Source organism: Chiloscyllium plagiosum, unplaced genomic scaffold (assembly GCF_037043375.1).
Source record: "Chiloscyllium plagiosum isolate Xiang-an unplaced genomic scaffold, Cpla_swu_hap1 HiC_scaffold_2, whole genome shotgun sequence".
NCBI classification, from domain to species: Eukaryota; Metazoa; Chordata; class Chondrichthyes; order Orectolobiformes; family Hemiscylliidae; genus Chiloscyllium; species Chiloscyllium plagiosum.
Window position 1 is genome coordinate 73,407,911 of NW_028270140.1, and position 144,179 is coordinate 73,552,089.

Consider the following 144,179-nt stretch of genomic DNA (forward strand, 5'->3'; position numbering starts at 1 on the left):
TCCCCGATCCCAGGGAAAAGACTTTGCCTATTTACCCTATCCATGCCCCTCATAATTTTGTAAACCTCTATAAGGTCACCCCTCATCCTCCGATGCTCCAGGGAAAACAGCCCCAGCCTGTTCAGCCTCTCCCTATAGCTCAAACGTACGAATAAATATTAAAAGCATGAAGTCATATACTAAAATCCACATGAACTCATACATAGATATAATTATTGATGATATTGGTTAATTTAAACAAGTTATTTCTGCTCAAATATGCCAATAATTACATTGTATCCTGAAATTTCATTCCAGAACCCAGACTATAGCTTGTAAAGCTGACTAGATTCCTTTAATGAATCTCTTAGGTGATGTTTTGTGCTGACAATAAATTTGACTGGATAGATTTACCTGGATGGGTAAAGGTTATAAAATCAATAACAGCCTAATCTGATGCCTTAATAATCTTTAAGAAACTTCGCTCAAGCAATGATATCGATGCTCGTCTGGATCTGACATCCCCATCTCTTCCCTCTGACTCCAACCCTACTAATCCCACTTCTTGCCAAATTGACACTATAATCTCTGACCTTCTGCTTGTCAACAATTAATGGTCTGTGCTCAACAAATGACTATTTTATTCCCTTATCAAGTTTGGACTTCTATCTTTATTCCATGCCCATTAGCCCTCACCCAACTCAAAAGGCCCTTTCACCTGTCTACAATACTTACACTCCTCCTAGATTCCTTGATCTATCAGTTTAATATTGGCTATCTGAATTTCTCTACTCCCCTGACACACTCGAACCTGCGACCTTGTCATCCTTCGTTCTTAATTTATCAACAAACCTGCTGATAAAGGTGGAACTCTTGTCATCTAGCATACTGATCTATGGAGCTATGAGGGAGGAGCTGGCCAAAGTTCAATGGTGCAATACCTTAGCAGGGATGACAGTGGAGGAACAATGGCAGATATTTCTGTGTATTATGCAGAAGATGCAGGATCATTTCATTCCAAAAAGGAAGAAAGATCCTAGGAGGAGGCATGGGTGGCCATGGCTGACGAGGGAAGTTAAGAAACATATAAAGTTACAAGATAAAAAGTATAACATAGCAAAGATAAGTGGGAAAACGGAGGACTGGGAAGCTTTTAAAGAACAACAGAGGATTACTAAGAAGGAAATACGCAGAGAAAAAATGAGGTACAAAGATAAACTGGCCAAAAATATAAAGGAGGATAGTAAAAGCTTTTTTAGGTATGTGAAAGGCAAAAAAATGATTAAGACTAAAATTGGGCCCTTGAAGACAGAAACAGGGAAATATATTATGGGGAACAAAGAAATGGCAGAAGAATTGAATTGGTACTTCAGATCTGTGTTCACTGGGGAAGACACAAGCAATTTCCCTGAGGTAACAGTGGCTGAAGGACCTGAACTGAAGGGAATTTATATTTGCCAGGAATTGGTGTTGGAGTGACGTTAGGTCTGAAGGTTGATAAAGTCCCCGGGCCTGATGGTCTACATCCCAGGGTACTGAAGGAGGTGGCTTGAGAAATCGTGGATGCGTTGGTGATTATTTTCCAGAGTTCAATAGATTCGGGATCAGTTCCTGCGGATTGGAGGGTGGCTAATGTTGTACCACTTTTTAAGAAAGGTGGGAGAGAGAAAGCAGGAAATTATAGACCAGTTAGTCTGACCTCAGTGGTGGGAAAGATGCTGGAGTCTATTATAAAAGATGAAATTACGACACATCTGGATGGTAGTAACAGGATAGGTCAGAGTCAGCATGGATTTATGAAGGGGAAATCATGCTTGACTAATCTTCTGGAATTTTTTGAGGATGTAGTGTACCTGGACTTTCAGAAAGCTTTTGATAAAGTCCCACATAGGAGGTTAGTGAGCAAAATTAGGGCGCATGGTATTGGGGGCAAAGTACTAACTTGGATTGAAAGTTGGTTGGCTGACAGGAAACAAAGAGTAGTGATAAACAGCTCCATTTCGGAATGGCAGGCAGTGACCAGTGGGGTACCGCAGGGATCAGTGCTGGGACCACAGCTTTTTAAAATATATATTAATGATATAGAAGATGGCATTAGTAATAACATTAGCAAATTTGCTGATGATACTAAGCTGGGTGGCAGGGTGAAATGTGAGGAGGATGTTAGGAGATTACAGGGTGACTTGGACAGGTTAGCTGAGTGGTCAGATGCATGGCAGATGCAGTTTAATGTGGATAAATGTATGGTTATCCACTTTGGTGACAAGAACAGGAAAGTAGATTACTACCTAAATGGAATCAATTTAGGTAAAGGGGCAGTACAAAGAGATCTGGGTGTTCTTGTACACCAGTCAATGAAGGTAAGCATGCAGGTACAGCAGGTAGTGAAGAAGGCTAATAGCATGCTGGCCTTCATAACAAGAGGGATTGAGTATAGAAGCAAAGAGGTTCTGCTGCAGCTGTACAGGGCCCTGGTGAGACCACACCTGGAGTACTGTGTGCAGTTCTGATCTCCAAATTTGAGGAAAGACATTCTGGCTATTGAAGGAGTGCAGCGTAGGTTCACGAGGTCAATTCCTGGAATGGCGGGACTACCTTACGCTGAAAGACTGGAGGGACTGCACTTGTATACCCTTGAGTTTAGAAGACTGAGAGGGGATCTGATTGAGACATATAAGATTATTAAAGGATTGGACATTCTGGAGGCAGGAAACATGTTTCCGCTGATGGGTGAGTGCCGAACCAGAGTACACAGCTTAAAAATACGGGGTAGACCATTTAGGACAGAGATGAGGAGAAACTTCTTCACCCAGAGAGTGGTGGCTTTGTGGAATGCTCTGCCCCAGAGGGCAGTGGAGGCCCAGTCTCTGGATTCATTTAAGAAAGAGTTGGATAGAGCTCTCAAGGATAGTGGAATCAAGGGTTATGGAGATAAGGCAGGAACAGGATACTGATTAAGGATGATCAGCCATGATCATATTGAATTGTGGTGCAGACTCGAAGGGCAGAATGGCCTACTCCTGCACCTATTGTCTATTGTCCACTTTGCAGAGGCTGAATGCCAATCCTCAGGCACTTTTTCCTATCTCACTCTGGATGTGACATCATCACCGAATAACAAACCATGGTGGCACAGTGGTTAGCACTGCTGCCTCACAGCGCCAGAGACCCGGGTTCAATTCCAGCCTCGGGCGACTGTCTGTGTGGAGTTTGCACATACTCCCCGTGTCTGCGTGGGTTTGCTCAGGTTTCCTCCCACAATCCAAAAATGTGCAGGTTAGGTGAATTGGCCATGCTAAATTGCCCGTAGTGTTAAGTGAAGGGGTAAATGTAGGGGAATGGGTCTGGGTGGGTTGTGCTTCGGTGGGTCGGTGTGGACTTGTTGGGCCGAAGGGCCTGTTTCCACACTGTAAGTAATCTAATCCAATCTAATATCGTTTCTACAATTTCCATGGCTGTTCTGTTTGTTGAACTTATTTCTTCCTATGCTGACAGTACTTTTTCTCAGCTTGTCCAGTGTCTTGTAAACATGATCGTTGAAGGGGTTCAGTTAGCTTAGTTGGCTGAATGACAGATACGCAATACTCAGTAATACCAACAGTGTGGATTTAATTTCTGTACTGGCTGGGGTCACCATATCAGGCCTACCTTGTCAACATTACTCCTTGCATGACGTGTGGTAACCCTCAGTTTAAATTCACCACCAGTTGTTTCTCTCTAATGACAGAGCAGGACTTTGGTGACTTTACCTTCTTACTTTGTCATTTCAATTATTTCCAAATTCTAACCCTAATTGCCTCATTATGGATGTCCAAATCTTTAACTCCATCAGGTCACATGTTATTTCAGTACACTGTTTTGCTCCATTGCTTACATTCCGTCTTAGGTCTATTGCAGTGATCTAATGCAGCCTGACACAAGCTGGAGGAAAAGCTGCTTATTTTCTGATGAAGTACTTTATAGCTTTCATAGAATTATAGAATCATACAGTACAGAAGAGATCCTCCAGTCCATCAATTTTGCATTGCCAAAAACATACTAACTGCACTAATCCCACTTTGCTGCTCGAGGTCCATAGCCTTGAATATTGTGGGTATGGGTACCTGCATGGTCCGAATTATGGTTGTCCTTTGGAGGATACATGGAACAGTCCTACTTCTGCAGCTACACTGGCACCATCCCTCACATTTTCCTCTGCTATATTGATGACTGTGTCAGCTTCCACGAGGAGCTCAAACAGTTCATTTATTTTACCCACAACTTCCACCCTGACCTTTAAATTCACTTGGACCATCCCTGACACCTCCATCCCTTTCCTGGACCTCTTCTTCTCCATCTCTGGCAACCGACTCTGCACCATTTCAAACCCACTGACTCCTACAGCTACCTTGACTACACCTCCTCCCGACCCCACCTTCCTGCAAAAAGGCAATCCCATACTCCCAATTCCTCCAACTTTGCTGTTTCTGTTCCCAGGATGAGCGATTCCACTCCAATATTTCCCAGATATCCTCTACTTCAAGGACCATAATTTCCCCTCCCGTGCGATCAACAATGCCCTCAACCATATCTCTTCCATTTCCTATAAGTCTGCCTTCAAACCCACTCCTCACCACAACAAGAATAGAATCCTCCTGGTCCTCACATTCCACCCCACTAATCTCCAAATCCAACGCATCATCTCCAGTTCTGTCACCTGCAGTCTGGCTCCACCACCAAAATGATATTTCCCTTCCCATCCCTATCCAATTTCTGCAGGGACCGTTCCCTCCGCAACTCCCTCGTCAGGTCCACACTCCCCACTAACCTTTCATCTATACCTGAAACCTTTCTCTATAGCCGCAGGAGGTGCAAAACTTGCCCTTACACCTCTTACCTCCATCCAAGGCCCTTTCAATGCTGGCAGAGATTCACCTGCATTTCCTCTAACCTGACTTATTGCATCCATTGCTCCCGATGTGGTCTCTTGTACATCGGAGAGACCGAGCGCAAACTCAGAGACTGGTTCAAAATAAACTGGAGGAGGCCTAGAATGGAGGAAGAACACCTCAGGAGCTTACAGCCATATGGTCTTAATGTAGAATTCACTAGCTTTCAAATCTTCCTATCCCACATCTCATCCCAGGTACAGTCCTCTCTCTCTGCCTTGTCCCCTTCACCTGACCTAATTGTTCATCTTCTTTCCCACCTATCTGCTCCATCCTCCCTCCTCCATTTATTTCTCAGCCCCCTTCCCCCTTCCCAGTCCTGATGAAAGGTTCCGACTTGAAATGTCCTCTCCTCTACTCTTCTGATGCTGCTTGACCTGCTGTGCTTTCTCCAGCTCCACACTTTATCGACTATGATACTTCAAGTGCTCATCCAACTAATTTTCAAAGTTTGTGAGGTTTCCTGCTCAACTACCCTCCCAGGCAGTGCACATGGACCCCCACTACCCTCTGAGGTGTAAAGGATTTTCCTCAAATTTCCTCTAAACCTCTTGCCTTTCATCTTAATATTTTGCACCCTTGCAATTGACTCTTTAACTAAGAGGAATAGTTGCTTTCTATTCACCCTGTCCATTAGTCTCATGATCTTATACACCCCTGTCAAGTACCTCCCCTCAACCTTCTGTGCTCCAAAGAGAACAACCCGACCTAATTCAGCTTCTCTTCATAGCTGACATGCTCCAATCCAGCCAGGCAACATCCTAATGAATCTCCTTTGCACACCCTCCAGTCCAATCATCTTTCCTATGCGGTGACTAGAACTGCACACAGTGCTCCAGCAGTGTCCTAACCAAAGTTCTGCACAGTTTCAACATAACATCCCTGCTCTTTATAAACTATTTCTCAACATGATAAAGGCAAGTGACCCTTTGCCTTCTTAACTACCCTACTGATCTATCCTACCACCTTCAGGGATCTGTGGAAAGGCATCCCAAGATCCCTGTGTTCCTCTGAGCTTCCTAGTGTCTTGCCATTCATTTAGTACTTCTATGTCTTGTTACTTCTTGCAGAGTGCATCACTTCCATTTTTCAGGGTTAAGTTCCATCTGCCATTGACCTGCCCATCTGACATCTGTTTATATCTTCCTATAACCTAATACCTTCCTCCTCACCATCAACCATCCAGTCAATCTTTGTGTCAATCTTTCTGCACTCAGCATTGAGTTCTATAAATTCAGTCAGTGAATTCTTCCCTATTTTGATAGATTTTTTTTTCTCCCAGTGTCACTATCTTGTTTTCATTTTTTTTCATTCAGTCAGGACTGATCTTTACTCTGTTATTAGTACCTTCTCTGGGTCAATTCTTTCTTCCTTTACTATTATCCAGTCCCATTTCCTTTGATATTTAATCTCCGTTGCTCCCTTACCTTTGCTTGTTAAATAGTGTAAAACCCAACATATTTACATCTCTCAAACAAAACACTGCAGATGTTGGAAATCTGAACTGAAACAAAAACTGCTGAAGAAACTTTTCACATCTGGCTGCATCAGTGGAGTTCACATTTTGAGTCGAGTATGACTCTTCAGACCTATCATGTTTCTTCAGCAAGTTTTGTTTTTAATCCATGTTTCCATTTGTCGTTAGTTCTGAAGAACAGTATTATTGGGTTTGAAATGTTAACTTTGTTTCTCTGTTTACAGATGCCTTCAGACTTGCTGAGTTTCTCCAGCACTTTCTCTTTTTACACAAACATAGCAACATGCACTCAGGGAAATGCCATTAATGCATTCACAAAGAAACACCAAGTACTGAACAAGTGAATATGTTGCTTGTGTATCAGGTCCCTCAGGTTCCAAAAGTAGGGATTAGAAATACATACGTTTGCATAATAATCTACTATCTGAAAACAAACAAGGCAATCATTATAAACAATGCAAAGTACCCTGTAAAGCTTATTGTGTAAATATAGGCACTCCTTCATCAAAATTATCCATTATGTCAAATGAGGGAAATCAAGAATAATCTACAAGTGAGTGCCTAATTAATTTCTGAGGTTTTTAAGCAGCTTCTCTTTTGAATATTTAACTTGACCGCCCTCATATAGAAACCTTTCTTTGTCTGGATTCAACAGGTTGAAGGATCCCACCCATCCTTTGGTATATCTTAACTTAGAAATTGAAAATACACATCTCAACTGCTGCCAAACATTGTTTAAACCAAATTATTATCAGTAAAAAAAAGAGAAAAGAAAGCCCCATCCGGACTTCCTCTGTTTCTTTTACAAAACGACAAATACATACCCAAACAACACTACTATTTATCATACTAAATTGTTCAGATTAGGTTAATTTGTCCACACAGTCTCTTGCCTTCTCCGAAGTGTCAAAGAGATATCTGGATCCATGTAAACTGATCTGAAGCACTGCCGGATACCTCAGAGAGTACTGGATCCCAAGCTCCCTCAGACCTCTCTTGACACCGTCATAAGATTTTCTTTTCTGGATCACCACTGCTGAGACGTCCTGGAAGAACACGATCATGGAGCCCTCATAGATTAGGGCCTTTGGATCCTTCCCCTGGATTCTGGAAGCTTTCATGATTCTCTCCTTATCTCTATAGTGATGGAACCGCACCATGAGATGACAAGGATGTTAACCCAAGCCCGATCTCCACGCCGTGACCTGGTGATCCCTCTCGATCTTCAAGCCTCTCATGCCAGCCTCCAGATAAGGAATTTCGGTAGCCAGTCCTCAATAAATTCCGTAGGCTGCTCACCTTCCTTACCCTCAGGTTGACCGATGATCTGAATATTTTTTACTCCTGCCCCTGTTCTCAAGATCATCCACTTGGTCACACAAATTACGGACATGCATCTCCAGGGCTTGGATCCTGTCCTTGGATGGACTGGGATCAGCTTCCACCACTGTGACTGTGTGCTCAACTACATCCAAACTCTTTCCCAGGTCTCCCAGCTGCTGTTCATGCTTCTGCAGCATGATAGAGATTGGAGCCAGCTTCTCTTCTATTTGTTTCCCCTACATCTCGCGAGATTTCGCGAGCTTGTTCACCAGGGCCTGGATGGTAATCAAGTCCAAGGATCCTGCAAGCTGAGCTGCAGGCCCGGCCTCAGATGCTCCTCCTTTTTTCGGCATTTCTGGATGGCAGGAAACGCAGGTAAGTTAACTTTTCAAAGTTTCTTGGAACTCCATGATCTTCCTAGAGTCCCAGGATATCACGATGATCCAGGTTGGGCGGGTTGAAGGTTCGTCTCGCTTATGCTGTGGTGCGATGCAATCCTCCTAGATCGACACCATCTTGGATCTCCCCCATCAACAGACTTTTAATTAGTAAGGAAATCAAAAGTTATGAGGGTAAGGCAAGAATGTTGAGGATTAGCAGATCAGTCATGATTTCATTGAATGGCAGAGCAAATTCGATGGGCCAAATGACCTGCTTTTGCTGCTACATCGTATGGCCTTATGATCTGAAACTGTATATGCTCCATGAATTGGTCTCCACCATATTAGAGCTAAATGCGTTTACCCAGTTTATATGTAAATTGATGATTATAGAATTCCCCTTTCTACATGCATCTTTAAATTCTTGAGTTATTCCGTGCCCTACATGACTACAGCTTGGTGGCCTGTAAACAACGTCTTGCTGTTTCTGAGTTTCACCTAAGCTGATTCTGTTCAGTGGGTTCTGCTATAATGCAATAGTTCTGTTCTCGTGCAATTCTGTGTTATAAGAAAATCACATAATAGCAGCACCATTTAAAGTAATGGGTCCAGAATCGCATTATAACCAATACATCTTTTAGATGTTCACGTTTTAGAAACTGTGGGTCCAACTTGTCAATCGCGTTATAGTGAATTTGCGTTAACGAAACACACATTAGAGCAGAACGGCCTGTACCTTGATCTTCTGATCCAAGATCTATTCTGACTAATGTATTGACCTCAACCTTTATTAGATTAGATTACATTACAGTGTGGAAACAGGCCCTTCGGCCCAACAAGTCCACACCGACCCGCCGAAGCGCAACCCACCCATACCCCCTACATTTACCCTTACCTAACACTACGGGCAATTTAGTATGGCCAATTCACCTGACCTGCACATCTTTGGACTGTGGGAGGAAACCGGAGCACCCGGAGGAAACCCATGCAGGCACGGGGAGAATGTGCAAACTCCACAAAGACAGTTGCCCGAGGGTGGAATCGAACCTGGGTTCCTGGTGCTGTGAGGCAGCAGTGCTAACCACTGAGCCATCGTGCCACTCTGTTCGTCTGAAGGCCACTGGCCCTGACACCATTCCTACAGTAACACTGAACACATGCTCCAGAACGTGTCATGTGCCTAGCCAAACTGTTCCAGCGCAGCAAGAATACTGAATTCTATCTGACAATGGGGATAATTATCCAGTATGCCCTGTACACTTAAATTGAAACAAATCTAACAATTTTTACCCCGTCATTGTACTCTCGGTCATCAGTAAGGTGATAGAGAGTGTTACCAACAGTGCTATCAGGCAGTAATTGCTTAGCTATAACCTGCTCACAGATGTTCAGTTTAAGTTCTGCCAAGACCACTCATCTCCTGATTTCATTACAGCCTTAATTCAAACATGGTTGAAGGAGTTGAATTTCACAGGGAAGGTTAAAATGACTGCATTCAACCAAATGTGACATCAAGGAACCTGAGCAAAACTGGACTCAATAGGTATCAAGGAAAACTCTTCTGGAAGAAGTCACAATTGGCACGAAGAAAGATGGTTGTGATGGTCAGAAGTCAGTTATCTCAGCTCCGAGACATCTTTGCACGAGGTCCTCAGGGTAGAAACTCTCTTTGCCCACCCATCAATGACCTTCCCCCCCCCCCCATCGTAAAGTTAGAAATGGGAATGTTTACTGATGACTGCACAATGTTTAGCATTATTTGTGACTCCATAAATACTGAAGCAGTCGATGTGCAAATGCAGCAAGGCCTGGACAATATCCAGGTTTGGGCTGCAAAGTGGTAAATAACATCTGCACCATACAAGTACCAGGCAATGTCTATTTGTAACAAGGCCATTTGTAGAATCTAACTATCATCCTTGATGTTCTGTTGCATTACCATCACAGAATCCCCCAACATCAACATCATGTCATTGGTCAGAAACTGATCTGAGCTATCCATAGATATTATGTGGTTATAAAGCAGGTCAGGGGCTAGGAATGATACAATGAGTAACTTACCTCCTGATGTCTCAAACCCATCCATCATCTAGAAGACACAAATGTGGCCTGTGATGGAACACACCTGTTTGACTGGATGTGTGCAGCTCTGACAAACTTAAGAAGTTTGACATCATGTAGGACAAAGCAACCCATTTAATTGGCACCACATCCAAGGTGACAGCAGTGGAGCAGCAGCGTTTGGACCCGAATCCTGAGTTCGTGATTCATCCGCTTCTGTCTGCCTTTCTATGTTTTCCCCTTTTTTCCTCTTTCTTTTACTTTTACTGTTTCTTTTTTCCCTTTTTTGGCAGGAGAGGTTTCTTTCCGGAGTGTTGGCAGCAGAACTCTCTTTGCTGAAATGGTGGTGCCAGGAGGTGGCAGTCGCAGCAACTTAAGCCAGAAGAGGCACCTGCTGTTTTGGTGGTGTGGGCTCAGTGTCAAGTTTGAGCCCACTTTGGGACCCGGCTGCTTCAGTGGTGGCTGCGTAGCTGCATTTTGCCTAGCACAGACTCATGGTGACATCATTGGTGGAGGCAAGATGGTGCTGAAGAATGGCAACACGATTCCAGCGCCAGTGGTGCTGCCCCAGGCCACGGCTTGGCCCTGATACATGATGGTGAAGCTGGTGGCATTCTGGCTGTGGTGGCGTGAAGGGTCTCAGAGCACCTGTCTGTTTGCAGACTGAGGGATAGACTTTGTGGCTTTGCTTTTCTGGTTGCCAGGACTCGTGGTGGAGTGATCGAGACGTTTCATTTTATTTCTACTCCTGCTTATAATTCTTTGTTTTATGTACTAAATGGTGCTGGACAATGACGACTTTGTACACTTTTCACTGTACTCCTGTACTCAACTGCACATGACAATAATATCTAAATCTAAAATTAAATCTAAACATTCATTCCTTCCAATACTAATGCTCAGTAGTAGCCAGGGTATACTATCTATAACATGCACTGCAGAAATTCCCCATTATTGGTGGGAATCACTCACTAATGAGCATGGTTGAAATTCTGTGTCACTGGTCATGAGTTCTATAGGTCCTTGTGTGGCTAATGTGCCTGATCCTAGAGCGCATTTCCAACTAGAGATTTGGTAGTTAGTTCCAAGAAGTGGAAATGGTCCTTGTCATTAAGATTGTTGGCATTCTTTTCTCTGGTTCCTTTTCTATACTTCTTGCTGACTGGTATCCTCAAAAAATTGTATCCTTCATACAGGAGTTTTCTTCAAGTTAGTTTCTTCCGAACAAGGGTCTCCCATACATTAACAAAAGTGTTGTATTTTTTGAGGGAAGTCTTCAAGGAGTCTTTGAAACACTTTTTGTTTTATCCTCCTCTCATTCAAGTGCCTTCCTTAAGCTGGGTGAGGAAGATTTACTTTGGTAGTCGGAACTTAGGCATCCTAAGCAAGTGGCTGGCCCAATGGATTTGGCTTTGGATGATTCTGGTCTTGATGCTGGAGCTATTAGCTGCTTTAAGATATGCTTGTCCTGTCAACTGATGCAGATAATCTGTCTCAAACATCATTTATGGTATTTCTGCAGAGTCTTGAGATTGCATCTATGCATAGTCTAAGTTTTGGAGCCATTTGAAGATACAGAAGGATGACTAAGATGAGTAGTGGGCAGTTCTGGGACTTCAAAGAGGCATATAAGCATATAGTGCCATGCACACCAAAGACTACCAGGATGGGGCTTTCTTTTCTCTTTTTTTTTTACTATTGATAATAATTTGGTTTAAATAATGTTTGGCAGCAGTTGAGATGTGCGTTTTCAATTTCTAAGTTAAGATATACCAAAGGATGGGTGGCGTATTCACCCCTTTGTTTCTTTATTCATATTGCTATTCTATGGTGTGTTTACTTTCTTTTCTACTTGTGTTCAGGGTGCGGCTCTAGCTAGGAGAAGGGAAAATGGATAGCTGCCTATTTTTGGGCAGTTTGGGATGGGTAGTTGCCCCCTCTGGGCAGGGGGTGGGTTCCCCTATTCAGCACCATTAGCGCTTTATATATTGTTTTTTTTGGTTTTTGTTGTTTTTAATAGTTTTGTAGGTTTGTTAAATGTAGTGGTTTAGTTTATGTAGTTTTTATGTTCGATAGATCTGGTGACACTAAGGTTCAGCGATTGGTGGTTCGAGTTCCTCCTCTCTGGAATTTAAATGTTACTGCAGAAAGGTATGGCTAATGACTTGATTAAATGGTGTACCTGGAATATCGAGGGAAGTCACTCACCAATTAAGAGGAAGAAGGTACTTCTGAGTCTTAGAAAGAAGGTGGATATTGCTTTGTTACAGGAGACACACTTGGATGATAGGGAGCATTTGAGATTATGACAGAATGGCTTTAATTGAGTTTATTTTTCATCATTTAATACCAGAAGTAGGGGAGTGGTTATATCGATTAGGAAGAATCTCCCATTTAAGTTACTTGAGTGTGTTAAAGACACACACAGGAGGTTTGTAATTCTTAAAGCTTTGATAAATGGGGAAGAATATGTTTTAAATGTTTATTGCCCTCCAGCTTATCCCTTTCTGGTAGATGCATTTTCTAAAGTGATCAGTCTCGAGTCCTGGCACATCATTATAGGGAGAGATTTTAACTGACTCATGGATCCCACAGTAGACAGGTTGCCCAAAGGTCCCTTGATACCCTCTGTACAAACTAAACAATTAGTGGATCTTTGTGTGGAGTTAGGATTGGTGGCCGTCTGGAGGCGTCTCCACCCGACAGGGATTTTACATTTTTCTCCAATGCATACAGATGCCACACCAGGATTGATTTTTTTCTCTCTCTCTGACCCCTGTGGCAACCCCGGACTTGGTGGCATCTTGTATGATTGGTAATATTACCATCTCTGATCATGCCCCAGTGTACCTTATGGTTAAGATTAAGGACATTACAGTGAGTTCGAGGCACTGGCAAATAGATCCCTTTATCCTCAAGGATAATAAGTTTGTGGAGTATTTTTCTAGGGGATTTCGGGCATTCCTACACATTAACTCAGGCTTGCCTAGTAGTCCATCCGCTCTTTGGGAAACTGCCAAAGCCTATGCCAGGAGTTAGTTATTTCCTACTCCGCCAATAGGAGGTGGCAGAACTGTGAGCAGCAACGTCTCCTTGAAGCATGGTTGAAGGCAACCGAGAAGGCCTACTTTGACAGACCCTCACTGGCTAAACTACAGAGGATGCGGTCTGCATTGAATTCCTGCTCATGCAGACGGCAAAGAAGGATCTTGCTTTTGCAAAGCAAAGGTTATACGAGCATGGTGACAAGCCAGGCAAATACTTAGCATATCTTGTTAGGAAAAGGAGTGCCCCACAAGCCATTACGGCGATTAGGGAAGGATCTGGGAACCCAACATGCGACTCTAAAAAGATTAATGCGGCACTTCAGAGATTTTACTCTAAGTTATACCAATCTGAGGGTTGTGAGGAGGGCTGGCCAAAATGGAATTTTTTTAAGGATCTGTAGCTCCTGGGCGTGACCCCCGAACAAGCAGCTTCAGAGTGGAAAGGTGCCCGGTCCTGATGGACTTCCCAGCAAATTCAATAAGGAATTTATAAACATTGTCAGGCCCGATGCTCAATATATTTAATGATTCATACAGTCATGCTTGTCTCCCACCATCTCTGAGAGAGGCCAATATTTCACTCTTTCTTAGAAAAGGGAGGTCCCGGAGGGCTGTGTTGTATAGACCCATTTCACTCTTAAATGTGGACTTTAAAATCCTCTCTAAGACTCTCGCGTTATGGGTGGAGACTGTGTTACCTTCTATTGTTACAGAGGATCAGACGGGCTTCATGAAGGGCCGTAGACCCTCCTATAATGTTAGGAGGCTACTTAATGTAATTCAAGCCTATCAACAACAGTCATTACAGAAACTGGTGATTTCTCTAGATGCAGAGAAGGCATTGGACCAAGTTGAATGGTTGTATCTATTTAATACTCTGTAGCGTTTGACTTGGGCGAGGCCTTTATAAGATGGGTAAAGATTCTCTACAGTGGCCCTCTCGCAGCAGTCATCACCAATGGGGTGCGATCAAGCAATTTTAACATTTTTAGGGGCAGTTCCAGAAGTGGGGTCAAAATTGCATAAGATTTCGTTATATGCGGACGATGTCCTAATTTTTTGTCAAATCCAGCAATTTCAGTGCCTCTCCTGATACAATGCATCTGCACATTTGTGTCCTTTTCAGGGTACAATAGTAATTTTGCGAAATCGGAAGTTATGTCTATGGGAAGTCTTAGGAAGGAGCTAGGTCTTGAGGGCGAATATCGATTCCCATTTAAATGATCACAGGGGGGTTTATTTGGGCATATTCATTACTCCAGGTCTGGATCGGCTGTTCAAAGCCAATTTTGCTCAATTATTTGACAAAATCAAACAAGACCTTCAAAGATAGGAGGCACTTCCAGTCTCGTGGTTGGGTCGGATAGCGCTTATTAAGATGAATATTCTCCCCTATTTGCTATACGGATGCTCCCCAACTTTCAATAAACAAACATTCAGGAGACTGGAGCTGGTTCAGCTCCTTTATTTGGCATCATAAGCGATCCCTCATTAAATTAGCTAAAGTGCAACTGCCTCACAGATTGAGGGGAGTGGACCTTCCGGACATTAAAAATTACCAATTAAGCTCGCTTTTATCCTAAGTGAATGATTGGGCTTGTGGGGGATTCTCTTTCAATATAGTTAGATATCAAAGTCTCCCAGGCAAGTTGCCCCCTTACTAGCTCGCTGTTTTTAGACAAAATGAGGACAGTTAGGGAATATTGACATAACCTAATCATTATTAATACTGTCAAAGCATGGAGGGCAATTCGGCAGAGGGAAGGCAATATTGGCAAAACATCTTATTTTACACCTTTAGTGGGTATGCCGGGATTTCAACCGGGGATGATAGACTCAGGATTTCAATCCTATAGATAAAAATAGCTGGAAAAGCTCAGCAGATCTGGTAGCATCTATGAAGAGAAACCATAGTTAATGTTTCAGGTTGAGTGACCCATCCTCTGCCAGACCTGCTCAGTCTATAATATTCTTCAGAACAAATAGCATGCCCTCACTTCCCTTGTTGATTGGATATCTCAATTTTCCCAACCACTTTGCTAATGATCCTGCTACCAGAATGAGGGACAAAATAAACATTAGACCAGCCGCTCAATGAGAAGAACTTAAAGAGAGTTTATCTGCTTACATTAATTTTTATAATAGGATACTCAAAAAAGTTGACGCTCTGCAAGCTTGAGTGTATGATTTAGGATTTTATTAATCAGCATAAGAAAAAATGTAACAAATTCAGTAAATTTTACAAGTCTTTCATAATGCAACATTTACACTTTCCAAAATAGAAGAGCAGTTGCATCACTTAAAAATTTCAAATGAATCATTATACAATGTATCAATTGAATGAATATTTCAGAATATTTGATTCTGTTTTAGATTTCATAAAATATTCATCAGCAGTCTTTTGTGCATTTTCATTCCCTCCTACCGTGAACAAAGAAGCATCATTATCAACAGCAACAAGACAATTAACTTGTTTTTTAAAAAAAATCTTTGTTAAAAGATGCCTTTGTTATTCTTTCACTTTAATGACTTGTCTGCTGCTCTGTTAGATGCGTCTGAAGCAATGGGCTGTTCAGCCACCGAAAGGCTTAGCAATTTCTCTGGAACCTGAACCACCACATATTCTTGGGGTTGACCATTCCTCCTGGATGAATATTGCTTGCTAGTTCGATGTTCATTAGAACCAACTGCTTCTTCAGATTTCGGAAGTTTGTTCTCTGAGTTCTGGTGGCTACATTTTGAGTTTTTGGACTTGGATTCAAATGATTGATTTTCAAGTTGAACAGCAATATTTGTGGAAGCATTAAGAATTTGTGTAGTATCAGACTGATTGTGAGAGGCTTGATCTCCAGCAAACAACTGTTAACATATCAGAACAGAAAATGAAAAAAACTACAAGAGAGTGCCCAATTCATATCCTGTTTTGATGACTGTCAAAGTTTAAATAATTGTTAATTTGTTGATCTTAAGACTACAAATGTTTAACCTCACTCCAACTCCCAAAATTTCCTTAACTTTACTTTATCTACAACAGCTATCATTACTCCTGCCAGCTTTGCTGTGGATATGTGCTTAGAAGGAATAAATGATCAACAATAACTCTACAGTCTGAACCTAATTCATTTGTCGGTGCTGTGTGAAATCACTGAGAACAGCTGTAGTAATGGCTGCAATGCCATAAGAAATGCAAGTTCTTATTACTATATTTTAAGATATTTATTTGATTTCATTTATTGCCACAATTAGGACAATACAGATGATACAGACAATCAAAATTCTGCACATTTTGTGAAAAACGTTGTATTGTCTCGACTATTATGCGTCAGCAGTTTGGAATTCATAACTCTCCCAATTAACTACAAACTTCAATGTGTTTTTTTTTAAATTGGAACTGAAACAAATACTGAATGTGGAAGATCACTGTTAGGGATCTTCGCCTTTGAGCTAGTAACACAGCAGAACATATTATGACAATCATTTCAACCGCATGTTGCCATAAGAAAATGTTCAGACAAACCAAAATTAAGTAACTGACATACTGGGGATTTGTCCATCAAAATACATTAGTGAAGGATACCTCAATTGATCAATTTGTTAGTTTGAAAGAGTTGAAAACTTGTACATTAGAGTTCAGCTATGAAATCATTGGATACAAAGTTAATTCAAAATCTAAGTGAAGCTAATATTGTTTTGCAACAGAAACAGAAAATACTGGTGTTTCATACCAGATAAGTACCTTCCTGAACAGTGACAAAGACAAGCTAACATTAACAAATACACTCCATATATGATTTGGTCAGCACTGAAGAGCCCTACAAACTTCTAAAGTCCGAAGATCCCTGCTCTCTACTTAATTATTAATTCATTAGGGTGAACTGTAGCTGTATTCAGTGCCTCTAGTTAAGTGAAAGGAAAAAAATATCATTGACCATGATCTGATGACCGAAAAATTTGTGCTTTTGGCAGTCAAGCTCAGGTGTAAGGTCTTTTCAGTAAACTGGCCCACCAATATTCACTGTCACATCTTATACAGAAGTAACAGCCATGTGTTAGATACGTAATGGTAGCAGAGGAGAAAGTCAGGACTGCAGATGCTGGAGATCAAAGTCAAGTGTGTGGTGCTGGAAAAGCATAACATGTCAGGCAGCATCTGAGGGGCAGGAGAATCGACCTTTTGGATAAAATCCCTTCATCAGGGATGAAGGATTTATGCCCAAAACATCAATTCTCCTCCTCCTCGGATGCTGCCTGACCTGCTGTGCTTTTCCAGCACCACACTCTCAATAATGGTAGCAGACCTTGTAAAGCAACCGCTTTAGCATTCAGTCAATGTCATGAGAAACAAAGAGGAAGAAAATATTGGTAGCAAAAATCAACAAAACCAAACTATTGGTAAATTTAATTAACCGTTATTTCAATTTACAGCTGCTTGCACATCTTGTAGCATTTCCAGAAATTAGCACAAAAGGAAGCCAGTCCATCCATTCTGCCAGACTAAATCGTTGAAGCTACTCCTCAAAATATCAGAGTACAGAAGAGGTCCTTCAGCCCATCATGTCTGTGCCATCCATTACACTAAATTTACAATAGTCCCACTTTCCAGCACTAGCTCATAGCCTTGAATGATATGACATTTCAAGTGCTCATTCAAGGATTTTCCTTTCAGCCCACTCTGCTGAAAAAAAAAGCTTATCCAGCTTCTTTTCATAGCTAATGTGCTCCATTCCTGGCAAGATCCTGGAGAATCATTGAGTACTCATTTGTCTTGTTTCTTCTTCCACGTGAATCATCTCACTCATTTCAGGGTTAAATTCCATCTGCTCATCTGATTATATCCTCCAAGAATTCAAGACCTTTTACCTCACTCTCACCCACCGAACCAATCTTTGCATTATCCCCCAACTATTTATCATATCCCCCATAGTCTCATTTATGTTATGTATTTATATCATGAACAATAAGGGACCCACCACTGATCACAATGGCTGCCACTGAACCCTGGCCTCCAATCATAAAAATAACCTCTACCACGACCCTCTCTCTCCTGCTACTAAGATAATATGGATCCCATATGCTTTTACCTTCTTTATCAGTCTCCCATGTGGGACTTTGTCAAAGACTTTGCTGAAATCTACATAAACTAAATCAACTCCACTACCCTCATCTACACACTTGGTCACCTCTTTGAAAAATTCAACCAGATTTGTGAGGCATAACCTGCCTTTGACAAAACCAAATTGGTTATCCCTGATCAAGCTCTCCTCTAAATGGAGATTATTCCTTTCCTTCAGAATTCTCAGTGTTGTCAATAGTTTTAAATCTTCAGTAGAATCTTAAGGGTCAAGAAACATGGATGATGGTAAAATTTGTGGCAGAGTTGGACAGGAAGTCCAACAAGACTGTTCTCAACATCAGGACTAGCTTGCTGCATTTTCATTCCTTTCCTGAGCGATGGGGCATGTTCCTCATTAGGCTGTAATAATTTCCCAACAGCTTATAGCCTGCTCAATGCCTTTTAATGCCACAATTGCCTCATTAATACTGAGCTTCCCATCTTACCAGACTCAACAAACAAGCTAGATGTTGAATTTTTGACATGGAAGTCAGAATGGGTACTTGGTGGCTTCAGTTTGCTGCTGGCTGTGACCAGCATTCACATTGTTCAGCACCAAACAACATTTCACAGCATGACACATGGCAAACAGGCCCTTCACCCACAGATACTGGCATCTGACACTTGTCAAAGCCTCACACCCATCTTGGCACTTCTATGATACATTTGTGCAAGACGCTTAGGAAGTACACTCTTGAAATTAAAAGCTGCAGTAAAGACAAGCACCCATAGCATAGACTGGACCAGGCTGTATCTCAGAGTGCTCACTTAGCACTCGCTCAGTTAGTGCCTACCGATTTGCTTCCAGCATCCAGGCCTTGCTTTGCTTTGTTGACTAGTGCAGTCACACAACCAGGCAGCTTGCCTTGCTGGTCAGCTGCCATCAATCAAGCCAGTGTACACCTTGCTGTATGTTACTGAACTACATCAATCTCACACCTGCACTACGTGCCAGAAGCTCAGGCAGCAAACACACTGCATATACCGTAAACAAATAGCCATGTTTCAATGTCTTATGGGAGTATTCCTGACCAAAATCTATGGAGTCACTGCCAGTGAGGTATTCCTGGCACAATAAGTCAAGGGCAATCTCCAGTACAAGTTAGGGGTTTGGCCGTAGGTGGCTGTTCTCAGTCAAGTGGCTCATACCTCTGGAGTTTGGGGAATGGGTCAAGTCAGTCCTGGGGCTCTATAGTGGCCAATTCAACAGTGAGCTAACATAGTTGGAGAGATGCACAGAGATTAGTCAGGGATCTGGGCATTTATCATCCAGGGCTGTGTAGTCAAGTTGCCCAAGGGTGTAGCTCATGTATGATCAGGTCTGTCCACAGAAACTAAAGGGAAAGAGGATTGGCGTGTTCAAGAGGTTCTGTTGCCATTGGATTGGGGACTGCAAGCTGGGGGAGTTCCCTGTGGAGGGAGGGTGACAACTGCAAAGACTCAATAGTATCCGTAAAATGAGGAAAACATGGTTTAGCACGATGGAAATGCGGTCATGTGGGAGGCAGGTTTGTCCACGGTGAGAAGCACACGTGTGTGTGTGTGAGTGCGTGAGAGTGTGTGTGCTTGTGAGTGAGTGAGTGAGTGAGTGAGTGAGTGAGTGTGTGTGCTTGTGAGTGAGTGAGTGAGTGAGTGAGTGAGTGAGTGAGCGAGTGAGCGAGTGAGCGAGAGAGCGAGAGAGCGAGAGAGCGAGAGAGCGAGAGAGCGAGAGAGCGAGAGAGCGAGAGAGCGAGAGAGCGAGAGAGCGAGAGAGCGAGAGAGCGAGAGAGCGAGAGAGCGAGAGAGCGAGAGAGCGAGTCTTGCATCACTGCTGGCCGTTTCTCTACAATGTCAATAGTGCACTGATCTGAGTTGAAACTTTGGTTCAGGTTTTAGAGTTTTGCAGCGTGACCTCCTCTGTCTGTCATCCAGAAAGAGGATGCCACTCTTTTGCACTGTCCCTCAACCAGGACCTCCAGCTCCCTGTCAAAGAATCACAGTTTCATCTTCCACTTCTCAGGCATGTTCAGATTCTGTCATTTACCAAGCAGGGCAACTTCTGAACTCCAGTGCACACTGGGTGCACATGAGTTTTTTAAAAGATGGTTTGGGCACCCGGTAGGTTTGTCTTTTGGCAGATAACTGGTCAGTGACAAGTTGTCCCAGGAATGGAGCACGCTAAGATGAGGAAAGAGTTGGGCGGGAAAGATACCAAATGCTGAGGTAGGTGGTTGACAAGATGGATTTGATAAGATACGATGAGAAATCTCACCAGGCTTTGTATTTGGAATTCCTCAAAAACAAAAAACTGACACAGCTTGCACAGTCAAAAAAGGTAAGACTCAGATCCTAGTCTTCGGTTACTAACCCTTCTACAAATGGAAATTGCATCCAATACTAACATTATCAAGCTTTTCATAATTTTGTAAAACTCTTGATTTACTCTGCTCGAAGAAAAACATTAAGCTATTTATTTGCATATTAATTAGCGAGGAATCATAGACAGGGACAACATGAAGTCATGTAAACCTGTTTTAAAAATGAGCATTTCACTCCTCTATTAAGAAAAAAAAAGTACTTTTAAAACTCCTCAGAGTTACAGCACCCGCTGTTCTTTTGGTTTTTATTGGTTACATTTTCATTTTTGGGGATTTCTTTTCCATTCTCACTAAATCCTTTACTAGGTGTTGCAGTTACACACTAACAATTCTTCGGTGTTTGTGATGCATTTTGTTTTCTTCTGATAAATATGTAGCACAAATGCTAACAATTGTATGCGTATATATACATTATTAAATTTTGTAACTCGAAAATAAGATTTTCATCATTATTGGTGAACAAAACTCCCATAATTTGGGGCAACACTGTGGCTCAGTGGTTAGCACTGCTGACTCGGATTCGGTTCCAGCCTCAGATGACGGTGTGTGTAGTTTGCACATTCTCCCAGTGTCAAAAGTGTATTAATCAAAGCAAGTTGAGCTGTGTTGCTTAGCAATTACGGATGAATTTACATCAATAAGTACAGCTTTTCAATGAAATGATGTGACAACATTAGCAATCAATTGCCTAAAGATTAGTTAAGTACCAACCAATGTTAAATGAATGTGCCTAAATGAATGAGGGAGGGGCCCTCTTGTGGCACTGTGGTAACTGTCCCTACCCAAAACTGCGAGTCCCACATTAAATTCCGACCTGCTCCAGAGAAGTGTAATAATATCTATGAATAGATTTATTGAAAAAAAAAGGATAAATAAAAAAAACTTTAAAAAATAATAAATTAGGGTACAATAACAAACAATACAATGTTTAAAAGACATTTGGATAAGTACATGACTAGGAAAGATTTAGATGGATATGGGCCAACAGCAGGCAGCATCCGAGGAGCTTCGAAATCGATGTTTCGGGCAAAAGCCCTTCATCAGGAAGAAGGGCTTTTGCCCGAAACGTCGATTTCGAAGCTCCTCGGATGCTGCCTGAATTGCTGTGCTCTTCCAGCACCACTAATCCAGAATCTGGTTTCCAGCATCTGCAGTCATTGTTTTTACCTCATGGGCCAACAGCAGGCAGATAGGACTAGTTTAGTTAGGGATCATGGTCGGTGTGGACTAGTTGAACCGAAGGGTTTGTTTCCATGCTGTATGATTCTATGGCACTAATTCGTTATTGGAACAATGTATTTTATAAAAAATAATCTGTTTCATTTATAACTGACAGCTATCAATCAAGTTTATATTACTGCAAATGTTCTTTTAATCTGTTAGTTGACAATTATTTTGACTGAAAGATATCCTTCAACAAATACTACCAGAACAGATAAACTATGTATTTATTTAAATGCCTTTTATAAGCTCTTAATGTGTACAAATTGATCACTGTTTACCTATGGAATGTAATTAATTTGTTTGAAGCATATTAAGCACAAAAGATTCTATGTACTTCTCAGTGTTTCCTTTAAAAATTATAAACTTTATTCACCTGTATAACATGTGGTGTTTCCTGAAGTATTTTCTCTTTGGTTGATTCATCTTGTCCTTTCTGACCATTTCCAACTGTGGATGATAACTGAGGTTGTCCAACAGGACCAAAGTCTGATTGGTCTATTCCAGCCATGCTGGCCAATTTCCCAAGACTGCAAAATATTTATATATACAGTGGTGGGATAAAGTGCAAGACAACTTATTAAAACATTTTCTCTTGTAGCTAAAGGGACTTCAGGGCAGAACACAAATCACTGACAGAACACCAATCATGTTTTTCTTGTATCTATGAGAGACATTTAACTTAATAAAGTTCTTGCAAAGTGTGTGCAGGCTTAGGAAAGAAAATGACAGTGTACAAAGGAGAAATGTTAAAGAAAGGCTCACTGCTTAAGGAAGAAGTTGCACAAATTATTGAAGGTAGCAGGACAGACAGAGAGAGCAGTAAATAAAGCATGGTTTTCCCGGCTTTACTAACAGAGGCATACAGTACCAGAAGAAAGAGGTGATATGAAATGAGACACTTGTTAAACCTCAGCTGAAGTATAGCATACAGTTGTGAGTGCGAAATTGTAGGAAAATTGTTAATGCATTAGAGAGAGTGCAAAAGTGATTTACAAGAATGCCTCCAGGAAATTAGGAACTTCAGTTATGAGGATATATTTAAGAAGTTTGGACTGTTCTACTTGAAGAGAACACGACTGAGTGGAGATTTGATTTTACATCGTAAGTGAGCAAGATAAAGAAAAGCTGTTCCCAGTCATAAAAGGAACAAGAATGCAAACATGGATTTAAAGTAAAATGCCAAAGTAAAAAAAATTCACTCAGCAAGTAGTTAGGGTATGGAATTCACACCCGGGAATGGAGGTGGAGGCAGGTTCAGTTGAGGCAGATGGATGAAAGAATGAATTGGATAAAGGAATTATGGAAAATAGAAAATTTTCATCAGTCCTATGTTCAGGCAACAAAAACACAGCATTATATTGGTTTCCTTTCTTTTTTCATAAAAACTCTTACTTTATTCCAGATTTATTGCAATCAATGAGGGTTTAAGTGTTGTTTGCTAATAAAACGGAAGATTGAAAATGGCCATTAATTTGAACCTTTAGGTCAAAAAGAACAAAGCTTCAAAATTTATTTTTGTCATTCTCAGAAGAATTATTTGCACCTGTAATTGTAATGCCTGAAATGTGAAAGAGAAACAAAAGTACCTATGTATCATATATATTAGTGAAATTCTTAAGACTTGTTATCACTAATGGGAAGAATAAGTTGTTTTATATTTTGTAAATTACAAAGTATTTTCTGCTACTAAGGGGGAGAGGAGTTATTGTATGACTGTTCAGTAAAGCTTCTAGTTATTTCGACCTATTACAGTCTGTAAGAAATTAGTATGATGTTCTGTTTAAGAATGATCAACTATAAGCGCATTTTCAAAAGTCAGAATTGCCTTATGCTCGTGAGAAAGCAAGGTCATGGGTTTAAATTTTTGTTGTTGTTATTATGGTTAAGGCTAACACAAAAGTTGTGGTCAAGAAACACACTTTCATGGTATAACAAATGTTCATGAAGATATTGAAGCGAATTGGTTTGTTTTGAAATTAGCTTAGTATCTTAGTACTTTAAGGCTTACTTTTTAAACAGTACATAACAGATGTTTACTCCAAGTAGCACTTTCAAATTAGGTTTTATAAACAGTCTTGTGGTTATTTTGTCCGTTGATATACAATCAATTGAATGTATTACATTGTTTCTTATGTGTGTTTTTGTTACTTCACTTTTTATATACTTGTTATCCCATTGTGGTGGGCTTTTATTTAATATGTACAAACTGCATATTTTTTATGTAGGTGCAACTTTACTCTGCTAAACCTGTTTCAAGCACCAGAGTTATGGTGAAGTCAGTTATCACCAAAAAAGTCTTTCAGTCAAAAGATACTGATAGGTTTTAGAATTTTCCCGAGAACTAAGATGTATCAATTAGGCATTTGTGATGATATTAAATCACTAGAATGTGACTTTACATACACCACATAGACACAAATTGTTCTAATTGTGTCACATTAAACATCTATGGAGTTAGTAAGGTAATAAGTACAAGCTGTCATAAAAAGGATTTGACTGACATTTGAAATAATAATATCAGAAAAAAGCAGGGCGTGATATGAGTAAGATAACCATCACTTTTAAAGAAACCCATTAGGAGTTGGGCACACATTACCTAGCCAATCTGAGACTGATCATGTGATGTTCATGCCAGCCAATTAGATTGCAAACTACATCTGATCACACATGGGGGAAGTAGTTAGCAAGAATTAATAAGCAATGACACTGGTACAGTGCACAGAACAAAAGACCGAAGATAGAAGGAACACTTCATTCAACAGAAAGGAACAGGCGAGGTGTGGCCAATCAACCAGAAACCATGAGGTGGGATTCCATTGTGAATTGACAAATCCATTGCTTTTATTAAGTATCATTTCTTTTGCACTTATTTGATAACGTTAAATTATGTGAAACTTATTCAAACATACTCATACCAAGAGTAGACCTGCATTTAGTCAAATTTAAACAATCTTGAGATTCTTTCTCAAAATTGGTCTTTTATTGTAATTGACTTATGTCTCACAATTAAAGTTGAGTTGAATGTTCCAAATCTCACATTATTAAAGTTTATTAAAATGTTAAACAAGTACATAGAGGGTCAGAATATAAAAAATGCAGTCGTTCATACTCAACCCTACTTTTGAGAACACTCACTTTCTTTTATAAAGCGGAAGGTCAGTCAGGGGTTATGAATATTCAGCCTTCTGTGCCAATTAATGTATCACAATGTTATTGTAGGCATTTGTGAAATGCATTTCCATGGCAAACAAGATTATTGGTCATATAGCAACATTTTAAATTTCAGCCAACTTTATAAAGCAGAAAGGAAATACAGAAAGAGACATGTACAACAACTTACCCAGCATCTTTTAAGAGATCTAAAAAAGCATGAAATTTCTTGAAAGAGGCTTCAATGCTTTCTAGTACTCCTTCATCCTCAAGGATCGTACTTGTGGTAGATTGCGCTTGCAGAGCATCAGACAGAGAAAGATTGATTTTTCGAAGCTGGGCATTTTCAACTTCAAGCTGTCAAAGGTAAGCAGATCACAAGAACTATTTTGTATTAATTGCTTAGTATATTCTATTTCTGATTCACAATATTAACAAAACATTTACTTGTTTCACTCTTGAAGTTTAAGCGAAGTCAACAGTATAAACTTACTTCATATGGACATTGATGTTGTTGTATGATCCAGGTAATGAGGTTAGCATTGAAGCAAACTCTAAGCTAAATCCTTAAGAAAAGGGGTGAATTGGTAAAGCAGCAGTTCCAATGTTCCCAATATATTTTTCAAGTTCTAAAATTCACAGGCCAATGAACATCTTTTTTTCTTGCAGATGTTAAAAAAGTAATTTAAACCAATGTTGAAAGATTGAACACATGGGGCTAAATCTTGGCGGGGCAATAAACCTTAGCTGAAAATGTGTTGCTGGAAAAGCGCAGCAGATCAGGCAGCATCAAGGGAACAGGAGAATCGACGTTTCGGGCATAAGCCCTTCTTCAGGAATGAGGAAAGTTTGTCCAGCAGGCGAAGATAAAAGGTAGGGAGGAGGGACTTGGGGGAGGGGCGTCGGAAATGTGATAGGTGGAAAGAGGTCAAGGTGAGGGTGATAGGTCAGACTGGGGTGGGGGCGGAGAGGTCGGGAAGAAGATTGCAGGTTAGGAAGGCGGTGCTGAGTTCGATGGATTTGACTGAGACAAGGTGGGGGGAGGGGAAATGAGGAAACTGGTGAAATCCGAGTTCATCCCTTGTGGTTGGAGGGTTCCTAGGCGCAAGATGAGGCGCTCTTCCTCCAACCGTCGTGTTGTTGTGGTCTAGCGATGGAGGAGTCCAAAGACCTGCATATCCTTGGTGGAGTGGGAGGGGGAGTTGAAGTGTTGAGCCACAGGGTGGTTGGGTTGGTTGGTCCGGGTGTCCCAGAGGTGTTCTCTGAAACGCTCCGCAAGTAGGTGGCCTGTCTCTCCAATATAGAGGAGGCCACATCGGGTGCAGAGGATGCAATAGATGATGTGTGTGCAGGTGAAACTGTGGCGGATATGGAAGTTTCCTTTGGGGCCTTGGAGGGAGGTGAGGGGGGAGGTGTGGGCGCAAGTCTTGTACCTCCTGCGGTTGCAGGGGAAGGTGCCGGGAGTGGAGGTTGGGTTGGTGGGGGATGTGGATCTGACGAGGGAGTCACGGAGGGAGTGGTCTTTACGGAATGCTGATAGGGGAGGGGAGGGAAATATATCCTTGGTGGTGGGGTCCGTTTGGAGGTGGCGGAAATGACGGCGGATGATGCGCTGTACATGGAGATTGGTGGGGTGGTAGGTGAGGTGGGGTTCTGTCCTGGTGGCGGTTGGAGGGGCGGGGCTCAAGGGCAACAACACGACGGTTGGAGGAAGAGCGCCTCATCTTCCGCCTAGGAACCCTCCAACCACAAGGGATGAACTCGGATTTCACCAGTTTCCTCATTTCCCCTCCTCCCACCTTGTCTCTGTCAAATCCATCGAACTCAGCACCGCCTTCCTAACCTGCAATCTTCTTCCTGACCTCTCCGCCCCCACCCCAGTCTGACCTATCACCCTCACCTTGACCTCTTTCCACCTATCACATTTCCGACACCCCTCCCCCAAGTCCCTCCTCCCTACCTTTTATCTTAGCCTGCTGGACAAACTTTCCTCATTCCTGAAGAAGGGCTTATGCCCGAAACGTCGATTCTCCTGTTCCCTGGATGCTACCTGACCTGCTGCGCTTTTCCAGCAACACATTTTCAGCTCTGATCTCCAGCATCTGCAGACCTCACTTTCTCCTCAATAAACCTTAGCAGTGACCTTACAAAAATCATTACATTGTGAAGGGGTGGACAGGGGCAGATGTAGAGAGAACATTTTCACTTGTGGGAGAATCTAAAACTAGGATCCATAGCACAAGATACCTATTAATAAATCCACTGGAGAATTCTGGAAAAATTGCTTCACAGAGTGTGGTCAGACTATGACATCGCCACCACAACAAGTGAGACAATAGCTTATTCCTTTCAAAGTGAGTCCAAATGAGGGTAAATCTAGGGTTCGGGCACATACAGTTCCAGACGATGTCAGTGACATAGACTTCCTATCTCAGTGTAGTAGCATATTATACACCAATTGTAAAAAGGTGTCACAATCATTATTATTCTCTCTATGACTTTAGCCAATAAAACATACAAACCTTGTAGAATAAACAAAAAAAATCAGACTAGCTAAGTACATCCAGTCATGAAGCAAGGTGAAATAACACCGCAAAGGCCAGTATCCCATCACCAAGTCACACTTTATTTACAGGTGCATAGTACAAAACACTGACTCAGCTTGCTTAGAGCCGGCTCCTAGAGCAAACAGAACCCTCAACACTCCTGTTTATATCAGAACTCCCTGACTGTACCAGGTTAACAGCCCCACCTAGGGCTGACTAGTAGATGACATTGGTACAGGTACAGGTAAATTTCTGACGAATGTGGAAGGATCCCTTGGGGCCTTGGACAGAAGTGAGGGTTTAGCACTTCCTGCAGTGGCAGGGAAAGGCACCAGGAGTGGGGTGTGGGCCTCATGATGGAGTCACGGAGGGAATGGTCGTTTTGGAATGCGGATAGGGGTGGGGAGGGAAATATATCTCTGGTGGTGGAGTCCGTTTGGAGGTGGCAAAATGGCAGAGGATGATGCGGTGTATGCAGAGATTGGTGGGGTGGAAGGTGAGGACCGGGGTTCTGCCCTTGTTGTGTTGGGAGGGGTGGGGTTCAAGGGCAGTGGTGAGTGGAAGTGGAGGAGATACCCTGGAGGGCAATGTTAACCACTTAGGAAGAGATGTTGTGATCGTGGAAGGTGGCGGCTATCTAGGACTTTCTGAGCTTGAACTGGTCATCCTGGGAACAGATGCGGCAGAGGTGGAAGAATTGGGAATAAGGGATAGTGTTTTTACAAGAGGTAGGGTGGGAGGAGGTGTAGTCCAGGTATCTGTGGGAGTCTGTGGTTTTGTAGTATATGTCTGTGGTTAGTCAGTCGCCAGAGGTCCACGAAGGGGAGGGAGATTTCCGAGATGGTCCAGGGGAATTTGAGATTGGGGTGGAAGGTGTTGGTAAAGTTGATGAACTGTTCAACCTCCTCATAGGAGCATAAGGCGGCGCCAATACAGTCAACGATGTAGCAGAGGAACAGGTGGGGGGTTTGTTCCCAGGATGACCAATTCCACCTCAAAGTCCCAGATGGCCTCCTTCTTCCACGATTGCAACATCCCTTCCATGTAGTTGACGATGCCCTCTAGCACATCTCCTCCACTTCACGGAACACTGCCCTCGAACCCAACCCCTCCAACACAAGGACAGAACGTTTCCCCCCGCCCCATCCCCATCCCACCAACCTCCACATACTTCCGCCACCTCCAAGCGGACCCCATTACCAGAGACATATTTCCCTCCCCACCTCTATCAGTGTTCTGAAGAGGCCATTCCCTCCGCGACTCCTTTGTCAGGTCCACACCACCCACCAGCCCACACTCCACTCCTGGTACCATTCACTGCCACCACAGGTAGTGCAAAACCTGTGCCCACACCAGTCGTCTCACTGCCATCCAAGGCCCCAAGGGATCCATTCACATCCATCAGAAATGTGCCTGTACCTCTACCAATGTCAGCTACTGCAACTGTTGCACCCGCTGTGCTCTCCTCTACATCGGGGACCCACAAGCCTCGTTCTTAATGAAGGGCTTATGCCCAAAACATCGATTCTCCTGCTCCTCAAATGCTGCCTAACCTGCTGTGCTTTTCCAGCACTACACTCGACTCTGAGCTCCAGCATCTGCAGTCCTCACTTTCTCCATTATAACCATGAGTTTGGTAATACAATTTTTTACATGTTGTGATTTGTTCACATATATAAACTTTGCAAATAATATTTAAAATGAAGACATAAAAGTACAATCAAATAAATGTGAAGAGCTCTTTTCCTCAAGCAGCTGAGGAAGTATAATTGATTTTAGCATCCAACTGATAAATTTCAGTCTTCTAGTCTGATTGTCATTGTCAGTATGGAGTAACAGTGATATAATCCTGGACATATGGACAGAAAAAAAACTATTGCTGAGAATTGTAAAGTAAGTTTCATTAGTTTACAAATAAAATTAAGTGATAATATTACACTTTTTAGATTCAAATACAAAGAAATGAAATTAAAAATCTGAACTATAGACTGAATACTAATAAGACACATGCAACTGTGGACTGAATATTATGAAGACACTCCTACAATTGTCACTTGATTCTGCTTAGATGAGTTGAACAGGGTTCATCACACAGTTCTAGCTCTTTGAAATGTGAGGCAATATGAAGGCATCATGCTACAAATGGAGAAGTTGCGGCCAATTTTGGTAAACTTCACCTGCTCACAATGTTCATTCATTATTTATATATAGTTTTGGTAGTCATGACTAAGTAAATTAAGGTCATGGATTTGAAATTCATTTGCTGTCTCATCTGGATCGAGCCCTGCTGACTATATTTCTCATCTTAAGGTTCTCTGGCAGTGGTAGTCTCCCTACCTCCGAATCAGAAGGCCCGAGTTTAAGTTCCACCTGTTGCAGAGGTGTGTAATATTGCACATCTGTAGCAAGTTGATTAAAAATATCTATACACAGTTTTGTAAGGCCAATTAATGATTTAGTAATTAAGGCAAAAAGCAATTTCCACTTTCTCATTCAACAAGATGAACATAAATTAATTGCAAGGCATACACAGGATGACAGAATAATACAGAAAAAAAGCACCTTGGTTCATCATTACCTCCATCAAACGAGCATCAGCTTTTGTCCGTGCTCTAATTTCTTCTTCCAGTCTTAGTCGACATTCTTTTAGTTCCACCTGTAAAAGTGTTAGACAACAGAAATGGATTCTTGCCAAGCTAAAGAGCTCGTTTTTGATCAAGTTTATAAAGTTCAAGGAATGTATGATTACAGAGATTAAAGTCCATTAGTTAATGATTTTGTTTCGAAGACATCAATGGAAGGTGAGAATTCAAATAGTAAAATGGAATGCTTGGGTTGCCTTACAGTTCGATACCGAAGACATAATATGGGCCTACACCTTCAAAGCATAAGTGTACTAAGAAGGGTAGACAACTCATTTGAACTCAAGAGACACCCACTGTATCTCAGTCACTTTAGTTGTACGATCCTACATTTGCTTAATTTATATAGTCCTTAATTTACACACAAGGTTAAACTTATTTGACTTTAATATCCTAATTTGATGTACTTAGTACAACTAAAAGATTTAAAATAAACACACAAAGCATCCGAGTTATTGAGTGGGCTTACTCTTCACAACAATTATAGTAGCAAATTTCTGTGTTAATGTTTAAGAGCTGCAAAATTGGTCTCTTAATCTATAAATATGCTGGGTTCCAAATTTTAGTTTGTTATTGAAAGGCATTATCAAAGCTCTACATTATATAAATGACAGTTTGGCAAATACTTTTCTTGTATTCAATTTAAAAATAAGTAATTTTAATATCTAAAAAGGTGTATGCTTAAATACATTAATTCTTACATTCTCATTTTCACATGCAGTATTACCTTTAATTGTTTATACTGCTTGGTTTTGAATGTCTCGTATGAATTTTCCATATCATTCATCTGCATTTCTGCCTTAGAAGTACAGATCACCGCTTCAGTTTCTGAAGATGATCCACTCTCCAACGTGATCTTTACTGGATTACTTGCCTGCAATCAAAACTAAACATTCATTTTATTGGAAGTAATTATTTCTATAATACATCACTAAAATACAGGTGATAATGGTGGAGGACCTAAATTCTGATTTTTATTTAGAACAATTTTTTTTCAGACTGGGTTGATTTAAACTCAGGTAACAAAAGTAGAATGGTGACTGTTCATTTACCATATCACCCATCTCATTATGAAATATTAATTGATGTAGAAAAACTACATATCTGTACAAACATTTTAAACTTTCAAATATTTTGCTTCAGCACTTCATTTCAGCCTAATAAGTGGGAAAGGTGAGGAAACAAATTCTGCTTTAAGAAATGTCAAATTACGATACAGTGTAATACAACAGTTATAAACACAACCATCCCTCTAACCTTCAATCAAATCCATTCCAAATCAACAAAGATTCTCTTTGCTGGCTTTTAATAGCCAAGGTTGCAATTAAGTAATGTTCAAGACAAAGTGAAATGTACTGTGATTATACCTGACTCAAGTTATGTCATGCTGTTTTTTCCTAGTACAAAGGCAAATATTTTAGTGAACGCAAGATCAAAGAAGATTAGCAACAACTGGAAACGCTGGCAAGATAACGGATCATATTTACCCTGTCATAATCAAACCAATAATTAAAATAATGACTAGATATGTAAAAGTGGAACAATTAAAACTGACCTTCCTTTTGAATAGAGGTTAAAGTGACGAAAGAAAATGTATGTGATTCACCCAACACGAATAATACAGAAGAAAATCAAACCAAATAGAAGAAAAAGAAACTGGAAAGATAGCATATTAATTAGGAATAAGTGTAAATTGCAGTCTCGCCAGCAAAGTCTGTTAGTATACCAGTTCTCTGTTACTTTCATCGGAGGCTGGACAAGCAAAGCAGATATTAAGTGCTATTGAGAAAATGGTCCCTTTGGATTGTTGAATGGGCGAGGGAGATGCATTTGGTGATCAGGCAGAGATTGAGATGGTAAAAAACTGGGTGATAGGTGAGACAAGGAGGAATGTCCTTTTGCCTCTGGAAAGGACATTTAAAATTTGTGTGGAAGATGATGAACTGAGCGGAGAAAGTAGGAAGGAGGATGGAAAGAATTATAAATCTTTCTGTGTAGAACATATGCATCACCTGCAAGGTGTACTGCAGCAACTCACTGCAGTTTTTCAACAGCACCTTCAAAACCCCCCAACCTTCTACTATCTTTAAAGACCGCAATGGATACATGGGAACACCAGCAGCTGCAAGTTCCCCTACAAGGCACACAGCATCCTGACTTGAAACTTTATCACTGCTCCTTAATTATCACTGAGTCAATATCTTAGAATTCTCTTCTTAATAACAGTACCTATTCTTCATGAGCTGCAGCAGTCCAAGAAGGCTACTACTATCTTAAGGGCCATTAGGCATGCACAAACATTTTTGGCTTACAGTCAAGTAACATCCTTATCCCATGAAAAACAAACCAAAAATGCAGTTGTGACAGCTAGACAATTGACATTATATAAATATGAATAATCAATTTCCGGGGATAGACAGCTAAAGAAGGAAAGAAAATACAACATGAAAAAAAGGGTGAGGGTTGAAATCTCAAGCAATGTTAATTACAAAAGCAGAAAACAGGGTTGACAATCACCAATATAACAACAAAATGATTCTGGAAAGCATGCAAGTAAGTCTGCAACAAATCATGCTGACTCATCATACAAAAAAAAAGACACAACCGAGACCCACTCATGTTCCCAAAGCAATATCTTTTATCTGGGTGAAACAATAGGATTTTAAAGACAAGATTTTCATTGTGTAGAAGATCATGGTGCTGGATAGGGACTTGTTAGATTGGTGTACAAGGAAGAAGTAAAGAGCCACAGTTTTATTTGTTCTTTTGTTTTCTGTGGCACTTTATCAAATGCTTTCTGGAATTCGAACTGAAGTACTTCCCTTTATCTATATCAAGTGTTCCTTTCTCAAGGAACTCCAATAGATTGGTTGAAGATGATTTCCCTTTCACAAAACCACAGTGGCTCTGCCTGACTATCTTCTACAACATGTTTAATCCCTTCAAATAGCATTCCAATGATGCCTGGCTAACTACCCTATAATTTCCTGCTTTCTGTAACTTTCTGAATAAATGAGTTATATTTGTTATTATACAATCTAATTGGACTTTCCCCTAATCAAGGGAGTTTCAGAAAATTAAAAACAATGTGTCAACTATCTCACTAACCACTTGCTTTGAGACTCTAGGATGAAGCCCACCAGGACTTGTCAGCCTGCAGCTTCAACAACTTATTTGATATCACATCACTGGTGATTCTAATTAGAAACTTGTTGAAGTCAAACATTACCTGGATATAGGTTTGCTTGCTGAGCTGGAAGGTTCATTTTCAGACGTTGTGTCATCATACTAGGTTACATCTTCAATGAGCTTCTGAATGAAACACTGGTGGTGTAGCCTGCTTTCTATTTATACGTTTGAGTCTCCTGTGGTGACATCATTTTCTGTTCTTTTTCTTAGGGGTGGTAAATGGGATCCAAGTCAATGTGTTTGTTGATAAGAGTTCCAGTTGGAATGCCATGCTTCTAGGAATTCCCGTACACGTGTCTGTTTGTCTTGTCCTCGGATGGATGTGTTGTCCCAGTCAAAGTGGTGTCCTTCCTCATCTGTATGTAAGGATATTTGTGGAGTTTCCTCCTCCAGTGAATTGTTCAATTGTCCACTACAATTCACAACTGGATGTGGCAGGACTGCAGAGTTTAAATCTGATCCATTGGTTGTGGGATCGCTTAGCTCTGCCTATCATTTGTTGCTTATGCTGTTTGGTATGCAAGTAGTCCTGTTTGGTAGTTTCACTAGATTGACACCTCATTTATAAGCATGTCTGGTGCTGCTCTGGCATCCCCTCCTGCACTCTCTATTGAACCAAGGATGATTCCCTAACTTCCTGGTTAAGGAAGCATGGCATTCCAATCGGAACTCTATCAACAAGCACATTGACTCGGATCCTATTTACCACCCCCTGAAAAAAAACAGGCAATGACATCACCATAGGAAATGAGGTCACCACAGGAAATGACATCACTGCCCCTAGGAAACTCAAGCAGATAAATAGAAAGCGGGCTACACCACCACTGCTTCATTCAGAACCCCACTTAAGATGTTACCTAGTATGGTGACGAAACATCTGAAAACGAATCTTCCGGCTCAGCAAGCAAACCTACATCCAGAACCTCAACCTGAGCTACAAATCTTCTCTACAGAATGCTATGCATTGCAATTGGAAAGTACTTAAAATATTGATCATTTGTAAATGCAAAATAACAATTACACAAATATATATGCTTCAGTGGTATCATACATAGGAGTTGCAGCATTGTTCAGTTTTGTTCAGTTTCATCTGGATTTGAAATTGTAATTTGGAACACAACAGCAGCTTTAAAACAGTTAAAAAACAAGAACTGCTATGATTTACCATCATGCCTTTACCTGTACATCCCTATTTTGGTGTGACGAGTCTAGGTGAAAATTCCTGTTAATAATAAGATCAATACCATCAATTACTAATCCTGTAACCAAATTTACTTAACACACCAATTTCAAATTAACTAATCAATAGCAAATCATCTACATCTCTTCTGAAACCAGTTCTTTCAGCCATGGAGACTAGCAAGTTAGCATGTCCTACTTAATCAACCAGTATTTTTTTAAATGGAAAAAGCCTAGAAATCAAATATTAATAGCCAATGAACTGTTACCAACTACTCCTATCTGATATCCAGAGGTGTGTATATTTGCAGTAATTATTTGACAATGATCCTTTTGCAAAATGCTGTGGTTAACATTAAAACATGAAGTGTTGATCCTAATGAGATCAGCTAACTAAATGCAGGCCAGGTGGTGATCGTGAATCCTTAAAGTTTGTACATCTTAGTAGGACTGTATATATTTCCTTCATCTGCAAAATAACTTAATATCTGTAAATATATATTGTGACATAATTCAAAACATAACTGCTTAATACTAGACAAACTTCAATGGTAAGCTTTGATAATGTGATAATGTGTCTGACATAGTAATATGAATCACAGCTATTTCTCAGTATGTGAACAAGTACTACAGCAGTAGTAATGAATCCACTTGTAAAATTCCATTACAATACACAGATGGAAAGACCAGTTGATGGAACAATTCCCATTCCTCGTTAGCTGGTATTTGAGGTGGTGTACATTTCCACACGAAAACTTTGTTACTCAAGTAAAAGCAGGATGTTTGGTATAATCTCTCTAATACTGAATCTATTTGTTACATTTCTACTGAAGAAAGATGGACTAAAGGCATCAGCCTTGTTTTCTTCGCCTTGATACTTCTTATTTACATTTTCAAAAACTGTCTCCCTGATTCAAAGTAAAAAGAACCATCTCACCCTTTTGAGATAAAATACTCAGAACCCCTAGTGGTCTGATTCTCCTCATCAACATTCAAAAAGAGTTTTCATGACTGTTCTGAGCAATCACTCCCTTATTACATTAGAAGGAACATATTCTCTTTGCACTACTGTTATTGTTTCAGCATCTACCTCCTTTCCTTCTTAGACATTCCTCCTACCATAATCAATTTTCCATTTAACTTTTAGCAATTGGATTTGGTATGTCCAGTCTTATTTACAAAGGAAGCGTGTTATTTTCTTTATGTTATTCTTTAGTTCCAGGTTTTCTCCTTTATGACTCCAGTGTCCTCCTTAATGGAAACTCACCACCACCTTCTCAAGGGCAACAAATGCTGGTACAGTCAGCAATATCCAAATTCCATGAATGGTTATGCAAATTCAACTTTCTGCAGAATTCCACTCTAGCCCCTTATGCATTATCCACTCACTAAGCAGCTGTGCCTTCAGTCATCCAGGTCCCACACTCTCCAACCTTCTCCCTAAACCTCTGTCCCTCCACATCTTTTGTAGACACTACTTAAAACTCAACTCTAGGATAATGATTTATGTACCCTCAATTTTTTTTTTGGACTTTAACTATTTTAGTTTTAGTTTATTTTAATGCTAAGAGGCGTTGGGAAGATTTTTCTACATTAAAAAGTACAATATTAATGCAATTTATTGTTGCATGTGTTGCAAATTGGGTAACCCAAGTCTCCTTGGTGTTAATACTGGTTATCCAAAAAGACAAGAGCTCTGATGTCTTAGCAAAAAACTCAAATTGAGTATAAGAGATTTTTTTTTAAGATCCAGATCATTGGGGTGACTATTGAAAGGAACAGAAATAAAAGATGAGAAAAATCTAATTTCCATTGATCTAACTTGAGGACTAGGCAAAAGTGAGGACTGCAGATTAGAGTAGTGCTGGAAATGCACAGCAGGTCAGGCAGCATCCGAGGAGCAAGAAAATTGACGTTTCGGGCAGGAGCCCTTCATCGTTCCTGATGAAGGGCTCCTGCCCGAAACGTCAAGTTTTCTGCTCCTCAGATGCTACCTGACCTGCTATGCATTTCAAGCACCACTCAAATCTTGACTCTAACTTGAGGACTGTCCATTGTCCACACAACTAAGCACTAACCAAACCCACAAACATATGGAACATCATCTAATCTGATAAAGCTCAAGGAATTTTGTTTTGAGGATCTAATACAAACGAGAAAAAGACCATAAAAATGAAGGTACATTGAAAAAGTTACCTGAATCGGTTAGCACGTGCAGCAGTACGCCACGGTACATACCCCTCTGAACCTGGTGGCAGTGGTTCTGGGTTAAAATCTGAAGAACTAGGAGCTCTTTTCTTGCCATTCTCTGTAAACGTCTTTGTACCTAAAGTGACAGATAACATTTACAATTTGTCGAGCAACTGAATTTTACTGGCATGCCTAACAAAGCAATGTCACTATGTAAACAAATCACATTAATGAATTAGTACTCCTTTACTCCCAATGGGAGCTAAATTCAAAGGGCAGATAGATTGGAGATTGGACTAAAATATTGTGCTCTGATTTTGGGACCACATGATTTATAGATTTGGTCCTACATTCTAATTCTCTACCAATAGAGGAAAGGAAGTGTTACTAGTTTTGAAGATGATTTAATTGTGAATTTTTATGTAGAGAAACTTTAAGCCCATTCGGTTGTTAATGTGTTTCAAATTTGCACCTTTCTCCATGTATCATATAATTTTGACATATTATCATCATAAAGCTGGTTTCTTTTTTTCTAAGAGCTGTTTCTTTTCTCAAGGATACTGTGTTCTTGGTTTCTTTCAGAGGGGTAATAAACCGCTCTCTGTGTCAATTAGTCTGGTTTGGTACAGAGATTAAAGGGTATTGAGAGGCCTTTTTGTTTAGATGTAAACAGATGAGACTTCAGGCCCAAGTGGTCATGTTTTAGAAGTGACCTGCATAATGAAAGGGGAGTGGTCAGCTCTGTGGCTGAGCAGTTTAGTTCAGTCCAGAACTAGTTGGGAGTTGAACAGTGAGCTGTGTGTAAACAAACTCTCTCTCTTCATGCCCTTCAAACTTCAAGCATCTGTTCCATTCATTTATACTGGTTTCTAAGGAGGTTTGTTTATTGGGACTGTGGTGTGTGTTCGGAACAGCATAATTAAGTCTAGTTTGGTTAAAAGGAGTTCTGTAGAGGTTCTTTATTTTTTTTTAGATTCCCTACAGTATGAAACAGGCCCTTCGGCCCAACAAGTCCACATCACCCTCCGAAGAGTAACCCACCAGACCCATTCCTTTACTCTATACTTACCCCTGACTATTTCATTTAACAGTATGGGCAATTTAGCACAGCCAATTCACCTGGCCTGCACAGCTTTGGAGTGTAGGAGGAAACCGAAGCACCCGAAGGAAACTCACGCAGGGGGGGAAAATGTGCAAACTCCACACAGACAAGGAGGGGAATCGAACCCAGGTTTTTGGCGCTGAGAGGCAGCAGAGCTAACCACTGAGCCACCGTGCCACTGTTCTTTGTGTTTCATCGTGTAATTTTGTGAATACATTTTTTTTGTCTGTTTTACCTGGTAGTCAACCTTGCTAACTTACTCTGGGTAATTTTCGTTGTACACTCACCGAAACAAATTGTAAAGTTATGGTCTGTTTTGAATGGTCTGGCCTTGTCCATAACATTATTTTCTCCTATATTTATTAAATATTTTCCTCTATTTGTCGTCAACTATAAATTTAAACCAAAAGATATATAAGATTTAAATTCATAGAAAATTATTCATAGAAAGTGGTTTCGTGATTTAGCTATTACCAGATGTAAGATAGCCTGCTCCCTGGTTGGCTCCACAGCATATTGCTCTTGGAAGCTATCCCTAATGCACTTTATGATTCCATTGTTGAAGCAACCCTTTCTAATTTGAGTAACTCAACTAAATGAAGATTAAAGTCACACATAATTATTGTTCGGTTCTTTTTACACGCTCACATTATTTGTTGATTTGTAGCCTTTCCTACAGAGTGGCTACAGTTTAGTACTGTACACTATTCCTGCCAAGGTCTTTTCGCCCTTGCTGATTTTTATCTTCGGCCAAGTGGACTCTACATCATCCAAGCCAAGATCATCTCTTGCAACTGTCCTCATTTGATTATTTATTAATAATGCCACCCAACCACTTTCCTATCTTTTCAAAAAGTCAACTATCCTTGAATGTTACATTTCCAGTTTTGTAATCATGTTTCCATAATGGCCATGAGATATTCATTTACGTCGACTTGTGCTACCTTACTTCAAATGCTTCACGCATTAAGATACAAAACCTTTAAATTTGTTCCCTTATTGAAATTCTCTATACTTTTATGGTTTCTTGGTACAATATCATATTCACAAATTCTGTCCCTACCTTTTATGGTAACAATCAGCCCCAACACAAACCTGCAATCATACCTTCTCCTTTAGCTTTGATTTTTTAATTTTTCCATGCACTGAACCCATCTCCCAAATTATTTAGTTTAAAGTCCTATTTATATTGTAAATCTATTACTCTTCAAATGAAGGCTACATTTGGATTTGGAATGAAATAAACTGGCAACAGTCATCTCATACTTATATCAAATAAAAATAAGATGAGAAAGCAAATTCAGAGAGACAAAGATAATTCATGCATAAAATGATGAAAAGATCATCTAGGTTCTTTGCAGACCTACCTGTCTATCTACAGAATAAATTCTCACTAATGATTCTATGGGCATTTAAATTCTGAGCTTTTGGGCAATTCCTCTCAAGCACGTAGATACATATTTGGAGTTCTTGCTTAACAAACAATCAGGCAGGAAAGAAACAAACAAAATTCAGCTTCAGAACAACAGAAGCAGCAGCAAACAAGAAAACCTCTGATCTTATAACTGTCAAGGGAACCACCTTGCTATTGAGTATTCACAATAGGTTTAACTTGGATACTGCCAGGACATTTTTGTTCAATGAAGGAGGAAATTTTGCTAAATATGATTGTTTGACAGGTAACTGTAAGAAATATTGCATTCAACTGCTAGACTGCAATCACTAATATTTAATGGAAAAGAATACCACAAATGCCAGAACTATCACCACATACTATTTCCTTACCACAATACTTCCATATAACTGCAGCATTAAAAGAAACAGAAATAATTTCAATAACATTAAGCTCTGAAAACTTACATCTACTCATATGCTGATTAATTCTGGATGCATAAAAGCTAGTAAAGACGTCCAAACATACATAAGAGTGAAACCAAATTTAGCATGCACATTGATAAAAGAGAGGGCTTTCCAGAGACCAACAATTTTAGTTATATATTTAACATATTTTTATGTGACAGAATTTCAGAAATTTTTGTGCACAGTCCAGGAAAATGCAGCCAACAACAGAGTCATAGTCATAGAGGTATACAGCATGGAAACAGACCCTTCGGTGAAGACAAAAGGAACTTGTTTCCTTAAAATGAAGAGAAGTTTACAAACAGGTCTGGCAGCTTCCGTGGAGAGAAAGCAAAGTCAAGGTTGCAAGTCCAGGGACCCTTCCCCAAAATAATTTCCTGAGTTTTCTCAGCAATTTCTGATTTTGTCTTTGTTTCTGATTTCCAGCATCCTCAGTTATTTGTTTTTCAGTGTTTAACTCACTACCATCTGTCTTTCTCATATGCCCACCTTGAAGATGTTCTGCACTTCTCTCCAAAACGATTTCAGTTCTAATCTATTTTCTTGTTCACTTGTCATTATTTTCATTGTTGCTCTTGATATTTGACAAGGTATTTACCAAAACTCGCTTCCACAGCTACATCACATTTCTCAGTCTCACATCCCATATGGATTCCAAGTTAAATTTCATTCTTCATGTTTTGAATCCACCCAGGGTTGCAGGTATCTCCATAATGTACAATGCTTCTCAGTCAGCTGCTGTTGCTGTATTCTGAATCCATACTCCGTGCCTTATATCGCGACATGCACATTCTTGACCCCTCGATCTGAAGAAGGATCACTTCCCTCAAAACATTAAGTCTACTTTCTCTCCACAAATGCTGTTAGACCTGCTGAGTTTTTCCAGCAATTTATGTTGAACAATGTATTTGTGTACTATTGCACCTTCAGCACTTTAAAACTTGCATTATATTGCATCTTTAAAACATCAAGACATTGCATGACAAAAATAATGTTTTTTATAAATTGGATTGATGTGACTAAAACCTTGGCTGAAGAGATGGGCTTTCAGAAGTCAAGACTAAGAGGTAAGGCACTTAAACTAGGTCAAATGAAGAATCTGAACCAGTCATTCACAAGAATAATCTTTTCCTTGTCAAAAAGACTGGTGTAGCGATGATCTCTGAAGTATTTGCTCTACATGAATGCCACAGATATGGAGATGTTGGAAGGTTCTGCCACAAAAAGTTGAAAGGTGACACGCTAAATGCCAGCTTCAGGAAATAAAAGGCATCAGAAGTGGCACTTGTTTTGAATATATTGCAGTGCTGGGTGCAGTGATGTGCAAAACATCTGTAAGATACCGATGAATGTTGTTAGAGAGACACTCATCCATCACACTCCTCACTTGAACCATGCAGGTAGTGGACAGGCTTTAGGGGAATCAGGAGGTGAGACACTCACTGTAGGATTCCTGGCCTCTCACCTGCTCTTCTAACAACCATATTTACTTGGATAATACATTTCAGTTTCTGGTCAACTTAACTCCCAAGATGTTGATATTGGGGGATTCAGTGATGGTAATGTCACTGCATGCCAAGGGGTGATCATTTGATTGTCTCTTATTGGAGATGGTAATTGCCTGAAATTTGTGTGGCATAATGTTACTTGCCACTTTTCAGCCCAAGCCTGGATATTGTCCAGGTGATGCTGCATTTGGACATGGATAGCTTTGGTATCTGAGAAATTGTGAACAGTGCTGAAAGTTACACATTCATCAGCAACATACCAGTTTCGGATCTTATGATGAAGGGAATGTCATTGTTGAAGCTGTTAATAATGGTTGCGCCCCAGATACTACTCTGGGGAACTCCTGCAGAGATGTCTGGAACTGGGATGACGGTCCTCCAACAATCGCAATCATCTTGCTATGCACCAGGTAAGATACCAATCAGCGGAAAATTTTACCAGTTTTGCTTGGGCTCCTTGATGTGACAACCAGTCAAATGCATCTTCGATTTCAAGGGCAGTTATTCTCACTTCACTTCTGGAATTCAACTCTTTTGTCCATGTTTGAACCAAGGCTATAATGAGGTCAGGAGATGAGTGCCCCGGGCGGAACCCACGCCGAGTATCAGTGAGCAGGTTATTGTTAAGTAAGTGCTGCTTGATAGCACTGTTAATGATACTTTCCATCACTTTACTGATCATCTGTAGTGATCATGGTGGCCATTATGGGGGACTTTAACTTCGCCAACATTGACTGGAAATGCTATAACTATAGTACATCGGATGGATCAGTTTTTGTCCAATGTGTGCAAGACGGCTTCCTGACACAATATGTCAAAGAGCCGACAAGAGGGGAGGCCACACTGGATCTGGTATTTGGTAATGAATCAGGCCAGGTATTTGATTTAGTGGTAGGTGAGCACTTTGGAAAGAGTAACCATAATTCGACTATGTTTAGTTTAGCGATGGAAAGGGTTAGGTACATGCCACAGGGCAGGAGTTATAGATGGGGGAAGGGCAATTATAATGCAATTAGTCAAGGCTTAGGAGGCATAGAATGAGGTAGCAAAATGCAAGGAATGGGAACAATCAAAATGTGGAGCTAGTTTAGGGAACAGATATTGCATGTCCTTGATAGGTATGTCCCTGTCAGTTAGGGAGGAACTGAGAAGGTAAGGGAACCGTGGTTGACGAAATCAATGGTATCTCTTGTTAAGCGGAAGAGAGAGGCTTATGTGACGTTGAGACGAGATGGTTCAGATGAGGCAATGGAGAGTTACAAATTAGCTAGGAAAGATTTAAAGAGAGAGTTAAGAAGAGGAAGGAGTGGACATGAGCAGTGTTTAGCAGGTAGGATAAAGAAGAACCTTAAAGCTTTCTATACGAATGTGAGGAATAAAAGGATGACTAGGGTAGGAATAGGGCCAAAGACAGAAATGGGAAGTTATGTGTGAACCCTGTGGAGATCGGAGAGGTGCTAAGCGAATATTTCTCATCTGCTTTCACACAGGAAATGGAGAATATTGTTGAGGAGAAGACGGAGATACAGGCTACTAGACTAGAAAGGATTGAGGTTAGTTAAGGTGTTATCAATTCTAGAAGGTATGAAAGTAGATAAGTACCCTGGGCTGGATGGGATTTATCTAAGGACTCTCTGGGAAGCTCGGGAGGAGATGGCAGAGCCTTTGGCCTTGATCTTTATGAGTTGTCACTGTCTACAAGTTTAGTACTCGAGGACTGGAGGATTGCAAATGTTGCGCCCTTATTCAAGAAGAATGGTAGAGATGACCTATGCAATTACAGACCTGTGAGCCTTACGTCTGTTGTAGGAAAAGTTTTGGAAAGGATTATAAAAGATAGGATTTATAATCATCTAGCAAGCGACAATTTGATTGGAGATAGTCAACATGGTTTCATCAAGGGCAGGTCATGTCTCACAAACCTCTGAGTTTTTTGAGAAGGTGGCCAAGCATGTGGATGAGGGTAGGACAGTTGAGGTGGTGTACATGGACTTCACTAAAGCCTTTGATAAGGTTTCACATGGTAGGCTTTTGGAGAAAATGCGGAGGCATGGGATTGAGGGAGATTTAGCAGTTTGGATTAGAAACTGGCTTTCTGTAAGAAGGCAGCAAGCAGTGGTTGATGGAAAATATTCAGCCTGGGGTTTAGTTGTTAGTGGTGTGCCACAATGATTCATTTTGGGACTACTGCTGTTTGTCATTTTGTAAATGACTTGGATGCAGACATACTTGGATGGCTTAGTAACTTTGCATCTAACTCCACTAAAGCCGGTGGAGTGGTGGGCAGTGTGGAAGAATGTTGCAGGTTGCAAGGGGACTTTGATAAACTGCAGAATTGGGCTGAGAGGGGGCAAATGAAGTTCAATGCAGATAAATGTGAGGTGATTCACTTTGGGAAGAATACTGGGTCAATGGAAAGATTCTTGGTTGTGTGGATGTGCAGAGGGATCTTGATGTCCATGTACATAGTTGCCTGAAAGTTGCCACTCAGGTTGATAGTGCTATTAAGAAGGCATACCATGTGTGAGGTTTTATTGGTAGAGGAATTGAGTTCCGGAGCAGTGATGTCATGCTGCAACTTTACAAAGCGTTAGTGCGGCCTCAATTAGAATACTGTGTACAGTTCTGGTCGCCCCACTACATGAAGGATGTGGAAGCATTGGAAAAGGTGCAGAGGATGTTGCCTGGTCTGGAGGGAAGTCCTTATGAGGAAAGGCTGAGAGACTTGGGTCTGTTCTCATTGGAGAGAAGGTGGCTAAGAGGGGATTTAATAGAGACATACAAGATGATCAGAGGATTGGACAGAGTGGACAGTGACAGTCTTTTTTCTTAGGATGACGACGTCAGCTTACACAAGGGGGCACAGCTGCAAATTGAGGGGTGATATATTTAAGACAGATGTCAGAGGCAGGTTCTTTAACCAGAGAGTGGAAAGAGTGTGGAATGCCTTGCCTGCCAATGTAGTTAACTCAGCCACATTAGAGGCACTTAAACAGTCCTTAGATAAGCATATGGATGATAATAGGATAGTGTAGGGGGGTGGGCTTGGATGAGTTCACAATTTGGCGTAACACTGAGGCCCCAAGGGCCTGTTATGCACTGTATTGTCATAGAGTCAGAGATGTACAGCACGGAAACAGACCCTTCGCTCCATGCCGACCAGATATCCCAACCCAATCTAATCCCACCAGCCAGCATCCTGCCCATATCCCTCCAAACCCTTCCTATTCATATACTCTTCCAAATGCCTTTTATATGTTACAATTGTACCAGCCTCCACCACTTCCTCTGGCAGCTCATTCCATATCACCCTCTGCGTGAAAACGTTGCCCCTTAGGTCTCTTTTATATCTTTCTCCTCACCCTAAACCTATGCCCTCTAGTTCTGGACATCTCCCATCCCAGAGAAAAGAATTTGTCTATTTACCCTATCCATGCCCCTCAATTTTGTAAACCTCTATAAGGTCATCCCTCAGCCTCCGACGCTCCAGGGAAAACAGCCCCAGCCTATTCAGCCTCTCCCTACAGCTCAAATCCTCCAACCCTGGCAACATACTTGTAAATATTTTCTGAACCCTTTCATGTTTCACAACATCTTTCCGATAGGAAGGAGACCAGAATTGCACGCAATATTCCAACAGTGGCCAAACCAATGTCCTGTACAGCCGCAACATGACCTCCCAACTCCTGTACTCAATACTCTGACCAATAAAGGAAAGTGTACCAAATGCCTTCTTCACTATCCTATCTACCTGCGACTCCACTTTCAAGGTGCTATGAACCTGCACTCCAAGGTCTCTTTGTTCAGGAACACTCCCTACAACCTTACCATTAAGTGTATAAGTCCTGCTAAAATTTGCTTTCCCAAAATGTAGCACCTCGCATTTATCGGAATTAAACTCCATCTGCCACCTCTCAGCCTATTGGCCCATCTGATCAAGATCCTGTTGTAATCTGAGGTAGAAGGGCTTATGCCCGAAACATCAATTCAGATGCTGCCTGGCCTGCTGTGTTTTTCCAGCACCACATTTTTCAACTCTGGTACTCCAGCATCTGCAGTCCTCACTTTCTCCTAACCTTCTTCACTGTCCACTACACTTCTATGTTCTACGTAGAGTAGACTGACTAGACAGTATTAACAGTTATTAGATAGTATTCTACATACTTTTCAATGCTTCTGCCATTTCTTCATGTCTCATACAATTTATCCCATTTCTGCTTCTAAGGGACTAATGTTTATTTTAACTATGTTTTTATATATGCAAAAGTTTTTAAAATCCATTTTATGTACTCCTGACTAGTTTGCTCTTGTATTTTTTTTATTAACAACATTTAGGTGGCCCTTTATAAGTTTATAGAACTCTCCCAATCTTCAGACACGTAACTATTCTCTGCAATCTTGTCAACATCCTTTAATTTATGACTATCCTTAACAGTCTTTAATTAACTACTGCTCTGAATTTATTGAGTGAGTCATTTTCGATGGAAAATATTCTTGCTGAACATTCAAAATATTGCTTGGAATGTTTTTCACTATTTATTTATCGCAATACTTTTAATCTATTTACCTAATCAACAATTACCAGTTCTCCCTTTACAAGTGTATTTTCCATTAAGTTTAAGATTCTTTTTTGTGATCAGCGTATGTCATTTTCAAGTTTAACACAGAATTAGATTATGAAAAAAAATTCCCAGTGGATCTTTTACTCTTAGTTTACAAAGTAGCCTTGACTTTTTACACAATATTAGAATTAAACAGCTTTATAATTGTTTCATTCCATGATATAATGCTCCAGGAAATTATCCAAGGAGCAGGAAAATCGACATTTCGGGCATGAGCAGAAGGGATTATGCCCGAAACGTCGATTCTCCTGCATTCCTGAAGAAGGGCTTATGCCCGAAATGTCAATTCTCCTGCTCCTTGGATGCTGCCTGACCTGCTGCGCTTTTCCAGCAACACATTTTTCAGCTCTGATCTCCAGCATCTGCAGTCCTCACTTTCTCCAGGAAATTATCACTTTCTACAAACATATTTTTTAGATTGTTCCTTTAATTGTCTTGCCTATTTAATTGTCCCACTCTATGTGAAAATTAAAAGCCCCAAAGTTATTGCACTGTTTTTGTTACAAGCCCCAATAATTTATTGTGTAACTCATTGCCGACTGTTAACTAACAGGATAACTACTGTTAAAAGGCCTATAACATTTTTTTCCCATGAACGATTTCTGACTCTATCTACTTCTGGTGTCTACCCATATTAATTCTATTTCATGCTAAGTCCAAAATCCTTCCTTAATAATGTCTTATATCATTCGTCACTATAATCTCTCCATTCTGTCTGATTCTTTGACATATTGTGTACCTGAGTGTTTGTTTCCTGACTTTGGTCGCAATACACCTCATTTCCATTGTCCCATTATGTACAAAGCAGGAGCAGTTCTCTATATTGTTATTCACCTTACAATGATTCCATCAACAGAAACTAGTACAGTCAGTCATTTGTAGTGCTGGCACACTAGTCTCAGTATATCCAACTTTATTTGTTTATTGTATTTCACAATTACTGAAAGTTATAAAATCTTGGCATTTTATTTTAATATCTTTTTTACTGAGATTATAAGAGATAAATGTTAAAAATTTAGGACACTGGATAAATATCTAATATTTAACAAAGAACTAGCTAAAGTACATAAAGTAGATTGCTTATAAAGGTCCAAAGTCAATGTATTTGAAGAATTGGCAGAGTTGGGGAGTTATCTGGATGACTTTTCTTTTGGCTGTTTCTTTTACCTCTGCTTTCTGTTTTTAATCCTGTCTTTTGCATGCTAAGATGATGCTGGAGAATGGTGGTTTTGGTCACTTTTCACTGTACTCCTGTACCCAAGTACATATGATGATAAAAATCTAAATATAAAAATATAAATTCTTGATTCGAACAGAACTGTAGAACTGCAGAACTGTAAGAATGCAAAAAGAGGTCATTTGGCCCACCATCATGCTGACACCAGTTCTTCAAACCAGCATCATTACCTAGAGCCAATTTCTTGCTTTTTCCCATTATCCTTGCACAGTATTTCTATTCAAATTATCATCTAATACCTTCTCGAATGCCGTAATTGAACCTGTCTCCACCACAATACCAGTCAGTGGATTCCATGCTCTAACTAGTCACTGAATGACAGTTTTTTTTTCCTCACATCATCTTTGTTTCTTTTAGAGAACAGTCTGAACTTCTTCAATGTACTCTCATAACTGAAGTTTCTCATTCCTGGAACCATTCTTGAAAATTGGCACACTTTCCAATGATTCACATCCTTCCTATAATGTGGTGCTCATAACTATGGCAAAACTCCACCTGAGGTCTAACAAGTGTGTTGTGGATGTAGATTTGATTGCTGAGCTGTACAAGTTCAGCATTACCTCCCTAATTTCCTCCTTTAAGCCTCTATCAATAAAGCAGAGAACACTGCATGCTTTAGCTACTGCTCTCTTCACTTGACACTTTAATATCCCAGCCTGTGTTGGTGCTGCAAATGTCCAATCTCATAATCTTGGAAATGAGGTACTGAACACATTCACAAGAGTCTGTCATTGTACCTTTAACATAGATTAAAGAAGAAAAACATTAACTATATTACACTGGGCAAAAGCAGTTGGAAAGATTTCAATACAAGCACTAGAGAAGGACTCAAATACAATACTATTTTTATCCCAACAGTATACTGACAAAAACCAAAACTCCAGTTATTATTTATCATTATCCCCACACTGAAACGTCTTGCTCACATTGGCATTTTCTTTTGAGAAATTTCTGCATATTCATTGGATGCTTTTTCATCAGCTGGTATCTCTCTCCAAAATTTCCAAAATAAAGTACGAACTAAATTCACTATTACTGAAATTTCAGAGCAAACATCTCCGAAACTTGGTTTTCAGCAATCCTGCAGAGATTAATACACTCCTGTCTCCATACACTGATGCATGTACACATGTACATACACACACACACACACTCCCTTCTGGATTCTTGTGTGTCTCTCTGTCACTGGGCAACAGCACAGTTTATATGTGCTCAATAATGACTAAGCAAAAAAAATGAAAGAACTGGGATGCTGTATCAGCAACAAAAATAGAAATTACTGGAAAAGCTCAGCAGGTCTGGCAGGATCAGTGAAGAGAAATCAGAGTTAACGTTGCAGGTCCGGTGACCCTTCCTCAGAACTAAAAAGTATAATGACTAAAAATCCTTCTGTATAAGTACTCTCCATATTAATGTTATGCTTTATGTATTATTTGCAAAAGAAACATCATTACCTATACGAATAGTAGCTTTTCCTTTCAAACCATGTCTCAACTTCACAGCTTTTCTTCTTTGTTTTTGTTTAGCAGGGTCTCTAGAAGACGTTAGTGTTAGCCATTTGTACTGTAGTGAAATAAAAGAGGAACAGCATGACAAATGCTGAGATTACCTGTAACAGTTACAAAAGTAAAATGCTACACACTACTTTAGTTTTGCTGTTGAAGCAAGCTGCATGATTTATTTTCCAAAAATACTTTTGTACTAAGAGTACTTTCACCATCAAATACTTCTCATGCATTGCCCTTGCCTCAGCTGACTAACCAATGTCTGTTTCAGCTTCCCATTATCTGAATTTGAACTTCTCATCCTCTATCCCTTCACAATTCTGTAACCTCCACCAGGTCTACGTCCCCTCCCAAACTCTGTTCCTTTGACTGACCATTTATCAGTTTCCCTTCCTTTCACACTATCCTTGGTGGCCATACCTTCAGCTGATTATCCACAATCTGGAATTCTCTCTCTACACTCATTCATTTTTCACACCTTATTCATGTACAATTTAGATAAGTTTTGGTCACCTCTACTGATATCTCCTTCCTTGTCATATTATTAGCTAATGTTAATATATGGCTCCACAAACGTTTCTATATTTAAAGACACTATGTAAATTAAAGCTGTTAGTTCAGCAAAACAAATTTGCCTCCATCTCTGTAAAATAACAAGAGAACCTTTTAATCAGAGGTCAAAAAAGGCCTCTGTTTCAATTTCCAGTACTAACACACCCCATAAGAAATTTCAATTTTATGTTTTCCATAGCATTAAGTCAAGTCCCTAGGCACCTTCCACTAAAGCAAAACATACACAGAGGATAAACAAGTTAAAAATGACCAACAGTAAAGTTGAAAATACAGCTATTGAGAGAGAAGTTAAAGATGAACAGTAAGGGTTTGAGGCAGAGGTCAGAGGAAGTAATAGTGAAGATTAAAGGCAAGAAGATTTTACAACAGTGAAGAGATGTAAAGTGTCACATGAACTTTTATAAGAAAAATAAAGCGAATTTTTTGTAAGTCACCCCATCACAGTACCTACATCAATAACAAAAGTCATACATAATTTAAAAAAGTGAAATTAAAAGACCTTCATCACAGTTCAGTTAATGCTTCCTGGGCTCAGGGAAAGCAGATTTAGGAATGATGAAATATCCTGAAGAGGCAGCTACGACAAGACTGCCACAGCGGGCTGGATACTAGGCTGGAAGGTTCCACCAAAGAAGACATACTAGGCCGAGGCTACCACTCCTGGACAAGACTGTCTGCTGAGCCATTTGAATATCTGGATACCGAAGACAAAGAAGATCTCCACATAGGGACAAGATCTCCACGCCGGGACAACACCTGTGAGCCAGGATGCCACTACACAGGGGGATTGCCAAACAGGAAGACCACGATGCCGGGCCAAGAACACCTTTGTCATTATTCAGGCACCTAGGCTTTGCTGTGGACCTGGAGCCTCAGCCTAATCTTCTCGTCCGGACCGGGGAAGTTAGCCTGGGATGTGTTCCTTGCTCACCAAGAGACCACTGGTTAGAGTGGAAGGGTTCCTGCTCATCCTAGTATTGCTGCAGTTCCTACTGCCACAGAAGGCCTCCTCCTTCACTACCACTTTCCAGTCTCAAAAGCAAAGAAAACAAAGAGAAGAGGGAAAAAAAGTAAAAAGGATAAAAAAAGAATAAAGGCCTACATCACCAGATGAGCCCCCCTACAGCACTGCCATCCTGAAAAATAAGTTTTGAAATTCATATATTCAAAAAGAATTTTGAAATAAAAATGAATTACATGTTTGATGTATTAACTGAATTGACTGGAGTACGTTAACACATTTATTAAAATATTTTTACTATGGAAAGTCTCAGCTTCAAAAAAATACTGACATTGGTATGCAAGGCAGATGCTGAATAAGTACATTGTGTACAATTTCTTAGAATTTTTCAATGTATTTAATATACTTAGAATGGCCACATTTTTTCTGTTGTAATGGCAAACTAAGAGTTCTTTTTTCAAAAATATCAGAATTGTTATGATGGAAGAGGATGCCATTCTGCCCATCACATTTGCACCAGCTCTCCAGATCAGCATTATGATTTTGTGCCATTCTCCCCATAATCCTGCAGATTGTTTCTAAGTATTAAAATTGTAAAGAAATAATTTCAAATGCTTTATTTATTTTGAGAGTTGTACTAGAGAAAAAAATCAGTTTACATTAATTATAAGCTTGTTGCAACTGCTGTTCTTTTCTAGTACTCTATAAACTTCAGAATATACAGGGGAGTGTGCCAAACACTCATCAATATAAAGACAACAATGTTTGACGGCATTATATAGTGTATTTATGAAGCATACCCCACTAGGTCACTTGTTCTATCGAGCATGGAAAATGTCAATTTTTTTTTTAAAAGTACAGAGGAACGAACAGCAGTCTACAAACTCAAACACATTACAAACACAGGAAAAAATGGTGAGGGAGGAGAGTGTAGAGCATAGTCTCTGAATAAAGGGGGTTAATTTAAGACTGAGACAAGAAAGAATTTGTTCTTTAAGAAGGTTGCATGGCTTTGGAACTCTTTACCACAAAAAGCTGTGGGGCAGATCCCTCGTGCATATTTGTTGAAATAGATAGATTCTTGATCAGTATGGGGATCAAGGGTTATGGGGAAGTCGCAGGAAAATAAATATGAGGAAAGTCAGATTAGCAATGATCCTACTGGATGATGGAGCAGACTTGAGGGGCTGAACAGCTGACACCATCCCTATCTCTTATGGTCTTATCGGATCAACCAAAACTCTACCGTACAGGTCCTTATCATACAAAGTCCCATTCATCTTTCAGGTCTGTGCTCACTAACCTACATCGTCTGCCTATTAAACAATTACTCCTTTTTAGAATTCTCATCTTGTTTCCAAAAGCCTTCAATGGCCATGCCACTCCATATCTCTATTATCTACATCAACTTCAAAAACCTTCAAAATTCCAATCTCTTGAGCATCTCTGATTTAAATCATTTCATTAATGGCCATGCCTCCAGCTGCCAAAGCGCTAACTTCTGGAAATCCCTCACTAAACCTACCCTAGTCTCTGCCTTCCTTTAGGTCATTCTGTAAACACTATCGCTTTTGGTCAATTGATTGAATATTTCTTCGGTGGTTCGGTATCATACTTTCTGTTATAACTTTACTGATATATCTTCAAAAGTTTATTACATTAAATGTTCTAAGCTCTTTAATTCCATTCAGAATTTAAAAATTCTGGGCAAAGCCACAAGTGATATGCTAGTGGGTAATAAATCAGAAACAATATGGGAAAGTTTACATTTTTTATTAACCGAGTGGACTTCTATAAATTTGCTCCTGGTAAGAGGGCAAGGAATGAAAGAGTGAAAGTAGGGACCTAAAACCGCCACCTCATGTCTTCCTCTCTGATGTCATGTCCAAAGGTCATTTAGCAACCCCACAATGTTTCGAAACCCCTTTCTAAAATAAATTGCTGTTATGTACTTAAGCCCAAATGCTGGCAATTGAGACTAGATTAATTTAGTTGGCATGGTCGAGTTGGACTGAAGGGTCTGTTTCCATGCTGTACAGCTCTATGACTCTGACTGATTCACTGTATCTGATTGCTCAAAACTTATGTTGGCAGCCAAAGTCCAAATTAATTGACATTTCATAAACTACACAGAGCAAAGTTTGTTTTAACCAGCAGCTTATGAAACAACACTCAATAAACTGGCAAAAAATATATACCTCAAATAGCACATATTTACTGTGTAAATTTGTGAAATTATCATAGCTTTTTAATTTTTTCACCACAATGTAAATATACTTGTGCAATTTATTGGCCATACAAAATAACAACAGTTGATTCAATTTTGAGTCAATTTATCCTCAAATATCAAAATTTATCATGTTGTCTGAGGATGCAAGTGAGAAAGCTCACTGCTGGTAAGTTTTATTAAAGGTAAAGTTACATGATTACTTATGCGATTTATGCAGTACATAAAGTATAACAGTAATGTGTATATTCTCTGCATTACTTTTCAATGACTTAGTGTGTGTTATTACATTGGTTACGTGGATGTCTTGATTTCTGGAATATTTGATCAACCAGCACACTCCTGGTCCCAAAGGTACCAGTTAATAAAAAGGTTTACTGTATTTTTGGTTCATTTTGCAACATTTGTCAAAGAGGATTGATGAGGGCAGAGCGGTAGATGTTAAATATATGGACTTCAATAAGGTTCCCCATGGGAGACTGGTTAGCGAGGTTAGATCTTATGCAATATAGGGAGAACTAGCCATTTGAATACAGAAATGGCTTAAACGTAGAAGACAGAGGGTGGTGATGGAGGGTTATTTTTCAAACTGGAGGCCTGTGATCAGTGGAGTGCCACAAGGATCGGTGCTGGGTCCTCTACTTTTTGTCATTTACATAAATAATTTGGATGCGAGCATAAGAGGTACAGTTAGTAAGTTTGCAAATGACACCAAAATTGGAGGTGTAGTGGACAGCAAAGAAGATTACCTCAGATTACAACACGATCCTGACCAGATGTGCCAATGGGCTGAGAAGTGGTAGATGGAGTTTAATTCAGATAAATGTGAAGTGCTGCATTTTGGGAAGGCAAATCTTAGCAGGATTTATACACTTAATGGTAAGGTCCTAGGGCAGAGGTGGGGAACCTTTTCATGTTGGAAGGCCACATTATGTTAGTTGTAATCTAATAAGGCCGCATCCAAGAAACTTCAATTATATGTTCTTCAAAATTCACATTATTTTGTAAAAATCTAACTACTAATTTTCTTTTACTCTCTGGTATTTTAAATACATTCATTTTAAGATTAAAATAAAAATCATAAAGGACAAAAAAACATTAATTAAAAAAAAAGATTTGCTCTACAAAGTTTGGATTCATTCAAAAGGCCACACACAATGGCCTAGAAGGCCGCAGGTTCCCCACCCCTATCTTAGGGAGTGTTGCTGAACAAAGAGACCTTGGAGTGCAGGTTCATAGCTCCTTGAAAGTGGAGTCGCAGGTAGATAGGATAGTGAAGAAGGCATTTGGTATGCTTTCTTTTATTGGTCAGAGTATGGAGTACAGGAGTTGGGAGGTCATGTTGCGGCTGTACAGGACATTGGTTAGGCCACTGTTGGAATATTGCGTGCAATTCTGGTATCCTTCCTATCGGAAAGATGTTGTGAAACCTGAAAGGGTTCAGAAAATATTTACAAGGATGTTGCCAGGGTTGGAGGATTTGAGCTATAGGGAGAGGCTGAACAGACTGGGGCTGTTTTCCCTGGAGCGTCGGAGGCTGAGGGATGATCTTATAGAGGTTTACAAAATCATGAGGGATAAATAGACAATGTCTTTTCTCTGGGGTCAGGGAGTCCAGAACTAGAGGGCATAGGTTTAGGGTGAGAGGGGAAAGATAAAAAAAAAAGACCTAAGGGGCAACTTTTTCAGAGAGGGCGGTACGTGTGTGGAATGAGCTGCCAGAGGAAGTGGTGGAGGCTGGTACAATTGCAACATTTGAATGGGTCTATGAATAGGAAGGGTCTGGAGGGTGCTGGCAGGTGGGACTAGGTTGGATTGGGATATCTGGTCGGCATGGACGGGTTGAACCGAAGGGTCTGTGTCCATGCTGTACATCTCTATGACTCTAGTTCAAAAAGGCAGCTCACCACCATTTTCTAAATGCATGTAGGGGCAGGGCTTTAAACGCTGGCTGAGACAGCAACACCCTCACCCCATGAATGAATATAAAAACAGAAGGAGATCTTCAGGCCAAAGATACACAACAGTGTGAAAGGAGCTCTCATCAGTCATTCCCTCCAGGAAATCTGGAGGTTACTGGGAACAGAATTACCCATGCAAGCTGCACTTTGCTATGCTCATCCACAGTGTTTGATTCCTTTTCATCTGCATCTGATAAAGCAAATGACATGTTGAAGAGGAAACCAAGAGGCACCCTGCACACACATTAATGTGTTAGAATCAACAACAAGTCTGTTCCCTTTCTGATGGTCAGAGCGAGATTGTGTTATTTTTAAAATGTTTAAAACGTCATATATTTAAAACAGAAACCATGGGTGAGAAGAAGCAGAAAAACATTGAAAAAAGTCAGAATTCTGCTAAATAGTGCAAATTCCTCACCCATGATACTAAACAGTGTATTATCCAATTGTTCAATAAATACAGCGAGATCAATTTATAATAAACATGAGTTTATCACACTTTAACTGCTGACTCAAAACAATAGAAAAACATTAAATCTAAATCAAATCATTTGTCATAAATTTTTATTAAAGAAAATGACTTCATAAAATTTTGAAAATTTCTTTAAAAATTCTGGGCAAAGCCACAAGTGATATGCTCATGGGTAATAAATCAGAAACAATATGGGAAAGTTTGCATTTTTTATTAACCGAGTGGACTTCCTATAAAATTGCTCCTGGTAAATAAGAGGGCAAGGAATGAAAGAGTGAAAGTAGGGACCAAAACCGCCACCTCTTGTCTTCCTCTCTGATGTCATGTCCACACTGTTTCATCTCCAGTTTCTTACACTGTCTTGGTTCTATCATCTTAAAGTCACATTTCCATAAATTGCCAAGGCGTTTGATCTGCCACAGATTAGCTCAATATCCATTTCCTCTACTTCAATACTTTTGCACTGAAACTATTTGTATTCCAACTGTCCATATCACTATTTTCCAGTCAACTGTATTCTCCATTTACTCTTCCACTTATTTTTCTTTATTTATTTTCATTTCTAACTACACTTCCATTCATTTCTTGTTCCCATCTAATCTACCCTCTAACTCAAATGATGCTTACGCTTATTCCAATACCATAAAATGCTGTGATGAATGTAAGTGAGATAGAACTATAGAGCAAGGCAGGTGCTTAAACAAACCAGCAAACACAGATAGCCACAGGATTAAGACAGGACTTCAGAGAAATAAGATGGACAAAACATTGTTGAAAATCTGTATTTGTATAGTGCCCCTGAATGCAGAAAAATATTCCAAGGCATTTCAGTACTAAAAGCTCAGTCAAGGATGTAGATTTTGAGAAGCATTTTGGAAAGTTTAGATAGGAAATTCGAGAGTTCAGGATCATGGCAACTGAAAGCATGATTGGCTGAGTTACCAAAGTGAAATAGGCAATTTTAGTGACCAGGGTATCTGTGAAATAATCCTCTGAGCAACTGAGAGGGCAAGAGTAAACACAGAAAAAAGAAGAACGATCAAAATGGCAAGTCGACTGCTTTGTATTAATATTAGTTAGTCCAGCATGAGTAACTAACACCATGTTCACACCAAAACCCTCAGCTTTCTTCTGTGATGAGCACTTCGGCAGTCACAGTTTCCAGTGGCAAGTCTCGCATTTAACTGGATGGGAAAGGACAATGCAAGAACTCTTATCTGGATAGTAGGGTGCATTCAATTTGGACTCATGGAATAAATGAGCAGTAATATAACACTGGTTTTAGTCTTGACAGCATCTTTGATTTAGATTAATAGTTTGTAATTCAGAAAAAAGCTACAAACTTTACTTGACTATATCTCCCATTATGTTGTGATAATGTAAATTCCTTTTAAATAAGAAATTGCGCTGGGTTTTCACAGGCCTAAAACCATTTCAGAATTTTATGTGCAGTTGAGTATTCTGTAGTCAAATAATAATGGCCTGCAATTAATATTGACTCATCCAGCGGGGTCAAGGAGGATCACTGGAACCAAAAGATTAAATTCTGCTTTCTTTACACAGATGTTGCCAGACCTGAGTTCTTTCAATGTTTTATGAACATTGTTGTTCCTTCAGCTTTGCTAGATTAAAATATGAAACTCCCTCCATAACAGCAGAGTGCCTGCATCTACATCTCATGGGATTTCAAGATTCAAGAAGGCAAGCAGTTTATTGAAGGCAAATAGAATAGAATACAACAGAATAGAATAGAATATCCTTCATTGTCACACACACAGGAGTACAGTGAAAACTTTACAATGTCACCCAACATGGCACCATCTTAGGTACAAAGCACCGAGGTATAGATCTTAGATTTAAAAATGCAGAAATAAAGGGAAAAAGAAAAGGAAAAAAAAAGTTACATTACTTAAGTCTAGGAAATAAATGTCAGTAACAGCCAAATTCTAAGAACACATTTTTTAAAATTGCACAAGAATATTAGTGCAGCTGCATTTAATTTTTATCTCAGATTTGTCTTGTCTGTTTCATCACACTCTCTACATCAGTAATATTATTCTCAAATTGCAGCACTAAGCAATTACTTATTTTTGGAAAAGCACTGTAAAAACACACTGCATGCAGCACTTTCAAATTGAGTACTGTGCAACATTGCAGCAAATCCAAGATGTGGGAGTAAGGAAAAGGAATGATTCATGATTAATCAATTTGAAAAAGTGGCCCTCAACCAAAGTTCCCTCTAAACTGCCATTCCGATGTGCTACACACGATTGCTCTGTCAATCCAGTAGTTGCTGCTGCACATGGACCTCAGTGGTCCACACAGAAGGGAAAAAAGGGAATACTGCCCTTAACCAAAAATGTTTGAGAACAACTGATTTATTTACCCCTAGATTAAGATTACATGGAAATTGCAAGAGGTGAGACATTGAAAAAGAACCATGTAAGACTTCTAACAGGTTTGGGAATGGAGACAGGGGAAGCAAATGACACTATTGTATCAATTAATTTCAAGGGACGTGAAACATATTAACAAGACTACAATGCATTACTAATTTGTGTCAAATTAATTGCCTAAGAATAATCAGAGTAGACAACCATGCTTAGATGCAAGAGCTTTGATACTATCACAGACAGGTGGGTTAAGCAAGGAAGCAGTTTATAACCAAAAATGTTTCATTCCCACCCAACCTCCAAATACCCAACATTTTGTGTCTATTACCTATTTTATACAACAAATTTGTCGTTTTTAATGCTGGACCCTCCAAGAAGTCCTCTTGAAATTCACCAGAAAATGAATTGCATCCTGTTTTTGTAGTAAATAGGTTTATTTTATATCAATGTTGCATGTAACCATTGTGATGCAAAAATGTATAATTATACTGTTTTAAGTTGTAAATGGCAGTGTCTCGGAGCATGACTCTGAGGATTCTTCCATGCTGCATTGGTACAAGCTTGAATAAGGACTGTCTTGTTAAAGACCTACTCAGATTGAAGATCGAATTTGTCCAAATCCTTCCAACAATAGCATTATTATAAAAGAGTCCAAAATAAATTATTCCTGCTACACAACATTACTGAGTTATCTTTATGTTGGGTAAAAGTAGTTGTTACCTCAGAAGTGACTCCAATTCCATTCAGCAATATCTTTTCAATAATGGATTTTGTTAAAGATCGATCTGGAGGGAATAAAAATGTAATTAGAAATTATTGAACTTTTTAGATATGAAGCAAACTTTCCACAAGTTTTCAGACCAAAATCACAGTAGCATTGTCAAATGTTATTCTCCTTAAGTGAATAAAAAGCAAATGTGTTGTAGTATGACAAGAATGGATATCTCTAAAGAGATCATGGTGCAAGCTGGAATAGAACACTGTCCTCTTGCCTCAAAAATACCAACATCACCACAAAACCTAGCATTATCACCAAAGAACATATAAAAGCCACCTCCACTATTAAAACTACCATCACCACGAAAACAACTTACCAATACCAATGCCACTCCTAAAACCACTGATAAGAAAAACCTCCTCTCACCTGAAACCTGATTTGATTTTTAAACTGATGAGTGTTAACATTACTTTCTGCTAGCCTTAATTTAGCTGAGTGATATTAATTTGGATAGCCTCATACAAATGCCCTGTGAGCCCAAAGTATAATACACAATTCAGAACTAATTGGACATAAAAGGTAAAACAGAAAAACCTAGTAACCAGAGTAAAGCAAAATCTGTAAATTACTGAGACTTGAGAACATGCAAATGTCCTTTACTTGCATGCTTTGCTATTCTGTGACAAAAAAGGACTTCATCAAAATGTTGCAGAAACCAGCACGACTCTATGAAAATATTAACATTCAAAGAAGACAATTCTCAGCATCTGATTATTTTGATTATTCCGAAACAGAAGTTACTTACAATGCTTCACAGCAGAAGGAGCAGTTCTGTTACAAAATATTCAATTGGTCACTCAGAATAGTATATGGATCATTGAAGAGCAACTGTGGGATCACTGTCAAAAAGTGTGATGCTGGAAAAGCACAGCTGGTTAGGCAGTGTTGTAATGTTAAAAGATTAAATTGGAATAGCTCTCTGGACATTAATGAAATATTAAAGAGTTAAACTGCACTGACTAAACATTCTGGAAGTGAGTAAGAATGACATTGATGCAAGACTGTGATGACACCCACTCCATTTAGACAGTCATTTGCTACTACTCCCCCTATTATTATCAAATTAAACTTTCAGAAATGCTTTCATAAGCCATTCCCCGAAGCTAGGTATATCACACCTATATTGTCTTGGGGAATCACTGAGTTAAGAAATAGTGTGCATAACAATTCCCCAGGATTAGGGCATTTATATTTGCATTATCTCTGAGGATGATCTCATCCTACCATTGTACCTGGGGTAACATTCGACTGAGGGAGTGGTTGTGGTTGTCTTGAGTGGCATGTGACTGTGGGGGCGTGGCCAGAGTGAGCATTACCCACTGACCTGTATAAAGGGGATGTGGTTTCTTTGTTCAGAGACTCACTTTGACTCGACTTCGCATTCCTGCGAAGAGGGTCAAAGGGGTCACCTAGCTTGTACACTTTAATAAACTTTAACTGTTTGCAGAAGTTGGCGTGTGCGAATTGCATCTCGTGTGTGAAACCTCAGAAAAAGAACTTAACAGTATCAGAGGAGCGGGAGAGTCAACGATGAAGAGCTTTCGCTCGAAACAAGAGCTTTTGTGGTGGTGGTGGTGGTATTTAGAGGCAAAAGGACAGCGTTCTATTCCAGCTTATGCTCGATAGTTCGACTCTCCTGCTCCTCGGATGCTGCCTGATCAGCTGTGCTTTTCCAGCAATACACTTTTTGACTCTGATCTCCAGCATCTGCAGTCCTCACTTTCTCCTCATTCTGGGATCATGGTGAAATAAGAAAAGGAAAGAAAAATGAACTCCATATTGGAGCAGGGAGTGTTACCACAAACCAGGCATCAACCCAGGTTCTGTGGATTTGGGTTCACAAAATGTCTAGAGTGGTTGAAAAACTAGTGAAAGCTTAGCAACATCCGAGGAGCCAAGAAGAGCTCAATATAAATCAGTGCAGTAATAGTTTCCAACAGACAGTGGAGACTAAAAGCCCAATAAACAGTATTTGCACTGTGCAAGTCAGCAAGACTGAATACATGTAAAACACCAGCCACATTTGGGGTGAGGAAAGGAATCAGATCCTACAAAACCACATGTGTATCTTTTTCTCAGCTTCCAAAGTTCAAGACTCTGTGGATTTGTATGGGGTGTTAGTTGCTCTAAACCCTCTATTCTAGTGGAATAGGGTTGCCAATCTAGCTGCAATAATAATGATCTGATTTCATCTGCAGATGTGATATCAAATTAAGTAAATTCTACAAGTATGTTTAGATTTATTTCATAAAGATTGGACTTTCGTTTTAATATTCATTAATGGGATGTGGGCAACACTAGCAAGACTAGCATTTTTTACCCATCCCTATTTGTCCAGAGGGCAGTTGTGGGTCTGGAGTCACATGTAGGGCAGTCTAGGTAAGGGTGGGCATTTCCTTGCCTAAAGGAAATTAGTGAAGCAGACAGGTTTTTCCAACAATCCACAATGTCATCTTCAGACACTTAATTCCAGATTTTTATTTGAATTCAAATCTCACCATCTGCCATTTCATACCCGGGTCATCAGAACATTGCCGGGTCTCTGCTTTAATACCAGTAGGCTATTGCCTACCCCGATAGTTAAGAATCTTATCTGTCTTCCTTATTGGTTTTTCAGCAATCGTGGGTGTCACAGGCACTTCCAAGAATCAATACTAAATCAAATAGAAGGAACAGTGGACTGAGAAAATGGGATATTCTCTCCAACTCTTCCTTCCACGACACTTCTTCATCTCTGGCCTCACACCCCCATTCCAATTAAACACACTTTCACAATTCTGGACGTAGTTTTTTGCATTCTTGTGATGTGGGTGTTGCTGGCTGCTCAGGATTTATTGCCCATCCCTAATTAACCAGAGGGTAATGAACAGTCAAGCAAACTGCTATAGGTCAGGAGTCACATATCAGCCAGACGAGGAAGGGATGGTGTATTTCCCACATTAGTCAACTAGATGGGTTCTCACAACAATCAATAATGATTACACTGTCGCCATTAGATTATTCTTTTAATATCAGATTTTTGATTGAACTCCACTGTCATCATCTGCCAAGAAGGAATTCAAACCCATGCCTACAGAACATTCAAATTGGTTTCTGGATTACTACTCCAATGACATTACCACTATACCAAAACCATTCCATAAAGACCTTACTTTGCTCATAGTAATATCCAACTTGATGCATATACAAGAAAACAATACCGAAGAATCGCTGCTAAATATTTGAAAATTGTATCACATCTTAAGAAAGTCAAAGGAAAAAATAAATATTTATTAAAAATTGATCATGCTCTAGAACCATGACTACTAATTAAGCCTGAGTTGATCATAAATAATGCAGTGCTGACAGAACTTTAAGCATCTCATTATAACTCAAATAATAAGCACCACATTCCTGAATAATTGACCCTGTGAATAAAAAAGGGAAAAAAAAAGGCCACATTGTTAGCAGCAAATGCAATAGACTAGATTGAATGAAGTGTCGGTAAAATGCTGCTTCACTTGAAAGGTGTACTTGGGCCTTGGACACTGAAGGAGAAGGAAGCAAATGGGCAGGTATTGTGCCTTTTTGTGGTCGTAGGGCTATGGGGGCTTTTGGGAGTGAAGGAAGACTGGCAGACAGGAAGAGGAGAGAGGAATATGTCTGGTCCCATTGGAGGTGGCGGAAATGGCGGGCAAGGATCCTCTAATTGTGGATGCTAGTGGGATGCTAGATGAGGACAAGGGGGACCATATCACTGTTGTGGGTGGGAAGAGAAGGGGTTGAGGGCTGAATTGCGGGAGATGAATTGGACTCAGCTGAGGGCCCTGTCCACTGTGATGCTGGGGAATCCTACGTTGAGGAAAAAGGTGGACATGTCGGAAGCTCCCTGGTCAAAATTGGCATCATCAGAACAGATGCAACAGAATTGAAGGAACCGGGAGAATGGAATAGACTCTTTAGAGGAAGCATGGTATGAGAATTTATAGTCAAGGTAACAGCGGGAGTCGGTTGGAGTGAAGATTGCATTGGGGAAACAAAGTGCAACTGGATGACCACTTCACAAAATATCTACATTCAAAAAAGACTCTGCCACTTCAACACACCACCGTGTTCCATGGCCAACAGCTTTGTCTCAGGCTTGCTACAGTGCTCCAGTCCAGCTCCGCGCAAGCTAGAAAAACAGCACATAATTTTCCACTTGGGAACTCTACAGCCTTCTGGACTTAATATACAGTTCAATAGTGTTAGGGCTTGAACTCTCCCATGTCCTTACCCCAATCCCCACAACACACCTTCCCCCCCCCAAATCCCCCCCCGGACCTTCTTATCACATGGTCTACTATTACTCACAACCCATTTTTAGCCACTAATAGTCCCCATTAGTAGCTTTCCATTCTCCCAGGCAGATCATTATCCACTCCTTTGTCTGTGCAACTGTTCCTGTCTCTCTTTGCGTTCTATCTCCACCTTCATTACTCCTTATCTTCTCGCCCTACCCTATTCTCTGCATAAAAACCAATCTTTTTCTAGTTACTATCAATTCCGAGCAGAGGTCACTGGATCCAAAACATTAACTCTGATTTCTCTCCACAGATGCTGCCAGACCTGCTAAGCATTTCCAGCAATATTTGGTTTGTTTCTGATTTCCAGCATCTGCAGTTTTTTTTTATTTAGTCAGTATTGGGACCCCTGCTTTTCCTAATATAAATTAATGATGAAGATCTTAGTATACAAAAGACAATTTCAAACTTTGAGGATGATACAAACTTTAAAGTATTGTAAATTAAGCAGAACTGTGCAGAACTTCAAAGGGACATAGAAAGTTGGTGGAGCGGACAGATAAGTATTAGATGACGTTCAGTGCAGAGAAGTTGTGAGGTGATGCACAGGTAAAATAAAATAAGCTTACAATTCTAAAGAGAGCACAAAAACAGAGGAACTTTAGTGCATATGTGCACAAACCATTCAAGTGGCATTATACATGGAAAAAACAGTTAAATAATGTACAGTATATTGGGCTTTATTTAATAGGACACAGAGTACAAGTGCAAAGAGGTTATGTTAAACTTGTATTATAAGACCTTTGTTAAACATCAAATGGAATAGAGTTCTGGCCACCACATCATGAGTAGGATGTAAATACATTAGACAAAGTGCAAAAGAGATTTACATCGACAGTTCTAGGATGAGAAATTTCAATTATGAAAATAGTCAAAGAAGTTTAACTTCAATAATCGGGAAACTTGTATAAATAATTATTTAGAATAGAATTAGCTGTCACATAGAAAAGAGTGGGTTGATTAGGAGCAGTCGGTATGGATCGCTGAACAGAAAATAGCATTTGACTAACTTGCTGTATTTTTTTCAAGAGGTAACAGAGAGGATCAATAAGATAATGTTGATGTGGCGTGCATGAAATTTCAAAACGGATTTGACACAATGCCACTTAGCAGATTTGTGAGGAAGATTATGGACCATTGTATAAAAGGGACAGTAGCAAGCCGGATATAAAATCGGCTGAGTGATAGGAAACAGAGTAATGGTCAATTTGTAGTGGAGTTCCCTAGGAGTCAATTTCTTGCTTTTTTGGATATAAATTAATGATCTGGATTTTTGTGTGGTTTGCAGATGACACTAAATTTGGAAGAATTGTAAACTATAAAGGAGGGTAGTATGGAACTCGAAAAGGACAGAGATGTTGATGGAGTGGATGGATATATGATACATGAGAGTCAGTGCAGAGAAGTGACAGGCAATGCACTTTGGTCAGAACATTGAAAGATGATTTTTTTTAAATTCTAAAGTGGGTGCAGGAGCCAAGGAACCGGAGGGTATATGTTCAAAATCAGTGAAACAGGCAAGACAGATGGAGCAGTTAATAAAGCATACAGAGTTCTCAACTTTATTGACAGCAGTATAAAGTACAACAGCAGGGAGGTGATGATGAACTTGTACATGGCACTGATTAGACCCAAGCTGGAATGCTGTGCACAGTTGTGGGTGCCACATTATAGGAAAAATGTGACTGCATTGGAGAGAACATAGAAATAATTTACAAGAGAGTGGTTCCAAGAATGAAAAACATCAGTTAAGATAGATTGAAGAAGGTGGAACTGTTCTCCTTGAGATAAAGCAGCTGTTAGGAGATTTGACAGTGGTTTCAAAACCATGAGCAGAATGATTAAAATAGATAGGGAGAAACTTTTTACACTCATAAAAGAAAAAGAGAACACTAAGGCAGAGACTTAAAATCTGATATGCAAAAGAAGAAAAAGTGGTGTGAGAAAAAACATATTCACACAGCGAGTAGTTTGGATATATGGTGCACTGCCTGGAAACATGATAAAGGCAGGTTTAATTGAGACATTCAAGAGGGTATTGGATGACTATTTGTATGTAAGTTAGCTCACTGAGCTGGAAGGTTTGTTTTCAGACATTTCATCACCGTGACTAGGTAACATCATCAGTGAGAGTCTCCGGTGAAAAGCTGGTGGAATGTCCCGCCTGTCTATTTATAGGTCTTGGTTTCTTCAGGTGGGTGATGTCACTTCCAGTTCCTGTTTTCAAGGGAAGACAGATGGGATCAAAGTCGATGTGTTTGTTGATGGAGTTCACCAATAACTAGAACCCCATTAATAAACATATCGACTTAGATCCCATCTACCTTCCCTTGAAAACAAGAACCAGAAATGATATCACCCACCTTAAGAAACCAAGACCTATAAATGAACAGGCAGGACATAGCACCAGCGCTTCACCGGAGACTCTGATGATGTTACCTAGTCACAGTGACAAAACATCTGAAAACAAATCTTCCAGCTCAGCAAGCTAACTTACGTACTTATCAACCTGAGCTACAAATCTTCCCAAAAATCGATGACGATTTGTGTCAAAATGGTAACATCAAAGTGAGGATCTAAAATTTGAATTCAGACAACAAGTATCTGTAGATTTTTTTAACCACAAAATAGTTTTTCAATTTAAAAGACTATAAAAATGGCTGAGAATGGTGATCGAACACTGTGAACCTATACTGCTGACTTACAGAATTAAGCTGAAATTCTAAGAGGACAATAGACTTTTCATAAAATGAAAACTGACACATTAATTGACCATTTGAACTAACCTTGAACTCCAACTATGGCATGATGATTTATGTAATTAAGAGCACTTTCCCATGAATTATCATTGCATTAACTTGCTGTAAATCATGTCACCTTAATGTATGTGATTGGTCTTTCCTGTAATTAAGGCTGTACTATTTCTTAAAAGACATATGAATAATGTGTAATTTTAAAATGTAATTACGCAACTTCACCACGGAACACAGAAGCTTTAACCTCTGTGTTGCTGGATAGAATTGCGTCAAGGTACCTTAATTCAATAAACTAATGACCCTTTCTTTTTGAACAGATCGTATTCATTGATTCTTTTGACCAATCTCGAACCAACAGGCCCCTCGAGGGGTCATAGATCTTAACAAGGATATGGGGAAAAGGCAGGAGATTGGCACTAGGGAACAGAAATGGTATAAACACAATTAGCCTAAATAGTCTCCATAACAATTCTGTGAAAATGGAACCTTAAAAAGGAGCCCAAACGTACAAAGCCTCCACCTTGAAGCACAATGCCAGTAGATGCACCATTTAGAGGACACATTGCAACACTTCTTCGCTGACACTGGATCAAAGTCCTGGAACTCCTCTCCAACAGCAGTGTGAGTCACTACTACACTCGTACAACCTTCTCAATTGCAATTCAAATTCTGTAACACATGTTGGGCTAGCCAGCAATACCCATATTGTGAACGAAGAATCTTAACCAGCTATTCTAAGATTATGGTTTTCAGTACAGGTCAGAGGCTGGAAACCCTGCAGCATTTAATTCAATTCCCAACTCCCCAAAGCCTATCCATCATCTACAAGGCACAAGTCAGGAGTGTGACGGAGTACTCTCCACTTGCCGGAATGGACGTAGCTCCAACATCACTCATAGAAATTCAACATCAGAGGCAAATTGATACGACATCCACAACCTTAAATTTTATTCCTTCCACCATCAATGCAGAGTGGCAGCAGTGTGTACCATATACAAGATGCACTGCAGAAACTCATCAAAGCTGTGTTTTAAAGTATAGGCAATTTGGTGATATATCCAGATTCCATATTGGTGAAATTGGAAATCGACATCATCTCCAGACAGTCATCTCCAGACAGTGGTATTGTCTATAATTACTGTTTATGTTGTCAAGTTTTTCTTTCACCTGACTGTATTTGCTGTTCTACAATATGCTTTTCCTGATGCACGAGAGCTATGTTTGGTTTCAGTATAGCGATTGATTCTCTCCTTTACTGATTTATTCTTTAAGAACTTCAAGATCATTATGAAAGCTCCAGTTTTTCTAATTCCATCACAGTTTTAGCTTTCTATTTGTCCAGTATTTTACTCCTTTAAAACTTGCTGTAATAATTGTTCAGCCTCCCAATTCTTTTTGTTCATTTCCTTTGAAGCTTGGACCTCTTCCACTTCAGTAGTTGGTTGACTGGTTTCCTCTATGTCCTATTTGAATTCTTTCACTAAAGCATCACTACTGGCATTTATTTCTGAAAAGATAGTCTCATCAGTGACTTACAGTTCCTTCTTGTGCACAACAAACATCTCTGCCTATTTTATACATCTGTCATTTTCTCCAGCATTGCTTTGAGTTCAAGTCAATGTTTCTGCAGCTGTTATTGCTGAAATGGATTTGATATACATACAAGTTGCACCATATCTCCTTGTAAACTAGCAATATTTTCTATGATAATGAGCTTGTAATTCAGCTTTACTTTCCTTCTTTCTTTGTCAGCTCTTCATTCATCTTAAATGAACAAACTAAACGTATCCCATAAAGATTTCATCAACTCAGAAATGGTATTTTTCAAGTCAGGATTTATCCTGAACAAAATTACTGCAGATGCTAGAATCTGTACTGGAAAAAAAAATGCTGGAGATCACAGCGGGTCAGATAGCATCCATGGAAAGAGAGCATGCTAACATTTCGAGTCCAGAAGACTCTTCATCTAGAATCTTCACGAAGAGTCATCTGGACTTGAAACATTAGTTTTCTCTCTCTCCATGGATGCTGTCTGACCCACTGTGATCTCCAGCATTTGCTGTTTTCAGTTTATCCTGAACTTTTGTTCAGCCTTTTTCACTTGCACATTCATTTTACTCTCCACAGCAGAAAGCTGAGGTTTGAACTTGAATAATTCAGCAGAAAGCGGGTTTGCTACTTTCATATCCAGTTCTGCAAGTGGTTTTTGAAGTTCTACTATAGTTTTTGTTTCGTCTCTCATATTTGACCGATTCCATGGATTGTGACAAGTCTAAGATCACAACATGTTGATACACCTTGGAAGGAACTACCTTTTCTGAACTTGAGAAAAATGAAGTGGTGCACATTTTTAAACTGTGCAAGACAATGTTACTTTGTAAAGCAGTGAGCAGGGTACTTTGAGACAAAATGGCATCAAGAATCTTTGAGTAAAGGAAACCTGATTGGTTGAGTTGCAGTTTGTTTCAAATCTGTAAGAGCAAGGTAGTTACAGACATCCAAAGTGCGCAAACTGAAACACATGGCTTACCTCCTTCAGTGGATGAAAAGACAGAAAAAATCAAGAAAGCTTAAAAGAAAGAACTCTAACAGGGTAAGAGGTAGGTTCACTTGACCAACTACTGAAGTGAAGAATAGCCATTACTTTACAGACAAGAATGTGTCTTAATTGCTAAAATCAAAGGAGCTGTGAGTGATAATTTAACCCACTCTGTGATGTGGACGTCTGGTCTTCAGAAATTTGTTCGCTATCTACAGTTTCTTTTCAACACAATATCTGTGTCAAACTATCTATAGTAATCATGAATGACTATGTCTGTGTATTTGGAGTTTTAAGGGAATATTTTTAAATTGTATAGTGGTAGATTTAGAATATTTAATTGCTCTGCCAGTTGTTAAAATTGTGATACCATAAGTAGAAAAAACAACAATATTTTCTGTTAATGATGAAACCTGGTATGAAAAGTTTTTATCCTGAATAACAGTCAGTCAATCAAGTCAGAAAAACTAATCATATTGGTGGTCTAACACCAGATCACCGTAGAGGATAGCATTTTATAATGGGGAGCAAGAGTGATTGTCCAAATTAAAGATCAACAGGTACTGGTTGAAGTCAAGATTAGAGTGGTGCTGGAAATGCACAGCAGGTCTGGCAGCATCCGGGCTCCTGCCTGAAACATCAATTTTCCTGCTTCTCGGATGCTGTCTGACCTGCTGCGCATTTCTAGCACCACTCTAATCTTGACTCTAATCTCCAGCATCTGCAGTCCTCACTTTCGCCTAGATACTGGTTGAACTCCACCAGGGTTATCCAAAATGAATATGTTGGTGAGAAGTCATGTTTGGTAGTCAGGATTGACTGCAGACATAGCAGCGTTGGTGGGGCAATGTCCCGAGTGACAACTTAATGACAGCAGCTCCCCAACATTCATGGGGATGGCTGGGTAAAAGCTGGATTTGGTAATACAGCATCTGTGCTGGCCCTTTCATGGACTCAATTTTCTCAGTCATTGTGGACACCCTCAAAGTGTTTGGACGTAAACAAAAGTTATTTGTCAAAAACAGGGACAATGATAGAAAAACTGCAAGCATCTTTTACAATACACGGACTCCCAGGAGTGTTGGTCAGAGACAACTGTCCATCATTTACGAGAAGGGAATTCATATACTTCGTAAAGTCAAATGGCATTTGGCAGATAAGGACAGCTCCATACCAAACATTGTCCAATGGTCTGACCGAAAGAGCAGTCCAAACTTTGAATGCAGACTTAAAGAAATAGCTGACAGCTTCACTCAATACCAAATTGCCTGGTTCCTATTTGATTATCAGACCATCCCTCAAGCAATTGGGGGAATGCTCCAGCAGAGTTGCTAATGGGGAGAATACTCTGCACCAGGTTATATCTGATCTTCTTGGACCTGGGGTTGGGCATGGGTAAAATGGCATCAGGAACGCCAATGCCAGACACAAGACTCCTCTAAGTGAGACAGAAGAAGTTGACTTCAGGGGATGAGGTTTGGTGCCAAAAAACCAGAGAAATGGCCCTGTATGGCTAAGAGACATGGTCCACACGAAGTCAGGTCCTGTGACATACAAAGTTCTGGTAGGTGTGATGATCCTGAAAATGAGTGTGGGACACATGAAGGCTGCAAACTCAAACAGAGTGGGAGCAAAACATTCATGGCCCTTCAGAACAGCCAGAAAGGTTGTTAAAACGCATGAGTTCTCCCCCTCCATCTAGCACTGAAGAAATCTCAGAGTCTGAAATGGACATAGCAAACGTTGCAGCCTCAACACCTTTATTGCCTGAAGAGGATTAATTTCTTTTGAGATGTTCCGGGCATAAGAGGTGGGCTACAGTCTGCTACATGCCACCCGTATCCGAGGTTGAGTCAGAGGAACCAGACCTGGTGTGAAAGTGCCCCAGGAGAGGCTACAAGAAAAAGAACAGGCCCATGTCCCTGGAATTAGAGGGGGAGGGATGTAGTGATTGTAATGAGGTCAGCCAGGTTGATCTCATAGATTAGGGCTGCTAACCTGGTCCAAACAGGGAGCCCTGACTGACAGATATAAACAGGCGTGTCAGAGGTTGTGTTCACTCAGAGCTGTCTCTGTGGAAGCTGGACCAGTGTCAAATACTCTGCATATATAAATAAGGAGTGACTTGGTGTCAGGATATCAGCCTCTGTGGAGTTATTTCATTAACCTTGTATAAAACACTGATTCAGCCTCATCTGGAGGATTACATCCCGTTCTGGGGCCTCACTTTAAGAATAATTTGAATCCATTAGAAAGGGTGCAGAAAAGATTAATGAGAAGTTTCTAGGTGTTAGAAACTTCAATTACACAGGCAGTTTCTGATTTCACTGGAGAAGAAAATGTTGAAAGGTGACTGATGGAAGTATTCAAAATCATGAGGGATGTGGACAGAATAGATATGAAGAAACTATTTCATTGATTGAAAGATCAAGAACAAGAGTACACAGATTTAAGTTAATTGCTAAAAGAAACACCAGAGACATGATGGAAAGTTTTCTCACATAGCAATTGGTTAGGATCTGGAATGCACTCCTTGAGAGTACGGTGGAGCTAAGTTCAATTGATGCAATCAAAATAGAATTGAATTATTATTATGCAAAAATGAAAAATCTGCAGTGTTCCAGGGAGAGTCACTGGATAAGTTGCTCTTTTAGAGAATCCACATAGGAACAATAGGCTGAATGGACTCCTTCCTGTGTAGCAATCAGAGATTCTGTGAAATTTATTTAGTTTCTAAGCTGTGAAGTTTTAGAAAATCTTAACATTTCCCACCAGATGGCACTACTGCCATTCTCTTGAAGAACATAAAATATATTGAAATAAGGTATCTCTTAGTTTCAAGACAGGTGTAAAAGAACTTACAAGCATTAAAGGCATCCAATAATAAATACAAACAAGCTTGAGACTTAAATATTGGCTGCAAATATACCAGACTGCAAATTTGTGACATGCCATTGAGACTCTTGAATGGACAAAAGAGAACAAAGACTGACAAAACTATTCTGAATTATTTCAACTACAATAATTTATGAAAAGAGCCTTCATGCAGCAGTTCCCTTAATGCAGCTCAGAAAGAGAATACATGAAGTAGTGATCACATGCCAATTCTGTTGATTGATTTATTGATGTCACACGTACTAAGAAACGGTGAAACATGTTGGTTTGCATGCTATACAGCCAGACTCTACCATACAAAGTGCATCAGGGTAGCAGATCAGAGTGCAGAGCAGTGTTACACCGCAGATAAGGTGCAGAGAGAAAGATCAGAATTAACATTTGACAGGCCGTTCAAAAGTTTAACGGGGGGGGGGGAAGCTGTTCTTTAATCTATTTGTATTTGTATTCAAACTTTTGTATATTCTGCCAGATGGAAGAGGGTGTAATCCCACTGCTAAGCACCTTCAATAATAATATAAAACACAAATATATTGTCTATGTCCATTAGCCAATAAATCTTAATTTACTACGACTAACTGGCAACCATGGGCAATCAACTGAGTGAAGGATGCTATTCTGGTAATGTTACTGAACTAATTCAACTGCCTAGCCAAGGGCATAGAAACAAGATAAATTTAAAATCAATTAATTAATAATTGTGAAACACAGAAGAGAGAAAATAGGCCAGTGATTCAAGCCTGCTTCATCATTCAATATAATCACAGCTGATCATTCAAGTCTGTACTTTTGTCCACTTTCTCCCGATACTCTTTGATCCCTTTAGCTCTCAGTCCTAAACATCCATCCCTTTGGAGTTTTGGATCCTGGCTTTGAATTCTCTACTCAAGATCATCCTTCCTGCGTTTGCCCTGTTTAGTGCGCTTGAATTTTAATACGTAATATGAGATTCCCTGTCATTCTTCTGAACTCTGAATTCAGTCCTAACCAATCCAGTCTCTCTTTAAACAGCAGAGCTGCCATCCCAGGAATCAGTCTGGTAAACCTTTGGTGCATTCCCTCTATAACCAGACATTATATTTCACCTGCCATATATTTGCCTATTTGTCCAAATCATACTGAAGCATCTCTGAATTCTCCTCACAGTTCACCCTCCCATCCAGCTTTGTGTCACCTGGAAGAGATATTCAAGATATTCCATTTAGTTCCCTTATTGAAACCAATAATCTATATTGTGAATAAATTGGGACTCAAATGCTGATCCCTGCAGTACCACACTTGTCACTAGCTGCTACTTGGAAAACAGTCCACTTATGCCAACCAGTTCTCTATCCATGTTAGTACACAATCTCAAATCCCATTTGCTTTAATTTTAAATGTTCATCTTTTACGTGGTGAAAGGTTAAATGGGAATACCTCTCTGGACATTAAAGAGTTAGACTGCAAGGTTGAACATTCTGGAAGTGGGTGGGGTGACATTCTGTCTCACAGGTCGCATGCAGGAATGTGGATGACCATTCATTGCAATTCACACCTCATTTCGGCAGTCATTTGCTACTATACTCCTGCTATTATCAAATTAAACTATCATTCAAACTCTTCCATTCAGAAATGCTTTCTAGCCATCCCCTGACGCTAGGTATGTTGCATGTGCATTGTCTTGGGGAATCAGTGAGTCAGAAAATTGTCTGCATAACGATTCCCCAGGATTAGGGCATTTACATTTGCATAATCTCTGAGGATGATCTCATCCTACCATTGTGTCCGGGGTAACATGTGAGTATGGGTTGTCTTGAGTGGCATGTGACTGTGGGAGAGTAGTCAGAACATCTGTAAGCATTGCCAACCAACCTGTATAAAGGCGATGTATTTTCTTTGTTCAGAGTCTCTCTTCTGACTCAACTTCACATACCTGCAAAAAGTATCAGAGGGGTGACCTAGCTTTACAAGCTTGATTAAATTTTAACTGTTTGCAAAGTTGGGGTGTGTGCGAATTGCATTTCATGTGTGAAACCTCAGGAAAAGAACCTAACAGTGGGACCTTATCGAAAGCCTTCTGAAAATCCAAGGAAACCATATCTACTAACTCCCTGTGTTTAACTCAACTAGTTACATTCTTGATTTGTTAAGCATGATTTCTCTTTCACAAATCCATGGTGACTGTCTAAATCTGCCACCATTGTCCCAGGTGCTCCACTGCAAAATCTTCTCTGACGGACTCAAGCATCTTCCCTATTTGTGAAATCAGGCGATTTGTACTATGATTCCCTATTCGTTCTTCGCCTCCTAAGGGTTACCTTAGCCATGCTCCAATCTATAGAAACTGTGCCAGAGTTTGTAAGAATCTTGAAAACCGATCAGCAATGGATCTATTATTTCTGCAGCCACTTTTTTAAATACTCTGGAATGAAGGTTATTGAGTCCCAGAGATTTCACAACCTTTCATTCCAAAAATTTTCTGAACACCATTTTCCTACTAATTCTAATTTCCTTCAGTTCCTCCCTTTCACTAGTTCCTGTGTTCCCAAACATTTCTGAGGTGTTATTTATGTCCTCATTTGTGAAGACAGAATCAAAATATGTAGTTAATAATCATTTTATTCCCATTTTAACATCCCCGACTCCTGATTTTAAGGGACCTTAGCATTCAATAATCTTTTCCCTTCACATACAGTCAGTTCTTCTGTAACGTGATGATTGCATTCTTGTGCAATCCTACATTATAGAAAAATTGTACTTTAGAAACAGCGCTTAAATTATTGGTGATGTGATTGATTTACAGCCAACACAGATTTTAAAAGTTTGCGCTGTAGAAACAACGTCCCCAATTCGTCGATCACATTATAGCGAATTCGCATTGATGAAACGCATATTATAACAGAACAATCTACACCAACAGAAGCATTTACAAATCAGTAAGTATATTCCCTCCTAGCTTACTATGGTACTCTGCTTTCCCTTTTAATCAATCCCCTTGCCCTCCTCGGCTAAAATCTAAACTATTCCCAATCCTCATGCCTACTGCATTTGTTGGCCAATTGTCCCTTTCTTAGATCTAATACTATCCTTAATTTCCCTTGTTAGCCTTAGCAAGTCTCCTTTCCCATTTCATTGATGTGCCACTCAGGAATGAGCAATTGTTGCACTTCCACCATGCATTATTTAAATATTTGCCATTGTCTATCTACAATCATCTCTTTTAGCAACATTCCCAATTTATCATTGCTAGCACGCACTTCACATCATCGTAGCTTCCTTTGAGACTGTAGTCTCAGAATCAACTACATCACTCTCCATCTGAATGAAAAATGTTATCATATTCTGGTCATTCTTCACAAACGCGTTAAACAAATTAAATGGCTGGTGACCATGTAGGTATTGTTGGTCCAAACAAAGTTAATTGCTAGAGCTAGTAAGGTTTCTGCATCACTACCAGAGGAGGAATCTGGGGACTATAATGAGGTGAAGAGTGCCATCTTAAGTGTACATGAGCTAGTACAAGAAGCCTACAGACATCGCTTCAGGAATTTAAGGAGGGACATTGCATTTGAAAGAATCAAACAAAGTAATTGAGATGGGCGGATAAGGACACTGAAATTGATCAAATAGGTGATGCTCTTACAGTGACGATTATTTTGGAGGAGTTTAAAAATTCACTTCTAAAGTAGTAAGAACTCACGTGGAAGAGCAGAGAGTTAAAACTGCAAGATTAGCAGCAGAAAAGGCAGATGATTGAGTTGGTTTATAAATCAAAGTTTGGCTTCCCACGCCAATTTCAATCTGTGAGGAATAGAAATTTGGGTCAAGAAAGAAATTCTCAGGTGGTAAGGGAAAAGGGAGATTTCATTGAAGATAGTAAAGGTAGTTTATCACAGGGTAAAAAGGAAGCCCATGAGGGGGTAGAGAAGTTAAACAAAAAAAAGCTCAGGTGTTTTCACTGCAATAAAGTAGGCCACATCAAGTCAGCAGTGTTGGTGGTTTAGAAGACGGATGTGGGAAAACAGGATAAGCCAATGGGCTTTGTTAAAGTGGTAAGAAAAAAGCACAGTGGAAGCTAAAAAACTGCACCAGAATGTACAACCTGGTCAGGGGTTGGTTGAGAAGAAAGTGCCAGATCTCTCTAATGAATTTACTTGCAAAGATAATGTTTATGGATATATGCCAGGAAGAGTAGAAAAAGAAAATAAAATTTTGAGAGATATGGGAACAAGTCAATGTTTGATGGTGAGAGATGAGATATGTAACTACAACGGATTACTGCCAGAACAGGTAGTAATATATGGAATTCATAGTGAGAAGAGTAGTGTTCCATGAAATGTTGGAGAGTCCGGTGAAAAGTAGTGAAGAGGTGGGAGGAGTAATTGAGAAATTCTCAGTTCCAGGAATACAAATTATCCTTGGTAATGATATAGCAGGATCACAGGTTGGAGTGATGCCTACTGCAATTGAAATGCCAGTGTAAAATCAGGGAATTGAGATGTTACAGGAAGTACATCCTGGGATTTCTTTTCCCCGACTCTGGTAATAACGTCTCAAAGCCAAAGGTTGAAGCAGGATCAGCAATCAGAGAATAAAGATAAGTAAGTTAAAGTTCATTTCTCAAAGACTATGTTTGATCAAATGGTTGAGAAAAAACAAGAAATGGAGGACAAAACACATATTTTCAGTTCAGAGAAATTAACAGATTTACAAGATGAAAAGCTAAAGCGGTTGTATCAAAAAGCATACACAGAAAAATCTGAGTGTATCACAGAATATAACTATCTTAAAAAAAAGTCTTGATAAAGAAATGGAGACATCACATATTCAGGCACATGAGAAATGGACAGGAGTTCATCAAGTTGTATTATGAGTTTGTTATAGAAAGGAAGTTTTGCAAGTAGCACATGATTTCCTAGTAGAAGGCCATTTAGGATTAAGGAAAACTCAAGCCAAAATACAAAACACTTTTATTGGCCTAGACTGATAGGGATTAGATTAGATTAGATTACTTACAGTGTGGAAACAGGCCCTTCGGCCCAACAAGTCCACACCGCCCCGCCGAAGCGCAACCCACCCATACCCCCTACATTTACCCTTTACCTAACACTAGGGGCAATTTAGCATGGCCAATTCACCTGACCTGCACATCTTTGGACTGTGGGAGGAAACCGCAGCACCCAGAGGAAACCCACGCAGACACAGGGAGAATATGCAAACTCCACACAGTCAGTCACCTGAGGCGGGAATTGAACCCGGGTCTCTGGAGCTGTGAGGCAGCAGTGCTAACCACTGTGCCACTGTGTCGCCCACCTTGTTATTGAATTTTGCCAATTTTGCCAATTATGACATGTATGTCAGGTAATTGGAAAACCTCAGGCAGTGATAAAACCAGCACCGTGAATATCCATTCCCACATTTGAGGAACCTTTTACTAGAGTCTCAATTGATTTTGTAGGACCCCTACCTAAAAAGAGTTTAAATCAGTATTGTTAACATAATGGATCTATCACTAGATTTCCAAAGACAATTCCATTACACAGTATCATGGCGAAAAGGATTGTAGAAGAGTTACTCAAAGTTTTCACTAGGTACAGATTATCTGCAGAGATACAATCAGATCAAGGGTCAAATTTACTTCAAAATTATTCAAGGAAGTTATGGATAGTTTAGGAACAAAACAATTCAAATCCACTGCATACCATCCAGAATGGCAGGGAGCATTAGTATGGTGGCATCAAACTTTAAAGACCATGTTGAGGGCTGATAGACAAGACTATCCAGAGGATTTGGGCAAAGAAATTCCATTTATGCTTCTTACAGTTCGAGATGCACCAAATGAACCTAATAAGTTCAGTCAATTTGAATTATTTTTTGGCCATGAGGTAAGAGGACCACTGGAATTAATTCAAGAGACCTTGGTGAGTCAAAGTTCAAAGACTATATATTGGGACTATATGTCAATTTTCAAGGAAAGATTAAATACAGCAGGTGAGCTGGCTAGACAGCATTTAAAAGTAGCACTGTATATGATGAAACAGAAAGCGGACAAGAAATCAAAAACTTGCAATTTTGCTTATGGTGACAAAGCATTAATGTTACTTCCAGCAATGGGTGAATCTTACAGCAGGGTTTAGTGGACCTTATCAAATTGAAAGGAAATTGAGTGAGTGAGCTATTTAATAATACCAGACAGAAGGAAATCCCACAGAGTGTATCATATTAATATGCTCAAAAGATATTTTGGTGGAGAAAGAAAGTAAACAGAGAACATATTGCTCATTACAACACAAAGTGAAGAACCAAACTCAGATCATTTCATGACACCAAATATACCTAGTTTAAAGTCATCCCATTTGATATGATAAATGGACCAGCCACATTTCAAAGATTAATCAATACAGTTATTTTGGGATTACCCAATAGTGGGATGTACATTGACGACCTGGTGATTTTGAGTCACACATGGAAGAAACATTTACAGCATCTATCAATTGTTCGATCGACTTCAGGAAGTGGGCTTGGTGATCAACCAAGAGAAGAGCGAATTCACAAAAGTCCATATCATGTTCCTGGGTCATGTTACTGGACATGGACGATGGTCCCATAGATGTGAAAACAAAGGTTATTGGGGAGTTTCCCATATTATCGGCAAAGAGGGCAGTGCTATAATTCCTGGGATTGAGTGATTTTTAATCGAAAATTTGTACTGAATTTTAGCAGTGCGGTTGCTCCACTGATTGACTTATTGAAGAAGCTGTGTTACCCCAGTGTTGGCCATACTTAATTATGCAAAGCTATTTAAGTTGGCTATCAATGCATGTGCTGTGGGTGTCGGTGCTATGCTCTCACAAAAAGACAAGATGATAGAAAGATCTTTTGGGCATTCTTCCAGAAAACTGAAAAATCACCAACAGAAATATTCCACAATTGAGATGGAGACCTTGAGCTTGGTAGTTGCATTGCAACATTTCAATATTCATATTACCAGTACTGTACACTACTCCAAATAAAGTTTCACTAACGACCTGTTAAAACTGAAGCATAACCATTCTCATTGCTCTCAAATGCACCTCCTTAACTCTCAACAAATTCCAGGAAGATGTCCCTAGAATTCCCAGATAATTAGCCGTTGCTAATACTCACAGAATTTCTCTATTACCCTCCAGAATCTTCAAAAAGTACCAGAATCTGACTTCTATTCCCAGTGCTATCACCCACTGTGGCCACCATCCAGTGTTCTAGAGCCCAGACTGTGCTGAAGTGAATATATCAATGTTCATAATAATACCGTTTAGAATTTTTTAAAAATCAGATTTACTCTGTGCAACACCACAGAAGATCTGCTAGCATTACATTAAAAATCTTTTATCCAGTGTAGTCTTCTTCATCACGCTATCTGCAACAGTATTTTTCCAGAGGAGAAAACAATGTCTGCAGATGCTGGAGATTAGAGTCGAGTGTGTGATGCTGGAAAAGCACAGCAGGTCAGACAGCATCTGAGGAGCAGGAGAATCGACGTTTCGTTGGGCATAAACCCTCAACCAGGATGCTGCCTGACCTGTTGTGCTTTTCCAGCACCATACTCTATTTTTCAGAGGTCAGTCATATGCATAATGCCTGGAATGGGTTGTTAATAATCAGATTCATGTGTGCAGCTAATTACCTATAGTTACCATTACCTACAGTCACAATACCACACTTGTGGCTAAAACCATCATATCCTAGCTCCATCTACTGGCTCGATTGTAGGCAAATTAAATTTTAATCAAACTGAATTACTCTTTTTAAAATATTCTCCAGACGAAGGCAATCCTAGTAAGGTTGCAATTTTCTTATCAATCCTTAATAGCCCTGCAAAAGTAGTTGTTAGCTTTAGAATCCTATGCGGCATTTTAAACGCAAGGGAGAGGGTTTGGAGCATGTGGCATGTGCCGTAAAGTTTAAGTCAGTGCACTGATACAACTTGGACATCAATTCACCCATTCAAGTTTTCGACTTTAACTTATGTCACAGTCCCACTTCTAGCTGATGGATGTCCATTAGGCTACTCAAACTGATTGGACAGCATGAAGGCTGCTTATTTACGGACAGAGATATCTCGGAGCGGTCACTGGAAGGTAACTAATTTCACAAGAATGCATAAGGAGCATTGGTGAGCACTACGGACAGTGTTTTACTTTGATCCACTGTGCATACATCAGTCTGAATTAGCCAATTCTGGAGACTCATGTTTGGAAATGCCTACCAAGGAGCAACGATCATCAGCACACATTTTCACCTGAAACGAAGAAGCGATCTCAGACAGTGCAGTGTCACTTCATTCCACCACACCTTCCACCGACTTTCACATCAGTACTCATGCATGTAAACTTAGATTTGGGACCAAAATTTATTGAGTGCTCCATTACACCAAGTGCACTAACAGCTGTTAGAAGTTATGGTAGTTAAGGTCACTGGCATTCAGGACTGTTGTAAGTCACCTAGAACTGGAGTTTAAACCGAAAGCACTTGTTTCTGGAGTCTTAATGTAGGCAAACAACGGAATACTGGTGTAAGGCATTGTAAGATGTGCAAAGATCTGATTCCAGAGGTTAAAGTGCTCTCTAGCTCAGACAATGGAGGTATCTATCTAGGTCATGAGTGCTGCCATTTCCCTCTCATCCTTGCATTTAGCCCGCTTCACTGAAAAGGTGACTTTTGTCATGCAAACCCAGCAGAAAGGATATATTGGCATTAACAATACTTCAAAAGAAATTCATGATGCTGATTTCTGAGTTGAAGAGATTAATTTAGTGAGACTGCCTGAGAAAGTAAGATCTTTATTCATTAAAGTTTCAAAGAATGAGTCTTGATCTTTTTTGTTATTCATTTGTGGAATGTGGGCATCACTGGTTGATCCAGCATTTATTACCCATCTCTAGTTATACTTGGGAAGGTAGTGGTGAGCTGCCTTCTTGAACCGCTGCAGTTCATTATCTGTAATTAGACCACAATGCCAATAGAAAAGAGATTCCAGAATTTTGACCAAGCAGTACTTAAGGCATGGTCATATTTTTCCAAGTCAGGATGGTGAGTGGTTTAGAAGTGAACTTGTAGCTGGTGGTGTTCCCATATATTTCTGCCATTACCTTTTTAGATGGAAGTGGTTGTGACTTTAGAAGGTGTTATCTAAGGAATCTTGGTGAATTTCTGCAATGCATCTGATGGATGGTACACATTGCAGCTACTAAGTAGCAGTGGAGGGGGGAGTGGATGTGGTGATGATCAAAAGAAATTTCTTTTGTCCTGGATGGTATCAAGCCTTTTGAGTGTTGTTGAAGCTATACTCATCCAAGCAGCTGGATGGCGAGCATTCCATCACATTCCCGACTTGTACCTTGTAGATTTTGTCTCCCAGGGACTCTTGCAATTCTGTGTTCCATAAATGTTATCAATCACAGCTTGCTCAGCATATAACACAAATATATAAATTACAAAGACAAATGGAAAGATAGCTATTATTGCAAGAGGGATGGAACACAAAAGTATGGAAGGCTTGTTATAGCTCTACAACATATTGGTGAGACCACAGTGTGCTCTGTGTATTTTTTATCTTATTATTCAAGGAAGGATATACAGAAAAACCTCAATTATCCAAATATCAATTATTCGAATTTCAGATTATCCAAAGAATATCTCAAGGTCCTGATAGAAAGAGGCGTTTCAACACTGATTGTGCTTTTGTGGTGAATGAACTTGGCTTACTGAAATGCTGCCTAGAACAGTCCTGGGCATCGATGGGAGCTCAGGCACTGTCTGCAAATGACTGACTGCCTGCCCGTTCTCTCTCTCTCACCACACTTTACCTGGATTTCTACACAGGGGTGTACCCTAACCCCACCCCCCTTCCCCAGATAATCTCTCCAACATTGTCCTGTACAGGGTAAAGGTGGAACCTGTCAAAAAGTTCAGAAAAAGGTTGTGTGTGTGTTTGTGCAATTTTGAGACTCACCCACCCTCCAAAGGCAGCAGCAGTCGTAATGCTGGTGTCCAGTCCTGCTGTCCCGGAGATGGGGTGAGGCGACATGGATGGGGGGGGGGGGCGTTGGTGGAGGCAAGGTCAGATGGAGTTGGGGTCAGACGGAGTTGGGGTCAGACGGGGGCGCAGACAGCAGCGATGTTGGACGGGTTTAGGGGAGCAACGGACAGGGGGGGCAGGGGCTCGAGTGGTGTGCTACTGCCTAGTCTCCTGAATGGGGAGCAGACTTAGGAAGTGCTTGCTTTGTCAATACCATTGAACTGTTGGGGGTAGGGGGGAACAGGAGGCTTCACCAATGCTGTAGGTCCCTTACGCACAGGTGTATCTGCTCAGAAACAAATCCTGAGAGAGAGAGAGGAAGCAAGGCAGGCAGAGCGAGGAAAAAGGAAACTTCAGAAAACTCTGAGCCCCAGAGGAAAGGCATTGAATCAATTAACCGATTAATCAATTATCCAAACGATGTAGTGCTCGCCCAACTCGTTCAGATAATCGAGGTTCCTCTGTACCTGCATTAAAGGCAGTTCAGGTTGATTCTGGTTCACTTGAAGGTTGCTGCCTGGGATCAATGGATTGCCCTGTGACAAACAAAAGGTTGAGGAGGCTGGGCATATACTCAGTGGAGTGTAGAAAAATGAGAGGTGATCTTAATTAAACACGAAGGGGCTCAAAGGAGACGGAGAGAATAGCTCCCTTTGTGGAGATATACAGAGTAAATGGGCAGTTTCAGAAAAAGTGGTCTTCTATTTAACACAGAGATGAAGACTAATTTTTTCTGAAAAGATGGTTAATTTTTTGGACTTCCCTGCTCCAGACAGCAGTGAAAGCTCAGTATTGAAATATAGTTCAACAAATCATTGATCTAAAAATGAAACAGGGTTAGAGGTATTGGGATGGCAGAAAAACGGAATTGAGGCCATGATCAGATCAGCACTTATTTTAATAGAGCTATTAAAATAGCTTAGTGCTAAGGGCAAAATGGCCTATTCCTTTTCTATTTCTTAGGTTCTTGCACAACCAACATAGTAGCTTGTTGTGTGCTCCACAGATTTTCAGTCTACGATGGATTGATGTGAGAAATAAAGCTATACACAGTATAGAAGAAAGGATATGTAGTTACTGTTATCAAAGTGTAGGTGTGTACTGTACCTTTAAGAGAGGAAACTGGCACAGTATGTACTGTACCTTTAAGAGAGACAGGAAGCAGGCATGGACCTAGAAAGGTTGTGAAACAAATAGCTGGAGCATGCATTCCATGGTACTCAACAATTTTGAATTCAGCCAGTTTCGATACAAAAATCCCATCAAATCTGAATTTTAATGTTTTGATGACATCAAACCAATGAGACCATCCAATGTTTTCGGGTATATAAAATCGTGTATTTTAAACAGTTTGCCACGGTGACAAAGAGAACCAACGAAATACAGCCTGCAGAGCCTCTCTCTGAAAGGTATCTTTTCATATGACATTCGGGAAGCAGAAGACCAAAGAAAAGACCCAAGAAAGTACAGACGACAATACAAAGGGAAAAATCGACAACTGGCTGGTTTTGAAATTTTAGTTTTTTTGTTAAACTTAAGCAGGGGGTTTTCTCAGTATTGTTGTAGAGTGGGAGATAGATAAATTGATCAGACAAAGGAGGATTACCATGTGGATAGTTGTTGTTTAATGTTGTTGTGTTTCTTGGATTCTTAATTGTTTTCTTTAAATAGTTCGGAAGTTCTTTGTCATTCATACTTTAACAGATTACGAGGCGAGGTGAGCTTTTCTGTATGCATGGTTTAAATTAGCAGAAAAGTTTACTCCATGTCATAACAGTTACCAACAAGAATAGTGGAATACAGAGATGAAATGGGATGAGATCAATGGCAGGACACTTAGTCAGCGGTTGTTAGCCTGGTATAATCTGGTGCAAGACATCAGAACAATGAATGAGGTAAGTTCAAGAAAAAAAATTAATAGCCTTGAGGTAGAATATCAGTCAGCCTCTCGCCTTTTAATAAAGGCTGTCCTCATTAAGGAGGATCAGAGCAGTTGACAAGAATATCATAGGAATTAGGAGTAGGCAATTCAGCCCTTCGAGCCCATACCACCACTTAACATCATCATGGCTGATCTTATCCAAGTCTTGACTCCACTTTCCTGCCTGTTACCCTGCTTTTAATCAGAAACTTATCTATTTCTTTCTTAAATGTGTTTATTGTTTCTGCCTCCACTGCAGTCTAGAGCAGTGACTTCCACAGATTCACAATCCTCTGAAAGAAGTTGTTTCCCATCATTCAGTTTCGAACCTACCTCCTCTCACTCTATATCTACAACCTCTTATTCTGGACAGTCCCAGAAGGGGAAACATCTGTTCAATGTCCACTGTATCAATCAGGGGTTAGGTCAGAGTGGAAGCAATCAAGTAAGGCAAAGCAGGAAAAGAAAACACTCCCAACAGTGTGATATCCATGTTGTCTACAGGATGTAGACAACATGCATCTTCCGACTTTGCAATTTCTACCATTGACAATAACTAAAAAGGTATTGACAAGTAAAATAATACTCCAAGTAATACACTATTGCAACTTGGACACATACCATCCATCATTCCTATGTGTTCCATGAATCTTCTCCAGCTCCCTCACCAAAAACCTATCCTCTTGGTGGGCTGAGAGGAGAATACACAAATTGAAGAATATCTTCTTTCAACCCTCTATTCTTACCTGAATTGCATCGAGACCAGCTCATAGTGTTCACCTATGTTGGCAAACAGACGGTTATTACCAATTAAACCAAACTCCTTAGTTCAGCCTCAGTCCCCTCCATTTTCTTTAGCAATGAGGACTTGAAGTCAAGATAGCTTCTCTCTAGCTCTGTTATCTTGAGACTTTTCAATCATTATCTTTATTAATTACTCATTTCTAAAATTATCACTTTATTGCTTTGATTTTAGTTTTGCTGAAGCAGGCTAGTTCTTCATAACTCAACTTATATTTTGAAATTCATGCATACTACTGTGCTAAACCTTAGCTTTTGAAAATTTGCTCACTGGTCCCTCGAGTACAAAAATTGTGGTCTCACACACAAAAAGGCTGAACAACCCTGGTTCATCTACATTCAATTGATGTCAATGGACATCTAGTACAACGGACTGTAGCATATCTATAAGGTGATAATTATTAGTTCTGCAGGACATTAAACATGTTCCATTCAAACACAAGGTCTAAATTGCAATTCACAGGAACTATAAACATATAGAATAAATAAAGAACCATGGGAGGAAACTAAAATGTAACAAATGCTGCAGTTTATTACATTAAGGGAGATTGAATATAAAAGCAAAAGATACTGCAGATTCTCCACTTCACTGCATTTACAAACTATGCCAAAGGTACCACAATGTTCATAAAATAATACAGCATCAACTTCCTAACCAGCAACTATCCTCAACCATGTTGTCTTATTTCACTTTGCTCAAATGTGGGAAGACATTTAAGCATATGAAAAATGTAATACTAAAACGAAAACATGCTGTAGCAATGTCATTACTATTATGAAACTCACCGATTAATGGGTTTTTTCTTACATCCAACACAATTAGAGAACTACTGGTCTGCAAGATATCAAGCAATGCTTTGGCTCCTTTATTAGAAATTCCACATTGCTGCAAATCCAGGGCTGTAATAAAAAACAGAATTCCTAGAAATTAATGTAAAATACTACAGACATTTCCATAATATTTATAATACACAGAAATGAGCCATTTGCAATGGATCTAACCTTTATGTTTACGTTCCTTCCAATCAAATTCATTATCCTTATTATCCTTTTGTTCCTATTTCTCTTATCTACTTTTTCCTTAAAGGTATCTATCCCATTCAGCTCAAGGAATAAGTTACACAATTTAACTGATCCCCTACATTCACTATTGGATTTATTACTTTACATACTCGCGTAAAAGTTGATCTCATGTAAACATTGGCCCCTTATTTTTAGCCAAAAAATCTTGTATTTTCCATATATCTTGTGTAAAAGTCAACCCTACCACGTCACATTATAAACCTCTTACAAAGGAAACTGCATGTTTCATTCACCCACTTAAACAAAATCGCATTTACTCATTCATTCATACTATGGAAGAATTGACCAAAATTGACACAGAAGCCATTTTTGTCATAAAACAACTTTTGCAGTAAGATTTCTAGCTTGCTCGTGCAGTTCGAGGCCTAACTGAGGAATTCTGTTTTGATAAGCCTGACCTTGCAGCTGCCATTAGTTCTGTCCCAAAGAATGATGTATTGATTCTCTGTCCCATATCGGTAATTCTAGCCTAGCTGAACCAGCAGTACAAAATAACATTCAGTTTTTGTAGACATTAAGAAATGTAGGTCTGGACAATGTATGGGAACCTTACGACTGCCCCTAAGTTGTGTAATTAATGGGCAGTAGGCTTGTATTTAACTATAAAACTTGTAATATTTGGTATTTCATTGGAATTGCATCGGACTTTATTCTGAATGAAGATGTCATTCCCCATGGCCATGGAATAAAGCTAGTTGATTGCTCAAGGTCTGCTCTCCTGACTATCTTGTTCTAAAAGATTTGGCAAACGATTTATTTCCCCAACACCACCAGTAACTCTCCTCATCGCTCTTTGTTTACATATATCGAGTCTCTATTCATTCATTCATAACTCTACTTACTGGTAGCCCACATGATTTACTACAGCACATTTTAATTCATTCATTCATTCAGACTAGTACGAAGTGTATTGGCACGTATTGCACTTTGTTCACTATACTATGGGTGGGAGCGGATGTTTTGGAGACAGGCCGGGGGGCTCACACGAAGTGTGCTACTGCCTCATCTCATGAATGGGGAGTAGATTTCACAGATTACCAGAGGTAATCAATTAACCAAATAATCACAAAATCAATAATGAACGAAATAGTGCCCACCCATCTCGGTCAGATAATCGAGGTTCCCCTATATATTGAACTGCAGCATGAATTTCAGTCCCTCAAAACTAGTGCCCGTGAATTAGTTGACCAAATGAGCTGAACCTTTAAAAATAATCTAAAAAATAGTGACTTTTACACGAGTATGTATGGCAGCAACTCTCATATTAATGGCCCTTGGTCTGGAATCATATGCAATTAATTTTCTCTTCATCTACCTGATCAAACTCTGATAACTGACTTGAAGATTTACTATCAGGTAATCAATAATCTTCAGGTCCTATACTGTTGGATCTTTCTTGTTGTTTTGTGTGTGCATGCAAGTAAGAATGTGTTTAATAGTGTTTCCCTATTGCTTCTCTGGGTTCCATTCATGTATATATCTTGCTTATGTGATATCCATTCTATTTGTGTTGATTAGTTCACGGTAAATAGCAATTTGCCTATTTTCTTTACAGAAATGCTCACTCTGTATTGCTTTTACAGAATATATACATTTTTTTTTCAAATGTATTCAATGGAGTTTTCTTTCAATTCCCTGAATCCCAAGTATTTTCTTCTTGAATTCCCTTTGGCCACATACCACAGTTAGAAGGCCGCTACCAAATGCCTCTTTACAATTATTAAGTGCACAATAGCAACTTCAAAATGTGATGTCCAATTTTCCCGACGGCCAATATTTCTGTAAAGGCATGGAGGTAGTGTGGCCCTTGAAATCCAAAAACTATTTTGAATTAGAAATTCAAAACTATAGTTTACAGACTTCACAAAGGAATCTGCATGCATAACTGTTTTCTGGCAAGAGAATAATCTGGAAGAGGATCCCCTTTGATATACATATAGTTATTCGATGTGTTAATAATCCTCTATACGTTGCCGTATCCCTTGTACAGTATGCAATCAGCCAGGCTTAATCAAGGTAAGCATATCCTTCTTAGCACTGTCAACAAAGAATTTCCATTTAATGAAAACAGGACACAATTTTTGCTTCTCACCAAACTGTCAACCAAAGACCAGTTCAAATGCCAACAAAACCAAAATGATGGATAATCTGTTGTGTGAAAGACAGTGAAATCCCACGTCCTTTCGGTATCACCACAGCCAAATTAGGGGTCAGAAGATGGAAAATAGATGATTTTCCATCTCTCTTGTACAGGGACAAGTGCAACCTTAAGATTAGCAAATATTGGAAACTAAAGATCATTCCTGGGATGATTCTATATCACTGAGCTAGTGAACTATCATGGTTAATTTGTAAACCAACTGAGCAATTATTACCATTACCTGCAATTTATTTATGTAATATATTTTATTTCAAACAGGAAGAAATTCACGGTTTACATTTAAAATTCACTATATATTGAAAACTACAATTATGCTTTTGGTTCCAACTACCTTTAAGCCAAAGGTCATCTTTGAGGGCATCTGCAAAGGCAATAGCTCCAGCATCACCAATTAGTGTGTTACAATTCATTGTAATGCGCCGCAAACCAGTCATACAATCTAGGTCAGGATGCCTATAACGAAGACTCTCTGCCCAGACTTGACTGTGCCTTTTTGTTGCTTGATACTGTATAAAACATAAGCACATAACCTTACAATTATTGTGCAAGGCAAACATTTATGTTGAATTGCTACTATATTTGTGATTTAAAACTGCGAAGTATAATACTTCAGAAGTAAGAAACTATAAAAACCTACCTTAATAATGCCTGTCATATGCTGTGCTCCACGCCATGTTAAGTTACAGCCTGTGAAGTTGACTATTTTGATGGTTGCTGAATTCTTCACATTCTGGCAAATGACTAAATAAAAACCATTAGATTTTATGAGCTGTGATTGTTATACATTACGAATCCCTTAGTAATACAAACGTGGTGGAAACAGTAACTTACTTTCCAGTCCTTCATCTCCAATTGGACAATGAGCTAATGAAAGGTTCTGTAGTGTTTTTGTCCTGGATAGACCCTAAAAAAGTTTGCACATGACACTTATAATTAACATTTCAAAAAGGAATTATGAACATTATATACAAAGTGCATTAGCATTTTCTGGTTACCACAATTATATTTGAAAGATTCGTATTGACCAATTTCCTCCTTTATGATTAACTAATAATTGCCATTTGATAAATCGAGTTATTAAGTTTCAATGTTTTAGACAATTTTGAAAGCTTCGGTTCCCACATGAACAGGAAGGCAGGGAGGAAACAATTCTGTGTATCAGCAACTGGGAAACCTGGAAGTGCTAAGGATTTAGCAGCAACATCATGTTGATTTTTTTTTCATTATGTTTCCCATCTAGCAACCACTGGCTTGGTAGGAAATCTGCAGTTTTAAGGTGATTAACATGGTTGTGACTTGATGAAGGAGCAGCGCTTCAAAAGCTAGTGCTTCCAAATAAATCTGTTGGACTATAACATGGTGCTGTCAGATATTTAAGGGAATTGGTACACTGGGTGGAGAGAAACCTTTCCTTGGTGAAGTCTGGGACAAGCAGGCATATAAGAGACATAACTTTAACTTTAAAATCAGAATAGGAACACGCAGGAAAAATGTTCAAAAATTCATCTTCTCACACAAAAGATGAAAGTAGCATGGAACACTCTCCCTCAATTAATAATTTAAAATCTAAGATGGATAGATGTTTTCTTGGATAAGGGTTTGAAGAGTTGTGGATCCTTGAGGCATGTGACTGCAATTGAGAACCATCATGCCAATTAATGACAGAACAGATTCAAAGGGTTGAATGGCCTATTCTTATTCCTACATTCTTATACAAAAATTTAATTTTGCGTAAGTTTACTTGCTGCAATCTAAAATGTGTCATCAATCTACAATAGAAACACTTTTTTCAACTGCACAAAGTTTAATCATTTGCTTTCTTCAGAAATATTCCCAGATTCCCGTTAATACAGAAAAAAATCCCCCTGATGAGTGGACCAATACTACAGGTTAGATTTAAAATCACTAGCAAAAACATTGAAAAGGCGGTTAAGAACTGTTTCCCCAGTTAGACCGCTGTTGGGATCTGGAATACGCCACCCGAAAAAGTGCTGGCAAGATTCTGGAAATAATTTAGAATGAGTGTGGAGAATACATATAGATCGGGAAATTATAGGGTTACAGACAAAAATAAGGAATCTGGAGCTGTTCTTTTGAAGAGTCAAAAGGTACAATGGGTAAAATTGTTTCCTTCTGTGCTTTAGGTATCTATGATTCTCTGTATGATTGAGGAAGCTCAAATGTCATTCATCTTAAGAATATACTTGAACATACTGCTGTAGGTAATGAACAAAAATTACCAGTATTATGTTTTCATGGTAAAACTATCTTGATGTTTCCTCACCTTTGTTAATGTCAGAAGATCTCCATGTCTCAAAGGTAATCCTTCTAACTCCAAAGTTTTTAGAGCACTGGAAACACTCAGAGAATCTCTAACTGATTTGCACAATTGAATTGTAAAGTCTTTTGACCTGATGGCTGGTATGCGCTTTCTGATGTTCTGTTTACATCTTTCACTCCCTTTAGAAAACAAAAACAAGAAAAAAAAATCCAAAACTACAAATGAACAATTACATGAAATTTGCCCACACCAGTGCTGCAAACACAATCAACTCAAGGATCCATTCATCCCCTTTTAGTCATCAGGTTTCCTGAGCCCTAAGAAGCCTGCCCTCCACAGCCAAAGTCGTACAATGGAACTTTGCTTTCATCTCACTTTCACATGAAATGTGTGTCAAACAATATGCATAAACTTGCCGTTTGGTTAATGTCAAAGTCTTGGCCAGGAGAATCTTTTAAAATTCTGTTTACTACATTATTCTTGCACAGAACGTTTCCAGTTTACTTTATATATTTTGTCTTATTATTTTACAAAGATGCAAGTTTTTTTTTAAAACACTACAAAAACTGACCAATTAGCCTAACTGCTTTACAATGGTATAACTACGGAATCTCACTATCGTCAAAAAAAACAAAAGAATGCTGTAAATCAGAAACAAAAAACAGAAGTTGCTGGCAAAGCTCAGCAAGTCTGGCAGCATCAGGGAAGAGAAATCACAGTTAACCTTTCAGGTCAGAACAGTTCCGAAAAGGGTCATTGACCTGAAATGTTACCTCTGACTTCTCTTCACAGATGCTGCCAGACATGTTGAGCTTTTCCAGCAAGTTCTGTTTTTCTCACTAGCATTAAAATTGTTCTTCTTTGCTTTCTCCTTTCATGCATTAATCCAACTTCCCTCAAATTCACTTTATGGTATTCTCATTAATTTATTAATGTGGTAGCATTGGTCCATTTTGATTATTTTCTTTTAAAATGAGTATGAATTTAATAACTCATGATACTTTCCTAGTGTTCAGTGATTGTTTCAATGATCCTGAATAATTTACATCAGCCTAATCTTAGTACATACACTTGCCTTTCACTTCCTAGTACACAATACATTCCTTAATAGATTCACATTGAAAAAACTTCAATATTTATCATTTGAGATACTATCCTCAGCAATCATTTTCTGGAATAGTTTAACATCATCTACACATTGGATGCATGGCACAGAAACAGGCCAAGAATGTGGTGCTGGAAAAGCACAGCAGGTCAGGCAGCATCTGAGGAGCAGGAGAATTGACGTTTTGGGCAAGAGCCCTTCATCACGAAGGAATTATGCCTGAAATGTTGATTCTCCTGCTCCACAGATGCTGCCTTACCTACTGTGCTTTTCCAGCACCATACTCTCTACCCTGATCTCCAGCATCTGCAGTCCGCACTTTTTCCACAGAAACAGGCTAGTCAGCTCAAACATGACCATTTAAACTCGGCTTAAGGTTTCTCCCGTTTTTTCACATCTAAATCTACCAGTGCAAATATCAATTGCCTTCTCCTTCAAATGTTTGTCTAATTTGCCCGTTAGTGCATCAAACCACACACTTCAGTTGTTACTTGCATTCTTTGGGGCAAGAGGTTTTTTTCTGTATCTCCTACTCAATTTCCTGGGTTGGAACTTTCACCCTCCCTGGTATAGCAAGAGTAATGATAATGAAGGTGACTGAGCTGAAAATGAGAATGAAAATAATCAGATTCTTGACTTCAAGAGAAATTTTCAGCAACTTTCCCCTCAACTCTTAAATGGCAACTTCAGAATCTTTCCCTTGAGTGGAAAATTGTTTACTTCCATAGCGTTATTAGCCCAATTCGCCCTATTTACAATGTACTTCCAATTCTCCTCTCCTCCATTGAGAAACTAGATGGCACAAACACCTGACTGATTAAAAAAAGAGCAGTTAACTGGCCACCACAGTTCACCAAATGCCCAATGACAGCCAGCATCCAACTACCTTTTCTGCACAATGTTCCTGCATGGCCCATGGCCACCATTCCCCTTGACCCTTCATCCACACAATTCAATTTCAGCAAACCACCATCCTCGTGACATCAGCGTGCTTATCCTTGAACCAACTCAGGCACTGGGCCTTTAACACTCCATTCTGGAGATGAGGGACACCCATGACTTACAGGAGCCTACCAAGTTGCTCTATATGCAAGGTCAGCCAAACATCTCATGCATCTATATAGGATGCTTTTTCACTGACACAGATACAGGCATTTTATGGCTCTTAGCTTGCATTGTTAGCAACTACTGACTTTCAAATTTACTTGAAAACTCCAACTGTGAGTACATGACCCTGTTTTCTTAGGGCACACAGACTTTATCACTAGGTTGCAAGCTACCAATCTCTGGATGGGTGATATTATTGCTTTTCAGCACACAAGATCTTGAGTACCAAGTTACAGGATTCAGCCTCAATGATTTACACTTTTTGGGAGGGAGGAAGGGAGGGAGAAGCAAACAGACTGTGATGGTTGCAACACTGAATAGTGAATGTACCATTCAGACAAGGGATGGTCATATCATGTATATAATCAGGCATCAACATCATAGATGCAGCATATGCTAGTAGCTGAAGCAGCAAGCAAACTGCAATGCTTCAAGTTAATGGTAATGAGTTGAAAGAGACCATATATTTTAACTTTTTTTAAAGGAACAGCAACTGAAATGGAAGCTGGAATGTTATGAATGGAATACTAGGAAAATTTTGCAACTTGAACAGCAAGTTTTGTATATTGTTGAACTATGCAATACAATGTGACTTTTTTTTAAAAAAGGGAGGAGAATGAGAATGAACTGCACCAAGAATCTTTCAAGCTAGTGAAGCTGTGCCTCACATCAGCCCTCTGACTGGCTGACCTGCAGTGCTGAAAGGCTGCAAGTGCCAAGTAGCAGAATGGAAGAGATACCCACAGCCTGCAGACAGAAGATATCATCTCTCCCCAACTCACTCTCCTTTTGAGGAAAAAGATGAAGAAAAAAACAAGACAGCTTAAAAGAAAGAATTCATACAAGAAAAGACCTATGTTCACCTGCTGTTTTAAAGAATGGACTGTCTCGCTCCGATAATAATATATTATTACTGCAACAAAAAAAACAAGAAAACAACTTTCCACCTTGTAGTCTGGATTTTGATCTTTGGAACATTTACTGTGTCTATATTATTTTTCCAATCATAATATGTGTTAAACCATTTGTTTTTTATCTGTCCTAATTATATTAAGCACATATATTTTTGAGATTTTGATTTTCATTGCTTATGTTCAGTGTTAAAATAAAAATTATTATTTTTAAAAATTGTTGCTGAAGAAATCTGGTATGAATTGTCATGAGTAGCAGTCAGGTAGACTGGTCACTTTGGTGGTCTCATAAGGATTTTATCCAGTTAAACGTTTTGTGATGGCTTGTGCTTTATCAGCACACTTTCCCCATTACATTGTCACAGTGTGAAAATCAAAGAAGGAATGTCCTTTGCTGGGTGAAGGAATACAACATTTAGGACGTATTGCTACAGAAGGTCAGTAAAGGGGTGTGTATGCTACCAGACTAGGTAGTTGGCTGTGGTCAATCAGGCACTAGGCCCTCCAAGAAACCAGGGATCAGTGTACTGGCAATCCAGGAATTGGGTTACACACATTCCTAGAAGCCAAGTGTAAACAGTCCAGAGATTACTGATAGGTCAGTTAGGGTACTGAGGAGACATTAGTCCCAGGATGGCTGAGTCCAGACATCCAGCCAAGTCTGTTCACAGGCTAGCCACAGTCAGTCATGGATGTTTGGTCAATAATGGTCAGGGAGCTTATCAGGAGGAAGTCTATAGAGTTCTAGATATGGTTTTACTGTATTAGGTTACTGAGAAAATGGCATCTGTGATCAGGGGCAATTGCAGGTAGTAGGCTAGCATCCTACTTTTATTTGGAGGGCGTTAGGGAGACTGAAAACTCTTGATGGGGGATGGTGGGTTTCAAACAGGTCATAGTAACTCTAGCCTCTCGATGGGGTGTGTGTAGGACCAACAAGGGTATGAGAATTACAAAAGTCAGGTGGGTACAGTGGGCATGTTATTTGTGATGTAAAGGGACTTAACAGAAACAGGGAAATATTAAAACGTTATCGGGGCCATCAGGGCAGCAACAGAATAGGAACTCAAAGGATGGGGCCATTTTCATCACAGCAGAAACTGCACATCACACATATGAACTTCAAGTTGGAACCATGTTGCCACATCAAATTAAAAGTCAGTTGCATAAAAATTTTTAAAATGGCAACTACTGCAAAGTTGACAGAGTAAGTTCATAATTCTTTCATACAGAAGGGGACTAAACAAGTTTGCTTTTGAGACCCGTCTCGTTCAACTGTATTAATCATACAACCACTAATTAAGTAATGTCTTCCAATTGGTTTCAATTTGTTCAAGAGCACAGATTTCGAATTATTACTTCAATCAGTGAGTATTACATTGAGTGCATTATTGTCTCATCATGTGAATTAAACAAAATGTCATGATAACAAGGAAATCAGAAGTGGAATCTAAAGTTCCTATTTGCGAGCCACATTCCATAGTACGTTCTGGAGGACAGTACATCACAGCTGCCAGATTCTCTCACTCAAATGTAAGAATACAAGGGCATGGAGTGCAATCTGGGAAGGAGCCTTATCTTGGGAGGGATGGGAATAGCTATTGTCATCAAGTGTTACTAGCAAAATTCAATCCCAGAGTGGCATAAATGATTTTGTTGTCCACCAGGCAATTGGTTCAGGGAACATACTTCAAAGTTCCCTTCCAAATTAATGCTATTACTTCCTTGGGAAGTCTCTAAGCCACACTTTGAGAGAGAATAACATATGGGTCAGGAATCCCTTCAAATATTTTATGCCGTCTTTGTAATATATCCCACAGATTATCTGCTAAAGAGCTCACATGGAAATTTCCATCGCTGGAACCATTGTGAGCCTGATAATTCTCTTATGACAACAAAAAAAGACACAGTGATGAGAACATCTTGCACAAACCCAGGAAGAACATTAATTGCTGCACATCATCCAAAGGGAGAGAGTAGAAGGACAAGATACACCAAGAAGGTGCAGGCAAATATGATACTCCAGATTTATAAATCTCACTGCCATTTTCTTCAACTGCCTGAAAGACAGTACAAGATGACAATTAAGGATGTCCTGCCCCATTATCTCCAAATTGTATAAATGCTCGCGAAGATTTGCGCTCACAAGGACTGAATGGAAATCCCATCCTGATGACTGTCAAGAGCACAGCTATACTATTTTTTAATGCTCATAAAAAGCTGTTTCATTAAAACATAGAAAATAGGAGCAGGAGTATGACTTTGAGCTTGCTCCACCAATCTACATGATTATGGTTGATCATCCCAGTTCCCTGTTCCTGCTTTCTCCCCAAATCCTTCAATTCATTTGCCCCAAAGACTATCTAACTTCTTGAAAATATTCAATATTTTCATCTCAACCAATTTCTTTGGCAAAGAATTCCACAGGTTCACTACTCTCTGGGTAAATAAATGAGGCTTACGTCTTTCTGAGACTGCAACCTGATTGTGCACTCAATTATCAGGGAACATCCTTCCTGCATTTACTCTGTTTAGTCCTGTTAGCAATCTAGGATTTCTATTAGATTCTACCCTCATTATTCTAAACACCAGTGAATAGGACCCTCACTCTTCATTCCAGATAATCCTTCATTGCACTCCCTCCATAGCCAGACCTACCTTCCTCAGGTAAGGAAACCAAAAATACACACAATACTCAAGCTGTAGTTGCACTCCAGACTTACAGAATTGCCATAAGACAGCCTTGCTCTTGTACTCAATTCCCCTCACTATGAAGGCCAATGTTGTCTTCCTCACCACCTGCTGCAACTGCATGCTTATTTTCAGCAACTGGTGTGCAAGGACACCCAGGTCCCCTTTCTAATTTATCGCCATTCAGGCAATAATCTGTTTCCGGTTTTTGCTAGCAAAGTGGTTAAACACATTTATCCACATTATACTTTATTTGCCATGCATTCACTCAACTTGTCCAAATTACATTGAGGTATCTCTGCATCCTGCTCAGAGTTCAACCTCCCATCCAGCTTTGTGCCATCTGCACACTTGTTGTTACTATTGATTTAGGCAAAAAAGTGAGGACTGCAGATGCTGGAAATCGGAGTCTACATTAGTGTGGTGCTGGAAAAGCACAGCAGGTCAGACAGTATCCGAGGAGTAGGAAAATCGAAATTTCAGGCAAAAGCCCTTCATCAGGACTTATTATTGATTTAGATGAGGGAACTAAGTATATATTCCTCTCCAAAGAAACTGGTGATCTGTGTGACATCTGCCATACTTTCAAGCATAAATGCATCCAGAATATTACCAATGCTGCTCTCACCAGAGCACACCTTTTTATATCCTTACTGCTTGACAATGATAGCCAAGCAGCTAGCATACTGGCACAGGCACAGAGAGCTATTTTCTTCACTCATATTGTTTTAAGAGTGTCTGATCACCAACCTGGACATTTGTGAATGGAAAAGGCTTACATTCTATTAATGGTCAATTTTGGAAGTCTGCGCAAGATATCCTGGGGGCTGTTGTGATTCATTCATAAAAATCTTTCAGATGCTTACCCCCTTTAAAAGGTTCTCAGGTCATACAGGAACGTCTGCTAGTGCACAAGGCTTCTCACTCCAAAAAATGGCTCATGACACATTTACAAAAGCCTCAGGCTGACTCAGAATGAGATCAAATGCTGCTCATGCTTCAAATAGGGCCATAGTGGAACAGGCCATAGGCTTCCTAAAGCTGAGGTTTTGATGGCTGGGCCATCTGTGTGGACCATAAAATATAGACTTTCTGCAGTTGCAAGGTAAGGTGCCGTTGGGCTGTGTGGGGGTATTAGAGTGAAGGAAGAGTGGACTAGTATGAGCCGAAGGGAATAATCCTGGCAGAAAGCTGACAGGGGAGGAAAATGCATCTGGTGGTGACATCCTCATACCCTGCTTCCTGTACAAACTCTACTCCATTCTCCCAGCTCTTCCAGTTTCCATTGCATCTGTTCAAATGACGCCAACTTAGACAAGGGAGCCTCTGAAATGTCCACATTCTTTCTCAACAGATGATTCCCCAGCACTATTGTTGACAGGGGCCTCAGCCAGGTCTGATTCATATCCTACACTTCAGCCCTCACCCTCTCTCTTCCCTTCTGCAACAGCAACACTGTTTCCCTTGTCCTTACCTAACACACCTTCCAGGTGAAGCAGCACTTTATCTTGGAACCTGTGTTTTTTTTTAAGGACATCGTAATAACAAAGCGGAGTGTGGGGTGCTGGAAAAGCACAGCAGGTCAGGCAGCATCAGAGCAGGCAAATTGACGTTTCAGGCATAAGCATTCCTGATGAAAGGCTTATGCCCGAAACGTCGATTTGCCTGCTTCTCTGATGCTACCTGACCTGCTGTGCTTTTCCAGCACCACACTCTCGACTCTGATCTCCAGCACCTGTAGTCCTCACTTTCTCCTAGTTGAAAAAAAACAAGGACAACATAACCTTGTTCTATTCACCCTCCTGGCCAGACTATTATTCACTCCTTTGTCTGTCAATGGTTCTTCTCTCTGTTTGCGCTCTATCCATATCAGCGGCAACGCTTTTCACTGTGCCTTGGTACACGTGACAATAAATTCAATTCAATTCAATTCAATTCAATATCTACTGTCTACTCCTTACCCATCTCCCCCACCCAAGCTTCTGCATATAAACTGACATTTTTCTATCTACCGTCAATTCTTAGGAAGGGTCACTGGAAACAAAACATTAACTCTGATTTCTTTGCACTGGTATTGCCAGACCTGCTGAGCTTTTCCAGCTATTTGTTTTTGTTGTACAGAATCAAGAAGTTACATATGCTGATGAAATGCATTAGCTCCATCAATGTTGAAGATTTTAACAAGGCAATGATTATCCATTTTACAGCATTTCAGATTTCAATCTCACTTTTAAATTTAACAATGGACACAGTGCTCATTACTACAGAATTCACTATAGTTTTCCCCATTAGAGCAGCTCTTGAACATATGTGGCCTTATGCTGGAGTTTCCATGTTCATTTGCAAGGAGAGCATTGCATGTAAGGTCAATTTTTCTTGGTTCCCAGTTGGCTAATTTAGACCTCTATCAACAGTTTTAAACTGTTCTGTTTCATTTAGACCTCCCTGTATTCTCAATATCAGAGCTTCCCTGTAACCCTAGCAACCTGGTTATCCTCCCCATGGCTTTCAGTTTCCCCTGTGCTCCTATCCTTCCAGCTTCCACCTCTTGCACTGCCATGCCTGACCTTTGCAGCTGCTAGCCCTGCACCCCCGACCCAGCTTCCAGCCTCTCCCTCTTATTCCTCCAAACTTACCCCCTCAACCTTTCTCTCTTCCCCCCTCAAGGTCCCTGCAGCCTTTCTTCACAACTACCCAATGAGTACATAACAATAGGTTTAAGTGAAAGCATATAGAATTAAAAACTAAATAAATTATTTTGAACTCAGATAGCATCTTGGTTAAGTAACACTAAGGAGTACTACACTCAGTTCTGATTTCCATCCAACACCATAAAAGAGAGAGACACTAGAATAGATGCAAGAACAAACCAGGTTTCCAAAGATAACAGAACTGAGGTTATAACCTGGGAAAGACTAAGTATGATGGGCTCTCTTTCAAAAAAAATCAGATCAACCATGATCATAATGAATAGCAGAGCAGATTTGACAAGTTTAAAAGCCTACTTTTCCTTTTTCATAAGCTCACATGACCTATTTGAATTTTTTTATTTTATAAAAGGTTTAATAGAAAGCCTTATCTGTATCTTCTCTATATTATTTTATGATTCTCCACTGTAAAGTTAGTCATTTTAAATTAAGTACCTTACCTGTTTCCCCAAGGCCAGGTTGATAGTAACTTCGAACAGCAAGGAAAGTTAAATTCTTACTGACACTGATAGAGCTGAAAATCGGTGCCCACTCAGATAGCTTGATCCAGTCACCATTAATGTCCAAAACACCTTGATTTAAATTTGCCTTCACAGCTTTTAGTGGAACAAGGTCATGCAGAGCACACAAGTGTTCATAATGTGCTTCAAAATCCATTGGCCCTTGCTCGCACAGGTGAATGGAATCGATCATTTGACGTGATTCTGTGAAAACAGTGAGGGAAAGAACTGTCACCATTTGCAACTAAGAAATTTTGAACTATACCGAGCACCCAAAATAAGGAACGGAAAACCTAGTAACAGCAGCAGGAAGTCATTTGGTCTTGTGACTGAATGGCAGACGTGACGGCATGGGGCTGGGAGGGTGGGAATATTGCAGAATGATACATTCCACAGGACCACATGCGGAGGGATGCACTAAAGCTTGGGGTAGTTGTCGCCAAGGCGTAGCGGGAAAGACTGGGGAAAGTGAGGTCATTCTGATGACGGGGGGTGGGTATAAAAACCGAATGAACTGCAGATGCTGTAAATTAGAAACTAAAACAAAAGTTGCTGGAAAAGCTCAGGTTTGGCAGCATCTGTGAAGAGAAATCAGAGTTAACATTTCAGGTCAACGACCCTGAGGAAGGGTCACCGGACTAAAACGTTAGCTCCGATTTCTATTCACAGATGCTTTTCCAGCAACTTCTGTTTTCGTTTTAAATGGGAATTTGTTCAGTTATCGGACCCTCCCGGTGCCTCAATTGCATGTAAATGTAATCTTACACAATAAAGATATCCCTTTGGTTTGTTTGTAAAGTCAAACTCCAATGTGAGTTTTTCTCCAAATAATACTGTACAGAACCGAACTGCTTTAATGACTCTGTGTATGTGTGTGTACATGAATAAGGTATATTTTTAAATTAGAAGGGTGAGATGGGAGAGGAGGGCGGAGGCCGAGCTGGGAAGTGGGGTGGGTGGGAAGTGGGGTAGGGGGGAGGGAGGTAAGTAGGGGCGAGAGTTTCGAGGGCTGCAGAGAGTAGGGTAGGGTGAGGGGATGCCAGAGGATAGAGGTGAGTAGAAGGAAGCAAGGAATGAGTGAATAGGGAGGAGGATCCAGCGAGTGGAGGAGGCGATGAGATTTGAACCGATGTCTCCGGAGGGTCAGCCCAGTGCATTCAGCAGGAGAATGTCGCAAGATAAAAACAAACATCTCGATCTGCTGAATGCTCAGAATCCGTGCTCGCCACTCATTTCACATGGCAGTACCCCCTCCCAGCGGTTAACTGCTCGGTGCCTTGCTAACGGACACAGACCCTGGTTTTACTCACTGTCACTGAGAGAGACACCTATCCAGCTCCAGCCGTTACCGATGCTCACTGCGGCTGCGCGGCCCCGGACTGTGAGCGCGGGCGCTCCCGCCGGCTCCAACCGTCCACCCACAAGATGGCGGCTGCTGGCCTGTGGATGCACTGGTACTGAGCGTCTTGAGTTGTTTATCATCCGGGACTGATGTCAGCTCAAGTCTAAAGCACGGATCGCAACGGAAATAGTTCATGACCATTTGTTTTTCTTTTGTAAAGCCCTCCTATTTGACTCACTTTCTTTTTGCTGTACTCTAATGGAGCGTTTATTAAGCATCCTTCCTTAGATGCTCAGCGGGTCCTCAAGAGTTAACTACATTGCAAATTGTAAGACGAAAAGTCGCGATTAAGGTCTTTTTCAGTAATATGTAGGAACAAATTATTGCAGTAATCTGTACTGAAAACAACAAATGCTGGACACTTTAGCTCTGGTGAAGATTTATGTAGACTCGAAACTTGCTGTCTCCATGGATGCTGACTTTTTCAGCAATACAGTCAGTTCTTCTATAATGTAATGGTTGCGTTCTTGTGTAACCCTGCGTCATATAAAAATCGTACTTTAGAAACAGCGCTTAAAGTGTCGGCGCAGTAATCGCGTTAATGCCAACACACATTTCAAAAGTTCACGCTTTAGAAACAGCAACCCCAATTCAATCACATGACAGCAAATATCTCGTTGACAAAATGCATATTATAATAGAATGGCATATACTTAAGTTCTGCACGATCAAACAGCCGTTACTTATTTCATTATGTATTTTTAACCTCTTTCAGAAATGCAGGATTATGTTATCGAAAGTGTATAATAATATCAAAATGTTGTACTTGCTAAAGTTATTCAATCTTACAAAACAAATTCGTGTTTTCTCAGGTTAAGTTGGAAGTGATTGGATTGTGTTACACAGTAGTGGAGCAGAGGAGACTGAGGGGAGATGTGATTGAGATGTTTAAAATTATGAGGGGTATAGATTGGCTAGACAGGAAGGAACTCTTCTCTTGTTAGAGGCACCAATGACGAGGAGGTATACATTTAAGATAAGGGACAGGAGGTTTAGGCGAGATGTGAAAGTGATGGAAATCTGGAATTTATTGCTTGTAAGGGTGGAGAGTGTGTTGCTGGAAAAGCACAGCAGGTCAGGCAGCATCCGAGGAGCAGGAGAATCGATGTTTTGGGGCATAAGCCCTTCATCAGGCATCATTAGATTAGATTAGATTACTTTCAGTGTGGAAACAGGCCCTTGGGCCCAACAAGTCCACACCGCCCTGCCGAAGCGCAACCTACCCATACCCCAACATTTACCCCTTACCTAACACTAGGGGCAATTTAGCATTGTCAATTCACCTAACCTGCACATCTTTGGACTGTGGGAGGAAACCGGAGCACCCGGAGGAAACCCACGCAGACACGGGGAGAACGTGCAAACTCCACACAGTCTGAGGCGGGAATTGAACCCAGGTCTCTGGTGCTGTGAGGCAGCAGTGCTAACCACTGTGCAACCGTGCCACCCTTAGGGCTTATGCCCAAAATGTTGATTCTCCTCCTCGGATGCTACCTGACCTGCTGTGCTTTTCCAGCACCACACTCTCAACTCCGATCTCCAGCATCTGCAGTCCTCACTTTCTCCTCCTTGTAAGGGTGGTAGAGTCAGAAACCTTTAAAACATTTAACTAGTATTTAGATGTGCCAAGTGATGGAAAATGGGATGTTAATAGTTAGGTGTTTGTTTTTGACTAGAGTAGATTTGATGGGCCAAAGAGCTACTTTCTGTGCTGTAGACTTCTATAATGAAAAAATGGTCTTTTGTATCTAGCAATTGTTTGCAAATATACTGGAGTTGTATATTGCAAGAGCCAAGATTATTGTTTACTTGGAACCTCAGAACTCTGGTAAGGAAAACAATTGAGATGAGACAGTGCTATCTGTGAAAAATGATGTCATCTTTGGTGTCCTCTAAGTTTCTAACCTTTCTGGTTAAAGATGGAGGTAGAATCAAAATGCATTCTGGACAATGCACCTGTGGCACATTTCCGCCAACTGCTATCCATGTGATTGGGTGATGTTCCATATGTCTGTAATGAAGCATAAAAGAAAGCAAAGTAGTGCTTAAAACAGAATTACTCTGTTATCACTTATACTGATACCATGTAACCATGAGGAAGGATGTGTGGTAATGAACATCAATTAAAGTTTAAAATGAAGTGATCACCATTGCAAGAAAATGTTTGGAAGATCAGGGTGAATGAGGAAATAAAATTTGAACAGAATTTAAAAGAATTCATAAACTGACAAAAAATGACTGTCAAATGTCTACTGCAAAATAACCTTGATGAAGTGTATAAAGCAGCAGTAAAATAGAAACAGAGTGCTGGAGGAACTCAGCAGGTCTGACGGAAAGAAACAGAGTTAATGTTTTGATTCTAAACTTATTATTTCTCTCTCCACAGAAGTTGCTAGAACCACTGAGCTTCAACAGCATTTTTGTTTTCATCATTTTGCCTTTAAGGCCGTGTTGAACCTGCATTTACTGGAGAAGTTTAAACCATGGGAATGAACCTATAAATTATTTTGCATTGAAATAAGAAGGACAATTTAGCTGTACAGCCAGTGAATCTTTCCTTACACATTTGGACATTTAGAAGCAAACAGCAGCCAGGAAGGAGAATGGATTTCAAAAGTAAAATTTGAACAGAGTAGTTAAAGGACAATGTTGAAAGGCCAACATCCTAATGAAGTTTTAAAAGAGATAAGATTTGCTAAATCCAGAAGGATAGTCAGAAGTCAATGGTGTAATTTTTGAGTTGGGTTTAACCAGACCAAACCAAATGTATAGTTTTCTAATCCAGGACATGGAAACAGAATAACAGAAAGTTAAGGGAACAGGAGTAAAGTGAATTCTTAATTCACAGAATGCTGAAATTTCAAGCATTCATCCAAACTGAAATTTAAATCCTGAATATCAAAAATCGGCGCCAACAAATAATGATGGCTATTTATCATACTGTATGGTGCTGTAGCCCAGTACGACCATTGATGCAGTGGCAGATTAGGGCCACAGTGGTAACATTGATTATTAACAATGTCCTTTTCTGGCTGCCTGGGACTTTTTCCCCAACCAAGTCTCTGTGGGAAAGGCATTGTCTCTGTCTCTGTGCGAGAGCACCACATAGGACAGTTACTTTTGTGGAAAATTCTCTAACCATCCCTTTCACTTCAGAGCTGCTGTGCCACCAAGGCCCTGCCTCTGCTGGCTGGAATTGGTGGGGCCAGCTGTGGTTCAGTTCCTGCAGTTAAGGCCTCAGGAGGGAAAATGTCCAAGGCTGGTCCAGGATCCCAGCCTGGATTAGTAACGGGCTAGTCCTGGATCAGGATTGGGAATTTGGATCTTGGATCTGGACCTGTTTTTCCTGGAGCGCGGAGGCTGAGGGGTGACCTTATTGAGGTTTACAAAATTATGAGGGGCATGGATAGGGTAAATAGACAAATTCTTTTCCCTGGGGCCGGGGAATCCAGAACTAAAGGGCATAGATTTACAGTGAGAAGGGAAAGATACAAAGGAGACCTAAGAGACAACTTTTTCCACACAGAGGGTAGTACGTATATGGAATGAGTTGCCAGAGGAAGTGGTGGTACAATTGTAACATTTAAGAAGCATTTGGATGGGTATATGAATAGGAAGGATTTGGAGGGATATGGGCCGGGCGTTGGCAGGTGGGACTAGATTGGGTTGGGATATCTGGTCGGCATGGACGGGTTGGACCAAAGGATCTGTTTCTTTGTTGTACATCTTTATGACTCTAATTCACCCATTTCCCCCAAAATGTTCGTGGAGCTGGTGGCATTTGCTTTTGGCTCTGTAAACTGAGATATTAAAGGGTTAATTTGCTTTGCTGACCTGCAGGAAATTGGATGTCCCAAGGCTGGGGTGGGAGGTCTCTCTTTTTTTTAATAGATATTTTTATTAGAAATTTAACATTTTTACAAGTTTACAAAATAAACAAAACTCTCAGATATAAACATTGATATACAATTAGCTCAAATATACAATAGCCAAAATTTAACAAAAAAAAACACAACAGAAAAGAACCGAAAAAAATTAAAAAAAATAACCAAAACTCAACTATCTACTAATCTAACCTACAACTAACCAGAGTGTATATTTAAGTCTCTTACATGCTCGGGATGTGTTAGCATCAGATATAATAAAACCCATATTCGTGCGGGATTCCTCCCCCGAGGGGCCCCGGACCAGCCAGGTTTGTAATCTCAATTAAATAAAAGCCCTTGTTAGGATAGCCGAAATATCTGTATTTATGTAATTCAAAAAGGGCTGCCATATTTTATAAAATAATTCGGTCTTTCGGTGCACCATATTTGTAAGGAAGTCAAGGGGAATACATTCCATAATTAGTCTGTGCCAACTTGAAAGTCCAGGGGAGCCCTCAGCCGCCCAGTTCACCAAAATATTTTTCCTTGCACAGAAAGAAAGAATAGAAAATAGTCTCTTCCCGTACGTGTCCAGGGAGGGAAAGTTTGAAAACCCAAGAGGAGAGATGCAGGGTCCACTTTAATTTCCGTTCCTAAAATTTCTGTCAGGGTACTTGCTACTTTAGTCCAATATCTACGGACCTTATGACAGGTCCATAAGCAATGTACAAGAGTGCCCACCTCTATTTTGCATTTAGGACACATTGGAGATGCTCCTGCTTTAAATTTTGCCAATTGAACCGGTGCTATATGGGCCCTATGAAGTATCTTCAGCTGGATAGCCTGGGTTCTGTTACAAATAGTAATTCTTCTAGCATTTTCCCAAATATCATTCCACGTTTCTGTGGAGATTTCTAGTCCCAAATCCTGATCCCATGTTTTAAGCAGATTATTCATATCTCCCGATACTCCATCATGTAGTAAATGATAAATAGTACTGACGGAAGATACCCCCACTGGTCGTAGGACACTACATTCTCTATCGGATTTATAAAGACTATCTAATAACGTAGTCTTCTTCTGTATAAAATCTCGAATTTGGAAGTATCGAAAGAGGTCTCCATTGGGTAATCCGAATTTCTGACGCAGCTGTTCGAAAGACATCAGGACCCCGTCTTTAAATAGATCCCCTAGACATGAGATACCCCTGGATCTCCAGAGTTTAAAAGTGGCATCAGTTAACCCCGGTTGGAATCCCCATGCTCCCATTATCGGTGCATAGGGGGATGTTTTATGTGAATTGCCCTCATTTTGCCGCATTATATTCCAAGCCTTGATTGTATTTAATATTATAGGGTTTTTACAGTGATCTGTAATGATTTTCCTCTTGTCTGAGAATAAAAGGTTAATAAGTGGGTATTTTACTTGAGAAGCCTCGATGTCCAACCAGATTGATTGTGGATCAGACAAGACCCAATCAGCTATGTAACTTAATAGGGAACTTAACTGATATTTCCTAAAGTCTGGGAAGTCCAATCCAACCCTTGCCTGTGGAAGCTGTAGCTTCTTCAGCTTAATGAGGGGCCGCCTATGATTCCAGATAAAGGAACCCAGCCAGCCATATAATTTACATAAAGCCGTCCTCGGCAACATCACCGGAAGCATTCTCATAGGATATAGGAGACGGGGCAGACATTCATTTTGATTAGTGCTATTCTACCCAACCAGGAAATTGGTAGGTCTCCCCATCGCTGGAGGTCCTGCCTTATCCTTTCCAATAAATACACAAAATTAGCCTTATACAACTGACCAAATACTGGAGTGATAAAAATGCCTTAATATAAGAAGCCCTCCAGGGACCAGCGAAAGGGAAAAAGGGATCCATCCGCTAAGCGGGGTATCATAGCAAGGCCACCCATTGGCATAGCCTCCGATTTTGAAAAATTGATTTTATAGCCTGAGAATGCACTAAATGTATTAATAACTTGGATTAAGCGAGGTATGGACATCAAAGGGTTACTGAGGAATAGAAGAACATCGTCTGCATAAAGGGTAATTTTATGTTTACCTGTACCAATCCTTGGGGCCACTATATTAGGATCAGCTCGTATAGCTTCTGCTAGTGGTTCAATTATTAGCGTGAATAACAATGGCGAGAGGGGACATCCCTGACGGCAGCCCCTACCCACACTGAAGCTATCCGAACCTAATCCATTGGTAACCACCACTGCTTTGGGATCACTATACAATGTTGAGACCCATTTGGTAAACACCTGTCCAACGCCAAACCTCTCCAATGTGTAAAACAAATATGACCATTCGACCCTATCAAATGCCTTTTCCGCGTCTAATGAGACTACTACTCCTAGTATCTTTCCCTGATGACAAGCTTGAATCACATTCAGAGCCCTTCTAACATTATTGGATGATCTACGGCCCTTAATAAACCCCATCTGATCCTCCTTTATAATATGTGGTAGTATCCTTTCTAGTCTCAGTGCTAACGTTTTTAGAGAGGATTTTAAAATCTAGATTTAGCAAGGATATTGGTCTGTATGATGTACAATCTTCTAGGTCCTTTCCTTTTTTAAGGATAAGAGAGATATTTGCCTCTTTCAGCGAAGGCGGGAGACAGCCCTGACTATATGCATAGTTGTACATGTCCATAAGTGGACCAGCCAGTATTTCTGTACATTCTTTATAGAATTCAGCTTGAAAACCATCTGGGCCCGGCGCCTTACCATTTTGAAGTTGCCTAATTGCATCAACTATTTCTTGGGGTGTAAGAGGAGCATTTAGGACCGATACTTGTTCCGGAGTTAGGCCTGGAAAAGTCAAATTTTTTAAAAATGACTGCATCCTCTTCGTCCTATCTTCACAATCCTGTGATTTATATAACTCAGAATAAAATTCTCGAAAGATCGCATTAATCTTTTTGTGATCATGAGTCAAAATACCCATACTTTCCTTGATAGATGTAATAGTCTGAGGGGCCTTTTTTTTCTTTGCAAGAAATGCTAAGTATCTACCCGGTTTATCGCCATATTCATATAACCTTTGCTTTGCAAATAATATTTCCCTCTTAGCCGTTTGAGTAAGCGTAGTGTTTAGAGCTGTCCTAAGAGCTGTAATCCTTTGCAATTTAATAATAGAAGGTCTATCAGTGTATGCTGTTTCAGCTGCTTTTAAGCGGGCTTCAAGCAGACGCTGTTGTTCTCCCTTTAATTTCTTCTGGGTCGCTGAGTAGGAGATGATCAAGCCTCGCATGTAAGCTTTGATGGTCTCCCACATCATTGACGGGTTGCTAGCTGTACCTGAATTAATTTCTAAAAAAGGTTTAAATTCTTGAGAGAAGTACTTTACAAATTTACTATCTTTCATTAGGAAGAGGTCCATACGCCAATGCCGAGGGGATGTCCCATTGTTCCTCGCCTTAGTTTCCATATATACAGCAGCGTGGTCAGAAATTGCTATACTACCTATTTTACAGGATGATATGGAATTTTAAAAAATCGAGGGGGCAAAAAACATATCAATTCTGGTATGACATTTATGTGGATTAGAGTAGAAAGAAAAATCTCTACCCTGTGGATGAAGACATCTCCATACATCTACTAATCCTAATTCTTTGTTCAGATCCATCAATTGTCTAGATCTGGGAGATACTCCTGCAGTACTCTTGGGAATCCTATCTATTTCCGGATCCATAATACAATTAAAGTCTCCCCCTATAATTATATGACGGGCATCAAAAGCCATCAATTTTGAAAAGGCTTCCGTTATAAATTTAAAGGGGTGTGCCGGGGGGCAGTACAAATTTAAAATCCCATATTCCTCTCCATTTATGAGGGCTTTAATCAAGATATATCGTCCAGATTCGTCTTTTATCTGCTTTAGGATTTTGAAAGAGAAATTCTTCCGAACAAGAATAACAACTCCCCTGCTTTTTGAGCTAAAAGAAGAAAAAAAGGCCTGATCAAATCCGCCCTGTCGTAATTTCAAGTGTTCTTTATCTGACAGGTGTGTCTCCTGTAGGAGAGCTATATCAACTCTTTCCTTCTTAAGATTTGATAATATTTTCTTCCTTTTGACTGGCGAATTACTCCCCTTGACATTCCAGGTGCACCACTTAACCGACTGATCAACCATAATCCTCTGGGCCAATCCGAGACCCCTCGGGAGGGGGAACCCGATCCAGAACATCCCGAGCGTAGAACATGTAAAATTTACAAAAATAAAGCCTCTTTAATACACCCACAACAATACAGTAAAAAACTATTTCTAAATAAAAAAAATATAAAACGTATCTAAGTGGAGACTTTCCCCCTTGTTCCCAGGGGGTGTCACTTCCTCTCCAAAAGTCCCTCATATCCTCTCCCAACCAATGCCCCACCCTTGACCCAGGCACTCCTCAATAAAATGAGGAGAATTCAAATATAATATAGAGCTAGAGTTAACAGTGAGCACCCTACCCCCACCGATACCAACACCTGGGTATATTTGGTAATGTTAATACCATATATAAACATATAATTATAAAATTACCACCTCAACAAATAATAATTAAATATAATAATACAAAATAACAAGGGGAAAACAACCCCGCTCCTAGAGACAGAGGTAAAATTGAATAAGGTAACCACCTTCCCCCACCAACATTAACCAAAGCCCCCAGCTTTTATATATATATATATATATATATACACACATATACATACATCCCTCATATATACATAAAATAATAACAGAAAACAGCCCCAAGGGGGAGGGGAGAAAATCAAATCCCTCTCCCCACCCCCCATGATAATATTAAACAGTAGTAAGAGAAAAGAGAAAAAAAAGGGGGGGGGGGTAAAGGCAGACCAACATCCATTATGTCTTACAGTTTAGCTAAGAGAGTCCAAGAATTCCTTAGCCTTTTCTGGTGATCCAAAGTTATATACGAATCCTTCATGGTTAAAGCGTAACATCGCTGGGTAGCGTAAGGAGCACTGAATATTTAAGTCCCTTAAACGCTTCTTCGCCTCGTCGAATGCCTTCCTCTTTCGAACCAGAGCCGGGGAAAAGTCCTGAAATAGCATGATCTTGGATCCTTTATAGATCATAGCTTGGGGGTCTTTTCCGAGATTTCTAGAGGCTTCTAGGAGTATCTGCCTCTCCTTGTAGCTCTGCAGCCGGAACAGGACCGGGCGCGGGCGCTGGTTCGAACCGGGCCCGCGTATTGCGACCCGGTAGGCCCACTCTACCCTTACCTGGCCTGATGCAGCTTGCAGATTTAAAAGCTGTGGCAGCCACTGCTCCAGGAATGCTGTAAGCTGGCCTTCCTCTTCCCGTTCGGGAAGGCCCAGCAAACGAATATTTTTTCGGCGACCTCGATTATCGAGGTCGTCAATATGATTTTCCAAGGTCCGGACTCACTGCTCGAGAGTCCGGACCTGATCCACGGCTGATTGAGCAGTAGTCTCGGAGGTCGCGGCCTTTAGCTCCGCCCCTCCGACTCGGCGTTCAATTTCTTGAATCTCTCGGTCCTGCTTCTGCAGCGCGGCCAAGAGCGAGTCCCAACGATTTCTGGATTCTGCAATAAAGGCATCGATCTTTGAGTCAAGCTTGGAAATCATTTCTGCAAGGCTTGTTACTGTTGGTAAGTCCCCCGGGGCGGCTGTGGACGCCTCTGCTGCAGCTGGAGAGGGTGGGGGAGGGGTTCCTGCTTGCTGAGAGCTGCGGGCTCCCTTCCCTTTAGTCATTTGAATAAAGGATTAAATTGTTTAAATGTAATATTACACAACTAATTAAATTACACAACTATTATAAATGATTTGGTGAGCGTGGTAGGGTGTGGGTGACCCACTGTACCCAAGTCTTGGGAGGAGCACTATAGACTCAGTCTTGCTGGGTCGCCGCCATCTTGGATTCCCCCGGGAGGTCTCTCTTAAAGGATGATTGTAAGGAATTTACATTCCCATATCTTGCCATTCAGAGCCATTTACATGGCCATTTCCTGGTTATTCAGGGTAAAGGAATTACATTATCGTCATCCTATTCGAAACCAGTAAGAACATTGCAGTTGGAATTTTGACTACTCCCTATAATAAAAAAAAAGATCCACAACTGATTTGACCATTAAGGGATGATTTACATGATATTGTTTCTGGAAATGATGTAGTCACTGCATTGTGTCTTGAGTGGCATGTGACTGTGAGGGAGTGACTTGGGGACGGTGGGAGTTTGTCTTGTAGGCATCACTGACTGTGATGTAAAGGTTTTGTATAAAGCAAGGACTGTTTCCTTTATTCGGAGAGAGACCTTTGATACGGCTCTGCAAGCCCTGCGAAATATGTTAAAAGGTTTCGCCAGAAAGATTGCACTGTACTGTGCTTTTTAAAATTTTGGTTGTTCACAAAAGTTGGTGTGTTTAAGAATCTCAAGAAAAAGAACCTAACATAGGTCTTTAATTGATTAACATGGTGTCACCCTGTCTTTTTCGTATCTCGCAAAATTCTGTACAAAGATGGACTGACTATGTCCACCACCAAATGGGGATCTGAAATTTTTTTATTGCAAAAAATATGCTTTGTTCTTAAAAATTCTTCATGTACATATGCAGATACTGAAGTATTTCTGTACAGTCTTTGCACTCGAATATCAAACAATAGAAATTGGCATTCCTTGCAGTTGCAAAAAAAACCTAAGGTATTTCTTAATTCTACAGGACCATATTTATGTACTTTTGAGGAACCGTGAGGGTCTGATAACTCAATGGACCCCTATTGTACTTTGGCAGAAGGACTCCACCCCCCTCCCCCCCTCCAGCTGCCCCAAACTTCAATGCAACCCTCAGCTGTAGTCCTGGACTTTTGCATGTGCCAGACTCCAATATTTGGTCAAGGTCAACATTGCACTGGAAGACTGACAAGTTTCAGCAGACCAAAGAACTTCTTTCACCAAGTTGATTGTCTTCCAGATGCGGTCAATGTTTGTTTCAGTGTGCATCCCAGGGAACAGCCCATAGAACACATAAGCCTACAACATGGCGCTGCTCAGGACAAACCTCATCAAAACCACTGCACCTCTCTTCATGGTGCTGCTACTGGCCTAGTATGCCTCACCACCTTTATTGACGATCCTGCTTGGATTGTTCTGGATGCTGGTATTACAATTCTTGACTCAATGTTTTATGTCTTTTTCCATTTCTGACCACCAACACAATTCCTTAATTCTGTTAGTCATAAGGTCTGTCCCTTGAAGTCCTTGAACTCATAGATTGATAAATCACTTGATTTCTGTCCTGGATGAGAGAGCCGGAAAACTGGAGATTGGTCATTATGGTGCCACAATTTAAGAAAAGTGCTAAGGAACGATGGGTAGATAATAAGAAGAGTTTAGATGGATATGGGCCAAATTCTGGCAAATGGGACTTGTTTAATTTAGGATATCTGATCTGCATAGACAAGTTGGACTGAAGGGTCTGTTTTCATGCTGTACATCTTTATGACTCTAAAACCAGGTAATTCTAGAATGGTGAGCCTGACATTAGTCTTGGGCAGGTTGTTGGAGAGAATCCTGAGAGACAGGATTTACATGTATTTGGAAAGGCAGGAACTGATTAGTGATAGTCAACATTTGTGTGTGGGAAATCACATCTCACTAACTTAGTTGAATTCTTTGAAGAAGTAATGAAGAAGATTGATAAAGATAGAGCAGTGGACGTGATCTATGTGGACTTCGGTAAAGCGTTCTGGTTCCACATGATAGACTAATTGCAAAGTTTGAACACATGGCAGACAGGGAGAACTAGCCACTTGGATACAGATTGGCTTGAAAATGGGAAACAGAGGGTGATGGAGGGTTGCTTTTCAGACTGGAGGCCCATAACCAGTGATATGCCACAAGGACTGGTGCTGGTCCACCGCTTTTTGTCATTTATATAAATGATTTGGATGTGAGCATAGGACATATGGTTAGTATGTTTGCAGGTGACACCAAAATTGGAATTGTAGTGGACAGCGAAGAAGGTTACCTTAGAGTACAACAGGACCTTGATCAGATGGGACAATGGGCTGAGGAGTGGCAGGTGGAGTTTAATTTAGATAAATGTGAGATGCTGCATTTTGGAAAGGCCATTCAGGACAGGACTTATACACTTAATGGTAAGGTCCTGGGGAGTGTTGCTGAACAAAGGGACCTTAGAGTGCAGGTGCACAGTTGCTTGAAGAAAGTGTTGGTATGCTTGCCTTTGATGGTCAGTGCACTGAGTATAAGAGTTGGGAGCTCATGTTGTAGCTGTACAGAACATTGGTTAGGTCACTTTTGGAGCACTGCATTCAATTCCAGTCTCCCACCTATTAGAAGGATGTTGTGAAACTTGAAAGGGTTCAGAAAAGATTTGCAAGGATGTTGCCAGGGATGGAGGGTTTGAGCTATAGGAAGAGGCTGAAAAGGCTGGGGCTATTTTCCCTGGAGCATTGGAGGCTGAGGGGTGACCTCATAGAAATTTATAAAATCATGAGGGGCATAGATAAGGTGAATAGCCAAGGTCTTTTCCCCAGGGTAACGGAGTCCAAAACTAGAGGTCATAGATTCAAGGGGAGAGGGAAAAGCTTTAAAAGGGACATAACGGGCAACTTTTTCACACAGAGGTGTGTGTATGGAATGAGCTGCCAGAGAAATCACAACATTTAAAAAGCATGTGGATGGGTATATGAATGGGATGGGTTTAGAGGGATATGAGCCAAATGATGACAAATGGGATTGGATTAATTTAGGATATCTGGTCAGCATGGAGAAGTTGGACTGAAGGATCTATTTCCATGCTGTACATCTCTATGACTGTGTGATTCTATGACCTTGGAGAACAAGTCCATTCTTCCTTCTTAACTTGTCCTCCCACATGCTGTCATGGTGGGGATCATTCGCTTCCATACTTGCTTTAATTTGGTGTCACTAATCTGAGCGTGTACCTGATCTTCAACTTCGGTTTGGCTCACAGCGACAGGATCTATGTGTTCCAGAATGGGGTGCTGCCATGGTTCTCTTTCATTGTCACTCTGCTTAGCCAATTCATCTTCCCTTTATGTTCCCAGTTGGGGAAGTTCAATGGTGGGCTCTAACATCAATGATACTGTATTCACAGCCTTGGGCAGTTTAGAGAATAAATTTGAGCAGTAATAGTTTCCTGTCTGTCAAGTTGAATCCTCTAGCTTCCCACAGTAGCCGGAAATCATTTAAGCTGTTGCAGACATACATGCTGTCTGAGAGTATGTCTGCTGGTGGGGACAATTTTGCAGCATGGCTGAACACGTATGCTATAGCTGCTAGCTCGACAACATGAGGACTTACTTTGTGGGGAGCTTCAACACTAACTTATTTGGGGTTTGGCCCTGTAGATCTCCATTTATACATCACATCCTGTCTTCCAATGTCCAGGATTTATGAATGCTCTTATGGGGGGAATTTGTCTTCTGCTCCCCAGGTTCCTTGATTTTGTTTTGGCACAAATGATTCCTTAGAGACATTAGTTGCCACAACTTGATGCTAATAGGCTTCACTGATGAAGGGCTTTTGCCCAAAACATCGATTTTACTGCTTCTCGGATGCTGCCTGAACTGCTGTGCTTTTCCAGCACCACAAATCCAGAATAATGGGCTTCACCTCCATAGCTCAAATTGTCAGCTAGGAAGATGGGCTGTTTGGTACATTTGACTGCAATGTCATAACTGAAATAACTCCATGAAGGCTGACATCCTGTCATCAAGTAATGCTTTATTTACCGTACATTGTACGTGACACTGACCCTGGTATCTCAAAGCTGGCTCTAAGACTGACCAGAACCTCTGACATTCCTGTTTACATATGTCAGCCAGGGCTCCATAATTGACCAGGTTAACAGCGTCACTCAGGGAACTCATATTTTATGAGGTCCACTTTACTAGCCTCATTCCAATCACCAAATCAATCCTTTAACATTAGGGACCAGTGCACAATGCAATTTTGACTGATCATACCACCTTTAATCCTGCCATCCAGCAAAATGGGGTGTGATCCATCACAACGGTTGGGGGTGTTCATGCCAATAATAAATGGAAAATGTTGTCCCACTCCGAACATGGTTAGCAAGTATTCCTCTCACATGAGGAAGCCCTACTCTACTAATTAAAGAATTTTGGAGATTAAGGCTACCAATCTGAGTGTATTGTCTCGTTCTCGACGTTGTCTGACTGCCAGTATGGCATCAGTGGCTGCATCGTCTGAGATGAAAGGAAGTTGAGGAGCCTGTTTTAATTCAGCAACAGTGATCACTCCCACGGGGCATTCCTTTTAAAAAGGTCAGAGAGTGGAGCAGCTTTAGTGGAGAAACCATCAATGTTGTTTTAACACTATTCCACAATCCCAGAAAGGAACTCAATAAGCTTACTATTTTGTGTTTCTCCTGAGCTATCACAGTTCCCAAGAATGAGGCCCAGCACATCCTGAAGTCTACCTTTTTGGAATTAACATTTAGTCCTGTAGTGGTGAGAAGGGCGAACAGTTCCTTTAACAACATCCAATGTTCAGTCCTTGTCTCTCTGCAGGAAGAGGTTGTCCAATTGCTTGACCAAACAGTCTAGATAACCTATCTAAAACTTTAAAGCCTCTGATGAAATATTGACAGAGAATTGAGAAAACCCTGGGACAAACAGGTCCCTGTGTATTGCTGACGCTGAAATGTGAAGGCAAAAAATAATGCTAGTGTAAGTGGAGTGGATTGGACCAAAAGCTACATCTAATGTGAAATATTTTGTCCACGGGCCTGTCTCATCATGGTTTCAGGGCTAGTAACTGCTGTCAGTGCCATGGGGAGAAATTGAGAAATGCAGATGCTGGAGATCAGAGTTAAAATGTGTGGCGCTGGAAAAGCACAGCCAGTCAGTGCCATGATAAGGTTTTATTTACATCCCTGTAATCGATGGTGAGCCACGAAGAGCTATTCAGTTTATTAACTAGCCATATTGGTGGGTTATTGGTTGACACTGCAAGACGTACTGCTCCTTGTTTTAACAGTGGAAAAGGGTGACACTGGAAAAGCACAGCAGATCAAGCAGCATCCGGAGGAGCAGGAGAACCTATACTTCGGGCATCAGCCCTTGATCAGGAAGGGTTATGCCCAAAATGTCAGCTCTCCTGCTTCTCGGATGCTGCCTGACCCACTGAGCTTTTCCAGCGTTACCCTTTTTGACTATGATTCTCCAGCATCTGCAGCCTTCACTTTCTCCTTGTTTTAACAAGTTGCTAATGAGCATGACTACCTTCCCTTCTCCCTCTTGGGGAAAGTGTATTGTTTTTGTGGCTTTGGGTCCAGTTTATCTATCAGTACCTCACCCCCAGTACAACCACAGTCATGTTTGTACTTTGTGAGAATTGCCTGCGCTGCTGGGTCCTCAGTAATTTCAGTGAGTATAGTCCACAACTCCCCCATGGTACACATTCTCTGTGTGTATGTGTATCTCACAATCTCCACTGGGGCTTCATCGAGCTCGGGCATTTGCTAAATAATCAAGTGGCCAGGTCAAAGTTAAATTACACCGCCATAAGGCCCAAGCCTAAGCTGTGCTTGGAGTCTGTATGGAGATTAACTAGCACTACTGGGTGATGGCAGGCAATGAATTAGATGGTACGATTTCCTGCATTAAATTTGGCAGCGTGATCTCCCCAACCAAATTAACTGCTGCTTGTCTCTTTGTCCTTCCAGCGGCATGGACTAGGGCCTTTAGCCTGGCTCCTGGGTCCCTGCAGTCCTTGCAAAATGGTCTGTATGACCAAATTGTAGCATTTCCCTTGCAGCGGTGACTGCTGCTTTGTGTAACCCTGTCGCTGATCCCTACTTTTCACTGTGGAATGGGCATATGGAACTGGGTGGCTCTGATAACAACACTGCTCCACACGGGACTGGGGTTTGCGGCTTTTAGTGCGTGCATTTTTCCTTTGCCTGAATTGGGGAGCTCTGATTCATGAATCTCTTTCTCCCAAGCCTGGACTATGCTCCTTATCACCCATTGTTCTGTAAGGAGGTTGTCTGTGAGATCAATGTTTTCGAAGGATTTCCTCACTGCCTCAGTGTGATGTGACACAAGTATTTGAGTCGAATTTGCCCTACTTTGTGGTGTCAGGACAGTCTGATCTAGGTTACCAAACGTTTCTGTGAACTGTGTCCACAAGCACCAAAGCAAATACAGTTGGGTGCTCTCTCTTTTGCTGCCTACTGTTAGATTAGATTACTTACAGTGTGGAAACAGGCCCTTCGGCCCAAGAAGTCCACACCGACCCCCCACCCAGACCCATTCCCCTACATTTACCCCTTCACCTAACACTACGGGCAATTTAGCATGGCCAATTCACCTAACCTGCACATTTTTGGACTGTGGGAGGAAACTGGAGCACCCGGAGGAAACCCACGCAGACACGGGGAGAATGTGTAAACTCCACACAGAGAGTCGCCTGAGGTGGGAATTGAACCCGGGTCTCTAGCGCTATGAGGCAGCAGTGCTAACCACTATGCCACCGTGCCGCCCACTCTTATTTAATCCCTCCATGGTGTCTCCCCTATTGTATTTTACAGCAGCAGGATTGCTGTTTTAATGGCCCGCAGCTCCCCTCCTCCAGCATTCTGAGGTAAGGCAAATAGATCATAGTGCTCAGTGACATTAACATTAATTTTAAATGTTAAAAACATGTGAGTATTTCCCAGATCACACAATATCTACTCTCTAGCTCTATCCATCTGAGAAAGGATATTACCTGCAATGATCCACATGTTTGAGCTGGGCCATTCGAATCTCCTTCCTCTCTGATGGAAGACTGGCTCTTTTCCACAAAGGTGAGTCTCGTAAGTCAGGCTGGAACTTCGAGGCAAAAGTGAGAACTGCAGATGTTGGAGATCAAAGTCAAGATTAGAGTGATTTGGAGATGCCGGTGTTGGACTGGGGAGTACAAAGTTAAAAATCACACAACACCAGGTTATAGTCCAATAGGTTTAATTGGAAGCACACTAGCTTTCGGAGTGACGCTCCTTCATCAGGTGATTGTGGAGGGCTCGATCGTAACAGAATTTATAGCAAAAATTTGCAGTGTGATGAGCCTCATTCCTGATGAAGGGATCCTGCCTGAAACATCAATTTTCCTGCTCCTCGGATGCTGCCTGACCTGCTGTACTTTCCCAGCACCACTCTAATCTTGAGGTTGGACCTTCTCCTCGGTCTTCCTGGGTTGCCACGCAATCGTCCGCTACAATTCTTGCTGAGAGTCTTCACGGAGAGAGTAGCTTCATGATGTGTGTTTTTATCCTTCCTCATCTGAACCTTCTAGAATGTTTTGTATCCTTTGGCCAATGGGATCATGAACAAAGTTTAAAGCATCTAATGGGCTCACACCAACATTCTTCACTGTTGCAATGCCAGGGAGATGTAAAGTAAACATCCTCAGACGGTGGCTGGAAGTCAAGGTGCCAGAAAATCTGACTGATTCTTCTCCAATGCACAACTCTTGAGCTGGTTGTAAGTGGTTCCCCAGAACCTTTGTAACTCTTTGACCTTGGTTTCGATTGTTGTCTGTAGCTGTTGCTAATGACTGCTGTTTAATTTATTTAGTTAATTTTCTGTCAGGCCCAATTTTTCTGGCTATGGGTCAATTTAGAATGTCCAATTTTGGGCCTCTAGTTATTTGGCAACACAGGACATCACTTCAAGAATTAGTCAGAGTAATGCCAGGCCCAACCATCTACAGCTGGTTTATCAATGATCATTCTTGTATCAGAAGGTCAGAAGTGGTTAAGTTTGCTGATGATTCTACAATGTTTAACACCATTCACACCTGCTCACATACTGAAGCAATCCTTGTCCAAATGCAGCAAGAGGCTGGACAATATCCAGACTTGGACTGACCAGTGACAAGTAACATTTGTGCCACAAAAGTGCTAAGCAATAGCAATCACAACAAGAGAGAATCTAACCGTTGCACCTTATCATTCAATGGAACTACCATTGCTGAATCCACCACTATCAACATCCTTGCGGTTGCTATTGACCAGAAATTGAACTGGACCAGTCCTATAAATCATGTGACTACAAAAGCTGGTCAACGTTTAGTAACTGAATTCCTAACACCCCAAAGCCTGTCCATCTGCGAGCGCATGTCAGGAATGGGATGGAATACTTCCCACTTGCCTGGATGAGTGCAGCTCCAACATCACCCATGAAGCAAGATGCTATCCTGGATAAAACAGACTGCATATCCATAATCATTCAGTCCCTCCACCTTTCATGCAGCATGTATAAACTACAAGATGCACTGCAGGGATTCATTATTGCTCCTCCAGCAGTACCATGCAAACCCACACCCACTACCAACCAGTAAGTCAAGGGCACCATATACATGAGAACACCAACATTTGGAAGTTTTCCTTCAATATGTTTCCAAGCCAGTCACCATCCTGACTTGGAAATATTTCACTATTCCTTCAATGTTGCTGAATCAAAATCCTGGAATTCTCTCCCTAACAGTGTTGTTGGTGTACCTACACCAAATGATCTGCAGAGGAAATAATACTACCTTGCGAGCAACAGGAATAGGCAATAATGAATTAAGGAATTTCAATTGAATTATTTTGTTGAATCAACCATGATAGGAATCAGAACATACTTTTCTCAAGAATGATCACAAGAAACATTTGAAATTCAATGAGCATTTCAAAGAGTGAAATCTCATAAATAATTGCCTTGCTGGATGCATGTCTTGCTCTATCATACCTCACCAAACCTTAATAATGGAAGCTTTTAAGGTCATGGCTGAGACAGTTAAAATGTTACATGACAATGAATGGTGCTGTGGTCAAATCCTGGGCGAGCTTTTACTTAATCTGCAAGCATAATAGTTTGGGAGAGCAGCCAAATTGAGTTTTGAATTGCATAGAAGTCTAACTATCTCAGGGGAACATGTGAAGTCAGCTCCAGTGACCACTGTCAGCTGAATTAACTGTGAACAGCATGTGGGAGTTTGGTTTCCTACCTGCAACTGGGTGTTAAAAAGGAAGGTGTCCAGAAAGCATCCCTATTGTGCTGAAAAGGAGTCCAAGCTTTTTTGAAGAGTCGTACTAGCAGGACCAGTAAGGAAAAGGGACCTTCGGTCACTGATTCCACCAATGGTAAACTTTAACTATTCAAACATAGAAGACATTACATTTGTCAAGCACCACACTTCAAGTATTCAGTACAGGCAATCAGCATTCCAATTGCAAGCTATTTAAATAAATAACATTTTAATAAACTGAACTAAATTTCACGTTTTTGAGTAGGTATCTTTTCATCTTTCCTACATGTCATCCTTGTATGTATTTACTTGTTTTATAGGTTTTATTGCTTTTACTTACAAACAGATTTTGTTATAAATTAGTCTATGCATTGACACAAATGGACCCAAGTTCTTTGCTCACTCACCAACATTGAGGAACTGCCTTGAATGTGGAAGTAACATTGAAAATTTGACCCTGTTTGAAGTGTGACTCTAAACGTGAATTAGTTTTTTCTTACATCAACACTACAACTCACTACAAGGATTCTGATGCCTGGAAAAGTTCGCTGCATGATTGAATTTCTCCACAAACATTAACAAGTCACAAGCAAGATCGGGGGGGGGGGGGGGGGGGAATGCAGAATTTCATGCTTCCCCAGTATGATGAATATGTGAAACTGACTGCCAGGAATAATAGTTGATGCTCTTTCTGAATTGTGAGTGAAAATTGTAAAATAGCATAGCCATTTTTTTCCATTTGGATGAGTTGGAAGAAAATATTTTTGTTATAGTTTGTATAGTGAACAAATATCTTGATAGGCTTGAACAATCTAAATTACAAAATTAGATAAATGTCTTGGAGTTTTGCTTGATTAGCTTCATAGTCAAGAGATAATAACATGAAATGACTTTCACAAGTAACAATTCACAAACATGAAGTATCTATCTTTTCTAATAATTTTTTCTCAAATAAATTTTTCTATCATAATCCAAAAGTTGATTGACGTGACTTTCCCACAAGGTGGCTACATAGTGATTAATAGATTCATCGTTATATGCATATTGTTTAAAATGCCATGTCACATGTAACTTGTTTCAGCAAATGTTCCAACTGTGCAAAGGCATTCAGTAAATCCAGTTTCCTGTAATTCCTTTTGCTTCTGCACCTTGGAATTGGCAAGTAGAACAAAAATGATCAGAAAATGTGTAAGAACCCATTGAAGAATTAGAAATAGCCCGTAGTTAATTTTAAACATTTTCTCACAGATTTTAAAGATTCTTGAGTTCTCCTAGATATTGCAAGAAAATGTTTGCTAGTTCACATGCCATCACAGGGGTTAACAAACAAAGCAGTACTTTTGCTTTTTCTACCTCCACTCTCCAGTTCCCACTCATCCCTCTCCATAGTATTCACATGAAATGAAATATAACGATGGTTTGCTTTCAATGTTTGCATGGGATATAAATTTTCCTGATTTGCATGTATATTTCATGCAGATATTATTTGACAGATTGTGAATACAATAACATTTTGATACGCCATTGCTTTTGTTTTCATGTCTTTTTCCTGAAATTCTCTATATTAATGATTTTGTTTGACAAGAAAGATAGCAATAAAAAATAGAATTCCTAACTTAACATTATCATGAGGTCACTGTCACCACAAGCATTGTAAAGGTTCAAGATGAACCAAACAGTCCCTTCACTGCACTGAGCATTTGGAATTATAAGGGACCTTGCCAATGACATCCAAATCCTTCGAACAAACAATAAAATACAAATTAACCTACAATGTCTTAAATCATGTCATATCTTGAATAGTTGTAATAAGTTAATGTAAATCTTTCTCTAATCTCTCCTCTGCATAAGCCAATTTATTTTGGCTTTTTTTAGCTTTGTTTCCTTCAGGATGTGGTTTTAAACAAGTGCGAGTTCATGTTTGAAACATTGAAATATGGCACCTAATTAAGACATTTAATTTAACGGATAGCACAAGTAAAACTATTTCTTAAGGAAACATGATATCTGAGTTATTATCATTCTTATTTATTATTTACATAGTGATTTGTTTTTGGAGGTTTAGGGAACTATATTGAAATTTCCTGATGACTCCATTGTAGGAGCAATGGCAAATTCTAGGAAGGACTATGAATGAATTAGGATGGTCATGAACATAGCAGATATTATACATAGTTACATACTTTATGAGAAAGTATAGGGGGAAAAATCACCTAAAATAGGACTAAACAACATTACCAAATACATTAGCTATTATTGGAACATCTAAATTAAGAACAGGCTTAGTGTTGCATGTAAATTTAAATCTCAAAGCTGTGAGCTTTGTTCATTACTGGTTATTGCTTATCTGCCAACATGGCACATGAATAGATGGAATCATGTACATTAGCACTCTGGCAAAATTGAATTGGAATGGGAAGCTAATATTGTATTCTGTTTGGTCAATCAGAATGATTGTTCCAAGCTAGCGGACAAAAGCACATCCAAATAAATAATGAGCAACTCTAAATGTTGATCATGGGAAAGTAAGCAAAATCCAAAGGCCGGATCTTGTGCCCTCTAATCCTTCGCCATATTGCCAAGCATGTTTTCTGTGACAGAGAATGTAAAATTTACAGGTACCTAGCACACTACCTTCCAGTCCATCCATATATATTCCCCATAATACAGTTAATAGATAAGACACAACTAGACTGTCCACTTATAAGCCAAATGAGGGCCCAAAAACGACATTCAATGGCTGATTACAGACCTCAGTTCATCTTCACTGCCATATACTTGATACAGTAGAAGCCAGACAAGTGTAGAGAGGCCACTTCCTTTCCAAAGTTGGTGAATGGACGATTAGGAAGGAGTGTGCCTTCTTTGTGGGTGCTCTGTGCACATCAGAAATGATCCTCTCCCCCTATTCCATATATCATCCCCAATTTTTGCCTTTCCAAAACGTGAACATCCCCACATTGTTTGCCTCCCCTGCCAGGATGCCTGATCCTTCCCTGCCTCCCCACCAAAAATCCTGGTAGTCTTTGGTGTGCATGGCACTATATGCTTATATGCCTCTTTGAAGTCCCAGAACTGCCCACTACTCATCTTAGTCATCCTTCTGTATCTTCAAATGGCTCCAAAACTTAGACTACGCATAGATGCGATCTCAAGACTCTGCAGAAATACCATAAATGATGTTTGAGACAGATTATCTGCATCAGTTGACAGGACAAGCATATCTTAAAGCAGCTAATAGCTCCAGCATCAAGACCAGAATCATCCAAAGCCAAATCCATTGGGCCAGCCACTTGCTTAGGATGCCTGAGTTCCGACTACCAAAGTAAATCTTCCTCACCCAGCTTAAGGAAGGCACTTGAATGAGAGGAGGATAAAACAAAAAGTGTTTCAAAGACTCCTTGAAGACTTCCCTCAAAAAATACAACACTTTTGTTAATGTATGGGAGACCCTTGTTCAGAAGAAACTAACTTGAAGGAAACTCCTGTATGAAGGATACAATTTTTTGAGGATACCCGTCAGCAAGAAGTACAGAAAAGGAACCAGAGAAAAGAATGCCAACAATCTCAATGACAAGGACCATTTCCACTTCTTGGAACTAACTACCAAATCTCTAGTTGGAAATGCGCTCTAGGATCAGGCACATTAGCCACACAAGGACCTATAGAACTCATGACCAGTGACACAGAATTTCAACCATGCTCATTATTGAGTGATTCCCACCAATAATGGGGAATTTCTGCAGTGCATGTTATAGATAGTATACCCTGGCTACTACTGAGCATTAGTATTGGAAGGAATGAATGTTTAGATTTAGTTTTAGATTTAGATATTATTGTCATGTGCAGTTGAGTACAGGAGTACAGTGAAAAGTGTACAAAGTCGCCATTGTCCAGCACCATTTAGTACATAAAACAAAGAATTATAAGCAGGAGTAGAAATAAAAGGAAATGTCTCGATCACTCCACCACGAGTCCTGGCCACCAGAAAAGCAAAGCCACAAAGTCTATCCCTCAGTCTGCAAACAGACAGGTGCTCTGAGACCCTGCACGCCACCACAGCCAGAATGCCACCAGCTTCACCATCATGTATCAGGGCCAAGCCGTGGCCTGGGGCAGCACCACTGGCGCGGTGACCGTGTTGCCATTCTTCAGCACCATCTTGCCTCCACGAGTCACCATGAGTCTGTGCTAGGCAAAATGCAGCTACGCAGCCACCACTGAAGCAGCCGGGTCCCAAAGTGGGCTCAAACTTGACACTGAGCCCACACCACCAAAACAGCAGGTGCCTCTTCTGGCTTAAGTTACTGCGACTGCCACCTCCTGGCACCACCATTTCAGCAAAGAGAGTTCTGCTGCCAACACTCCAGAAAGAAACCTCTCCTGCCAAAAAAGGGAAAAAAGAAACAGTAAAAGTAAAAGAAAGAGGAAAAAAGGGGAAAACATAGAAAGGCAGACAGAAGCGGATGAATCACGAGCTCAGGATTCGGGTCCAAACGCTGCTGCTCCACTGCTGTCACCTTGGATGTGGTGCCAATTAAATGGGTTGCTTTGTCCTACATGATGTCAAACTTCTTAAGTTTGTCAGAGCTGCACACATCCCGTCAAATAGGGTGTGTTCCATCACAGGCCACATTTGTGTCTTCTAGATGATGGATGGGTTTGAGACATCAGGAGGTAAGTTACTCATTGTATCATTCCTAGCCCCTGACCTGCTTTATAACCACATAATATCTATGGATAGCTCAGATCAGTTTCTGACCAATGACATGATATTGATGTTGGGGGATTCTGTGATGGTAATGCAACAGAACATCAAGGATGATAGTTAGATTCTACAAATGGCCTTGTTACAAATAGACATTGCCTGGTACTTGTATGGTGCAGATGTTATTTACCACTTTGCAGCCCAAACCTGGGTATTGCATTTGCACATCGACTGCTTCAGTATTTATGGAGTCACAAATAATGCTAAACATTGTGCAGTCATCAGTAAACATTCCCATTTCTAACTTTACGATGGGGGGGGGAAGGTCATTGATGGGTGGGCAAAGAGAGTTTCTACCCTGAGGACCTCGTGCAAAGATGTCTCGGAGCTGAGATAACTGACTTCTGACCATCACAACCATCTTTCTTCGTGCCAATTATGACTTCTTCCAGAAGAGTTTTCCTTGATATCTATTGAGTCCAGTTTTGCTCAGGTTCCTTGATGTCACATTTGGTTGAATGCAGTCATTTTAACCTTCCCTGTGAAATTCAACACTTTCAACCATGTTTGAATTAAGGCTGTAATGAAATCAGGAGATGAGTGGTCTTGGCAGAACTTAAACTGAACATCTGTGAGTAGGTTAGAGCTAAGCAATTACTGCCTGATAGCACTGTTGATAACACTCTCTATCACCTTACTGATGACCGAGAGTACAATGACGGGGTAATAATTGTTAGAATTGTTTCAATTTAAGTGTACAGGACATATTGGATAATTATCCCCATTGTCAGATAGAATTCAATATTCTTGCTGCGCTGGAACAGTTTGGCTAGGCACATGACACGTGTTCAGTGTTCAGTGTTACTGTAGGAATGGTGTCATGGCCAGTGGCCTTCAGACGAACAGAGTGGCACGATGGCTCAGTGATTAGCACTGCCGCCTCACAGCACCAGGAACCCAGGTTCGATTTCATCCTTGGGCAACTGGCTGTGTGGAGTTTGCACATTCTCCCCGTGCCTGCGTGGGTTTCCTCCGGGTGCTCCGGTTTCCTCCCACAGTCCAAAGATGTGCCAGTCAGTTGAATTGGCCATGCTAAATTTCCCATAGTATTAGATGCATTAGTTAGAGGGAAATGGATCTGGGTTGGTTACTCTTCGGATGGTCGGTGTGAACTTGTTGGGCCGAAGGGCCTGTTTCCACACTGTCTAATCTAATCTGTTTCTTTCCATTATATGGAGAAATAGAATTGGCTGTACACCGGCATCTATGATGCTGGAAACCTTTAGAAGAGGCCAAGATGGATAATTCACTTGGCACTTCTGGCTGAAGGTTGTTGCAATCCCACCTTGATCCGATAGTCGAGAAGGCACAACACCTCTTCTTCCTCAGGAGGCTAAGGAAATTCAGGAAATAAAGACTCTCATCAACTTTTACAGATGCACCACAGAAAACATTCTATCTGGATGCATCACAGTTTGCTCAGGAAACTGCTCTGCTCATGACTGTAAGAAACTACAGGGCATTATGAACATAGCCTAGTCCATCAAGCAAGCCAGCCATCCATCCATGACTTAATCTACACTTCTCACTGCCTCAGAAAGGCAGCCATCATCATCAAAGACCCCTCTCATCCCAGTTATAATCTCTTTCAATCTTTTCTGTCAGGTTCATACACACACACATACAATCCCATACTCACACCCATGCACATGTCCTCTCATAGGTGGATACTCCATCACACTCACACACACACTTTACCAAGTATGCGACACGCAAATACACACTCTGTCACATGCACTCACATGCACACACTCACATGCACACACACTCTCTCTCTCACACGCATGCACGCACACATATAAATCTATGGGGTGAATTTACATTTGAAGAATTATATTTGCAGAATCATTCAATTTTGCTCAAAAAACACATAATGTGCAGGCAGTCAATGCAGGCAGTCAATCCATGAAATAGTTTATTAATTCCTACTTTGGAAATAGAACCAGTCTCTCACAAAATTGGGATACAGACAGGCTCTAACCTCACACCTTTAACATATTGCCTGAGCTGAGACGTCACCCTTTTTTTATAAAACCATCCGTCTCAGGAATGTGGGATTCTTAAAAGAAATGCTGGGATTCACATATTAAAGAACCGATACCTGTAACTCATTCTAAAAGACGAAAGACTTAACAGGAATTTAGGTTAGTTCAATACATCATTTCAGTTGCATGACACTTTTGCTATTGATCCAATGTCTTATGATCCTCTATCAAAGCTACCTGGTGATGGAACAGCGTTCCAAAAGCTAGCACTTCCAAATAAACCTGTTAGACTATAACCTGGTGCTATGTGATTTTTAACTTTGTCCATCCCAGTCCAATACTGACACCTCCACATTGAAGAAAACTTTGTAAGCTAAAATTAAACATGAAATAAAGTGAATATTTAAGGGAGGAAAGCAAGAGATTTAGGTGAAGGGGAAATACAATAAGGGAGAAAATGAAACGTGGGTACCGAAATATCTAGTGATAGAGAAGATACAGATGTGCTGAAAGAGAGAGAGGTATAAAAAGAGAAAAAAGACAGAAGGAAGGAGGGAAAACACTTAATAGCTTCAAACTATATAAACAAAATACTTGAACTCAGTGTTTTAGGGTTTAAATAGGAACCAATTGAAATATGCCAACCCATGGGCAAAAGATTTGATGGATGCATTTAATTCTACCTTACTGTTCCACAGCAAATCTGGACACTCTATCTGAAATATGTGGACAGTCTCTTCAGCTGTACCTTTTCTATGAATCCTCCATGTCAATATTTCTGGTTCTTGCCGTGAAGAAATTTTGCTGTGTTCTGGTGGGGAACTTCATTGAGCCACTGAACAGCAATTGCAGTATTCTTCTGAATTTGGCCATCTGCAGATCTAGGTCAATATTCAGTACTAAGCCCATATTCAGAGCCCAAACCTTTTGCTGGACAGCTTCGCAGCACCCCACTTTTTCTTTAATGCTTGCATCTACTCAGGTTCTCAGAAACCACATTCCTCTTCACTGTTGATATTCTGCGTCATTGATTAAATTTCTATTTTTTTGCTTGCAATTCCCATGAACTGTTTCCTTTCAGAGCTTCTATGCAAAAGTCTGTTACAACCAAGTGTCCTAAACTCCATGTAAATCTCTGTAATCCATCCTCCAAGTCTATCTTCTCTTTTCAAAATGGCCCATAATCTCTGGTAAACTTATATAAATGTGCTTCTACTGAGTTGTTGATGTCTAATGTATCTTTTTGTCACCTATGCTCGACATGAATATAATGATGACATGTTGAACTGAAGAAAAGTGAAAATGTAAGAAATATAGGAAGGTAAGCTCTCTGCCATTTAATACGATTATGGCTGATTGGATACTTCAATGCCTGTTACCCACATTTGTTTTTCAATTTTGTAAGAGATAATCACGCAAAAAACAACATAGAGTAGCAAAATTGCCATGAAATTAATATTTTTGGTAGAATGATACTTCATTAAATCCCTAAACCATGCCATTCCATCAAACCCATGTGATTACTCCATACCTCTACTATTCTATTCATCCTCAAATATAAATGCAAGGATGACATTATCATTAGAAAAACTGGAGTCAATGAGAATCAGGAGAAAGGCTCTCCACTGGATGGAGTCATACCCAGCACAGAGGAAGCTTGTTGTGACCCCTAGTTCTTGATTCTCCCACAAGAAGAAATGTGCTTTCAGCATCTACCCGGTAAAGACCCTCAGAATCTTTTATGTTTCAATTAAGTCACCTCTGACTTTTCGAATCTCCAGAGGATACAGGTCAAGCCTGTTTTGTCCTTTCTCATAATGCAATCTATTCATTCCAGGTATTAACAATGACTGCAGATGCTGGAAACCAGATTCTGGATTAGTGGTGCTGGAAGAGCACAGCAGTTCAGGCTGCATTCAAGGAGCAGCGAAATCGATGTTTCGGGCAAAAGCCCTTCATCAGGAATAAAGGCAGTGAGCCTGAAGCGTGGAGAGATAAGCTAGAGGAGGGTGGGGGTGGGGAGAAAGTAGCATAGAGTACAATGGGTGAGTGGGGGAGGGGATGAAGGTGATAGGTCAGGGAGGAGAGGGTGGAGTGGATAGGTGGAAAAGGAGATAGGCAGGTAGGACAAGTCCAGACAAGTCATGTGGACAGTGCTGAGCTGGAAGTTTGGAACTAGGGTGAGGTGGGGAAAGGGGAAATGAGGAAACTGTTGAAGTTCACATTGATGCCCTGGAGTTGAAGTGTTCCAAGGCGGAAGATGAGGCGTTCTTCCACCATTCCAGGTATTAGTCTATTTGTAGATCTTCCTCCTCCAGTTCGTTGTTAAATTGCCCACCACTGTTCATGACTGCATGTGGAAGAATGGCAGAGAACTTACATCTGACCTGTTGATTATGGCATCATTTTCTATCATATGCTGCTATGGTGTTTGGCACACAAGTTCTGAAGAAGAGTCATAGCAGAGGCAAAACATTAACTTTGTTTCTCTCTCCACAGAAGCTGCCAGACCTGTTGAACATTCTGTGAATATTTCAGATTTTCAGCATCGACAATATTTTGCTTTTAATCCTTTTTTGCAGCTTCACCAGGTTGACACCTCATAACTTAGATGTGCCTGGTGTTGCTCATGGCATGCCCTCCTATACTCTTCATTGAACCAGGATTAATCTCCTGGCTTGATGGTAATGATAGTTTGGAAGATACACAGTGTCAAGAGGTTGCAGATTTTACGTGATGTCAATTCTGCTGCTATAAAATTGCGGTGTGGTCCACATGCCTCATGGATGCACAATCTTAAGATGCGAGATCTGTTCAAAGTCAATCTCATTCAGTACAATGACAGAGCCATATAACACAGTGACTGTTCTCAATGTGAAGTTGGGACTTTGTCTCCACAATGACTGTGCGATGGTCATTCTTACTGATGCCATCATAGATAGATACATTTGCAACAGGAAGATTTAAGAGGATGATGTCAAGTTTTGTTTTTCCTCTTGTTGGTTTTTTCAACACCTGCTGCAGACTTAGTCTAGCAGCTGTGTTCTTAATCATTGAAGTCCACCACCCAGATTACATTCTGTGTCCTACCACTTTCAGGGCTTTCTTCAAACTGTTCAACATAGAGGAGTGCTGATTTATCAGCTAAGAAAAGGCAGTATGTGTTCATCAGCAGGAGATTTCCTGATCCACGTTTGACTTGATGCCATGTGACTTCATTGGGCCTGGAGTCAATGTTGAGGAATACATCTAAGTATGTATTGAGAAACACATTTATGAAAGACCTTGCTGGTTTGGTGCACTTAGCTGACTAATGCAATAGTTTTGTCTGCACCCAAATTGATGGTAGTCTGGCACTATAGTTTCATCTGGCACCTATTTTACAGCCATGCATTAAAGGTATGGGCCTTTCTGTTGTCTAGAGGATCATTCCATTAGTCTTTGATCAGAGAGGAGGCAATTACCAACTTGATTAACTTTGCTGCGAGCTCTTCTTCAGAGAAATCACACTCATGCACTTTGCAGCAGCATATGGCTACAAAGTTGTCAATAGACTTTTGGGCTTTCTGTCTACATGACATGAGTTAGAATGTGTTGGCTCAGAACTTGACGCATACCTCAAACTGGTCCTTGAGTACTTCGTAAAACTTCTCTGATATTTTCTTCTTGTCTCCAGAAAGATTAGATGTATTTATTTGGTGAAGCTCTCATTGCTGATAGCAAATAACATATTAAAAATCATCCTCACAGCTTAATTATGGCTTAATTTGCAAAGTAAATCTGCATATATTACTTAAGTAGCTATACTTTGGTGTAGATGCCCTCACTACTCAATCCATCGTTGAATACTTGCCTTCTACTTTTTGGTGAAGGTTTGTCACTTCTTGTTTTATTGAAAAAGAGTGCAGGGTTTATTTGTGTCCCTCTTTTAATTGGTTTACTGTTCTGTCCTTTTGTGTTTCTTTCCTACTTTTACTTTACATTGTCATCTCTGTTAGATATTTTTCAGACAGTGCATTGTTTCTTCAAAAACAACCTTGTAACAGCAGGTTTCAACCACAAGGGGGAGTTTTCACCAAATAAGGAATGATGATGTCATACCAGTACTCGCGCCAAACTGAAAGAGACAAAATGGTGGAACCAACAGACCACCGCACACAGATAAGCTTCTGTAGGTTAACAAATCACATTTTAGTATTTCGCTTATTTCTTTCCAACTAGGAGGACTGTATAGTTAAACTGACAGTTGACTCTCAATGTTAGCTTTAATCCTGTAAAAAGTAATTTAGCTGCTAATTTTACCTTTAAATTTCTATAAAACCTTTTGATAGCTATATCTTAACTTCTATATTTGGAGCAAGCTGAAACTTATTTTTATCTTGTAACAACAATACAGAGCTTCTAGCTTAATACATCTTGAAAATTGTTTGAAAGAAGGTAAGTCTGTCTTCAGGCTGTTTGAGTTGGAGATATGTATTCACATAAATTTATTGTGGTTGGTTATCCAAATGCTTTATTATCTAAAGCTGTCTAATCTTCAGTGAGGATTATTTTCTAAGTAGCTATAACAGTGTTTACTATCACACTGTCAACATGGTGCAAGATAGTAGCAAGATGAGTTGTGACATAATATACTGATTATCTGCCATTACCATGTCTTTTCTCTTTCATACCCTCTTGCAATATAAGGATAAGATGTGGGTCATGCAGTAATGAAGAATTCAATGAACTTTTATTATATGGGGACTGCGATCTTTATACCATTATATCATATGCTATGATATGGTAATGACAATGTGGGCACGTCCATAGAAATATAGTTTACATCTACTGTGAGACATAACACAATAGAAGTCACTTCCATGAGTATGTGACAAAAATATCTAAGAACATTTTTAATATTACTATACCAAAGTTTGTGAGACTCTCAGACAACAACTCACCAAAACGAAGGACCCGATACCCAGCATGAGCAAAACTAACGTAGAGTACAAATTCCCATGCAAGGACTGCACAAAACACTATATAGGACAAACAGGAAGACAGCTAACGATCCGCATCCATGAACATCAACTAGCCACGAAACGACATGACCAGCTATCCCTAGTAGCCACACGCGCAGACGACAAGCAACACGAATTTGACTGGGACAACACTACCATTATAGGGCAAGCGAAACAAAGAACAGCCAGGGAATTCCTAGAAGCTTGGCACTCATCCACAAACTCCATCAACAAACACATCGACCTGGACCCAATATACTGGCCACTACAGCGGACAGCTGAAACTGACAACCGGAAGCGGCAGGAACAGGCCACTATAAATGCCGGAGGAAACACCACAGAAGCGCTTCACAGGAGGCTCCCAAGCACTGAGGATGTCACCTAGACAGGGGACGAAACGTTTGCAACAAAAACTTCCAGCTCAGCGAACAGAACCACAGCATTTCTATACCAGTTGTAGGAAAATTCACTCTATTATCTATATCACTCAGCTACTCTTCAGAACTCCTTACAACTAGCTTCCCATCTGTAAACACCTTTCACTAAAAGTCCAACTAAATGTCAAAAGATGTTTACTTCATCACTGATACTTCAGAATAGATTCCAACTTCTTTCCAGCAATCATTTAGCCTCTCTTATTAATTTATCCTCAGATTTACTAGCAGCCACCACTATTAGAATGTCTGCTTCTGGTTCTGTTATGTGAGTTCTCTGGTCTCTATTTTATTGTCTAATATACATATTCAAGCTATAGCCTATTCTTCATTGTTAGGTCTGGCAAAACTACAACTGAAAGTTCCCTCTCCTTCACCACCAGCAGCTCCTTTCTCCAATGTATGATCATTTTCTGATATAAGTGTCACTGCTGGACTCGGTTTCAGTACTTGCACTATGTTCACTTACTCTTCACTCTTTCACTTCATGAAAAATTTTCTTGGGCGACATGGTGGCTCAGTGGTTAGCACTGCTGCCTCACAGCACCAGGGACACGGTTCAATTCCAGACTTGGGCAACTGTCTGTGTGGAGTTTGCACATTCTCCCCATGTCTGCATGGGTTTCCTCCCACAGTCCAAAGATGTGCCAGCCAGGTGAATTGGCCATGCTAAATTGCCCTTAGTGTTAGGTGCATTAGTCCAGGGCAAATGTAGGGAAATGAGTCTGGGTGGGTAACTCTTTGGAGGGTTGGTGTGGACTTGTTGGGCTGAAGGGCCTGTTTCCACACTGTAGGGAATCATTCAACATTCCATCCCTAATGGCATTGTGAGTTAATATATAACAGGTGGAATGCAATGGATCAAGAAAGCAGCTCACTACCACCTTCTCAAGGGCAGCTCGGGATGGGCAATAAATGCAGACCAGCCAGCAGCACCCACATCCCACAAATAAATAAACAAAAAACATATTTCAACTTGGCTACAGCTTTTCCTATGCATCCCACAGTTATTTCATTCTCCATTCACTAACCTCAACCTCAACCTCAACCTCATCACAAGTTGTTGGAGGGAGTCTTGAGGGGCAGGATGTTCATGTATTTGGAAAGGCAAGGACTGATTAAGGATAGTCGACGTGGCTTTGTGAGTGGGAAATCATGTCTCACAAACTTGAGTGAGTTTTTTCTTTGAAGAAGTAACAAAAAGGATTGATTAGGGCAGAGCGGTGGATGTGATCTATATGGACTTCAGTAAGGCATTCGACAAGGTTTCCCATGGGAGACTGGTTAGCAAGGTTAGATCTCATGGAATACAGGGAGAACTAGTGTGGTGAAAGGGTTAAAATTGTGTCCCAATACATGTGTGAATCTAACCGAAAATGGAAGGTGTCGCTTAGTCCCGTGTGAATCTTATTACACACCTTCCCGTGTGAATCTTCTTATCTGTATGTGACCAGAATGGAATATGTTTTTCAGCCTTGCTCTGCTGTTCACATGAATGTTTAGATCTCGAAAAGAGTATATCAGCTGGAAAAGTCTCCAGTTCGATAGAGTCTGCTCCGGGGTTGCGTTTAACCGCCGAGCGTGGGTTGTTGGCAACCGCTCTACGAGAACTGACGGCTCCCAGTTCCGGTAACACGTAGAGTGAGTATAAACCAGACCCGTTGTAAGTACGAGACCTGGTTGTGGCGACACTGCGGGGAATAAAACACTTATATTCTAGCAGACTCGCCTCTTGGCTGTTTGTTCTGTGTCAGACTACTTTCCTGCGAGCCTGGTCCTTGACCTTGAGAATTTTTAAAAACATTTTGGCGTAGTCGGCAGGATCAATCGCAATTGAGGAAAGATTTTGATACAGAACAATGTTTTGGAAAAAGGCTAAGAAACCAGAGGAACAAACTGTGGAGGTCCCGACCGTCCCGGGATGGCATGGACCGTGGCATGGCGTGGCAGTTTGTTTGAGAAATGGTGGGGGGCGACCGGAGAACTGGGAGGCCGAGGGCGTAGGAACCCCAGGGTCGCTGCTGTCCACCCTTGAGAGGATCCCAGTCCTGCCGAAGAACCCCTTGCCTGGGGTACAGCGGAGGATGTGGGCCTGTGCGGCGGCTTGTAGACAACAGTCAGACAAGCGCCAAAAAGCTGAAGCAGAATTAGCCCTCCTGAAACATGAGCAGGGACTCAGTTCGGGAGATGCCTCTATGTTGAGGCAGGAAATTATGAAGTTAAAAGCTGAATTGACAGCATTAACTGAACTAGCAGGACGAACTATTATGTATCTGTCTGCTAAGAAACGGAAAGAGAAAAGGAAGGTCCCTCGAACCCCGGACCCAGTACAAGTACGGGCGTTTGTAGCCCAGTTAAATAACGGGGATCGGTGGGATATCGATCATTGGGATGGGAACATTTGGGGAGATTCAGATGATCAGTACGAAGAGGACCCACCCGTACTCCAAGCTAAACCAGTGGTTAGGAGAAAGCAGGTTCAGAGACGTCTCCCAGTGCAACGGGAGGTAATGTTAGATGAGGAAGGAAACCCTATACGGAATGAACAAGGGGAGGCAATTATGCATGAATTACCGCGGGCTCAGCCTCCTGCAGAATTCTCTGAATTAACGGAAGACTTCACTACCGATGAGGTGCTGTTTATCACCCAGAAAACCCGACGTAATCCTGGGGAGCCGTTAGAGCTATGGCTAATTCGGCTCCTCGAGGAAGGGGGGCAACAAGTGCAGGTAGACTATCAGGATGCTCCCAAGTTTGGTGGATTAGCAAAGGATGCTGCCATAGACCTGGGGTACCGCAGACAAGCCAAGGATATGGTAATAGATCGCAGTATGGGGACCTTATTTGGGATGTATGCCAGGGCAGTGGCCGAACAGTATCCCTTCCCGTCCGATTGGCCCCCCTTGGAAGGAACTTGGACAACAATTAAGGAAGGGGTTCAGAGGCTAACCCGTTTGTGTGTGCGGGATGCCCTGTTGCTGGGAGTGCTGGACGAGGTAGATAACACAAATGTTAGTAGACAGACTAGAGACCACCTAGTGAAGACTGCCCCTCCCCATTATAAACCACTGTTATTAACCATAATGTTGAGTGGACGGGGAGAAACCCTAGGAGATGCCCGTAGTATGATGAGGGAGATGGGTGGTTTGGGGGATTGGGGACCCACAACCCGTGCTTCTCAGGGGGGCACGGAGGGGCGTCGCCCTGAGGCTCGGGCAGGGGGAAAAGTAAACCCTAATCAAGGAAGTAACTAAGGCCCCTCACGGCGTGCTTTGTGGCAAGCTTTGATACGGGCGCAGGTCCCAGCATCGGAGATTGATGGCCTACCTACACCGGAATTAAAAGACTTATGCAGACGAAAGGGACTGAAGGTGTCCCGGGTAGAGACGGAGTCCCGACCCACTATGGAAGACCTAGTGGAATTACTAACACAAAAATGTCAGACACGGGGTCCGGTTGTTAATGAGCCTCGAAGGGGTAGAACTTCCACTTCCCAGCGGTGGGAATCCTCGGAGGACGAGGAGGAGGAGGAGCTACGGCCTCCCCTCCGAGAGTGTTATAAAGTGGATAGGCGTGGCCGGAAACCTAGTAAGAAAGGCAAGAACAAAGAAGGGCGAGGCAAACGTCTTTACCCAGTGCTGTCTGGGGAAGATGAATGGGAGGAACAATAGGAATCGGGCCAAGCCCCAAGGGTTTGCCCACGATCGAGCCAATGGTCAGCAGACGACATTCGACCTCATGTATCATTGACTATCTATTGGCGCAAATCCGTCCAAACCGTTATGGCTCTAGTGGACACAGGGGCGGAGGCCACCTTAATCTATGGGACGCCCCATAAGTTTAAAGGAACCCCAGTCACGCTGGTTGGGCTGGGAGGTAATCTGATTGAAGGAAAAACAGTACAATTGCCCCTAAAGATAGGTACAATGCCCATTAAAACTTATTCAATTATCATTACACCAGTTAGAGAATGGATCCTGGGAATGGACATTCTGGCCGGTTTAACACTTCACCTCCAACAAGGGAAGTTTGAATTTGGAATCACGAAAATGGCTTTGCGCTGTAGGACGGTGTTAGTGGGAAAGGTTAAAATGGACCCCTTCCCCATCCCGATCGCCGATCGCGTAATAAGTCTTAGACAGTATAGGATTCCCGGCGGACATAAAGAAATATCCGCCACAATTAAGGATTATTTGGAAGCGGGAGTGCTTAGGACATGCACCACGGCGTGGAATAACCCCTTATGGCCCGTACATAAAGCCGATGGGTCATGGCGGATGACGGTAGATTATCAGCAACTAAACCGTCACACTCCGGCCTTGACGGCAGCGGTCCCGGATGCCGTCACTATTATAGGACGAATCCAACATCATCCAGGGGTGTGGTACGGAGTAATTGATTTGGCTAATGCCTTCTTCACAATTCCTATTCCCGAAGATAGGCAGGAACAGTTCGCATTCACTTGGGAGGGTAGACAATTCACGTTCACGCGATTGCCCCAAGGATATCTGCATAGCCCTACTATCTGCCACCGGATAGTTGCAGAACACTTGGCTGCCTTTAAAGTGCCTGACGAAGTGATGATCTCGCACTATATTGACGATATGATGATACAGGGGACAAGTCAGAAGCAGGTTCAGGAATTGCTGGACCAACTGGTTCAACATATGCGAGGATATGGGTGGGAGATCAACCCAGCCAAAATCCAGGGTCCCTCACAAACGGTAAAATTCTTAGGAATCGTGTGGAACAAGGGGGAAAGGAAAATCACTGCGAAAGCTAAAAATAAGATTCAGGTCTTTGCCGTCCCTCACACCCAGAAGGACGTGCAGCAATTTATTGGGTTATTCGGATTCTGGAGACAGCATATTCCCCATTTAGGACAAATTTTAAAACCTTTGTATCGAGTTACGAGGAAAAAGGCAGCGTTCGAATGGACGGAGGTCCATCAAACTGCATTTGAAATGGCCAAGCAAGCGATACAGCAAGCTGTATCCTTGGGAAAGATACAGTCAGGACCTGTAGAACTGCAAGTCTCAGCACAGGGGGATTATGCCAATTGGAGCTTATGGCAAAAACAGGGAAGAACCCGTAAGCCATTGGGATTTTGGTCCCGAAAATTACCCCCGGCAGGGGAACGGTATACCCCCTTTGAGAAACAGTTATTAGCATGCTACTGGAGCTTGGTGGAAACCGAAGCCCTGACCATTGGACATGAAGTGATCATGAGAACAGCTATCCCTATTCTTCCGTGGGTACTTAGTGACCCCACTACCCACCGAATAGGAACTGCCCAAGAGAGCAGCATCATTAAATGGAAATGGTATGTGTCGGAGAGAGTGCGGACTGGACAGAAAGGAGTGTCAGTCCTACATGAGCAAGTGGCGGAGGCCCCTGAGGAAGGGGAAAAACGGTTTGAGGTGATTGAATACAAGGAATCACCCGTTAAGATGGGAAAACGGTATGATGAACTGACCCCGGATGAACAAGCCACAGCTTGGTTCGTAGATGGGTCAGCCCAATGGAAAGCGGGACAGCGTAGATGGAAAGCTGCCGCCTTTAACCCAAAACAAGGCACTACCCTAGAAGAATTAGGGGAGGGAAAAAGTAGTCAGTGGGCAGAATTAAAAGCAGTGCATATGGTAGTCATGCAAGCAGGGGTCATGGGAGTTTGTTTGTTCTCTGACTCGTGGTCAGTGGTTAACGGCATGACACAATGGATGCCAACTTGGCAGGCCAATCAGTGGATGATCCAGAATAGGGAAGTATGGGGTAAACAGTTATGGGAAGATATATGGGAGAAAGCTCAATACCTGGTCATATACATCACCCACGTAGATGCCCATACATCTCGAAATGATGTGGAAGCTCTACATAACCGATATGTGGATGGTATCGTCCGAACCATGATTGTGCAAAGGGGCACCTCAGTGGACCTAGCTAGATGGGCACACCTTAAGGCTGGGCACTGGGGAGTGCAAGGAACCTTGCAATGGGCTCGAGACCGAGGAATAGATCTTATGGTAGATGATGTTAAGACTGCAGTAAACCAGTGTGAGCAGTGTCAACATCAGCGGCAGGGAGTGCCCCAACACATGATGGGACATATCCATCGGGGGGATGGTCCGGGACAGAGCTGGCAAATGGACTGTGGGTCCCTTACCCTCCTCACAAGGATGTAACCACATATGTACAGCTGTGGACACTATGTCTGGGGTTTTGGTAGCCCATCCCTGTCGTCACAACAATCAACAGGCTACCTTGCGATGTTTAGATTTGATTGAACAATTTTATGGATTGCCCATACAGGTCCAGAGTGACAATGGCTCCCATTTCACAGGAAGGGTGGTAAAGCAGTGGTGTCACGATAACCACGTGGAATGGGTTTATCATGTACCCTATCACCCACAAGCTGCGGGACTTATAGAACGAATGAATGGGCTTCTGAAGTCCTCACTACGAAAAGCAGGAGGTTGCAATGACTTAACAGGTTGGAAGAAGCAACTAATTCGGGTGGTGAAACAAATTAATAACCGCCCATTAGGAAATGGGGTAACACCCTTGAATAGGATGATACGAGTATGTGATACCCCAAAGACTCAGCCTATTAAAATGTGGAAATTCGCTGAGGAAGCTGATATTCCCGTAAGGGCCACGCCGGCTTCGGCTGGACTGGACCTACGAGCACTAACTGCCCAGACTTTGATCCAACAGAAACCTACGGTGATTAAGACCGGATTAGGATTGATTTGTCCCCCTGGAACCTATGGGCATATCCTCCCGCGGTCGGGACTGTCACTAAAGGGGATTGATGTGATGGCAGGCGTAATTGACGCGGACTACCAAGGGGAGTTGGGGGTGGTCCTGGTCAACATCACTGCTGAACCTTACGTGATACAGAAGGGGGACAGAATAGCGCAATTGGTCATTAAGCCATGTAACCTTACAACGGTGGAAGAGACAGGAGCTCCCGTTATGGTTACTGAGCGTGGGACGGGGGGATTTGGGTCTACTGACACTAAGGGGGCCAAGGTATGGGTGCGCCAGACGACCGGCCCCCCCAGGCCGGCCGAAATCATAGCACAGGGGAAGGACAGTCTGGTCACCATTATGTACCCCGGGGACCCGACCTGGGCAAACGTCCCGGCGAACCAGTGCTACTTACGTGAGACCTAAATAATGTTGTAATTGCTATGCACCCGCAGGCTGGCCCTCCGCCTTGAACATGGGGTGGTCATGGGGATTGCGACTCCTATTGGCGATGTTCGCGATCGGATGGCCACTCCAGGGCATCGGTATCACGGCCTGGACGCTGGTACCGGTCGCCCGCCATGAGGTGCGGTGGGAGGCCAGTAGCCAGCGACGGACGCAGGACAATTTTACATGTGAACCCGGTCAGCAGTGCGTTGTTCTGACTCTCACCAGAGACTGTCAATTGTACACGTGTGCACAGTGCTACATGCGCCGGGATGGGGAAAAATATGACATATCGTTCATACCGCCTAATTGCACCCTGGTGGTAAATGCCCAAGTCAAGACGTGTTTGTGGGACCGACGCACCCAGACATGCGGGACAACGGGGACTCATTGGAGCGTCACAGCTCGGGGGGAAGATCTGTGGCTGCGCAATGCCACCGATATTCGGAATCGTCATCGATTCATGTGGTTAATAATGGTACTGCCCTCGACGAACGCCCCGTCTGAGGCGTTATTAAACCCCACGCGGGGCGGGCCAGCACCGAAGAGGGGTGCCACGGGGGGCGTGCGGTCGCATCGAACACAGTTGGCCCCTATTATGTCAACTTGTCAACAGATGGCCCGGGCGGTACTGCACACTGATGTTCATTGGCGGGTACAGTTGCCCCTCATACCCGAGTGTCATACCAAGAGGCGGCGACGAGCGTGGTACGACACCCTGCTGGGAGGCGCAGGAACTGTTATGGGTATCTCGAATGCCATTGACTCTGAGGTAACCCGTACTAAATTATTTAACACGGGACAGGCCACCTCACAAGGACTACATACTATTGGAAGGTGGATGCCATCCGTAATGATGACTCAAGGAGAGACAGCTGAAATAATGATACGATCTCTGCAATGGGAACTGGATGTCTGGGGTGCCACTCAGGAACTGTTTGAGAACATTACGGCTCAGTTAAATTGGACTGCCTGTCATATTCAAATGTTGCATGCTCAAATACAGAAAGAACGCTTTTTGCGTGTGGTAACATCCCCCAATGTACAAGCGTGGAGGGGAATATGGAATGTATCTGAGAAATTGTGGATGATAACCCATCCAGAACGAACATGGTGTAACACAACTATGTGTAACGGATACTTTGTTACCATGAATGTAACCCACACTGTTACGGTCTGTCGATATTATGTATTACCAGTGATTACATCTTCTGGATATTATTTTCTGAAGACAAGGGGACAGTGGTTTAGCCCAGATACCAATATTACCTATGATCTGTCCGCTTGTGAACAGACTGATCAGGGGAAAACTTGCCTACTGATGGACAGGTATCGGGACCCTTGCTTGACTAAGGGAACGGCCCTGTGCGAATGGACTGTTGAAACTCCAAGGGACATGATGTGGCAGATTGGGCCACACACGCTCTGTGTGGCTACCAATAATCCACATCCTATGCTTCCCTCAGCACCATTCTCGGGATGCCTCTCAAATGTCTATCAGTGGCACTGGCAGAATCAGACCTATCTGTTGACCACTTATAGCAGTGCTCGCCACTTTACCAAGGTGCAGTGGAAAGTGCTGATGAATCCTTGGAACATTTCCCTGGATCGGTTTAAGCGAGCATTGGACCGATCCGAGGAGCTTAAGCAGATATTACGAAAGCATCAAACCAATGTCACCAAGGTTACGGTGTCTACCTTTATACATGGACAGGAGGTAGTACATGCTGCCCGTGTAGTGGACGTGGAGTCAGCTCATCATTGGTGGGACATATTGAGTGGTATGTCCTCCACTGCGGGGACATTCCTATTCCCACCCTTGTCGATCCTGGTAGCGGTCCTGGTGATTTTAACATGCTGTAATGTCCTGACTTGCTTGTATATTTGGCGTGTACGTAGGCGCTTGTTAGAAAGAATACATATGGGCATAATGTAACACATGTATTGGGCCAAGCAGTGGAATGTGATGTGTCCCAATACATGTGTGCTCATAATGTAACACATGTATTGGGCCAAGCAGTGGAATGTGGTGTAAAATTATGTCCCAATACATGTGTGAATCATAATGTAACACATGTATTGGGCCAAGCAGTGGAATGTGGTGAAAGGGTTAAAATTGTGTCCCAATACATGTGTGAATCTAACCGAAAATGGAAGGTGTCGCTTAGTCCCGTGTGAATATTATTACACACCTTCCCGTGTGAATCTTCTTATCTGTATGTGACCAGAATGGAATGTGTTTTTCAGCCTTGCTCTGCTGTTCACATGAATGTTTAGATCTCAAAAAGAGTATATCAGCTGGAAAAGTCTCCAGTTCGGTAGAGTCTGCTCCGGGGTTGCGTTTAACCGCCGAGCGTGGGTTGTTGGCAACCGCTCTACGAGAACTGACGGCTCCCAGTTCCGGTAACACGTAGAGTGAGTATAAACCAGACCCGTTGTAAGTACGAGACCTGGTTGTGGCGACGCTGCGGGGAATAAAACACTTATATTCTAGCAGACTCGCCTCTTGGCTGTTTGTTCTGTGTCAGACTACTTTCCTGCGAGCCTGGTTCTTGACCTTGAGAATTTTTTAAAACAACTAGCCATTTGGATACAGAACTGGCTCAAAGGTAGAAGACAGAGGGTGGTGGTGAAGGGTTGTTTTTTAGACTGGAGGCCTGTGACCAGTGGATTGGTGCTGGGTCCTCTACTTTTCATGATTTACATAAATGATTTGGATGTAAGCATAAGAGATATAGCTAGCAAGTTTGCAAATGACACCAAAAGTGGAGGTGTAGCGGACAGTGAAATAACTTATCTCAGGTTACAATAGGATTTTGATCAGATGAGCCAATGGGCTGAGAAGTGGCAGAGGGAGTTTAATTTAGATAAATGTGAGGTGCTGCATTTTGGGAAAGCAAATCTTAGCAGGACTTATACACTTAATGGTAAGGTCCTAGGGAGTGTTGCTGAACAAAGAGACCTTGGAGTGCAGGTTCATAGCTCCTTGACAGTGGAGTTGCAGGTAAACAGGATAGTGAAGAAGGCATTTGGTATGCTTTCCTTTATTGGTCAGAGTATTGAGTACAGGAGTTGGGAGGTCCTGTTGCGGCTGTACAGGACATTGGTTAGGTCACTGTTGGAATATTGCATGCAATTCTGGTCTCCTTCTTATCGGAAAGATGTTGTGAAACTTGAAAGGGTTCAGAAAAGATTTACAAGGATGTTGCCAGGGTTGGAGGATTTGAGCTATAGGGAGAGGTTGAAAGGCTAGGGCTGTTTTCCCTTGAGCGTCGGAGGCTGAGGGGTGACCTTATAGAGGTTTACAAAATCATGAGAGGCATGGCTAGATAAACAGACAAAATCTTTTCCTGGAGTGGGGGAGTCCAGAACTAGAGGGCATAGGTTTAGGGTGAGAGAAGAAAGATATAAAAGAGACCTAAGGTGAAAATCTTTCAACCAGAGGGTGGTATGTGTATGGAATGAGCTGCCAGAGGAAGTGGTGGAGGCTGGTATAATTGCAACATTTAAAAGGCATGAATAGGAAGGGTTTGGAGGGATATGGGCCAGGTGGGACTAGATTGGGTTGGGATATCTGGTCGGCATGGACGAGTTGGACCAAAGTGTCTGTTTCTGCATTTTCCATCTCTATGACTCTATGACCTCCAGGAAGTTATGTTGGCCTGGATATTTCATCTATGGATGTGAATTGACATGACACGTCTGTGTCATAATCTGTCAAAATATCCCTGTCTAGTTCATTCTGTTTCTCAGAACATTCAACAAAAAAGACATTAATATTTGAGGTACAATGTGCATTGTTTACATCTCAGAGGCAAAGATTTGTAATTAATTCTGATGAATCATAACAAATGAATCTTGTCAGCCTTTTTAATAAGTTCTGTCTTATCATCACAGCCTGTTACCTTCCCAGGGCCTTTCCACTCCCTATAACCCCATCTTCATATTATAAGAAATCCTTTAAATTTAAGTGTGCCTTAGACAATCTTTTAATATGCATCAATGCTTTCCAAATTTCTTTCAAGAACTAAGCTCTGCTGAAAGCCCATCTCCCTGTATGTGAAATATTATACTTTTCAGAAAAATGCTACTAATTGGTGTGCTTTCTGACTTTTAGCTAGAAAGTGGTGTTTCATTCAGCAGCGAATTGATCGATGCTTTCCATTATGTAGAGTGAATTATTTGCATGAACTACAAAGATTCGGGCATTTGTCAACTTGCAACCTACCTGATCAGCTGAACGTTCATGCAACATTTCACCATTTATTGCATGGTTCCTTTCATAACATCCATTGCTGTATTCACGATCATGATATTCATGCTTCCACATGACTAAGAACTTGTCTTTAGCAAATTCACTAGCATTCCATGTCTAAGTCCCTATCAATTTATCCATGATCTTTGCAGAAATAGCCCTTTTGTTTTTACTATGGATTATTGTCAAACAAATAAGTCAGTAACTAGGTCTAGAAAATGCAAAAAAAAATCTGTCCCTTAGCCACCACCTTTTTAAAGTCAGGGGAAGGCATACACTTTGACATAATGCATCCTTTGGTTAGTATTGCTTCATAGATTTCACAATTCTTGCCAATGTTTTCTAATAGTTTTGCATACTCTTCTTCAATAATACATGCATGTTTTGGAAGAATTTTTAACGTTTTATAAGGAAGGTCAGCAAATTGTCTATGTAACTTTAAGCCAATTTACTTTCTCTCTCTGATTTTTATCATTCAAAACCATTAATAATCATCTAATACTCTAATGAGAAAGACTGGATTTTGTTAGAGACGCAATAATGCCTGATTGGATGAATTGTAAATTAACTGATCTTCTAAAAATGATTGCACTTCAAATCATATCTGAAGCACCTAATATTTATTCCTTGAGTGTTTCAGGGATTTAATTGCTATGACACCTGTCCATCTGTCTTCTGTATTTTGTCTCCTGCTGTACTAACCCAACCTGCCTTTTCATTCTTATTTTTCCTGTCTTTATCCTTCCATTCCATGGACACCTGCATCCATTTTATGGACTATTTCCAAATCAGGCATTTATTGAGTCTTCTCTTCTTTGTGTCACCGTGGGATGTATCTTTGTTCCATGAAGACTAAAATAAAATGTTTGTTTCCTCAGGACTTTTGTTTTAAGGCAGCATACATGTGATCCATCAGATTTCCTTATTGAGATAAAAGATCCATTTAGACCCAATTGCCTTTCCATATGAGACACCCGAACACAATTCAATAATTTAATTGGCAGCACTAACCCTCAAATCCTCAAAGTGAATTTTTTCAATCTTTGATACAATCTACTAAAGTCTGTTATATTTTCTAAAATGGCTTTCAAACATTTTCCAAAATTTAGCAAAAACTAGACATATCTCATTTTTTTTTGTAGATTTAATTCCAAAACTCTAATAACAAATCACTTTTATTGCTATATGATTTACAGGCATTCATCTCACAAAATACTTTATTTCTGATGTTATATCTTGTAAGAAGTGACAACACCAATACCATATCCTATTTTCTGTAAGCCAGGGACATGTCCACATATCCAATTAAACTTCTAGTGTTCATATAGTGTAGATACTTGCTACATTAAATGGTAATAATACCCCAACAGTGTATGCTTGCTTTCTGCAAGTTTCCATAAAGGCCAATACAATTTTAGTTTTCCATTTGAAATCTTCTTCTTAATTCCTAATAACATTAGGTTTGTGCCTTTTCACTCTTGATCCTTTCACAATTTGGACCATTTTCTCCTTATTTAATTTGTCCAGAATTTTCATCATTTTGAATACCTCATTAAAGCTCCACTCTGGCCTCTCTTTTCCAAGGAGGACAGACCCAAATTCTTCAATGTACCTGCATTACTGAAATTCTTCACCCCAGCACCTGCTTGTAAACCTCTTCTGAATTCTCTGCCAGGCCTTTACTTCTTTTCGAGAATGTGATACCTGGAATGCAATACTCCGCCTGAGACCAAATTAATGATGACTGAGGCTATAAACCCAAGTTCCTCTGTCCCTGTATCTCCTTTATTTTGTATTGTCTCTCCGTATCCTTCAAATGAAAATACATTGAACCACATTGAACATCATCTGCCACCTCTCTCTCTGCTCCACAATCTTGTCTACATCCTTCTGAAGTTCTTGATTCTTTGCTGATATTCCCAGTACTCTCCTCAACTAATCTCTAGTGTTAGTATCTGTCACTTAGCGACTTTTCACATCTTCTAGAATTCATAGAATCATACAATACAGAAAATGCCCTTTCACTCATGAAGTCTGCACTGCCAAAAAAATCTACGTAAATGTGTGCTGATCTCACTTCCCAGCACTTGTCTCATTGTCTTGGATGTTGTGATATTTCAAGTGCTCAGCAAGTACTTATTAAAGGTTCTGGGGTTTCCTGCCTCAATTACCCTCCCCAGGCAGTGGGAAATTCCAAATTCCCATAACCCTCTGGGTGAAAAAACTTTGCTCAAAATTCCCCTTAAACCTCTAGTTTTTCAATTTAGAATTATGTCCCTTTGTTGAAACTTCAACTTAGGGAACGTTGCTTTCTATCCACCCTGTTGATGCCCATCTTAATCTTATACACCTCAGTCAGGTCATAGAGTCATAAAAATATACAGCTCAAACACAGAGCCTTAGGTCCA

General features: G+C 40.8%; 1 protein-coding gene across 2 annotated transcripts; it reads right to left on the reverse strand.

The window, feature by feature from the left end:
- Positions 1-15,377: 15,377 nt before the first annotated feature.
- cep78 (centrosomal protein 78) lies at positions 15,378-99,805 on the reverse strand. 2 transcript variants are annotated; one of them, XM_043712611.2, is made up of 17 exons: positions 99,115-99,805; positions 97,745-98,008; positions 88,786-88,961; positions 87,333-87,405; positions 87,139-87,242; positions 86,833-87,007; positions 84,044-84,157; positions 57,927-57,991; positions 48,569-48,677; positions 39,673-39,690; positions 36,792-36,921; positions 34,596-34,638; positions 30,955-31,101; positions 30,164-30,241; positions 25,230-25,396; positions 22,263-22,416; positions 15,378-16,054 (listed from the first exon to the last, which is right to left on the reverse strand). In XM_043712611.2, exons 1-17 carry the CDS (start codon positions 99,284-99,286, stop codon positions 15,713-15,715), a joined length of 2,331 nt encoding a protein of 776 aa, XP_043568546.2. In that variant the 5' UTR covers positions 99,287-99,805; the 3' UTR covers positions 15,378-15,712. The 2 variants fall into 2 exon arrangements, with proteins under 2 accessions (XP_043568546.2, XP_087853867.1); XM_087997741.1 differs by lacking the exon at positions 39,673-39,690 and having other exon boundaries at positions 99,115-99,790.
- Positions 99,806-144,179: the final 44,374 nt, after the last annotated feature.

What these genes read in the sequence shown, in the direction of transcription:
- cep78 (XM_043712611.2), bottom strand. Translation starts at nt 99,286, where the DNA reads ATGATAAACAACTCAAGACGCTCAGTACCAGTGCATCCACAGGCCAGC. An exon ending in AGGTGTCTCTCTCAGTGACA is followed by an intron (nt 98,009 to 99,114) that starts GTGAGTAAAACC and finishes CTGTTTTCACAG; the next exon opens with AATCACGTCAAATGATCGAT. An exon ending in CTGATGCTCGTTTGATGGAG is followed by an intron (nt 25,397 to 30,163) that starts GTAATGATGAAC and finishes TACCTTTGACAG; the next exon opens with CTTGAAGTTGAAAATGCCCA.